This window comes from Pelodiscus sinensis, chromosome 6 (genome assembly GCF_049634645.1).
Source record: "Pelodiscus sinensis isolate JC-2024 chromosome 6, ASM4963464v1, whole genome shotgun sequence".
Classification (NCBI taxonomy): domain Eukaryota; kingdom Metazoa; phylum Chordata; order Testudines; family Trionychidae; genus Pelodiscus; species Pelodiscus sinensis.
Window position 1 is genome coordinate 31,793,512 of NC_134716.1, and position 133,691 is coordinate 31,927,202.

Below are 133,691 nucleotides of genomic sequence, written 5' to 3' on the forward strand. Positions count from 1 at the left end.
GATTCTTTTAAGATAGCATAACATACAAATAAAAAGTAGAAGAACAATACAGATAAAAAACAAAATAACTCCACAAACTACTCAAAGGTAAATCTGGAGGGTATAGTTGTAGGAGGAGTTATCAACTATATAATACTCACATTAAGACAAACAGAAGCATTGTTTAGATTCAGGAGGTATTCTTTTCTTTGTCTCTCCTTTTTTGGATTTTTCGTTGCAATTTACGAACGGTGTTCCCTTTTTGGAGCTTATGTGTGGCAGCGAGATTCAGCGCCGGGGAGGGAGCCCTGGTTGATCAGACGTGGGTGTTGCCAAGACTTGTCTGCTCTTGGTCTGTTTCAGTATTTCGGTATTCCTCCACTCGCCTGACAATTGCTGACGTTAGATTTTTGTTGTCTCATTTTGCCCTTTCAAAACTTTCGTGTGCTCCATTTGGGGTTTATCAGCACTTTGTTACATATTGCAGTCTGTGTTACTTTACTTCCCTAATACCGGGTTACTGTTGGTCATCCAATCAAATTTTTTTTTTAATCTTATGTCTCCTGTATCTCACAATGCTGCCTTTCCTTTACACTTACAATTAAACTGGTGCCCATTTGACATATTCTGGGTAGGCCTCAACACCTTCCCTTCACATCCTCCAGTGTCAAATGAAACACTTTAATTACAATAATTCTATTTCTTGTTGTGTTTGTGCATCTATTTGCTCATTTTCTATTTGTTTTATTTTCATATATTTTACTGTTTGTTTTTGGGAAAAAATTCCACACATATATAATATTCTTATCACAATTATTAACACTATTATTGCACAAACAATCCAAAACCATTTTTCTGATATCAACATGGATAAAAAGTACCAAACACTTGCTCCCCATCCTATTGCACTTTCTATACCCTCATTAATTGTTTCATCCAAATCATTTAATATGTCCACAATTGTTATGGGTGATTTATCCACATTCCTTACAGTTTGATTCTTGATTGCTAGCTCAATACATTTTCCAATTTCATTTCTCCACATCCAGGTTTATAACCTCTATTTTTTTCTCCTTGCTTAGAGGGCTCCCAATTTGGTTGCTCCTTGGGTTTTATATCTGGCCACCGGCTTGTATGTTCATTCACGTTTAATGAAACTGTATCCAATACTAGGTGCCATCCTTGGTTGCCATTTTTAAATGTGGTTTTAAGGTATCAATTTTCTTTTCTACTACTCCACTGGATTGAGGATGGTACGGGAGATTTAAATGCTATGTTATGCCCTTTTCCATGGACCATTGTACTAGTTTTTTACTTCCAAATGGTGGGCCTCCATCTGATTGTATTATTTGTGGGCGTCCCCAAGCTGCCATTATTTTTTCTAAGGCTTTTAGTATGTGTTCTGCTTTTTTTTTTTTTTTTTTTTTTTTTTCCCCACAGGAATTACTGTAGTACTCCAACTCCCCAAATCTACTACAACTACTCCCTTTGGGTATTGTTTAGCACTTGATAATGGTCCTATTAAATCTATTTGGCAATGGTTTCCTGGTTTATAATATTTTGGGATATATGCTCCATAGGCATATTTTAGCAGATTCATGTGTTTAGTATTGTGATAGATTTTACAGGCTTTATGTATTTCTTTATGTTCTTTTACTCCAGTTATTGATTCTCCTCCTGTATATTGTCTAATCCATTCTCCTTCCTTTTGTATCCCAAAGTGGCCTGTGCATTCATGCAACCATTTTATGAATGGATCCACTTCCCCTGTTTCTTTGGTTTTTTTTTTTCTACTAGCACCTCAAATTCTTGCAATTCTTTATCTAGTTGTTTGTGGTCAGGATCATATCCTTCTTTATGGCTAGGGATGTTTAACTGATGTGTCACTTTTGTGATTTCTAATTATGGCCCATGGAAAAGGGCATAATATGGCATTTAAATCTCCTGCACCATCTTCAATCCAGTGGCGTAGTAGAAAAGAAAATTGATAAAATCTAGACCCTTTTCCACTCAACCCTTTATCCCCATCTTTGTTTTGTTGGTATACTGATATTGTACTCAGCTGGGTAAAGTACTAAGCAAAATACTCTGTTAAGTCACTAAAAGCAGCAGCAGAACCATGCATCTGTGAGGCCAGCATGTTATTTGAAGGGCTTGCAGATGTTGTTTTTCCTTGAGTTCAATGAAGCCAAGGTTTCAGCCCTGTCCAATGGGATCTCAAGCTGAGGGCTGTGATCCCCCTCTTTTTTGGCATATGCTAAAGGGGGTCTGAACATTACCGCATGGACTCCCAGTAGGAAAGAGGCTGAGAACCACTGCTTTAATTCATAGGTATCCACTCTCATCCTGGTAGGAACTTGGGGGATGCTCAAAATATTGTTCACTACTTGATTGATATATTCTTGGATGCAAGATTCTACTCTCTGTTACCTCCATATAAAACCTCAGCCATGCACTCAGATCTGCGTTGAGCAAAGGTGGGCAAATATCTTTTGATGAGCAGCCACTCCATGAATTTGGTAAGTGGTCATGGGTTGCACTTTTCTATTAGTGCAAGAGAAGAGGTTGTGAGTTAAGAGCGGTTCAAGGCAGAGGATTGTGGTGCAGAGGAGCTGACCTGGGCGGAGTGGTGTAGGAGGGGGTGCAGGATCTAGGAGGGAGTAGTGACCAGGTGCAGGGTGGGGTGCAGAGGGTTTGGGTTGTGTCTTGGGGCATGGGCTTAGCATCCAGGGGGAGATGGAGTGATTACCAGAATAACTACTGAAGTCATTACAGCTATTACCTTGACATAAAAGAGTGAAATCAGACTCAAACCCTCTGGGTGCGTCTAGACTGGCAAGTTTTTGCGCAAAAGTGGCTGATTTTGCGCAAAAACTTGCCAGCTGTCTACGCTGGCCCTTGAATTTGTGCAAGAGCACTGACTTAGAAATGTACAAAATCAGTGCTTCTTGCACAAATACTTTCACGCTTGGGAAAAAGCCTTTTTTGTGCAAGAATACTTGAGCAAGAAGGCCAGTGTAGACAGGGAAGAACTGTTTTGCTCAAAAAAGCCCCGATGGCTAAAATGGCGATCGAGGCCTTTTTGCGCAAAATCGCATCTAGACTGACCACAGATGCTTTTGCGCAAAAGCACTTTTTGTACAAAAGCATCTGTGCCAATGTAGACGCTCTTTTGCAGAAATACTTTCAATGGAAAAACTTTGCCATTAAAAGTATTTCCGCAAAATCATGCCAGTCTAGACTCAGCCTCTATGTTTACTTCTATGCAAAAAACTGCTGCAGTTTGCAACAAGTTTCAGCCCCCTTCAAAATAACAGTGGATTGGATCGTCTCAGCTCAGTTTCTGGCAGGCTGTCTGATTTATTTATAAGCAGTTACACTTGTTTTTACTCCCTCCCTTCTCCCCCCCCCCCCCTTTCTTATATATAGGCCTTTAGTTCCTTCCAGTCAGGCACTTCCATACAAATGAAAGAGAGAGCAAGACCAACTGCTTCATAAATCCCTGCCTCAACCAGGTGTCATTTTTGGCAGAGCTGTTGAGGTATGAACAAAAGCTAGTTCCTAGGGCCTGTACTTTCAGCCATATGGAAATCAAGTGGTCTTGACTCTGTCACTATAGAGCAGTAAGAAAAGTGTCCCACATAATGCTTTAAAAAAACTCCTATTGTTTCGGCAAAAGAAAACTGTCAGGAAAAAAAATCCCTTGTGGGCCAAAATCTGTTATTTTTAACTCAGGCAAACTGGAGACTTACTAGCTTTTATCATAGACTGGTAGAAGATTAGGGTTGGAAGAGATCTCAGGAGGTCATCTAGTCCAAGCCTCTGCTCAAAGCAGGACCAGCCCCAGGAGTGGCTTGAGGCTGGCTGCAGCAGCTGGTGCCCCAAGCGGAATGCGCAATTGGCGCCCCCGCCTGCACAGCTGTCAATGGCCGTGATGTCATCATCGGACACCCTGTGATGTCATCATTGGGTGCCTTGGGTGCCCCATTGAAGGCAGTGCCCTAGGCAACCACCGAGTCTCCCTATACTCATGGGCTGCCCTTGTGCAGCCCCAATTAAATCACTCCAGCTAGGGCTTTGTCAAGCATGGCCTCTAAGAATGGAGATTCCATCCCCGCCTGATGCGACCCATTCCAGTGCTTCTCTACCCTCCTACTGAAATAATTTTCCTAATATCCAACCCAAACTTTCCCCACTGCAACTTGAGACCATTGCTGCTTGTTCTGTCATCTGCCGCCACTGAGAATAGCCTGGTTCCATCTGTTTTGGAATCCACCTTCAGGTAGTTGAAGACTGCTATTGATCCTGACCATCCATTCTTCTCTTCTGTAGATTAAATAAGACCATTCCCCTCCGCTTCTCCTCATAAGTCATATGTCCCAGCTCCCTAATCATTGTTGTTGCCCTTCACTGGACTCTTTCCAGTTTGTCCACATCCTTTCTGTAGAGGGGCCTGAAAACTGGACACAGTTCTCCAAATGTGGCCTCAGCAGTGCCAAATAGAGGGGGAATAATCCTTTCCTTTGATCTGCTGGCAATGCTCTTACTAATGCAGACCAATATACCATTAAATCCTTGCCTAGATACCTACTTGTACAAATCCAACACAATTTTTGGTCCTTTTATTCTAGCCCAGTGAGCGAGTCATGCTAACTTATTGTATCTTTGAAAAACATCAGTATTTTAATTTTTTTTAAATTAAATCTAAGACCTCTGAAAATAATTTATTCTGCTTTATTACTAAACTTTGTGCAAGACTGACATTTATCTAATTTGAAAGCAGTTTGCACGGGTTTAACCTCCCTGGTCCGGCACCCTCAGGACCTGAGTGGTCTTGAACAAGGGAATTTGCTTGACATGGGGAGGTCAGACATCCAGGCTCTCCTGGGGCTCCCCTCCTGGCTGCTGCCTGAGGACAACATGGAGGCCTGTCCTTCTACGGCCTAGCTGCCTGGCTCTGCTGCTTCCACTTGTGGTGGCTCTGCTCCCCGCCCTCTGCTCCCAGGGCTCTCTATCCCTAGGTCATTGGTCCTCTGGGCTGCTGCCAACAAGACTGGCTCCACTTCCAGCCACTCTACCTCTGCAGCCAGGGATCTCTGGTCTAGCAACATCTGTGGTCCTGCTGGACCACAGACGCAGTGGCGGATATAGGGCAGGGCGAGTGGGGCGGCCGCCCTGGGCCCCGCACTTCAAGAAGCCCGCGCATGTGCCGTGTCAAGGGGGGGCCTGCAAAATTGTGCTGCCCTGGGCCCCGCAAAATCCTCATCTGCACCTGTACGGATGTTGCCAGACCAGACAGTTGAGAGAAGTTCAACCTGTAGAACTCAACAGCTCTAATGTGCATCATAGCAGTGTTACTGACATTAAGACAGAAAAGGACTCTCAAAACACAACAGGTGTGCTCTTTCTCAATGAGAGCTTTTGGTTCTCTTCAATGGAGCAGGATCTGGCCTAACTGGCTATCTACTCCACCTACTGTGTTGGCTTGAGATTTCCTAGCCTGCTTTTGTTTGGTATTCACTTTCCTGACTGAGGTAGAAAACATCACAACAAACCAGCATTTGCTAACCTCCAGTGGTAATATTAATTTGATGATCTTCTCAATGTAATTATTATAAGTAGTGATATAAATGTAGCCATGTTAGTCTGGTGTAGCTGAAACAAAAACAGGACTACGTAGCACTTCAAAGACTAACAAGATGGTTTATTAGGTGATGAGCTTTCGTGGGCCAGACCACTATTTGATCTGAGGAAGTGGGTCTGGCCCACGAAAGCTCATCACCTAATAAACCATCTTGTTAGTCATTAAAGTGCTACATACTCCTGTTTATTATTATAAGTGTTAGTTTTGTCCTGATCTAGCAAAGCATTTAACATGCTTAACTTTAACATTGACACTGACTTCGATGGGCTTTGGATCAGTCCTAAAGTGCTTTGCTGAACTGAGATCTTTATGCAAAGTCTTCATATAAATCAGTGAGGAGCTTTACCTAAAGGAATGGTGCAGTAAGCTGAAAGAGGTTCAATTTTCAATATGTGCACAATGGAACCCTATGACTAATGGCACTCTGTTTCTAAATCACTGCATATTTTATGTGTTAATTATATTCACAACTTTATAGTAATAAGAGGTAGCAACTGTACATAAAACATGATCATTTTGAAGGGAACATTACTTTGATAGTACTAATAAGAATAAAATACATTGCTTGTTTTCTCATAGCAAATATTTTATATATATATATATATATATATATAGTGTGTGTGTGTGTGTATATATATATATATATATATATATGAGTTTTATTAGCTGGCTCCTTTCCATGCTTTAAAAATGAACAATGATGGGGGGAATTCCATTCAGTTTTTTTTAATTTGATGGTTTATGTGATTGTGTTTTACATCAGACACCAACCAGAATATTTTGGCTTCCATCTCTTGGCTGGAGAACTTTACCAAAATCAGTCACTGCAAGGTTTGATGATGCCATCAAACATGACTCAAAAACCAAGCTTCAGTTCTCCCCACCCCTAATCAACAGCAAGAGCATTTGTATAAATAATTTCAGAAAAGCAGAATATTGTGTGTGGGGGTTTTTAATAGACTGGCAGGCATTTTTTTTATACCATGCCATAGTACACATGGTGTTTCACTTCTAGATGTTAAAAAATATGTAGAACCATTAAGCTGTGCCTTACTGCATTAACAATTACAAATATTTCAAAATACACTAGTCCTTCCAGAAGCTTCCCAAGCAATATGCTTGCTAAAAAATCGCTACCATGTCAGATGACATTATGTGGAAATAAAATCTTCATGTAACATTCATATCCAATGTATGCAATACACAAAGAGTCAGATTCTGGGCTGTTGTAAATTAGTATTGCTCTGTGGACATTAATGGAACTGTACTGATTTATATCACCGAGGGAGCTAGTCCACTTTCTTTAATTCATCTGCTTTCGGAAATCTTTACTCTGTGTCGTTAAACTATTTACTCTGCCAAACTATTGAAAATTGTTTGGAGCCATCTGCTATAGTAAAAGGGTTGCAACAATGAAGAAAGAAAATAGCGTGAATTTAATTTTCAGATTAGCAGGTTGCTGCACTCTGTTCCACTCCATGCTGAGCAATGGAAGCTATGGGTCATTTTATTATTAGCTGTATTCTGACAAACACAGCCTCCATTCTTATAAAAGGACAATAAAGGAGGGAAATGTGACTGTGCTACAACGTATTTGTGCTTGGGATATACTGCAGTTATAAAGGGGACACATAGCCTCGAAGAAGGAAACATATTGGTGAGTTTATCCCGTGTCATAACTAGGCTTTTTAGCACCCGGGGCAAGCGTGTGCAAATTACTCCCTCTGCAGCCTATCACTTTTGTTTGTCATTTTGCTGCCTCCATGGCTTTGTGCCCTTGGGTGGCTGCCCTGGTTACAACCCTGAGCTTGGCAGTAGAGGGGAGCCCTTTTTAAAGAGAACAGTCCTTTAAGTCCTGTAAAAGAGAGTGCCAAGATTTCCTATTTTGTAAAAATAAGACTCACACCCTTTTCCTTGTGTAAATGGCTTGTAAACTGATGTAAATAGAGTGCTGTGCTGAGATTAGAAAGGACATGCAGATGGACTGTAGCACCAGGCTGCAGGAAATGCAAAATTCCCACCTACACACTGAATGAATCCCTTTGGAATAGGACTCAGATTTGTCCGCAGATGGTGCTGTGCACAGTGGTGTGTCTGCCCTGGACTGAGAGTGGTTACATTTAGGGGACAGATGATACATTGTACAATATGCCCCAGATGGTAAGGTCTGCTGTGCTTGTGAATAATTTCCATTCTTTCAGAGTATGGCTCTTGTCACACCAAATGCAGCTGCTGCTTCTGCAAGGAGAGGTCCTTGCTTGTGCCTCTCAGCAGTACCCCTAGGAACCCATGCCGACTTTCCATGTAGATTTCACAACCCATCCTCCTTCCAGCTGCTGCAGTGGTGCACAAGGAGAAAGACCAATTGTGGCCAAGCTGTTGCACTGAATATGAATCTTGTAGTTTGTGTTGCAGAGGAGCAGCAACTTTTGTTGCACCATTTGTGCATGACGTTGGGACAACTTATCTGCCTTAAAACCAGTCTCATAGTTCATGTTTCCTGCAGCCATCCACACCTGCCTGCCTATGCAAGGTGGACACAGGTCAGTGTCCACACCTACAACTTTTATGGGATGCTTAAGCAGTCCTTTTCATATTTGTTCATTTTTTTTAATTGTATCCTTTGGTATATATGGTTGTGACTACTTTCTTCCACTATTTGATCTGAGGAAGTGGGTCTGGCCCACGAAAGCTCATCATCTAATAAACCATCTTGTTAGTCTTTAAAGTGCTACATTGTCCTGCATTTTGCTTCAGCTACCCCAGACTAACACGGCTACATTTCTATCACTAAGCAGTCCTATGAGATTGCTCCATATACTCTTCCTCTGCCCCCCCTCCCCCATCCCATGCAGCTCTTACAAAAGCTTTATTCTGGTTCTATGTACCAGAGGTAATTTTCACCCAAGCTATTGTCAATTGCACACCCAAAATAAAGGCACGGGGGAAATGATACCAGAATTAGCATGAGCGGTGTCAATGCTTTCTCACCTCTGCACACCAGAGGGAGCAACATAACAAAGAGACAAATGAAGCCTGTTTTTCACAGGGAGAGAAGGAAGATCAGTGCAGACATTGGCATAGGCTGTGTTAAATATTCTTGCTGCAGGTGGTGCTGTTTGACTACTTTCTACATTGCTTCTACAGTTAATGATTAATGTTTAAAATGATAATATAAGAGTCAGAGGATTACTCGAATCCATTTTGCATTTCTGATGCTATTTGAAACCATTCCTTTTGATTAACAGAATCATAGCCTTCATTTAATATTGCTTTTGTCTAAGGCATAAGCTTTATAAAACCGTTATTGCAATATTTAAATTCCTTCATCTGTGTAATTTAACAATATTCAAACAATAAGAATGAAGCAATAATTGCTTTTAGATAATATTTGTTTCTATTAATAGCCAAAGAAGAAATCAAAGGCATTTAAAATATTAAGACAATTATTAACAGATACAAAGGTTTATTTTGATAAATGGGGTATTGCTGTTAGTGCTTGACTTATAATTGAGCCAGAAAACAAATTTGCTGGCTAAAGAAATAAATTCTTAAATGTGTTAGATATTTTGATTAGTCAATGAAAGATTATTTTTCATCATTGATGCATCAGTGAGAGGGGGAAAACCTACTAAACAAGAAAAATCCCAAATGTTTTGCCTGACAGAATTCCATAAACAAATTAGGGATGTAAGAGAGTAATTGATTATTCGACTACCTGATAAGCTTAGAAGCTGGTTCCCTCCAGCACTGTCTCCTCTCTCCCACTCCGCCTCTATCAGAAGCAGAGGGGAAGATGGGGGGGGGGGGGGGAGACAGGCTGTTCAGACAGCAGCCCCTGGCCACAGGGGGTCCCAGCAGGAAGTTGACACCCCCTCCCCCACGGCCAGGGGCTGCTGCCTGCAAAGCGGCCCCTGTCTACCGCCAGGCACTGCTTTGTGGGCAGCAGCCCCTCACCTGGCAGGGTCCCAATTTCCTGCTGGAACCCCAAGCAGACAGGGGTTGCTACTGGCTAGGCAGACAGCCCCGCTCAGTCCCTGCTCACACAGGGTCGGGGACCAAAGCCCGCTGTGACTCTGCAATTTAAAACACAGCAGGACCTGGGGAGCAGGCTGCCCAGCTCCTACTGCCTTTTAAATTGCAGAGCCACATTGGGGTTTGCTCCCAACGTGAGCCAGGACTGAGCGGGGCTGCTTTCCCCTACTGAGTAATCGAGTAGTCAATAAAAATTTGATTGACTACTTGATTACTAAAAATAACCTCAATTTAACATCCCTAAAACAAGTGCCATAATAAATTACCTTATTGTATACCAAGGACATGCTACTATCATATTTACATTAAATGTTCGTAACCTCTGTTTTTATAGACTCAGTTTGTAAATCCTACCCTAGCATTGCTTGGGGTCCTGAAGTAGTCACTGCTCCCAGAGAGCTGGGGTGTCCATACAGTTCTGAAGTGAACTAGCCATACTGTTTAAGCCAACTAGCCACACTCAACTGGCCAAACAGCCACCAGTGGCTTGTGGCTAGCATGTTGGACACCATGGCTGTAGAGAAAAGAATCAGGAGCTGCCTCGTGCTGTAATGCCAGAGGACTAGCAGAATGGAGAAATGGCCGGATAATTAGCGGCCTCAATAAGGAGAGGGGCGGAAACAGAAGTGAGGACAGGTGAAGAGCTCAAACAATGAGGAATTGGGGCAAGGAGGAAAAAGAGGGGTGGGGGAAGAGAATCACTAAGAACTAAGTTGGAAGGGCAAGGAGAGGTGCAGAGCCAGGAACAGGAAGTTAAAGAGATTGTATGTCTACACAGCGTTATTTCAAAATAACTAACATTATTTCTAAACAACTTGGACGATGTCTACCCAGCAGACAGTTATTTCGAAATAATGTTGAAATACTGTCAAGCTGGAGGACTTCTTACTTCGACTCCTGTAACCCTCTCATAGACTCATAGACTTTAAGGTCAGAAGGGACTATTATGATCATCTAGTCTGACCCCCTGCACAGTGCAGGCCACAGAATCTCACCCACCCCTCCCAGAATAATCCTCTCACCAATATCTCAGATATTGAAGCCTTCAAATAATTTGAAGGCCCCAAGTTGCAGAGAATCCTCCAGCTGTGATCTGTGCCCCATGCTACAGAGGAAGGCGAAAAACCTTCAGGGCCTCTGCCAATCTACCCTGGAGGAAAATTCCTTCCTGACCCCAAATATGGCGATCAGCTAAACCCTGAGCATGTGGGAAAGCCTCACCAGCCAGACACCCAGAAAGTTCTCTATAGTAACTCCTATCATCCCTCCATTGACCTATTTCCCACTGATAATGAACGGTCAATTAGTTACCAAGATCATGTTATCTCATGAAAAACAGAACTGGAAGAGACACCAGAAGGTCATCAAGTCCAGCCCCCTGCTCTAGGCAGGACCAATCCCATCTAAATTAACCCGGCCAGGGCTTTGTCAAGCCGAGACTTAAACACCTCTAGGGATGGAGACTCCACTGCTTCCCTAGGTAACCCATTCCAGTGCTTCACTACCCTCCTAGTGAAATAGTTTTTCCTAATATCCAACCTGGACCTCTCCCACCACAACTTGAGACCATTGCTCCTTGTTTTGCCATCTGTCACTACTGAGAACAGCCTCTCTCCATCCTCTTTGGAACCTCCCTTCAGGAAGTTGAAGGCTGCTATCAAATCCCCCCTCACTCTTCACTTCTGCAGACTAAACAGACCCAAGTCCCTCAGCCTCTCCTCATAAGTCATATGGTCTAGTCCTCTAATCATTTTGGTTGCCCTCCGCTGGACCCTCTCCAATGCGTCCGCATCCTTGTATGAGGAGTACGGGAAGTCAGAGGAAGAGTGCTCTATTTCAAAATAAGTGCTGTGTTGACGCTCCCAATTTCAAAATAAGCTATGCAACTGACAAAGCTCAATTTGCGTAGCTTATTTTGAGTTAAGCCCTGTAGTATAGACACACCCAAACTGTTTTGCCAAGGACAGGCTATACCATTATAATCATTTTTACAGATGGGGAAAAAGAAACACTATTACTGTACTTGCTCAAGGCACAGATTGATGGTAGAGCTGTGGCTAGATCCCAGGCTTCTCAAGATCCACTCTGCTGCCCTACACACAGCACAGTGCTGCTTCCTGTTATGTCCTTGGCTGGAAAAACCTGGAGGTCATTAATCCCAGTGTAAGGAATGGAGAGGTTACAATTGGATGTCTGTGACCTGGACCTTTCCATCCAGGTAAATGGCACGAGGGTTCTAATATGGAAAAAAGTGAGAATCACTATACTAGACAATTAAACATTGATATTTGCCAGATTTTTCGAATGTGTTAATTTCAAGGGGATGGTGTTTTCATTTGCATACTTTAAACTTAATATTCTCTTTAATTTAATCAAATACAGAGCCTACTATAGGACATGCTGTAGTTGTGTACTACAATCTCAGCCTTTGTTTTATGCGATCACCTGTTATGATGTTTAGAAATATAGCCCTCTTTGGTGGCCATAATTAACAAGCGTCCCAGAAGCTGGCAGCTAAAAGAAACAACCAGGACATTTTTAAGGATTAAGTTCCACTACTGTATTACTATTGTACAGTTCTTATATTCAAGCTATCGTTGAGGGGGGTTTTCCAGTTTTATTTGATATGGGATTAAACAAATTAAAATTTGGAAGGATTTAAGCTATGCAGTGAATTGCTAATTTAATGCCAGCTTGGAGGAGTGAAATTTAGACTATGAAATAATATATCTGCCAGGCTTCTAAGGCATACCAGTAGGAGACCATTTGGAGAAGGCCATTCAGTTGGCACCATCCATAAGGCATAGTTTGTCACGGTTATAGAGCATGATATTATCTGAGCATAATAGCCTTGAGGGGCTGATTTTTTTCTAGAGCATGTGCTGCTCTTTCTGACTTGAGCTAGAGCAGTGCTTTCTCTTGCATCGCCTCTCAAAATTAAACCTTTAATTGTGGCTGTTTCCACACAGGATTTAAAAAATATATATACTGTCAGAACTCCGTTCAAATGAATGAAGCTTTCCAGTATTCCTTTAATCCATGAGACAGGATAGCCATAACTGGAAGCATATGACTTGTAGATTATATGGGGAAATCTCTCGCTAAATCTCCATTTGGCAACATGTTGATTCTTGGCAGCTTGAACAGGTTCTCACACAGAATGTGCCTCTGCTGCACAGCAGAGACAGAGGGTGGAGAGTATACATGAGATTTCACACATGATAGCATTTCATGTGTTGTACATCTGTATCAGGAAACTGGGTGTAAATTGCTTGACTTCAATGGGAGATATGGGCGTTCTACCTCACTTAGGATCATGCCCTGTCACACAAGCAGGAAAGTTCCAACAAAAGTACATGCAAGAAGATCTAAGTGCACTCAGACTGTTGTGGTTCACCCATGGAATTTAATTAGTTCATTAGTTTGAACAGATTGTTTAAATATACTTATAATGCACCCTTCTTGCTGGTGAACGATCTGTGTAAGACCCACTTTCAACATCTCTGTTGTATTTTAGCTGTATCTGCACATCATCTGCTCTAAGCCTTAGCCACATGACTCTATTCTAGCACCTTGCCTGTCCACTTTTCCTCACATGGGTATGTCTGCACAGCAGGGCTAAAGTCAAATTAAACTATACAACTCCTATGTCAATAGCATAGCTTAAGTCGAAATAGCTTATCTCAGCTTTAGCCACTGTCTACCCAGCACACTCTTCCTTCGACTTCCCTTACTCCTCATAAAATGAGAGTTGCAGGAATCAGAGTACGAAGTCCTCCAGATCAACATTATTTCACAATAAAGGCTTGTAGTGTAGATGTGCTCTTTGATATTTTGGAATGTCAATTATTCTGAAATAATGCTGTTGTGAAGATGTACCCTTACTTTGTTGCTGTACCAAGTATAATTAATGAGGGGTCTATTTCTCCTCCTGCGCTTTCCAGAAATGGTTGGAATAATTTCTATGCACAGGAGAAATCTTGCACAGAGACGTAAATCCCAACCGGGACACTCTTTGTGGCTGTATCTAGATTGGCAAGTTTTTCTGCAAAATCATCTGCTTTTGCGGAAAAACTTGCCAGCTGTCTACACTGGCCGCTTGAATTTCCGCAAAAGCACTGACGATCTCATGTAAGATTGTCATTGCTTTTGCGGAAATACTATGCTGCTCCCGTTCGGGCAAAAGTTTTTTCCGAAAAGCTTTTGCGCAAAAGGGCCAGTGTAGACAGCAAGAGATTTGGCGAAACATGGCGATGGGGGCTTTTTTGCGGAAAAGCGCGTCTAGATTGGCCACGGACGCTTTTCCGTAAAAAGTGCTTTTGCGGAAAAGCGTCCTGCCAATCTAGATGCGCTTTTCCAAAAATGCTTTTCACGGAAAACTTTTCCGTTAAAAGCATTTCCGGAAAATCATGCCAGTGTAGCTGTAGCCTGTTTGTTTAAATACTGAATACCTGTGGAAGGATTTTTCTAGCAGTGAGGGAGAGCATGCTTCACTTTTATAGCTTTGACACTGGTAGCTTGCAAATGCCTCAGATTTTATATACAGTTTATGGGTTATTTTAACTATTACCTGCCATTTTTATTCCTAACACCTGGTTAAAAAAAAGATAGACCAAACAGCAGAAAGAAAACCTAGATCATATAACAGCTAAAACAATGGAGCCCAAGTAATATTCACTCCACCCCTTATTGCCACAAGGCCAGTGTAGGCAGACTGACAAATCTGCAGCTGTAATATATAAGGGCATAGCCATTACATTATCTGATTTCAGACCTCCCTCAGAAGTCCTTACGGTACTAATCCTTTCTCCTGTCTAAACAGCCATTTTGCAAATCCAGCATGTGGAATAAATGGGTTTGAGCCCTGACACATCTGTTCTGATTCCCAATGTACTTCCTTTTCCTGCTAGGTAAGCAATGAGTAACAGGTGAACCAGATCTAAGAAACCTTGAAACAGATGGAGTAGTCAGTCGTCCATTTAATAGCCTGTTTGCACATGGAAATATTGCAATAATGACTGCTCTTTTCCCAGGAGGGCTTACTGTGGCTATATAAGACTATAGTTTGATTCCTCACCACTGTTGACCTTCATATGAGCAAATTTCAAGCTCCAGTTAAGGAGGCAGGAGAAATGTTGGTCACACTGTTTGGGAAGGTAGTTTAGCCAACATGTGTGTTGCTGAATTGCCACAAGACTTAGTGGGGTCAGAGAGAAATTAGTTGCTTGCGCTCAATTCTGTTACCTCCCTACGCTGGCAGGAGATGTTCAATGATGTTGTTGTTCAGACAGGGCCTGATTCTAGCACCTTTACTCAGACTGGGTAGTCTCTTACTTCATGAGCATTCCTGAGGTTTTCCTATGGAACAATCTAATGTAAATAAGAGTGGCAGAACTACATCCAGGAGTTGTGTCTAGACTGGCAAATTGCTTTTGCGGAAATACTTGCCAGCTGTTTACACTGGCCGCTTGAATTTCTGCAAGAACACTGACTTCCTACTGTCTGAAATCAGTGCTTCTTGTGGAAATACTATGCTGCTCCCGTTCGGGCAAAAGTCCTTTTGCGCAAAGCTTTTGTGCAAAAGGGCCAGTGTAGACAGCTCAGATTTGTTTTGCGCAAAAACGCGTCTAGATTGGCATGGACTTTACTGCAAAAAAATCTAGACGCTCTTTTCCGCAAATGCTTTTAACGGAAAACTTTTCCATTAAAAGCATTTGCAGAAAATCATGCCAGTCTAGACAGCCAGTAAGTATATCCAGAAATGAAAAGTTGCAAATAAAAACTTAATTCTAAGTTGCCCACAGAATACAAGTCTTAATTTGCACCTCATTGCTTTTAGGGGGGTTGAGTTAGACATTTAATCTTAAACTTCCAAAAATGTACAGGATTGTGTGGTTTAATATGAATGTTTAGGGCTGAATATTATTGTCACATGTTTTTCTGATTTGTTTAATACTCAGTGGATTTTTTGTTAGTTTAACATCCAGTGGTAGGCATCAGTATCACCTATTTTAATACTATATAAGATTAACAGTGGCTGCAGCTTTAATAAATCAGTTGTAGATATGACAATTATATTCTTAAAGAATTATTATTGTTCCAATCTGTAGCTTGGCTTTTACAAGCCAATCTGAATTCAGATCTGTGTGAAAGTATTCCTTAATACACTGAAATGGCTGTGTTTCAATAATAGAAACCCACACAGCTGTGTGGAAAATAGCTCTTTTTTGGAAGTATTTGAGAAAACAACTCTTCAGGATTACAATTCTCAGCAGATCATAAATACTTGCTCTTGATAAAGTTTTGTTGCCAAGCCAATGTTCTAAACCTTACTCTCAGACAAAACAATGTTTAGCCTGCTTTTCCTATTCTTTAATAGAGCTGGAGGAAAATGGTTTTCCTGTTACATGAGAATTTTCAAGATTTTAGAAAATTTTTCCATCCTGGAGTGGAAGTTGAACCCTTAAAAACTTTCACAGACTGAGATTATATGGGAGTGGGGGAATCTGATCTGGTGAATCAAGATGTTTTTGTTTCAATTACAAACTATTTCATTTTGATCTTTTATGTTTTTTCAAATGTTTAAAAACATATAAACTAACAAATTTCAAAACAAAAGTAATTTTGACCTGTTTTAAAACATTTGAGAAAAGGATGTTTCAACCATTTTTTTTAAATCAACTTTTAAACAAATCAAGAGATTAGTTAATACCATCCCTTTCCTACAAATAGTTTTGGCTTTGATTAATTGCTAATTTCAGATGAAAAACACTTTGTTAAAAGTTCTTGACCAGCTCTAATCAATAATTCTTTTATCTTATTACTTGTTTCCACCATTGAAGCAATTGGTAACCCCAGTTCCGTGGTGAAGTGAGACTGTGACCACAAAATATGTCACAATAAGAATTAGTTGGCTAGTGTTGTCCATGTTTTCATTGAAAATACACTTTGCACAAAACAATTGTAAAAATCTTTTCCGGTTTCCAATTCACATATCAATCCAAGGCTAATTTATATTCTTTAAACATGCAACTAGTGAAACCCCGTCGGTTCCCCCACAGTGGCCTCGGTTCTGCTGCAGGGGAGAGGGAGTGATATAGGCAGCCTCCAGTGCAAGAGGAGGTCTCAACAGCCAGGAGCAGTAATTACAGAATAAATCCTGCTCAGTCTCTACAGTCCCAGGTTATTGTTTGATCCTTATAGATGGACTCTTTGGATAATTTAATCAGCAAAAATCTCACAAGTGTCTACTGACCATGTGCACACTGAGGTTTTTTAAAGGTTTTTCAAGGGCCTATAACTTGTTTAGCTTTGGTCAGATTTTAATGGGAACCCCAAAAGACACATCCCTGACACCAAGATGACTATTTTACAAACTGCAAGTTCCTGCTCCAAAGTAGAGGGGCTAGAGCTTCCTAACCAAATGTAAGCGTGTTTTAACATAGGGGAAACTGTTGTTTTGCCAATTTCACTCTCAAAAATAGCTGAATCATTTAATCTGAAATTTAAAAATAAGTAAGTAAATATATAATTTTTGCCCAAGCCAAGCAGCTGGCATGGAAGTTTTCAGCACAAATAATTAAAGTTTGCTGGGGTCATAAGCAATTGGAAATGGGTCTCCTTGCCTTAACTTTCATCTATTTTACTGTAGGCTACCAGCGCTGCCTAGCCTGTAATCAATAAGAATAAAAACACTGAAGGCTACATCTAGACTGGCATGATTTTCCGCAAATGCTTTTAACGGAAAAGTTTTCCGTTATAAGCATTTGCAGAAAAGAGCATCTAGATTGGCACGGATGCTTTTCCGCAAAAGCACTTTTTGCAGAAAAGCGTCCGTGCTAATCTAGACGCACTTTTGTGCAAAAAAGCCCCGATCGCCATTTGCGCAAAACAAATCTGAGCTGTCTACACTGGCCCTTTTGCGCAAAAGCTTTTGCACAAAAGGACTTTTGCCTGAACAGGAGCAGCATAGTATTTCCGCAAGAAGCACTGATTTCTTACATGACATCGTCAGTATTCTTGTGGAAATTCAAGCGGACAGTGTAGACAGCTGGCAAGCTGCGGAAAAACTTGCCAGTCTAGACACAGCTTGAAGGGTTTTACACTTACAAGTACCTCTATACCTGTTAATTCTCAATTCACAGAGATGTTGCGAGGACTCAAGTGAGGAAAAGATTTTAATTTTCTAATTGGGAAACCTCAGGCAGGTAGATCAAGGGGTTGTCCCTTGATCTACAGAAGGAGGCAAAGCTTGGAGGGAAACCAAGCGGCTACCACTCCTATGTCCAGACCAGTTGGCATTCAGCTCCTGGCTAGAGCTCTTGTTCAAACTATTCCTGGGCAATGGAATGATTAGAATTGAAATCCATTAACCTGGCCATGAGTTTAATGAGGAATTGCAGTGGGGCAGAGCTCTCTGACATGCTGCCCTTTGAGAACATCTGTGTGCCAGCAGGCTATGTTGGGAAAAGCTAAGGGCAGTGCTTAATTTGTGCCAAGGCTTGCTGTTTCTTTAGGCTGGCAACTCATCGCCCTGGCTCCTTTGCTTGCTGCATCAGCCTCTGGCCTGGATGCATGAGAGAGAGAGGAAAAAATTGCTTGAGCACGAATTAAGCGTGGGGGGGGGGGGGGGAAGCAGGGTTTGATTTCACGTTACTCCTTACCAGCGGTGGAACTAACTTAACAATTTCTTACAGGCTGAGGCACTGGCCTATTGCAACCCGGGTGCTGCCAGCTCTTTCAATAGCCCCCTGCTGGCTTTTGCCGCAGCTCAGCCCGCTCCCGCGTCCTTTCTCCTCTGCGCGTTACATTGTTGAATCTCCCGGGGGTTTCCTTGGGGGGACCCCCCCAGGTTCGCGCTGTGTGAAATGGGGACGCTGCTGCCCTAGCTCAAGGGGAGGGGAGGGGGGGGGATTCCCTCCTGCTTGGGACGCCCGGGGAGCTGGTGCCGCCCAAGCGAAAAGTCTCTGGCGCTGTCCTGCCCTGCCCCAGCCTGACAGCCCGTGATCCCCTGGAACAAATGCGTGACGCTCAGAAACACCCCCCCCCCCAACCCCCCCCCCCCCGCCCCCGTGCCAGCCCGGCCGGGGAAACAATTCGCAGCCGCGCCAGGGCTATTTCGGGCTGGGGCTGCGGCTCGGCGCTGGCACGCGGCGCCCGTGTCCTTGCTCCCGGGAGAGGCGCGAGCGGGCTGCTCCTGCCCCCGGGGCGCTGGGGAGGCGAGCGCCCGGCGGGCTCGGGGCGGGGCGCTGGAGCCGGGCGAGCCCCGCGCGGGAGGCGGGGGCCGGATTAAGCCCCCCCGCCGCGGCCGGCGCGGCTCAGAGGCCGCGGGGAGCGGTGGGGAGCCCAGGTCCCGGCGGCGGCGCCATGGAGGGGAGCCCCATCCCCGTGCTGACCGTGCAGACCGCCCCCTACCCGGACCAGAAGCCGACGGGCGGCGGGGGGCTGCGGCGGCCCACGGGGCTCTTCGAGAGCCAGCGCAACTACCTGCCCAACTTCGTGCAGAGCCTGCTCTCCTCCATCGACCTGCGCGACCGCCAGGGCTGCACCATGGTGGTGGGCAGCGACGGCAGGTACTTCAGCCGGACGGCCACCGAGATCGTCGTGCAGATGGCGGCGGCCAACGGGGTGAGCCCGCCCGCGCCGCAGCACCCCAGCTCGGCTCCCCCCTACCCCCTCCCATTGCCCCTGCCCCCCACCCTTTGCCCCTGGTGCCTCTGACCCACCCGCCCGTGCGCCTCCACCCTCTGGACCCTCTTTGCCTCCCTCCCTGCATCCCCACCCATCACCTCTGCTCTTTGGGCCCCCACCCTCTGCGCCCCCACCCGTTACCCCTCCCAAATGTGCCCCTGGGCCGACTATATCCCCACCCATCACCTCTGGGTCTGCTGCACCCCCTGCCCTTTGCTCCCCTGACACCTCTGTGCCCTCACACATTGCCCCTCTGTGCCTCTTGGGCCCTCTTTGCCCCCACTGATTGCCCCCACCTTCTGGGGTCTCCTGGATCCTCTGCACCTCCACCCATTGTCTCCCCTGCCCTCAGTGCCCCTGAGCCCTCTGCACCCCTACCCATTGCCCTCCTTCTGCACCCCTAGGGCCTCAGCAGCATCCCCACCCATTGCCCCCTCCCTGTATATGATAATCTATTCAAGCTGTCGGTGCAGCAGCACCCCCAGCACCCTTAGTTCCAGCATTTATGGTGGCAGTGTGCTGAACCTTACACACTCTGCATCAAATTATCTAATCCCTCCACTTGCTGCATTCTCATGTTTTTCATGCCTGTCCTCCAGGAGCATTCCTTAACTGTACCCTTTTCGCTATCATCACTATGTCCATCCACATAGTGCATCTCTGTACCTTCTTTTGCTCCTGCACAGGTTACAACTTCTTATTCCCCATCTTCATCCATCAGTTTACTGCAGTTTCTCTTTCCTTCTCCCCTCCCTGTCTGCACTCATCCATGATCTTTCGCTTTTCATCCTCACCTTCCTACTCCAGTCCTTTATTCTTTCTTCCTTTTCCATATGCTGCATCTGTCCATTCCCTCCCTTGTCTGCCTTGGCACTCATGTTCTCCCTGTTCTTAACAAACTCTTTAGCACCCCTTCACCCACTATACTCTTCTTCCAGTTGTTTCACCCATTGCAACAAATTTTGTTTCTTCCACACCATCTTTTGCCCATCTGTGATAATCCTTCTCCCACACTCTTCTACTTATTGCACCCACATATCCCTCCTTGTCATAGATCCAGGCCGTGTTTATCACCCTCCTCTTCCAAGTTTAAATGCCCCCCCCCCCACATTTGCCCATTATTTTCCTTATATTTTTGTCTCAAAATGTAGTGACTTGGTGCTATTTTGACTTGGAGATGGCATTAACTTGTCGTTTACTACTACAGTAACAAAGAAGCAGATGCATGACCAGAATCCCACTTATCAAAGGCAGTAATTTCCTCTTGTTTACCATAGATGGTCTGATGAGCATGTATTGCTTTGTCTGTTTCCAAAATGTTTTGTTTTGTTGAGTATTTTCATATTTTATGTGTTGGCAATGAAGCAGATGGCACTTAAAACTGAGAGGAAAACATATAAGTGGTATTTGGAGTTTCATCACCTCAAAGTCAGGAAAAGTTTGGATTAATTATTGTTTTTATTGTATTGTGGTAGCACTCAGTTGTCCCGCTCAGGAATCAAAGCCCCATTGTGCTAGCTACTTTAATACACCCGATGGAAAAGATGGTTCCTGCCTAAGAGAACTTTTAATCTAATATCACAGGCCAGTAGTAATGAGGGAATAAAGGAGCAGTCAGAAATAGACAAATCATGTAAGAAGGGAAGAAGTGCATTAATATGTGGGTGGTATTGAACAGATATTAACAATGTAAAGGGTTGCTTTTAATCTGACCTTTTAATATGTGTATCTAATGTGTGAGCTGTATGCCTTAATGCTCTCTGATATGCCCTTTAGGATGCATTGCTCGACTTGAGAGGGGGTAGGGATTTTTTGATGTATAACCAGGGTGTTGACTGCTCTGGTCATTTAATGCGCGATGACGCCTTATTTTGGGCTGGGATAAGCAGGGAAGTGAGAAATGCTTTTTGAGAAAATAGCCCTGTGGAATGACTGAAATTTTAGGAGGTGTATGTACTCACAAGGTTTGTATTTACGGCAGAATTAGTATTTTTCAAGACTGCTCAAGTAAAGTTATTTTTCACAGTGAGAGCACTTGCATGGTTTGACCATGTGCTTGTGTATATCGCCATGAAAATAATTCCTTCTCTATTGCTTTTAGTCCTAAATGTACGGGGAAAAGACAAGTGCAGCAAACAAAATTATTTGTATTGACTAGTGCTGTAGTTGTCCGCAATGCGTTCTGTTCTGCTGTCAAATCTCAGAGAAGCATAAAATGATCAATTCTTCAGATTAATTCTTTCAAACATACACATAGGTACATACATTTATTCTGGAGATATTGATAATGTAGCCATAGTTAATGTTGCCTTGAAATTTCCACCTAAAACAAGATTAAAATCTCTGTTTTATATTTTAATGATTGAATTTACTCTCCAAATTTGTCGCAATAATTCTTGAAGAGACAGTCACAATTTAACTGTGTAATCTTTAGTAATTATTTACTAAGTTTTGCAAAGAAAAGTCAGAAAACCTTTAAAAAAACCCTATTTTCAGTCCTTTCCTTGGATTCTTTTAACTTCGAAAGTAAACATTGTGCACATTTCAATTTATACCCAGTAATTCATCTTTACAATATCTCTGCTGTGACATTAACATTTAAAAGTTATTTTGGTGAAAACAGATTTTAAAAATCAGATTCATAATCTCTCATGTCTATCAGCTCATGATTGCTAAACAGACACAAATTATACACATGGAGCTTACTGGAGGAGGGCACAGGGCTTTGGGCAGCAGGGAATTTTGTGCATGGGGTGCAGAATTCAGGGGCATGAACACGAATGCAGTTATGGTGGTGTGTGAGGTGGTGACTTCAGGCTGAATGAGGCTATGGATAGGCATGTAAGGTCTCTGTTGGAGGAAAAGGCAAAAGGGCAGCTCTGTTAGGGCTCACCAAGCATACTGAGCCAGGATCAGTATGCTGCAGTAGGAGCTGTGCTCCTGTGTAACTGAGCTGGCCACTAATACCCTGATCTACATGGAAGTCAATGGATATTAGGAGCCTAAACACCTTTGTGGATCTGAGTCTAGCGCCACAAATACTAATGTGGGTCAGTAAGCATCTTCCATTTGTGGGAACCAGGGACTGCAGAGGAACCATGAGGCCAAAGGGACTGAGCCAGTAGGAGTGTGGGCACTAGGAAACTGAGGAGTTGGAGGATCAGGGACTGATGCGTCAATAATCCAGGTCGCATTAGGGGTATGTTTCCCCGTTGGCCAGATACCTACATCCCTACCATACTACTTTTCCTTCCCCTCAGCCTGGCATTCCTCATTCTTCCCTCCCTTTCCCACCACTCTTTGAGATGCCTGAAAAAGGCCAGTGCAGACTGTTTGACAAACTTTCTGTGATTTATTGGAGCAGTGCTCTCCCTGCTGAATTTTGGGAAGTTTTGTTAAACACAGAGGGAGCTCTGTCGCTCAAAATCATGTTTGCCAGGGAATGGATTGCTCCTCACAATTTCCATGCAAAATCCTGTGATTTTAGATTAGTCTGATACATTCCCTAACCATACAATCATTGCAACTTAAAGTAAATAAACCTACACTGACATTCAAATACCCTACTGCTTCCACACACACAGTGACTCTTCACCTCCACAGTAAACTTACACATCTAACTCTTCCAATATCACAGTAAATTAAAAAATCTCCTATTTCAGATTTTTGAGGTAATACTAATCATATGCTGTACGCTTTTACAGTGAAAATATATCTGCTGGTAAAGTATCTTAACCTTCCTGAGGACATAGCTATTAGGGCTGCAAAAGGGTAATTTGTTAACTGGTTACCTGTAAGCATTGCCTTATGAGGGTAAGTGGTTAACTGGTGCCCACCCAGTCAGAGCAACCTGTGCCATGGTATGGCGGGCCCTGCCTGCCGTGGGTGAGGGGCTGCTTTTGCCTGTCTGGGCTCACTGCATTGTTATGCGGTGGGCTGGTTAAACATAACCGGTTAACATTTAAATGGGATTTTACATCCCTAATAGCTATTTTACTGTCATGTTTGCTCAGATAGATCTCTGTTAAATATGGAAGTAGAGGAGACAAAGAGAGAACACCTGAAGGCAGAAGAGCCCTCTCCTTGTGGGAGAAGGAATTCACTCAAAGGAGAGGCACTGAGTGTAGGGAGAAAAGGGAGCTGTCCCAGGAATACTTAACGGAAACTCGGGGAGCCTGGAAGAAATTGTATTGTATTCAGAGCTTTTAGCTACAGCAGTTTCAGCAGGTTGATGGCAAGATTGTACTGTCAAACTCAGTTTTCATCTTTACCCTGGAGGAGATGCAGCCAGTGCTATGGTAAATCATGATACTTTCTGTTATCCGCTCTAATGTGTTGTCATTCAGTGGGCTTGGGTGCCCACATGTTCTTGTTTTGAGAGTTACATGGTAGTCTGTCTATAGGGTCCCACTACATATAGCAGCCATAATCTGCCCTGACCTACTCAACACTGTAGCCAAGATGTGCACTAGAGTAGGGGAGGGGCTAGCTTCTGATTGTGCTCCTGAGCAGCATGTGGAAGGCCTATTTGGGACCAGCTAGTAATCACATCTGACAAAGATGCCCAGCTGATGGGCTGGACTGGGGGGGAAAGAGACTGAGCAGAGCCAGGATGCTATGATTTGGCCAAAAAAGCAATTGCAGGAATAGAGGGAATCCCATCTTGCTTTCTGCACCTGCCTACTGCTTCAATAGCCATGTGAAAGAAGTAGTCTAGGCAGTACCTTGTGGTAGGAGAAGCACCTTTGGCGTGATCTTACTTTCCAGTTCAGCACTGCAATGATTTTGCACTGGTGTCCTAAAGTCAGAAGGAACCAAGGTGATCGTCCCTCCTCTTCCCCCGCTTATTTTTATTGCAATGTGATGAGATGGTTCCATTTGCTATGGGTGACTAGCCAGCTTATGGTTGGTTGATTCCTGGTTCAGAGTATATGGTAAGATTCAGTTTACTCTTTACAGATGGGGTCCCTAGGTCTCAGTGGGCATATAGGAACCCTGCAGTGAAGTTCTTGATCCCGCACTCCCTATCCCCTTATTGCATAGTAGTGTTCCACAGAGGGACATACTGCCATTGCTCAAGTTCAGCAGTGTAACTTGCTTGCCAGCTGCATTGGGTGTTTTCCAGTTGTCTTTTTTAAATACAATATTGTTTGTATTTTCTGTTATCTTTCGTGTAAACCTAGCACCTTGATGGTCCTGTATAAATAATACTGTCTCTGCCCCTCGTTGCTGCATGCCGCTCAGTCATACCAAAACAGGGGAGGCCAAGGTAAAGGATATGAAAGTAGAGATCCACAGTGTTCAGGACCTAATCTACTTGTTTCATGTGTTTTTAAGTTTAATTGACTGAAGCATGTGAGAGATTACTGGGAGAATAAAAAAAACATTAAGTGACTCCATGTTAATCTGCTGTATCGTCTGAAAATGCACAGCTGCATGTGGCAGCCATGCTTAAAAGTAATCTGGCAAAATATTTGTTAGGGTAGCCATCCTTTTGCCTCAACAGTTTGCTAAAAGTCTGGTCTTTTTCCTGCTGCAGATGCTAAATGCAAAGTGACGGAAATGAATATGGAATACAACTCAGAGTGTAGTATTATAAAGAACATTAAATGATTGTAGTCTTGCAGCAGTTGAAATCTTTGAGTGCCAGAGGTATGTTTTTCATGCCATAGCAGTATCAAGTGAAGTGAGGGATGTATTATCAGTGCTTTAATTAGAAATGGGTAAATGAGCACGAGTTTGACTTTTCCAACCCAGATTGTTGATGTCAGCTCAATAAATCTGAGAGTCCATTATTTAAAGAGAACTAAATGTCAGCTGAATGTTCGCTTCTGACACAAAACATGCAGAATCTGCGACATGATAGAATGTCGGTGTTTGTGCCTAAAATTCCTGAGTGAAGAGGCTCCATAGGGGATGGCTAATAAGTGAAAGAAGCCTTCAGGCCTTTACACAGGGGTACTTCAGAGCTTCACACGAGGATCCAAGAGATGAGTTCTGTGCACTAGTGATCATTTTGATATACAATCAGTGTTCCTTGTAAGTCAAGTGTTAGTGCAGCCATGCAGGAGAGATTCATATGCCTCACAACTGATTAGCAGAGTACCCATAGCTAGGTTTTGTGTTTTTTATATTTGCACCTGCCTTGGTGCAATCACAAAATGTATTCCGCACAATGGATGGAAAAGATTAGCGGGAACATTAATATACAGCACAAATATTTTAGTTATCAAAATTTATATATTGACTCAACTAGGGATGTTAAAATTTATTTAACTGTGTAACTGTTGAAAATGTCATTGGTTACAGGGTTACACATGGGGCAGCAGGTAGCTCCCCCAGAGCCAGTGCACATGGGGAGCTGGCTTTTAAGCTGGCTCCCCATGTGTACCAGGATCCTGTGTGAAACTGTGAAGGTTAACCGATGAGCTAATCGTGTACACAGTTACACTTTCACATCCCTACTCTCAACGTTATTGATGTCGAGAAGAGATCTCTGTATTCAAGGGCGCTGGAACAATTTTTATGTTGGGAGTGTCAAGAGCCAGTGAATCAAACTGTACGCCCTATATATGATGGAAACCACTTCAAGCCAGGGCATTCAGCACACTTTATGCCAGCCCCTATGCATTAATTGCAGTTAAAGCATCCACTTCAATGGGAGTCTAGTATCTTCAGTGTCAACTGAACAGATTATACATATATAACTTCTTGATGACACAGAACAAGACACAGATGTTTATGTAATGTACCCTGATCTGCAATAGATGCACACTCATACTTTAGCACTTCCATAGATTCAGACTTGTTCTCATGCATTTTGTGAAGTATAATTCTGTCAACTCCCTTTGGCTTGTATATATGCAACTCTGTTTAAAAGCTGGCACACATCTCTGACAGCTGTAGTTTGAAGATTGAGTCATTGCCATAGATGGCAGCCTTTCTACATGCTTCATTAGTTTAAAAAAAAAGGGGGGTGGGAGGAGGGAGGGAGTGATGCAAAACAGACATTTTTAATATGTGTTTTCCACATGCCTCTGTGTTCCTTAAAGAAATATTCATGTCTAAAGAGTTGGGTGGGCTAACAGGAACTGTTTTGCAATCTGTCAAGTAATTCTGTATTTTCTCAAATCTCTCAGTGTTATTTGGGGGTTAAGTGACAACACCAATATAAGGATCTTGAGGGAAATGGTATACTTTCTAAAAGCAGCCTAACAGGCAGAAAAGAAGCCATAAAAGGACAGAATCTAATTCAAAACAACTCAGAATATTTTTCTATTTACTTTTATTTGTTGCACAATACTAGGTGGTATAAAGCAGTATGTGGTGTAGCAGTGAAAATGCTGGCCTTTCTTCTTGCAATCTGGATAGCAAATGCTCATTTGGGATTCTGGTGGTTTCCTCTTGTCTCTTGGTGGATGAAATTTTTTAACTTGTCCATTTTCCAGGAAAAAAATTTGTCAGGCCACAATAGGTGGAAGCTATTTTTCAGGGCAAAATGTCTTCCTTGTTTTGTCCCAGAGGAATAGTATTTCAGCAGTTATTCATAGGGAAAGTGATAAATGCTTGTTAAGCAGTTTGAATGAAGGAAATGATAATATAGCATCTTTCACTTGAGATTGTCCAAATGCCTTAAAAGATTTGAAACGCACTATATGTCCATAAAGTACCGTAGATGTTGTCAATTAGCAAAACACCCATTTTGTTTCACATTTTGTGAACTAAAATGTAAACACTCAGTCCAGCCTGGGGGGAGCACTTTTAATACTGCTCCTTGTAGTCTGTAAATCAGCAGTTAAGTGACAACGTTTCAAATGTTGGCACATGGAAGATTTTTTAAGTTCTGGATTCCAGCAGTACTATAGTTAATTCAAAGGCCAAAAGTCCAGAATCACACAAATGGAATCATGCAACTCCATCAAAATGCACAAATGACACACAGTCTGAGTTTTAGGAGTAAATAAAATTGAGTTCTCCTCATGTTTTTTGGCTGATTGCACAAATGACTAGCTTTGTATGTAGTGCTTGCACTGAGTTCCATATTGTGGAGGCTGATTTTATCCTTTTTAGGATAATGTATGGAAGGACTGATCTCATGAGACTGGCACATTGTCCAAAATATCTATTTAGCAGATGCAAAATTCAGTAGAAGATATTTGTATTAAATGCACATATACTGCATCCAGTATGGTTTTGTTAAAAACAGTTTTCTGTGAAAAACTGTTTTTCAACAGAAAATTGGGATTTTAACTAAATGAACATTGTCATGGATAATGTCTGCTTTCCATAGAAACTTTTAACTTTGCTCCCAAAATGTATGTGTTTTTGTTTTGTTGCTTGGTGAAAAAACTTTTGTTTTTTTCATCAATATTTTCTGCAGAATTTTTTTCTCAGTCGGTTCTAGGTAGCAGTAGAATAAAACACTCCTTGAAGACTTTTTATACTTAAAAATCACAGCTTTGAAATCTTTTTTTCTTCCCCTGCTTTCCCCTCCCAATAAAAACATGTGTCGTCTCTCTGAATAGCGTCAGCTTAAAATTGCGAGGTTAATATCCAAATCAAATCTCAAGATAGAAAGATCAGTTAATCAAATGTAATGTTCTGAACAGTTTAAAAGCACAAAGCTGTGATGGATAGTGAAAAAGGAGCTTAAAACCATATGTCTGCACTTTTAAGGATTGGGGAAAAATGTATTTTGTGCTTAGTTTAGTTGTTGAACTTTCCAATTTACATAATCCATACAAGCACAAATTAGGTGAGTGAATTTCGTCCTTATCAAAGTGCAGCTGCACAGATTTTTATAGAGTTGAAAGGTTCCAGCCTGTTGAACTGTGTCCAAAGAGAATGGAGAGTCAGGGTTTTTCCACCTTCTACAAATAACTGACCTAGCATTCAGTAGCAAAAGTTGAATTAGCATCCAATTATCTCTGTCACATTCCACAGAGCATTCAAATACTGCAAGATACAAAATTCCAGAGCGCTTGGCACTGAAAAGCAGGGGAACTTTTTTCCCAATGAGGTTTATAACCAAGGAACTCTGAATTAATTTCAGGCCAGGTCTACACTGGTGGAGAAAGTCAATGCAAAATATGGAACTCCAGCTATGAAAACTGTAGTTGGAGTCCACATACCTTGTACCTATTTTTCTGGGGTGGCCTCACAGTGGGAGGTCAACAGAAGAAACTCTTCCATTGACTTCCCTTAATCCTCACAACTGCAAAGAGTTCTGGGCTCGATGGGGGCACCCTCAGCATTCAATTTAACAGGTGTTTATTAGACCCGCTAAATCAAATGCCAGAAGATCGATCTGGAGCACTGATCTTCCTACAACTGTAGTTGTGGTCTCAGGAAGCAAGGTTCCCTATGGAATGCTGTGTATTCAGTATCTGTAAGAGAAGTGACTTGCCATCCTGCTCACTTTCATGATGTCTGATGCCATGAGTTACAATTCCCTATTGTAGTTCTAACTAATTCTGTTGAAATAGAACAAAGACATGTTAGTGCCCATATCTCTTCTGATTTGAAAAGATGTGACAGCTTCATTTCCCATTTAATCAGGAACTTTCATTTAAGATGCAAGATAGAGAAATTGCTTTGTATCGTTTCTCACAACCTTGTGAGGCTCTTTATTTAAAACCAGGGTTTGTTTGGAAGGAAAAGTTTCACTAGTACTAGTAACCTTTATAGTGCTTTGGGTTATGTCTCTCAAAAGTTCTGGGCTGATATTCTAGCTCCAGGATTTCAACCCTAGTCTTTTGCCCATCTTTTCTGTCTGTCTCTCTTTTCTTCTTTAATTTTTCATCTCTCTGTGTAAATTTTCCACCACTTCCTCCGTCAGAATTTTCTGTGGAAGAGTAGGCTTAGTGCTGCCTTCCCCCCACCCCACTTCTGTGGCTGAGTTTGGTTTAGCAACTCTGTGTTCTCTAGTGCCCCTGCCAACCCTCACGGCAGGCCTTTGGCAGTCTCTCATCTCGTCACTTGGCACTCTGAACCCTCTGAATCTTATTTAAGTCCTCATCTTCCAGGGCAATGGAAAGCAAAACAAACAAAAGTCTGACAAATAATTTCTACACGTTGTGTCCAGTGGCTCTAGATCAATGTTCCCTTTTAGCTGTGTGGCAGCACAGTTTATGACTCAGCCTGCCCAGTCAGTCAGCTCTGTGCATAGCGCTCTGAGCCTCTGACTGGGCGGGCCTGTGCTGCCGTGCAGTTTAGAGGGAACGCTGCTCTGGACCCAGTCATTGTTGCATCCTCCTCTCCGGGTTTGCAAGTGTCCTTATCCCCCAAAGTTAAGTGGCTTCACACCACTTTACCAGTGACTGGAAGTCAAAGCAGCCCACCCCTTACACTTGGTTCTAGTCCAAGGACTCTAGGACAAACAGCCAAGGTCCTAGAACACCTTGCCTCTGGACTTCTTCCTACTATTAATCTTTCTTTAGGGGGAGGGATAGCTCAGTCGTTTGCGCATTGGCCTGCTAAGCCCGGGGTTGTGAATTCAATTCTTGCGGAGGCCATTTAGGGATTTGGGGCAAATATTTGTCAGGGATGGTCCTTGGTCCTGCTGTGAATGCAGGAGACTGGACTCAATGACCAAGGTCCCTTCCAGTTCTAGGAGATAGGCAATCTCCATTAATTTATTTCCTGGTAACAAGCCACACTTCCCAGGGCTTCTCCTCAGAGATCTAGTTCCTACTTGATGTCAGGGTCAACCACAGGAGCTTGCTCCAAACCTGCATCTTTCTCCCATGCCCCAGGCTTCCATCACTTATAGGCCTCCCACAAGTTTCTCCACTTTATATTACCCTGCTGCCCAGTGAGTGACTGCAGAGTTCTTTGTGTCTCGCTGCAGACCCTTAAACTTCCGTCTCAAATAGATCTCCCCTGGCCAGCCCTGCTGCCCCCCCCCCAACCAGCCCTGCTTCCTGCCAGCTGCCCCCCCATTTCCCCTGGCCAACCCCGCTGCCCCTGACGTCTCCCCGCCCCCAGACCAGACCTGCTTCCCGTCCCCCCACCCCCTCCCAGCCAGCCCTGCTCCCCTCCCGGCTGGTTCCTTCCGTCCCCCCCGGTCAGGTATGTCCGGTATTTTTTTTTAAGCTACCTGGTAACACTAGTTGAGTCCCCCCATTTAGCAGACAGTGAGGATGAGGATGGCTTAGCTTTGCTTTCCCCAAGCCAGAGAAGGGGACAGAGAGCTCCTTTGAAGAAACTGTGCTCTCCAATAATACCTTTTCTTTTAAAGAGATGCCCTCTGGCATTTTTAAAATGAGTCAGCTTAAAAAAAATCAAGCCAGAAATGTTTTTTTTAATTTTCTGCATGCAGTGCCTTGTTGTTTGTCTGTGGCATTAACCTCTCCCACTGGTTTTACAAGCTGCCTGTTTCCCATTAGCTAGAACTCTCTTATATTTGCCTATCCATATATTAATGATTGATTCTTGAATTATATTTATATTGAGCTGAAACTAGTGTTTGATTTGGGGACGAGACTAAGGTTTTTGAAATTGTAATCTTGGGATGGATTTGCACTTTATTCTGACTGCGTTGAGGCTGTGTTTAATTGTTGCCCCCTGAAAGGTTGCTCTGTTTTACAAATGGACAGGAACTCCTGTGTTCAAATATAGCTTGGAGGTTCACGCTCTTTTCAGCAGGAGTAGCCAAAGAGTGACCTTGCAGGCCAAATGCAGGTCACAGTGTTCTACAGCTAGGGCACTGGTACCCTTGACTTAGATACAGAGGTATGACTCACCGACTGTAGGCCCTAACATGCATGACCTCAGTGATCCAGCTGAAAGACCACTCTGTGAAAAGCAGTTGCTATCTGTTCTCAGTTTATGCTAACTAAAGCCCCAGCCCTGCTATCGGATCCACACAGTTGATGTTTCCACTTGTGTGAGGTCCCCTTGATTATTTTTCCCCCCTGGGGCTCTGTGTAGGTGCATAGTTCTGCCTATGTGGATCCAATAGCAGGTCTGGGGCCTTAATATTGTTCTTGGCAAATGGCCTGTGTGACCCTCCAAAGTCTGGGTGGTTCTGCTTTACTGTTTACTTGAGACCAAATCCTGCTTCTTCAAAGGAGTTACTCCCGCTTCCCAGTTGTGTAAATGAAAGCAGAATTTGGCCAATAGTGTCTAAAAAGTCTAATTTGCGTATGTTTAGGTATAAGTAGGTATCTTAATTATGGAATAGTTGGTATAAAAATGCTTTACAATTAGTATAAGTTAATTAAATGTTTCAGCAAATTACATAGGTGAAGTTAATGAATTTTTACTGAGGGTTAATTTTTTTTTAAGGTTAAGGCCAAATTGGGTAGTAGTGTGTATTAATTTAAATCACATCATTGTAAGAAATATTTAAGAGGAGTAGTCAGTTTGACCACATATGACTACTTCACACTATAGAATTCAAACCATTGTTTGTCATCAGCGGTGGTCTAACAGATTAACTTCCAGTATTCTTAGTTATGTTGTAATTGTTCCACAGCTAGCTTAAATATTGGCATTATAGGTCTTGGGCTTCCAGCCATGGTGGGAATTGAGCCATATTTTTATATGTTGTACATACAGATAGACATATGTACAATAATTATTTAGCAAGTTGGTATCATTTAGAGATGAAATGCCAGCATCAACCAAATATAATTAGACTTCTTTTTCTGGTTTATTTAGATTGGAAGATTGGTTATTGGCCAAAATGGCATCTTATCCACACCTGCTGTTTCATGTATTATCCGAAAGATCAAAGCAGCTGGTGGAATTATTCTAACAGCTAGTCACAGTCCTGGAGGACCTGGAGGAGAATTTGGAGTCAAGTTTAATGTTTCCAATGGAGGTAGGTGTTTTTATAACACATTACATCATTGTATCTCACTCAGAAAGGTAGAAATAGGTTGATACAGATAGCCAGATGATTATAACTATTTGCTTTCCTGTTATATGGATGCTGTATAGTTTTCAATATTAGAAGAGGTTTTGTTTATATATATATATTTATTTTATATGGAAAAAATATACCCTGAGTCTATATACGTCTTAGTTCAGTTCCCTCTGAATCTCTGAATAGGTGTTTTATGTACAGAAGAGCTGCTGAATATCATCCTGTTTTTTAAATTATATTTAGTCTCTGCTAGTAGATGTGTGACAATGTCCGTTCTGCCTTTGCTGGTGGAGTTGACACCCTGGCACCCCTCCTGCTTAGAAAAGCCAGTCTCAGGTGCCAACAAAACTAAATCCTGAAAGGGCTGGGAGGAGGACACAGCCAATCAGAATCCACCAGGTGAATTAAGAAGGTTTGCCTGCATTGTCAAAGGGGAAGTGCTGGGTAAAGCTGGGGCACGAGAGTAAAAATCTCAGTTTGAACCCAGAGCCCCAGCCCTAGGTCTGGACCAGGGCCTAACTATCAGACTGCATCTTTGCTTAAGTGGTGCAGCAGACTGGGTGATTTGTTTTGAAATATAAAGGGTCAAGTGACCAATTTTTGATTTAACTTTAATTTCTTATTAGAAAGACAAGTGAAAACTTGCAGCCTGGAACGCCTTGCTCCAGGCAAGCTGTCACCCACTTTATGGAACTGAAATGTAATGGAGTCCTGTCCTGCACACATATCCATCATACATATCTTGGCATTTGCTTTAAGGTTGGGAGTTTCAAAAGCACCTAAAGGACCGTGCCCTGGTCTTCCTATATTGGAATAAAGTTATATTGGTATAAGCATATTTAAACCAGTATAACTGCACCCACGGAAGGGGATTGAACTGTTTTAAATACAATGGTACATTTAAAGCGGTATCATGTGTATAGACAAAAGATGAGACTTTAGCTTGTACTGTTAGTCTAGTTCCTCATTTCCTTAAGCATGGAAATTCACCTGTAAAGATGATAATTTTACTTGGTTTTCTGCTTCCATCATACATCATAATCATGATTAATAATACTTGGCACTTTATAGTGCTTTTTCATCTGAAACTCTCAGGTTCTTTACAAAAGTGAGGGTACTTAATAGAAATGGACAACATTTTTCACCTGAAATTTGTTGGCAAAACATTCCAATTTGGTGACACCCTACTGATTAATAAATTTATGTGGGTGTCCAAAAAAAGAGAGAGAAGTTCTGAAAGTAAAAATATTTAGATTCAAAATTTGCAAAGGTTAGCATTTTGACTTTTTCATTTGAGGCAACTTTTTGTTTAGAAATGCCTTTCACTTTTATTATAAAGTCCCGCACAACTTTAAAAAAATTGTTCAAGATCAAAATTAAACATTTAATTTGGCCCAAAACATGTTTTTATTTTATTTTATTCATTTACTTACTAACTAACTAGGGATACGTCTACACTGCATGGCTATTTCGGGTTACGTTCCCTGAAATAGCTACAAGCTGCCCGTTACTTCAAAATATTTTTCGAAATAACAGGTGTGCTATTTTGCCATCCTGGTAAACCTCGTTGCAGAACAGTTATGGATGGCTAGAAATAGAGTGTTATTTTGAAATTTGGCACTGTGTAGATGCACCAAATTTCAAAATAAGCTGTTTCAAAATAAGATACACAATTTGCATAGCACAAATTGCGTATCTTATTTCGAGTTTAGGGTGCTGTGTAGACGCACCCTAATTAATTAACTAGAAGTTTTACCCATAATTGCTCAGGTCCTTAATTCCAGTAATTTTTGCTTTTGGAAAATAAAATGAAAATGTATATACTTCATTTAAATCAGTGCTCTGGGATGGGGATGAGGGGTTCAGTATGTAGGCTGCCCTGCAGAGAAAAGGCTACCTTAGGCTTCTCTCACTGCAGCAGCTGGCGGCCAGATGAGAAGCTCCTGTCCATGGCCACTGCAGTTCCAGTGGGCACAGCACGGGGAGAGGTGCATGTCCCCTGGCTGAGGCAGCTTCAGGTTTGTCTATCCCCTGTGCTCTCCAGCCAGAGTGAGAAATGCAGCAAACTGTGCACTTTCCTCTTGCTCCCTGATGAAGGGAAACAGCCAGCAATGTTCCTGTACGCATCTGGGAGGGCATGAAGCTTCAGCGGCCCCCATGCTCCTTAAATGGCACCTGGGATATGGGAGGCTCAGGGCTCGGGCAGGGAGAGACACCAGCCAACCCCTTTCACCTGCTTAGTAATTCTGTCTCTTTTCTGTATAGTTTTATGAGAAGCAATCCCATCCCATTTTCCTGGCACAACCAAACCCTTACGTTACGTTAAATTATGATAAGAGGAAGCTCTATGCTGAATTTATTGGTTCTAGCTTTTACCATTTAGGAGGAATTCTTGAACAAACAGACAAACTCTCTCAAATATACAGTAGATTTATTTGCTTGGACTGTCAGCAAAGCAAAATATCAGTTATTTACAAGCTCTCTTTATTATCTTCATGATGAAGGTGGGGAAACTTCCGGGTTTGTTGAAGCACAGTAATTGCATCAGTTGCATCACAAGGTGTGATGCTAAATCAGTGCAGCTTTGTGCATAACCAATACCTGAATCCCAGAGAGGTTAAGTGGCTTGCCTAATATCAAACATCAAGTCAGTGGGACAGTTAGGACTAAAGCATAAAAGTCCCATGCCTTAATCACTAGATGCACTGTTGCAGCAAACTTAAATCTTCTCTCCCTAGAATCTGCTTGACAGATGGATAACATTTTGAGTTTCTTTTGCCTATTTTGGCATTTTAAGCAAAATCCATATAACTTATTAAGCTTTAAAAACAAAACTCTCTGCCAAAACAGATGAGACAGACTAATTCTCATTAGTCAACAAGGGCACAATAATAAATAATAGGCTTAAGTTGCTGCTGGGAAAATATAGGTTAAGTATTAAGAAAAACTTGCTAACTATGAGAACAGTTAGGCGGTAGACAAGCTGCCAGGGGAGGCTGTGGCATCACTTTAGCTGGAATATTATCAGTAGACTGGACATCCATCTATCAGTAGTGACTTAGGACTAATGAAATCTGTCCTGACTCAGGAGGGGTTGGAATGAAATGAGCAGAGGTCTCTTCATAGCTAAATGATTGTATTATAATAAGAAGGTAAGCAATCATTGTACTACTGCCACTATCCCTTGTTCGGTATTGTGTATTACATCTAACTTACGTGGCATGAACGGTACCTGAATTTACATGGCAAAGCTGCCCTGAATTCAACAACATTACTGGGAATGGTGTGGAATTAGAACTAAAAGAAGTGTATGAAGGTACCAAAGTAATATCTGTGAGGGAGCAGAATGAGTCTTTTTTTTTTTTTTTTTTTTTTTTTTTTTTTTTTTTTTTTTGAGCAGAACTATGCTGTTAAAATGATAGATTCTTGGATTTTAAGACAATTCTGGACCCAAATTTACTTTTGAATTTTAAACACGTTTTTTGTAGTTTTGGAAAAATAGAGAAGCAGCATGTGAAATACCAGTTTTAATTCAAAACGCACACTCAGATTTACTGAAGAGTACTAATAAGTAGCACATTTCTTTAGCAATACATCCGAATGATGGTGGTTTGCTGATTTATTTGTATGGAGATTTGTATTCATTTTTTAAAAAAAATTTGAAACACACATTTCATTTTCAGTTTTGTATTTCTTACAGCAGGAGTGGGGAACCTTTTTTGGGTCAGGGGCCATTGACCCACAGAAAAATCAGTCGGAGGCCACACGCAAGTGGAAGCAAAAAAACCCAAAACAAACCTCACTGATGTGGTCCCTGACTGAGAAGGAGAAAGACACTCCCCACACTCTTCTCACACAGCAGAGCCTTGTGTGGGGGGCGGGCGCAGGCAGGCTAGTAAATTTTGTGTGCTTCAGCACCATGCGAGGTTGGAGGACCATTGCAAGTGCCCCAGTACTGGAACAGTGAAGTCCTGAGCCTCAGGGGCCAGACCCAGGCAAGCCGGGCCCTATCTTACAGAAACATGTTAAACTCTGTGTGTTTGCTTTAAGTGGGAAAAAAAATCTATGAAAAGAATCTCCAGCCATTTTTTCTGGGCTTGTTTATTTTGAGCACACCAGAGGTGTTTACAGTAAGTTATAATAGAGAAGATTCTTTTTGTTTTTGAAAAGTGAGCCATTGTCAGAAAAAAACTCTCTAATGTTTGTCTTCCAGGACCTGCCCCAGATGCTGTTTCAGACAAAATTTATCAGATCAGCAAAACCCTTGAGGAATATGCCATTTGTCCTGATCTCATAGTTGACTTATCTCGGCTTGGAAGACAAGAATTTGATCTGGAGAACAAATTCAAACCTTTCCGAGGTACCAATCTGTGTTTTTATCTACTTTGTATGTTAAATCCATACATTCTGTTTATAAATAGAGTTGCCACAGAATGAAAATAATATAAGTATTGAAACCGATTATTAGACTATTTTTTTACAATTTCATAAAAGCATTGTTCATCACAACACCCTGCAGACTAGGTAAGTAAACCATCTCTCTCTTTTACAGATGGGGAAACTGAATCCAAGTGTTTGTGTATTAAAGCCCAAGCCCATCAAAACAGGGAGACACATGCTTAAATTCAACTGTGAGCCTTAATTCTGTTAGAGTCAAACACGTGCATAAAGCACTTTGCTAGATAAGCCCCAGTTCAGCAATTTCAAGGTAGGAATGTTAAGAAGCTGGTATTTAACTAATTCAGTAGTTGATAGAATTTTTATCGATTACTTGATTAGTTGATAGGCATCCAGCTCAGTCCCAGCTCACGCCAGGTCTGGGATGAAACCCTGCTGCAGCTCTGCATTTAAAATGTAGTAAGAGGCAGGTGGGCAAGCAGCCCAGCTCAGTCCTAGCTCACACAGACAGGGGCTGCAGACAGCCATTGATTTGTGGCAGCAGCCCCCTCTCTTCCCTGCTGCTGCCTCTGATAGAGGCAGCAGTGAGGAGAGGGGCAGGCGGCACCACAGAGGTGGTGTTGGGGGGAACCGGTTTTTAAGCTGGCTGCCCCCTCCTAGGAATGGCTCCTGCTTTCCTTCCTTGCTGCCTCTGATACAGAGGCAGTGGGGGCCAGGGAGGGGAATGTGAATAGTTGACTCAACTACCTGATAAGCCTAGGCTCTCTTACATCCTTATTCCTAGGTACTGTAGAAATATTCTTATAGCCTCAGCTAGAGGGTTGTTGGACTGCACTTCTCCTCTGAAAAGAAGGAACTGTAAAATGCCCTCCCCTCTCAGATTCCAAGTATGGAGGTGGTTAAGCACCACACTGGATCAGTCTGAATTAATATCTAAGGCATTGATTCAGCACATACTTAACTTTAAGCGTGAGAATAGTCCCAATGGCCAAGTTGGGTAGACTGTCATGTTGTTAAACTGTTCTTTTAAGTTGTGAAGGAATGAGACATTTGGCTTATATATGGGATACCTGTACAGCTCTGCCTGATGTGTTAAATACGTCTCATTCCCTAGGTGGGTCTAGGTGTGTCACATGCAGCAGCATTTCCCAGTGGGTTGTGGGAAAGTTATAGGTGGGCTGCAGGTTTCTGTGTATTATATTTTATTGAAATACATTTACAGTAATACAAACCTCAAATACGCTCTGGTCCTGCAATCCTTAAGCAGCCAAAACTCTATTGATTTACACAGGCCTTGAGGTCTGATCCAAACCCCACTTAAATCAATGGGAGTCTTTGAATTGACTTAAGTGGAATTTGGATCAAGATTCCTAAGTGTTGCATGATCTGATCTTGTTTAGTGTGCAATGGATTGTTTAGGTGTCTTTGGAGAGGTTAGTGATCAATTTGTCCATCTGCCTATGTGGTCAACTTTAGTAACTTCTTTTGTTTTGTTTCCCCCAGTGGAAATAGTGGATTCAGTGGATGTCTACCTCAATCTACTTCGAACTATCTTTGACTTTAACATGATCAGAAGCTTGCTGACTGGACCCAATCAGCTTAAAATAAGAATTGATGCCATGAATGGAGGTAGGACCATGAGTTTCTGTTGTTTTTATTTAAAAAAAAAAAAAAAGAAAAGGTAAAAGATGCCCAAAACAGTCAACTATTTCAGGGTATTTTATTACGAAGTAGTGCTAATATTCACTGACCGTGTATATTCCTATTTGGAATTGCATTGTTGGTTTTGATGGAGATTCCCTGCAAAAGGAATGCAGGGTTTGGCAAACAGCTTGTGGAAGAAAGATATCACAGTACATGTTTAAAAAAGTGAACTTGTTAAAGGGACATGCCATCTCTTGATAGTGACGGTCTGTTATATTTTCTGAACAAATATGTTGCATATAAACTGTAATGTGGATTATAAATCATTGCATATCTCTCTATATAGTAAAAAAACCTTTTCCTGCAGGATGACAGCGTGACACAAATCCTAGTGTTCAATCTGACTCCTTTAATGAGCATTGTGCTTAAGAGATCGTTCTTTTTTTTAAGACGAGAATGGTGAAGAAGAGCAGTTTCATAAGTGACTGTGCATCACAATCACTAGCTAATAAATGCAGTTTGTATTTTTAACAGTGTCATTTTAATTTTAGATTATTTTCTGGGGCTTAATGGTAGGAGATTTGGCATTGATATTCAATGATACTTAAGAAAAATGTTTGAAGAAAAATTCCATGGCTGAGAAATGGAGGATTATGTGACTGTCACTTATGACATATTTACAGTTTTAGTTATTGGTATAGATCAGGGGTCTCCAAACTTTTCTGCCCGAGGGCCGCATTAACTATCAAACAGCAGTTCGGGGGCCGACTACACACTTGAGGTCCAAATAAAAAACAATCAAAACATGGATGTTGTTTTTAATTATTTATTTAATATTATTTTATTCAGTTATTATTAACACATTGATACACTACACATGAACACCTGTATTAGTGTGAATGGTGAAATTGTTTCCTGGATGCCAAAATAGAGCCCAGCCCACTAGTGACCTCATGAGAGAGCTAGCCAATAGGATAAGAACGCACTGGCCAATAGGGAGCAATTGTCCACGCGAAGTCCCAACCCCTCTTGCTGTGAGGGACGCGCAGAGCCCGGGCTCGGCCGTCGGTCCGCAGGGTGTGTGGCCGTCCGTTGGCGGCTCCGATCCCCCGCACCCCCGGCCGGGGAGTCTCGCTGCCCAGGGCAAGGGCTGCGCGGGTCCAGAGTCTCTCCTCCGTCCCGCTGGCTCCTCCGGCTTCCCTCTCCTGGCTGCCTGCCCAAAAGAAAGTGAGTGCCGGCCGCCCCTGTCCTTCCGGCCCCTCCCCCTTTTGAGCCGGCACGCACGGGGCGTGCCGCTCACCCTGGCGTCCCTGCCCCTTCTCCTCCTGGGTCCTGCCGCCTTCCTCGCCTGCCGCGCCTGCGGCTGTGCGCCCTCGCTCCCCTCCCCGTGGGCTTTCCCCTGGGCTCCGCTGCGCTGCGCCGCTCGGCGCTTCTCCGGGGGAGGGGCTGTCAGTGTGGGGAGTTTCTTCCCCACCCCAGCTCCGCGGCGCTGCGCCGCTCGGCGCTTCTCCAGGGGAGGGGCTGTTAGTGCGGGGAGTTTCTTCCCCGTCACAGTCTCCACGGGCCGGATGAGAGGGCCTCGCGGGCCGCATCTGGCCCGCGGGCCGTAGTTTGGAGACCCCTGGTATAGATGGTCAAATTGTACATAAGGAAAGTGAATCCACATTAGGAAGAGATGGCTTTTTTAAAATCAGGTAAGTGACCACATGGTAAAATAGTGTGGACAAGGCGATTGTCATTTTAATACATGTTTGCAGGTCATGGTAAACATTTGTGTCTATTCCCTTAATATTTACCTTGACCTGATAATACATGTTACAATTACAATGGTTCTGTCCAAGATTTTACTATTACTTGGTTACTATGTATTAGCTAACACAATTTTTTCCTAGTGAAGACAAGGCCCAAATATGTATGATGACTGTACATAGTTGACCCATATATGAGATAAGAGCCTGCTCCTATTACCAGCTAGCAGAGTTACTCTTTTAACTCAGATGGTAGACATCCATGCTTTTGCTTCTGAGTTCTCACTGATATCCCTGGTTGGAGGAGGGTGAATTACACAGTGTTCAGTGAAATATTTTTGTTTTTTCTTTCAGTTGGTATGACAAAGATATGCGTGCAATGTGAGTGCACTAGTTAAGTCTTCTAGTAGATTTCCATGCTGTTGTGAACATCAGAATTTGAAGTGTGGGTGCTATTGAAAATGGATGGCAAATTCCTTTTGCAGTTATGGGACCCTATGTGAGGAGAATCCTGTGTGATGAGTTAGGAGCTCCTGCAAATTCCGCAATAAATTGTGTTCCTCTGGAGGATTTTGGTGGGCAGCTTCCTGACCCAAACTTAACATATGCAACTGCCCTGCTGGAGGCTATGAAAGGAGGAGAATATGGATTTGGAGCTGCTTTTGATGCTGATGGAGTAAGTATTTCAGCCAGTCTGGGTTTTGGGTCAAGGGTGTCGTTCTTGCTAGTGCATCTATTAGACTTTGAAGCATAAACGGCCCAATTTTTGAGGATTCAGTTATTTGCAGGCAGAGACGATAGCAACTGTACGCACAAAATAGGTCCAAATGATATTACTTGTGCCCTCAGTTGATTGTGCTTGCAAATTTTGAGGCTAGGTTAAGGACTGTATAAATGTTTGACTGAATTTGTCATAGTGTTAGCATGCCTTCACAGTTATGGGAAAACATGCAGCCAGTGTAAATGAGGGAAATTGGCTTGGTAACCAGCTGAAGTTAATTTTGGCTGAAATTCTAAGATTCCTTTTGTGCCTCAGCTAAGTGATTTTTCTGCACTTAAAACAGGCACTACAGAATCACAGGTTTCGTTTGTTTTAAAATCTTGTGTACTTGCTACCAGCAACATAAACAGCAAAGTATTACAGCAGTGGTCACCAACCAGTAGATCAGGATCACTGGTAGATTTTGGAGCCTTTGACAGGTGATCCTGAGAGGTTTGGCTTGGAGGCTATCAAGCGCCGGCACTTCATCTGCCTCTCTAAGCACTGTTGTGCTGCTCCTGCCCTCTGCCTTGGAGCTGCCCCCCACCCCTGAGAGTCTCCTGCTTGCTGTGCAGGGCATTGGAAGAAGAGGAAGGGAGGTGCTGATGTCACGATGCCCTTCCCTCTCACCCTGTACCCTATCTGCACAGAGCAGAGGGGGGCAAGGATGGAGAGCGTTTGCTGGGTTTTGGGAGTAGTGCAGGGCCAGGGTAGGGGTGAGCCTGCCTTAGCCCCCTGCACCACCACCCAGAAGCCATCTGTGGTAAGTGGTGCCCAGCTGGAGCCTGCATTCCAAATCCCAGGCCCAGTCCTGAACCCCCTCTGCACTCCAAACTCCTGCCCCCAGCCTGATAAAAGTGAGTGAGGATAGGTGAGGGAGGATGGAGTGAGCAGGGTGGGGGCTTGGGGATGGGGCAGGAAGGAGGCGGGGCAAGGGTGTTTGGGTTTGTGGTAGATCCTGGATTGCATTTAAATTCAGAAAGTGATCTCATGTTTAAAAAGGTTGAAGACCACTGTATTACAACAATAACTTTGGTGTCATCTCAAGATGGATGTATGTGATGTGCATGTATGAGAGAGAAGCTATTGAGCTTCTGAAACCATTTACTGTTGTCAATATTCAGTTTACATGTTAACTGTCTGTCTGTGGCTAGTACATGTCATCAGAAAAAAAAAAGATTATCTTATGCTAGGATAGTTTTGCAGCCACAAGCCATCAAAATACCATGCAAGAGCCTGGAATCAGGGAGCATCTTGGGATTTTCATTTATTGGGCTGAAAGGAGACACAGTTTGGTATGGAGATGATAAGCGTGTAGAAATCACAGAGATAAAATTGCTTGACCTGATTATTCTCTGAGACTTTTTTTCTGTTTTATGGGTTTTCAGGACCGCTATATGATCCTAGGTCAAAATGGTTTCTTTGTGAACCCTTCTGATTCACTGGCAATTATTGCTGCCAATCTTTCTTGCATTCCATATTTCCGTCAGATGGGTGTTCGAGGGTTTGGAAGAAGCATGCCTACTAGCACAGCTCTGGACAGGTAAGGAAGCAAACTTTTTATTTTCGTCAAGATGGTTTTGACATTAGTTGTGAATTCTTTGATATTTTTTGCCCCTTTTCAAGACAAACAGCTAGTCAAATTTTGGAGCCCTGGGGTTTGTCTAGTTGGAAGTAAAAATTGATGGAGTCTGGTATTTTCTTTGATGCTGTTTTAAGTTCTGCTTCCCTGGCACATGGGACAAACTAATAACAAAAGAAAAAACAACAACAAATGGTCTGGTAGCACTTTATAGACTAACAAAACATGTAGTTGTTTCCAGACCATTTGTTGTTTTTTTCTTGTAATAGACTAACTCGGCTACCCTCTGAAGTTCCTAATAACAGAAGGAGCAGTATTTTAGTATGTAGCCCCCCCCAGTCTCTTTGGCCAACAAACCTTAGCCAAAAACACTCTCTCTCAGCTTTTCTCAGGCTCACTCTGTGCTCATAGGTTACTGCCTGTCTCTTGTTTTTTAGCTTCTGCCTCTCTACTGTTCTTGTCTGCTCTCAGTTTTTGTGTGTTCTTTCCCCCATCTACCCACATACTGACTCACAATACCAATCGGAACCTCTTGCCCACAAGGTGCTACTTGCTGGGCAAAATATATTAGACTTTAGTATAGGGTGTCTCCTTAACTGTCTCTATAACTATCTTAAATGAAGACCATCAGTTTGAATCAAGATTGAATGCAACCCGTAATAAATTTTATCAAGTTCATAGCAATACAAAACTGTGAAATCTTATGATCAGGGCTTCTGATTTGGATAACTTTTGACTGAAGTTTTTAGGATGAACTTAGTGGTAAACAGTTTCTTAATTGGATAAACCAGTTTTGTGGTCACTTTATTTTGTATTAAGCATGTTCCCTGTGACCAGTGACACTCAGTTCATCCCTGGTTTTGGTCAATATTAGCTAATTGAGGACCTTTAAAAAGTTTTGGTTTGAATAAATAACTAAAAATTCTGATTTGTATCCCATAATTGAATTACACAATTTCTTGCCTCTGCAAGACTGGATTGGGAATTTTTTAATAACAGAGTACTTTCAGATATTCCTCATACCTCCTGCTTCTGGTTGGACTGGAAATATAATACATTTAAAAAACAACAGATAGTCTGGTAGGACTTTAAAGACTAACAAAACATGTAGATGGTATCATGAGCTTTCGTGGGCACATGTTTTGTTGTTTTTTAAATTTATCCTGTACGGACTAACTCGGCTACCCCCTGAAGCTTTTGGAAATACAATGATAACCAGTAACTTTGTGTGGCACTAGAAGATTTACTTGGCATTGCCCAGGTCCTTAACTCAAATAAGCTTTGTTTTTCTTCATTTACATCATTGCTCTGGGATGGGGTGGGGGATGAGGGGTTCAGTATACAGGCTGCCCCGGGAAGAGTGGACAACCGCTGCCCCTTTTCACCATAGCAACTTGGGGCCAGGTGAAAAGCACCTGTCCGTGGCTGCTTCAGCTGCATTGGGCACATCTGGGAGAAGGGTGCATGTTGCCCCGTTGGGGGACAGACACACAAACAAGGCATACAAAGAAACCCTCTGAAATATATAATGGATACCTTTCCCTTTCTCCACTCTCATCCCGTGCATATCCAATGGGGTTATAGCTGTCCCAGTCCTCATTTTTGGACCCTTGCTTCCCCCCTGTAGTCATTCTGCCCTCCTTCCAGACCCCTCCTTTTCCATTTTATGAAAATTAATAGAAGTCAGGCATATCCCATTACGCTAGCACGACCAAACCTTTACATTGCTTTTAGTTATGATAAGAGGAAGTAGCATACCAAATTTGGTAGTTCCAGCTCTTACCATTTAGTAGGAGTTCTTAAACAATTCATTGCCAGATGGACAGACAGCCATACAAATTTCCTAAAATAGACAGTAGAATTTGGTGGTTCCATTTAAAAAAAAAAAAAAAAAACTAAGAAAATCAACAGTATGCAAAAATGAAACTTATTTAAAAAGTTATAAAACCTTTATATATCTCAGAATGTTGCTTTCACTTTCAAGTAGTTTGGATAAAATGAGTCTAGTTTTCCTGTCCTTCATTGGGATGAAAACAGCTCAAAACTTGAGGCACAGCAGACTGGCAGGAAACAGGAAATAACCATTTGACTTCTTTCTGGATCAACAAACATTTACCAGGAATTCCTGACCATAATTACTTTAGTCCATTTTCTAATAAATATTGGTTAAGACTAAAGCTGACATCTCTGCTTATAATACTTATAAAAGTTGGAGAAAGATGAAGGTCTAATGCAGTACTAAGTGAATGTTTTAACAAAATATATAGGGAAGTCCAACCTGGTCCAGCACCCTCGAGACCTGACCAGTGCCAAATGAGGGAATTTGCCAGATCAGGGGAGGTTTCCTGGCCACCGGCCTCCCAGGACTCTGCCCCTCCCTCCTGCTTGCTCCACTCCAGCCCTGCTTCTACAAGGCTTGGAGCTTGGCTCTGGCCGGCTTCTGCCAGCTGGCTGGGGCTCTCCAGGGATGGAGCTGCCCAGCTGCCGTGACCCTGCTTCTAACCCACCTGGCTGGAGCTTCCCAGGGGACGGGGCTCTGTGGCTGCCCCGCTGGGTCAGCGCTCCATGGCTGCCTGGCTGCTACCGCGCCAAGTCGGGGCTTCCCATAGATGGGTCTCTGCGGCTGCGCCAAGTCGAGGTTCTGTGGCTGCCCTACTGTGCCGTGCGCACCTGGGACTCCTCAGAATGGAGCTCACCAGTCCCCATGGTGGGGCTCTCCTGCCGCTGAACACCCAACTGGCTTGCACTCCCGGGCACTGGGGCTTTTTGGTTCAGCAAAATCCATGATTGTGCTGGACCACAGGTGTTGCCAGACCGGAGAATGCTGGATTTAGAATGTTCAACCTGTATATAGTGAGTTGAGAGAGAACATTTATTATTGCTATCAACTGAAATCTGAGCAGGTGGTATCCAAACATATATTACCCTAGGACTGATTAATAAGTTGTTGTCTATGCCAGATGGTGTCCAGTCAAGAAACTGTTGTTTTAAAAATGAAATATTTATAGCATGAAAAACAGCTATCCAAAAGCCACGGATAATAATGCTCAGGGGATTTCTGAAACTGACAAGAGATTTTGAAGTTGACAGTTCACATGCCCTTGATGGTGATGGATTTTTCAGAGATTTCCCTACTGTGTATAAATATTGAGGCTTTAAGGAAATTATGAAGTGTTTTCAAGTGTCCCCCTCTCCAGCTCCATAGCATATACTCCATGTAGGTCCCCGATAATACCCATTGTTAAAATAGAAACTGTCTTTATCATGAGATACTATGGTTTCAATAAAGGAAATAGAGACGAGTCATGTTGGATATACCGTTCAGGACATCTGGCACATTTCAAACATATTTGTTTCCGCCCTTCCTTCCCCCGAGTAGCTAAATGTATTAGTGGTTATGAATGTGATGGGTAGAACCCTCAACAGTTGACAGAGATTCTTGACCAGGGGTGGGCACAATGCAGCCTGCAGACCACATCTGGCCCACCAAACCGTTTGATCCGGCCTGCGGCCACCTGGGCATAGAGAAGCATGGGGGTGAGAGACTTTGCGTGCTCCTCTCGTGCCCTGATTGGCGATGTAGTCTAGGAAGTCCCCTCCTCCACTACCAGTGGCACACGTTGCATAGATGGAACAGCCAGATGTTCAAAACGGCTTTAGGAGTATCATCGTAGCGGGGGGCAGGGAACCATGCAAACTCTCTCACCCCTGCCAGGGGCATGTAGAGTGAGCCCCCTGCTGTTCCCTCTAGGCACCGCATGACCCTGGTGAGGGGCGACAGACTTGACGTGCTCCCCCGCCCCCAGGACCTGATTGGCCTGGGAGAGTAGGGGTATACACAAAGTCTCTTGACGCCCTGGGATTCGCAGCCCTGAGCAACACATGGAGGGACCCCATATGGCTGAGGCCACTCCAGGAGGAAGCCTACCTCAGAGATCCTGTTAGGCTGCTGCCCAGGAGCCACCTACGGTAAGTGACTCCTGGCTAGAACCTGCATCTGACACCCTAGCCCCTGCCTCTGGCACCCCCGCCCCTTCCACTTCCTAATTTCCTGCCCCAGGTCACCACCTCCCTCTGCCCTGGGTCACCACCCAAATCCTTTGTATACCTCTCCGATCACCATTCCCTCCCAGACCCTGCATCCCCTGCTTACACCCCTCTCTCAGGTCAAAATTCACTCCTGCACTCTAATCCCCTGCCCAAGGTCACAAACACCCTACTTCACCTAAACTCCCTTTCTAATCCTACTCTCTCTTCTGCACCCCAATTTCCTACCTTATACACCCAATCTCCATCCCAAGTCCCACACCCTCTCCATAGAGCAGGACAGCCCTTGACCACTTTCCAAAATCTTGGAGTGGCCTCCGAACAAAAATTGTTGCCCACCCCTGTTCTTGACTGTTTACTTAGTTTGCTGGTTTCCAGTCTCAGAGGAGTATCTTTATTGGTCTGTATCTGTGAAAACAACAACGAATCCTGTTTGGTTTTCATATAGTCTCAAGCGAGTTATTGCTTAATTTGTTTAATTGTAACCACTGTTGTTTCTATGGGACTAAGGGTTATTTATAAAATTAACCAGAGTGGTTAATGTTCATGGAAGGTAATTAAGGGTGTATGTGTTTTCCCAGCTATTCCTATAAATGTTTATTAACATTAGGTCTAGTTACTGCATATATACATGGTGCTTTGTGATTTTGTGTGTATGCTTGTTTGCTTTTGCTTTAGAGTTGTTTTTGTTTTCCTTAAAGATTGAAAGATTACAAATGCTAGAAGCTGGAGTGCTCTAGTTTTCCACTTTCCATTGTGATTTAAGACAATCTGAATTGCTTGATTTCTCATATGGACTTACTAGAGCTCTGATGAGATGCAGTGGTTCAATTGCCTTGATACCCAAGTCTTGACTAATATGTGTGATTTTTTTTTTGAAAGGCTACTTTAATGAGCACGTGTGATTAAATCCTTTTCTTTAGGTCTCCAAGCTAGACTTCAGAGTTGAACTGAGGTTTAGTAGTAAATAGTCAGCACTTTATATACTGCAGATCACTTTTTCCAAATGTGAGAACATGCATTAGAACATGGCAAGCAATGTCAAAATGCCTTTTCCAAAGAAGACTTCCCTGAAAGAATAGCCAAGCCATCACTGCTACCAAGTTTTACGGTGAAACTTTGCTTAAGTGACTACCCAAGTTACAGCAGAACTGTGGTTGTGTAGAAGAGGAAATCTTTACAGTGTTTTAGAAAACTTGTATCTGAAATCTTTGTGCAAAGTCTGAAGTGTTTTTTTGTTTTTGTTTTTTAAGAAGGGGGTTGCTTAGGGAAGTGGTTTTTTTAATGTAGATTTCATTGTGGGTCAGATTCTGGTTACAGCCATGGGTGGAAGAAAGTAGATAATCCAGCATTATATGTTTACAGCATTTGTGTTTCCATTGTTGTGGATTAAATGGCAAACTTGAAAGAAAAAAACTATAGAAATTCACTTGTGTGGCCTATGCATGATCATGGAACTGGGAAAGCCGTTGCCTTTTTGAAGGCAAAATATAGTCTCTGTACGGTCACAAGACTCTAACATAAAAATCACAGTTGTGCAATTCGACATGGGAACAGTCAATCAATAGTGTTTAATATTAATCTTTATTGTCTCATAAATATTTATGCTAATAGAGAAGAGATTGCTTTTCTTAAAAAATTAATGTTTTAAAGAGTGTAGTTCTTGTCTGTTGTGGGAGATGCATTATTTTAAGATTGTGCTACTTAGAAATGTCTTGCTGCAAGGTCTTCTTTTTTAAACATATAGGGCCTGTTTTGTGGTGGGAACTGGGTCACCTGTGTATTTGCTGCTGCACATCTTCAGTATAATTATGTCTGTCAGGAAGATCTTAGAATTATGTTCTTTTCCAGGCCTGCCAACAGCAACTCCAGGTGGGGAGCCCATAGTTCCTCTCCAAAATCACAGCTGTCCTTATGGTGCAGCCACACAAAGACCAGTCACAATTTAGCATATATAATTATCCTTGAACTATTCCTTTTGTTTAATAAAGACCCAGCATGATATGCAAAACATTACAAAGGATTTAGAAAGTTAGATGCAGCCATATTAATGTGTTCTGTATGCAGGGCTGTGTTGATTAATAGTTTTTCACTGTGCGTTATTAAACTTAAACAAAAGGATGCAGGAATACAGAGGACTTAATGTTGCTTAGGAATATGGTTCTAACAAATGGAACATTAGATTACAAGAGAATTCAGTTAAGATGTTTAAATAGAGGCCCTTGACATATGTTTGGTTTAAGTGATTGTTTAAATATACTAATATATACTCTGGGGAAAGCGTAGCAGTTGACAGGAAACATCTGCTTTAATGTGATCCAGCATCAACAGGATTGTGGCAGTGTCTGCCTCCTGAGACTCCAAAGACATTGGGCTTCATTTCTCTGGCAGCACTTGTCCTCTTGGTTGGTGTGTGTTGTATATAAAATGAAGGTAGACCCTGCTACCAAACCTTTATCCTAACAAAGTGTACTGTAATATCTAATTTCTCTGACATTGTGCTATTGCTCTCTGAAATGAGTACCTCAGGATAAGTAAAAGTGGTCCCCATATTAAAAGAGAAAGTTGGGTCAATATGAAAGGCAGCATAGTCTAGCAGTTATAGTAGAAGTACAAGAGTCAGGGAATGTTGGTTTATAAGCACTATTGCAGTGCTCTACAGCATAAGTGTTTGCAGTGATTCGCAGGGGTTTACACTAGGGATGCAGAATGGTTAAATAGGAAACTGTGCAATTGCTGAAAATCTCAGTGGTTACCCAGTTACATGCGCTGCCGGCTCTGCTTCTGAGGAGGCAGCTTCGCAGATGCAGCAAAACCGCTTTCCCAGGAGCTGGGCTGGCAAGAAGGATTTGCTGTGGGCTTTACAGCTGACTCTCTAAGGAGCCAGTGTGTTACCTGCAGCAGCGGGGCCAGGCTGGACCTGTCATGGACAAGGGTTGCCCTGTGGTGGGTGGGGAGCTGCTTCAGCCCCTGCAGTTAATCGGAACTGGTAAGCATCACCCATGTAGAATGATGCTTACCTGTTAGCTGGTTAACCCTTTACATTCCTAGTTCACACTACCATTGGGATTGCACTTGCTCTGAGCAAAGGCTAAGCACTGTGTCTGTGCAACTGTTGTAGTGCCTCTGTAGACAGGAAGTGCTGATGTGCCATTGCAATGGTGCAGCTAAACCTCCTAGTATAATCCCATAATGTTCCTACCCACTATTTAGAAATAGCTTGGGCGTGTCAGTGAATTGGCACCGTTACCTGTCAATCCACTCTCCCCCTCGGTACATGCAGCCCCAAGGTTCCTGAGGCGATACTGGCTGCTTTTGATTGTGTGCATTAAGGCTTATGAACAGCAAGAGGTGCAACTTAGCTGGTCTCATCTCTGCCCAGACAGTTCTGCCCCAGAGCAAAAGACAATACAAAAATAGAATGAAAAATGATAATTTATTTAACCTGTTTTGCAGTACTGAGATTCACCTGCAAAGGTAAAAGTTAGAGGTGATTTAGACAGTAGGGCTGGCTAGTGAACAGCACGGAGGCGCATGTTGGTTTTGCTTGGTGGTACTTATCTGCCATTTAATGTTATATAATATGCTGGCAACAGATCCAATTGTTGTTTCATCAGTGATTTTTTTCCTAAATATGCAGGTAGATTGGGAATAATGTATACATTCTAAATGTCTCAAAAGGAGAAAATCCAGCTACTCTTTGTTACCGTAGATGCAGGATTTGATATGACTTGTTGCCATGTGTTACATCTAGTTAGACATTTCCCTTGGTAGGCCTGCTGTATTTTTGGCTGGCTGTCCGCAGCTTCCTTATCCTATCTTGTACTAATGAACACATTTCTTCATGCCATTGTCACGGCAGTGCACATTTCAGATGTTTGTGGGGTTTCCCCCTTTTCTTAAAGATGATTTTCAGGCAAATATATTAATGACCATATCCTTTCAGCCAAGGACACTCCTTAGGTTTCATTTGCAAACTTAATAGTCTGGCAGAACTGAAGAAACATATCTCAATATAAGATTTCACGTGGAAACAGAACTTCCTATCCTGTTTGAAAGAGAGGTGCTTTGATGTCTTTGTAATGTTGGTTTGAATATTAATTCATAGCAGCTGTGATACATCAAGAATTCTCTGGACAACTATTAACAATTTCTTTGCACACTCACATGAGTGTCATAAAAATCCAAGCAGGCAGATAAGTTTGAGTTCTTTTACATTTCATCGTAATTTTTTTCTGTCTCCTGTCACACATTAAAAGAGAATGAAACAGCCTGAAGTCACAATGTCTGTTTTATGGTGATCTTTGGGTTTAATTATTTTCTGACAAAGGAAGAAAGATAGGCTGAGAGCCTATTTTTTCATGCCATTCACTTTTGAGGAATTGGCTAAGTTTCCCCCTTTATATTAGTTACCGTCTAATCATTCAGAATAATGCTCCTAGCACTACTATCCCCAACATCACAGTGGGGTAAGAAGGTGTGTCATTGTGCCTGTGTAGTTTAAGTTGTGCAGAGGATGACGGTTTTTTCATTACATCACCCAGGACAGCTGTAGAAATGCCTGAGAAAGGCAGTATGTTCAAAGACTCTCTATCTGCATGCCTTGGAAATTTCTACAAGGAGTGGATTGTGATCAGCTGTGCATCTTGGGTTCTTCAGTGGCTACACTATGCAGATACAACTCCAAGGGAAAAAGGGGCTGGATCAAAGCGAGTATGCTGCAGGATTGCACATGTTACTAGGGCTCAGTTTTTTCCATTTTATTGCAGAGCAGCGGAATAAGAAGTCCCTCTCATCCCACTAACCTCCCTACTTTGGTCTGAATTTGGTGAAAAAAAGAGACTCCATCAAGCCCAGAGGGCAGGCGATTAGCTCTGACTTACTAGTAAGAGTAGCTGGCTTGGTGTGAGGGGGAAGGAAACTGGGCCTTTCCAGGGACCTCAGTACTTTGCCTCTGCCATCCTGCAAACCAGTAGGAGAACGGAGGAGGAACTTCGGAGGCACTATTCCTTCCTGGGCTGCCACCTGTGTAGTGCAGCCATCCAATGTCCTTTACTCAGAGATGAGCCATAAAGTATCCCAAAATGATGATTACTATGGTTTGGCACACTCAGATTTCAGGACTGACTTCAGACATCTGCTCATGGCTTGTATTAAACAATCTCCTGAGATAAGAGGCAAGGAAAGGGTTGAGACCGGATAAATGAACAAGAAAACTTGGACTTTATCTGCCTCAATGTTAGGTTTTGGATTTTGATAAGGTTTGCTTATATATTTTAAATTGCAATGAGAGTGAATCTATGCCCTCACTAGGATAAGAAATACAAGAAAGCTTCTTTTAAAAGTAATTACGTGCGCTGCATGGTTTTTTCTCTAAATGCATTTTTTCAACCATTAGCATGTTGTACTATTAAATGTGTGTTTATTAAGAAACACTCCTCTTTGACCTTCCTACGCACATTTTTCATTGCCTGTAATGGGCTGCACCTTGCACTTAGTAACTGGGAAAACCAGGCTTTCACCATGTATTGTGATGAGACTGCACGTCAGTGGAGAGATAGGCAGTTAATAGAAGATCTAGAATCTTCCTCATGCTGGACCTGTCTTGTTACCTCTCAATAGATTTGTGCTACCAATGAATGTACTGCAGGTGTTCCTCTGGATCTACTGATTAAAAAGGCCAAAAAAAAAAAAAAGACTTAATTAGGGAATGAAGCAGAAGAGCAAATTGATATTCAAGCTGACCTTGTGTTTATGAATACAATAGAGGTTAAAACAAAAGGCCCTTCTCCTCCAAAGGCTTATTCACGCTTACTATGGATTGCCTCCTCTCACAAGCACTAGGGCTTTTTCCAATGAACAGAACAGATGGCCACCTAGAGAGTCTACCCCTGTGGATACATAATAGCATTTGAAGAGGTTTTGAACATTGTCCATGGGCCGTAAAGCAAAATTTGACCTATTAAACCTGAAGGAAGGCTCTGCTGAAGGTCTGAGGCTCATTCCTTAGGAGCAAGAATGTTGTCTGGCTGAGTCTTTTATGGGCTAAATCTGAGAAGACCCAACAGCCATTCTGGCAGGGCTGGAGTTATAAAAGGAGTCAAGGGAATTTTAGTAGAAGCTTGGTACATAGATGTTGCTGGAGAGAGGCCACTTGTAGTGGAGAATGGGTATTTCTGTTTTTATATGTGGTATGAGCTACCGATTACACTGCTTTTATGCAAGCCTGAAAATATTCTATAGTTTTGATGTCTTCATTTTTAACGAGTTCCAATTAAAATCATCTCTAACTGTAACAAACTATGAATCACTTTCCTCCTTTCCTTTCCAAATTGAGAAGCACTACCACCTGTTTCATTTCTCTTTAAAATCCTCAAGACATTTTCGTAAGGCAGTAAACAGGGACTAGCATGATTTAAAGGCAGATAGTCCAAGTGCAACGTCAAGTAGTATGGCATGGTCTCTCAGACACGCTGATCCTGCCAGTGCTCTTGTTGTTACTGTGATTTATGACAGGCTATTTTATATAAAAAGTACAATGTTGTTTGTTCAAATTGTTTTTTTTTACCTCTTTTCCTCCTCTCATGTATTTGCTTCCAAGTCCGACAGACCTCCCAGGTTTGAGAAGCTGACATGTGTTTGCCTGTTTATTATCTGAGCAGCCCTTGTTCTCTCTGAATAACAGGATGGACAAACAAAGATTCCACGTAATTTCGGAGGGAGTGGGGCAGAGATACTATGGAACCAACCAGCCTTTATGGCTACGTCTAGACTGGCATGATTTTCCGCAAATGCTTTTAAAAGGACTTTTGTCCGAACGGGAGCAGCATAGTATTTCCGCAAGAAGCATTGATTTCTTACATGAGTTCGTTTGTGTTCTTGCGGAAATTCAAGCGGCCAGTGTAGACAGCTGGTAAGTTTTTCCGCAAAAGCAGCTGTTTTTGCGGAAAAACTTGCCAATCTAGACACTGCCCCTGTGCATATCTAAATCTATGGATTTATTTTTTTGCAAAGTATTCTACCCTAAAATATATTTTTATCTTACAGCATTCTTTCTGCAGTGTTCTGGGCCAAATATTACACATTTAGAGGGATGCATGCAGACTTATTCTGCGTCTTTGTCAGGACACACCTGGGCATGTTCCTTTCTGAACTAGATGGTGTCGTCATGGTATGTCTATACTATCTATTAATTGTTGGCCATATATCCATTCCCAGGGTGGGTTTTTTTCCTCGGATAGCTTCCCCTGGCTAAGACATACACATTTTAAATAAAGCACAGTTGAGCTTGTCTGAAAGACTGATCTCCTGGAGTTAAAAGCAGAGGTTAGAGTAAAGGCGGGGGAGGGTAGAAAGGGGGGAATATAACTCTCCCTTCCCTGCTAAAAGGAAGGGGGGGGGACTCTCCCTCTTCTCCATCATTTGGATGACCTCATATTTCCATGTTTTCCTTTGCCAGCACAATGAGAGCTCCCCTCCTGTTTTCAGGCTACTTTAGCCAGATAAGTAAAAGAGTAAAGTGTTGTCAATATAGTAAGAAAATACTTTGTATCTATAGAGCACCAAAGTGTTGAGGATCTGAGAAGTTTACAGCGAGTGACTGTGGCAGTGAATATAATAAGATTTGTCTGTCTGACTTTGAGAGGAAGGAGGATTCTGCGTGCACATACTGTTCCTAGCTGATGTTTTGTTTTTGTTTCTGTACAGTACAGATGCTCAGGTGGCCTTTTGAGACCTTTCATGAAAGCCCAGTATAGACAATAACAAATAGTTAGCAAGGTCTCAGTAGAACAAATACCTTCACTTGAGTTAATGTACTGTTGTTTAGTTTTTTTTTCTTTGGATGGATGGCTCTTGTGTGCTTTCAGAAAGCCTTGAAATAGAAATTAGACACTTGCCAGCTTGCCTTTAACAAAAACATTCTTCTTTGTTGTTCCCTACTTATGTGCACTGGATGCAGGTTGGTAGTTGAGTGGGATGCTATAGATTAGCAATGATAGGCATTTCCTAGATTTATGGAAAAGACCCTGTTTTTGGCCATAGAGCTGAGGCAGAGTCACAGACTGTGCTCAAAGAAAGGGAACAGTCAGGACTATGTACTCTAGCTGGTCACAGTATCTACTAGTAGTATCTACTCTGCTAAAATGAGGGGCCACTTCTCTGTTAGAGCAGGGAGTTGCCTTTGTGCTGCCCAACCTTGGTGGTCTGCAGAGGTTGGAATGGGCCCAGAGTTTTGAAGGGCTTATATATGTTATCATGTGATAATGTGAAATGCATTGCCAGTGATGGAATTGATGGATCACAGCCATCATCTCTTCTTGTAATTCCTTCTATCCCTGTTGTTGGGGAGTTAAAAGACTCTGCAACTGAGGGCAGGAATACTAGTGAATGCTGTTAAAGGTGATTCAAATGAATTGTCTATGAATGCCACAGATTAGCCTTAAGAGTTACTGCTGAACAGCTATTGTCCCCAGTTGCATCCCTGCCAGACTTTCAGATTTTGCTTCATTTGTGTTATGAACTCTGTGCAGTCAGATATCCAAGCCATTGTTGATCTACAGTACATGTGCGTGCAATGTTGGGTAATAGGAACTATGAGTTCTGGTTTTATTGTATGAAAGCCACGCTTCCTATTAGAGGATGTTTCTGCCAGATCACATCTCTCTGTCTTGTAGGGATGTCTACACAATTAATCAATAAGCCTAAGCTTATCACTTAATCTTGTCGACTACTCACATTTCCCTCCCCCCTTGCTGCCTCTGTATCAGAGGCAGCAAGGGGTGGAGCGGGAGCCAGTGCCCGTGAGAAGCGCCAGCTCCCCATGAGCACTGGATAAAGATAAAGCATGGAGTGTATGGGGGGGGGGGGGGGAGAGAGAGGGGACTGGCTGGAGCGGATACACATGGGGAGCCAGCTCCATGGACTCACCTGCCCCATCTTGCTACCTCCTACAGAGGCGGGGAGAGCAGGCAGGAGGCTGTGCTGGGTGAGCCAGTGCAGGTGGCAGGCAGAGTCTCTGTCTATAGGGAGCTCGGACCCCCCCCCCCCCCCATGGACAGATGCTGCTGCCATCCTGCGCTTCTGTCTCTGTATTAGAGGCAGCAGCGCGCGGCGAAAGGCAGCCAGTCTGTGAGGGGAGCTTGTTTTTAAACTGGTTCCCCTCATGGACCAGCTCCCCCTGCCACCGTGTGCTGCTGCATTTGATACAGAGGCAGCAGTGCAAGGAGGAGGGTGCTCCCTGGGAGTTGGGTCGTGAGGGCACTGGCTGCTGGTTCTGCTCTCGGGGACTATCCATTAGTTATGTAACCGCTAAGATTTCATGTGGTTATATGACTATTCAGTTACACAATATCTAACGTCCCTACTATTTTGTCTATTCTTATCAATGTTTGCATTTTCTGTTTTTACCAAATTCACATACACCTTGTCTCCATCTGTGTCCTTTCTTTTGAAACTGCCATGTGCCTATTACCATTTACGTCAGCAGTTGCTTATAGTGATTCTGTAAGAGCTTTTGTGTAGGGAATGATTAGGATTTCACAGGGCAGAGGGGCACAGGATATCTGGCTTAGAGGAAATACTCCCTTGGGGAGTCACATCTAAAAACATTTATGAAAGAAGGCACAAAGTCCATCATGCATTTTGAAATTGAATCCTGAACCGGGGGGTATTGCAACATGAGAACAGTGCTGGGTTTGACACATCCCTATGACTCCCCTGTTGGGATTCATAAAAAAGCAAACATGATTCTGGGATGCATTAACAGGTGTGTTGTGAGGAAGACACGAGAAGTCATTCTTCCACTCTGCTCTGCACTGGTTAGGCCTCAGCTGGAGTATTGTGTCCAGTTCTGGGCACTGCATTTCAAGAAAGATGTGGAGAAATTGGAGAGGGTCCAGAGAAGAGCAACAAGAACGATTAAAAGTCTAGAGAACATGACCTATGAAGGAAGGCTGAAAGAACTGGGTTTGTTTAGTTTGGAAAAGAGAAGATTGAGGGGGGACATGATAGCAGTTTTCAGGTATCTAAAAGAGTGTCATAAAGAGGAGGGAGAAAACTTGTTCATCTTGGCCTCTGGGGATAGAACAAGAAGCAATGGGCGTAAACTGCAGCAAGGGAGGTTTAGGTTAGACGTTAGGAAAAAGTTCCTATGTGTCAGGGTGGTTAAACACTGGATTAAATTGCCCAGGGAGATTGTGGAATCTCCATCTGTGGAGATATTTAAGAGTAGGTTAGATAAATATCTATCCGGGATGGTCCAAACAGTACTTGGTCCTGCCATGAGGGCAGGGGACTGGACTCGATGACCTCTCGAGGTCCCTTCCAGTCCTAGTATTCTATGACTCTACGATTCAGCACACGCAACTAAATAAACTTCTAACCAGAAAAAGCTATATCCTGCACAAGCTGCACCTTGTGCAAAATTTTCCAGTGTGTTCAAAAGCCAGAAAAGCAGACTAAAATGCTGTTAGCTAATGGAATTGTTTTTGTTTTGAGTTTTCCAACTCATTACTGGCTACCCTGAAAATACAGCTTTATAGAGAGCACCTCTCTATGCTATTTTCGTTTATTTGCATATTGTGCCCGAGAGGGGCTTAATTGCAATTAGAGGGGCTGGATCCATTCTTGAGATTTAGCATAGTCGCACACCCTCTTGGCCTGATCAGCCAACTATATTTGTGGCTCTGCCTACTCTCCCCCTCCCCCAATTGCTCCTCAGAAGGGCAGCATCTGGACTGCAGTCCCTGTGCTTCCCTGAATGCTGTGGGCTGCAATTGTGACAAGTCTGCATTACCAGACAGGCGTGCCTTGCTCCTCCCTGCTTCCCTTCACACAGGGCCGGCCCGAGCCCTTTTGGCGCCCCGGGCACGCGGTGACGCTCCCGGGTGCACGGCGCATGCGCAGGTCGGCCCAGCTACTAGCGCACAGCCCGGGGCCCGCCCCTGAGGCATATGGCGCATTCACTGCCCAGCCCAGCCCGGCCACTGCTGCTGGCTCGTGCACCGGGCCGTGCAGGGCCCCGCAGCCATGGGGGGAAGAGTGCTGCTGGCTGGCGCTGTGGGAACCGGGCGCATGGCGCCTGATAGCAGCAGTAAGGGACGTCGCCCCATCAGGTGCCCTCCATAGGTTGGCGCTCTGGGCAGCAGCCCCGATCCCCCATGCCTCCATCCGGTCCTTCCTGTACAGCTGCATAAAGGCTAGTCACATTGTAGCCATCAGCAATTATGCATGGTGATGTTTGTGGAACTAGAACATAGGAATGGCTATACTGGGTCAGACCAAAGATCTTGTCCGCCGATGGTGGCCAATACTAGATGCCCCAGAGGGAGGGAACACAAACAGGGAATCCTCACTTGAGTCTTCTCCTGTCATCCGTTACCAGCCAAAGCTAGTCATTATGTTCCAGTCTCTTGATGTCTTTACAAAATTTCCATTAATGCTAGGGACCTATTTGTGACTCTCCTGGAGAAAATAAGGTTTTCTATGCCCAGCCTTGTAATATGATTATAGAACACATGGGCATAAGTGTCCATATTCAAAACAGAAGGGTTACCAATGTTTGCCCCAGAAAATGCGTTTCAGAGCTTAGGTGGAAATGGGAAAGGAACCAAGAAGCCAAGTAGAAGTGGTCCATTTCCCAGATTCTTAGAATAGCAGGAAAAAAGTGCTCTTTGGAGTTAGACTTCTGTGAGTCTTTTTCCATGTGCATCCCACTAATGGTGTGCATTTGCCTTCTGCATATGGAACTGGAATCTTTTTACCTACAGTGTCCTCTGGGGCTTTTGCCTGTTCCCTGCGCGGTCTTGTGCTTCTTCACCAGCCACCTTTCAGTGCCCTTTTACCTCCTGTGGCAGCAAAACAGAAGTTGGTAGTTCCTCATCTATTGCCACATCATGCCCTTTCATCAAATCGGTTTATAAATATGAGTAATTACTACATTTAGTTTAGTTGAGGAACTTTTTCTGCCCTGGAAATCCTGAGACATAGCAGGAAACAGTCTACAAGATCAAAGTGGAAGAGAGTTTCCATCTGGACTTCACAACAAAAACCTATTGGAAACTTGTCTGTGACCAGGATTCTGACTACATCTTCTAGGTGAAGCGCTCAGTCCTCACCGTACCTTCTTCCAGGGTCCTTTTAATCACCATTTCAGTGTGTCCCCCTTGCATCCAGACTTACGCAGTTTTCTCTCATTCCCCTATTTCCAAATTTCTCTAAAAAGTCTGGTTTAGGCTTAGGCTTAAACTTGGAAATCTCACTGTCCTGGGAACTTATTGTAGTTCTTAGGGGTCTTATAGAACCTCACTGATTCCTTAGCCCAGTGTTTCACAAATGGTGCTCCGCGGAACCCTGGGGTTCTGTGAAGTGGAACTCGGGGTTCCGTGAAAAAATTCTGCTCCCCCGCCCCCTGCAGAACCCGTAGGCAGCTCCCATTGGGGATTTGCTGGCGAGGACGGGCTTCTGGGGGTGCACGGCTTTGGCCGCTCCACTACCCACTGTGGCCCCTCCTCACCATGCAGGACTGCCCTATCTCGGTGCCTTGCAGCCACCTGCTCCTCGTGTGCAGGCAGCAGCTTTAACAGTGGCTGTGTCTGCTGCTGTTGAGAGGAGTGGTGGAGGGGTGGCCAGAGCCGAGGAGCTGCTTTTGGACCTCGGCGTTTTTATACTGCTGCCTGCTTGGAACCGGGCTCTGGTGCCCCCCCCTCAGGATGCACTCGGGCTCTGCTGCCCTCCCATGTGCTGCTGCTCTCTCTCCCCTGGGCCCCTCCCCAGCCTGCTGGGGAAGTGGCAGAGTTTGATCTGACAGGGACGGTCGGGGTTTCTACGCCCTCTACCCTGTCAGCACAAAGCATGACTTGGTGCTGCAGCTGTGTTGGGTTCCCCGCTGCATGGGCAGGGAGGGGAGAGGGACTGAGCTCCTTCCCTCCTCCACCCCCTCCAGGAACAAGAGCATGCTGCCTGGAGGCTTTCCCTGCTGCAGCAAGGTGCCAAGCCTGGTAAGCATCCCCCCTCAAGCCCAGACCCCGGACCCATATCCTGCTCACTCCCCTCCCCCTGCCAAGAACCCACATTCCCAGCTTGCTCTGACACCCTGCCCAAAGTCCCCTCTTGTACCCTCCCTTCTGGCCAGACAACTCTGCCCCAAGCTTTTTCCTGTACTCTTCTTCCTGGCCAGCACATTGCAGATCATCTTTGTGATTTATACATAAACAACATGAAGTATTTTCCAACTATAAATGACAACAATAACTGGATTTGAAATCCATTAAGTATAACAGGAAAGCCAGTCAGTTTTTCTATGCAAGATTATGAAAACCTAATCAAAATCACTTCAGATGGCCTATTAATACAAAAATGTAAAGAAGTTTCTCTGATTACGTTTTGGGGCAGCTTATGTCAAGAATATTCAGCTTTATCAAGACATGTGGTTCATCAGTTAACTTTCACCAGCACATACTTGTGTGAAACTGGGTTCTCGAATTATGCAGCAACAAAATACAGAAATCAACTGAATGCAGCACCAGATATGCAAATCCAACTTTTTAGTATTAAACAAAATATAAAAAGAATTTGCCAAGAAAAGAAGAAAAATCACTCTTCACATTGAAAACTGCCAATAGAATTCATATTGGTGTTTGAGCTTTAATTTTTTTGTACACATTAAATGTGATTTTTGTTTTTAAATATGTGCAATTAAACTAAATGTTAATCTCATGACCTTATGTAGCATTTGTACTTATTTGTGGTCTACTTTTTCAGCTCCATATACCAGACTCTCTTCTGGGCCGTGGGGGTGCTCAGATCGGGCGGCAGATTTTTCTCGACAAATTTTCCCTAGGGGTTCTGCAAAATTCTTCCTAGTTTAAAAGGTTCCATGGCCGAATAAAATTGGAAAACATGTTCTTTGAGAGAGTTTTGAGAGAGTTATGGTACAAACTTCCTTGTAGCCATCAGTTTAGCTCGGAGAGTTAAGATTCATGTCCCCATTATACTGTCTTCCACAGGAGTAAAGTTGTACTGAGACACCACTCTAAGTTCATCACCAAGGATGTGTCCGACATTTGCTTAAATCAAACCAGCAGCCTCCCAGTTTTCTTCCTCAAATTATACTCTCATGTGGGGGGAAAACCAACTTTGGATGTTTCTAGAACCCTTTTTTAGTATTTAGACAGTACAAAGACTTGAAGGAGAGAACAGCTAATTACCTTACAGTAATGGTTCTCCAAGATGCTTTGTCTGTTTGGATCCTCCATCTGCCCTCTATCCCGCTCCATTAAAATCCATATCTGCTCAGCTCTAAGGGCGGTACAGGAACATTCAGGGCACAGACACTACTCTAATGAACACAGTCGGTCAAAAGATTGTGATCTCATGTTCATGAGGTGCATGCGCCTGAGAGTGGAATCCACATGGCCAGACATCTCGAAGAACCACATTTCTTATAACATCAATAACTGTTCTTTTCTGGTTTTGTTCACTGCATCCTGTTTTTCGATATAAACTTGCACATTGTTCAAGTTTTCCCTGTTTCCTTCGAATTCATTTCTACACATAAAAAAATGTTTTCCCTCCCCTCAAAAAAGCAAAGCTTTTCAGCTTATCTTTATTTACACAGATCTGTCTGACTTGGCATCAGTTTTTTTCTCTCTCCCTCAATAAGCAATAGTGTTTGTGTCTATACGACAGATTGGGTGGTGAATTCCTTAGAATTATGTCTTTAACACAACAGAATAATTTTTCTTCTTTTTAAAAAAATGTGTGTTCATTTGGTGTTTTTAAGCAAACGGGTGACTTTTTATTCATTGTGGCCTCAATTCAGCAAGGTGCTAACGTGTATGCCTAACTTCAAGCAGATGAGTGATTCCATTGATTTGAATGTGCTTACATACTTTGTTGAATTGGGCTCTGTCTGCTGCCTTTACCATTGGCCCTATTTTCAGTTAGAAAATTGTAAGATATAGGAAGAAATTAACTTTTTTACAAGTTGTAAATCCATTATAATAGTCCTTCCTTCCTCCCTCCCCCGCATGAGTTTTTTAGGTAGTATCCTCACACACACTCCAGCCCCTATGCCCTACATAAAAAAGCTCTAGTGATTAAAAAGAAGCCCTAAACATTTTTGGGTGGAACCAGGGAGGATTCCCCTTCTCCTGGTACAGGCTCTGCAGAAACCAGTGTAAGGCTACCTCAGGAGAATCCTTTCATAAACCCCAGCATAGGGAATTAGCGGGAATGGCAGAGGTGGGAGGATCATAGGGACAAGAATGCAGTGTGCAGCAGGGATGTGAAAGTGTAACCATGTACGTAGTTAATCGATGAGCCTAGACTCATCAGTTAACATTCACGGGGAGCCGTCCGCTGCCCTGCACTGCTGCCTCTGATACAGCAGCAGCAGTGCAGGGGGCAGGAAAGAGTCAGTATGTGCAGGTATCTGCTTAAAAGCTAGCTTCCCGTGAGTGCCATCTCCCAGGGAGCCAATTGCCACTCCGCATGCAACCATTGAAATTTTCGGCGGATACACGGTTCCTTAATTATACATTTTAACATCCCTAATGTGCAGCACCTGCAGAGATTCCTGGCAATGCTGCAGCTCATAGGGCAGCTCATGGAGGTTGTGGTAACTTAAAGATGTCCCCAGGGATGTCTGAGTTTTATGCTGAGACTCCCCGACCATTTCTATATAGTTTGGAGTGAGAGTACTCTGCTGTGCCTCCAAAAGGTCAGCTTCCTATTTAAAGCAAAGTTTGAGGTACAGCGGGTGTATTCATTTACAAAGGATACACAGTTTTCTTTCCGTGAACAGGGGTGGTTACAACTATCATGGAGACAACTTCATCTTCTTCTAAAGCACCAAGAGGACACGGAGAGTATGGCTACACTTCAGCTAAAAGCCTGCAGCTGCCTGTACTAGCAGTCTCCTGCTCCAAGAGCTGCTAAATTGCATTGTAGACATTCAGGCTTGGACTGCAGTACAAACTTAGGAACCTGCCCATCCCTGAGACCTAAAGCCCAGGCTCCATCTGAACTGAAGGCTTACACTTAGGGTTGCTAGGTGTCTGGTATTTGCAGTCTTTGTCCGGTTAAAACAAAATCTGAGAATACCAGACATGTGCAATGATTCTCTGATTTTTCTGTCTGCGCACCGGATGGAAGCCTGGCGTGGGCGGGGGGAGCAGCTGGAAGGAGGAGCCACAATCAGCGCTAGGAGCGTGTGATTGCGCAGAAGCCTGGCAGGGGTGGGGGGAGTGGCTGGGAATCCCAGCCATTCCCTCCACCCCCGCCAGGCTTCTGCACAATCACAGGCTCCCAGCGCCGGTCGTGGCCCCGTCTCCCAGCCTGGGCGCCCCAGAACGGGGGTGCTTATTATCCCACGTTCCTCTTTCCCCCCCCCCCCCGACCAAAAAATACCGCGTGTGGTATTTTTTGGGAGACCATCTGGCAACCCTACTTACACTGCAGTTAAAAATCCCTTTAACATGAGCTCAAGTCAACTGGTGTGGGCTCAGCTGTCCAGTTGCAATGGAGACATACCCTTGAGGCCTCTGAGGCTGAAGCACTATGGGCTTTTCATCTTCGGATTGTATGCAGAGTGGCTAGTCCCTCTCACACTTGCACCATAGTTTCTAGACTCTGTTTTAGTGGACTAGCTTGATCAGTGATCACATAAGTGTGTCTCTTGGAGGGTTAGGCATACCTAGAGGTTAGAGGCATGCCTCTGTGTGTGTGTAGCCCAGGCTTTGGGTGGAGTGGAATCAAGTCCCTAGCACTCTGACCAGCTCTGTAGTCATGTAGTGTGAACTGAGTTAGGCTTTATGCAGGTGAATTGATTTCTTTTGTGAGGTACTGAGATGGAGGGGTAGCAGGTCTAGGGAATCAGGAAAGAAACTATTTTGCCGTCCCTTTACAAAAGCCACACTACAGGACTAGATCGGTTTTACTTGTGTTGTACCGGGAGATGTTTGTATTATACAGTCTTTGTATGAAAGAAAATTTGGAGGTGGCCACAGCTGGATATAGAGCTATACAGTCACAAAATAAGCTGTAAACAGCAGCAATGGCGATAAGTAACTCCTAGTGCCACATCTGTGTGTTAGAAAGCATTCACAAACGTTTTTAAATGATCATTATGATGGTGAGAAGCTTTTCTTACTTGCCATTGCAGAACACAAGAGAAATTTTTGAGTTTATAAACTCAAAAATAGGATGTGTCAGTGTACGTGGCGTCAGCAGCGTGCGATGGGGAAGGAGCAAGCAGGAGCCGGTAGCTGTGGGGAAGACAGCTTTTAAGGAGGCCTGGGAAGGTGCTTTCCCTCCACCCCAGACTGCTGTTACCCGTTTATAAAATCCCCCCTGGTTTTTAACATTTCTGCTTAAAAGGCCCAAAGTAGGGTTGGGAAAGCTTAACTGGTAAGCGTTCACCCTAAATGGGTAATGGTTACTGGTTCTGGTTAACCAATGGGGGCTACTCTAGCCCCGCAGGGCCAATCACAGGCAGAGACTGCAAACAAAGCAGCCCCTGACCCAGTTCCCCCACACCCGCCACAGGTTACATGCTGGCTCCTGGGGAGGCTGGGCTGGCAGCCTTCTTCCCAGGGTGGCTTTGCTGTGGGCTCTACCATATGAAGCTTATTTAAGCTTTATACTACAGAGGCCACAGTGTGTGACTCTATATTGGCTAAGATTTTATCTTTGTAAATGAATTTTTAAACACATTTTTCACATTCCTAGCCCAAAGGTAAGTTATTTTATTATTTTAGAAATTTAGAGCCCAAGGGCCAAAATGTCATGCAAAAGCGGATGTTTTTGAAGTGTACACAAATGTTGCTTAGTGCTAGTCCCTTTTGGAATGAACGTGCTCCTTATAGCTCTAACACAGCATTTTTTCAAACTTTTTTTTTTCCCCTCATGACCCAGTTGAAGAAAATTGTTGATGCCTGCAACCCCACATAATTGGATTGTGGGCACTGGGGTTGGGACTGAGAATGAGAGCAGGGGGTGCCGGGGGGAGGGGCTTACCTTGCTCAGCAGAGCAATGGGGGTGCTAAGGCAGGCTTCCGGCCTCTCCTGGCAACGCAGTCCACGTTGTACCCCAGAAGCAGCCAGCAGCAGGTTCCCAGCCAGTGGGAGTGTGGAGCTAGTGCTCAGGGCAGGGGCAGTACGTGGAGTGCTCTCTCTCTGGTGCTGCTGCTAGCCACTTCTGGGGTGCAGCACAGTCTGCGGTGCCAGGACAAACAGGTAGCCTGCCTCCAATATTCCCTGCAACAGCCCCTCCCCAGTCCATTGTCTTCTCCCCAGGTAAGAGGGTCGCCTGGGCCCCTCTTCTCCGCCTCCCTCCTCATCCAATGTTCTCCCCTCGCTGGGGTCAGCTGAGCCGGTTGCCGCGGTCCCTCTCTGCAGCCCATTGTCATCTGGCCAGAACCGGCTGTGTCCTCTGAGCAGGGCCAGTGTCCCAGACACCGTGGCTCCAACTCTGGGCTGTTCTCTGAAACAACAAACTCCCCACCTTTTGTCACATTGAACCAGTAACTTCTGGGCACTGAGTGCCCCCCTGTATACAACACCCCCCTTTGATGCCCAAAAACTCCCCACTTCCTCATAGTTGCGACCAATAGTTTGAAAACCACTGCTCTAATAAACATCTTGTGGGGGGGGTTTCTTTGCATTAAAAGGTCATGCATAGTTAGAGACAGATGGGTAATGCTTATATGGCTTTGCTTTTCTCCAAAGATTCACTTTTAGTTTATGCTATTGAGAGCATTTAAATGACATTGAAAAAGCTCAACTTGAAAGTGATAGGCAGGAGAAAATGCTCAAATGATCATTTGGCACAACATTCATTTTCCATGACTTGACAGAGTCCAAGAAAAAAAGAAGGGCCAAGAAAAAATTTAACAGTGACATGATTTATCCCTTTTAAATAGCAATCATAAGAAATTCTAGAAACCTTTAAAAAAAAATCACAACGCTGCTAATTCTCAGGTCACTAACAAATCCTAACATCGTAACTTGTTTCTGTATACTTGTGTTGCTTGGAGGAAACATTTTAGTATTGAAACTTTGAAGAAAAAAGTGCAGACAATGTGCGACAAAATGTTTCTAAACTCTTTGTTACTGAACAGAGGATCTCCTACTATTTTTATTTAAAATATAGTTTTTTGTCATGTGCAACTATTATATTTGTATATGAAATATAGCATGGCAGAAAATAAAAGGAAAGAGAAGTCACTGTCTACCAAATATTTCACTCTGTCCAGTGCTCCTAGATGTCCTTTTGTCAGTGATAGCAGTTTGAATCTTATCGCAATGAAATGTCTTGGTTATCTGTTCTCACTGTTAGGACTCAGCATTCCATCACTTTTTTGCTTAATAAATTAAAGGGAGCAGTGTGTGACTGTAAAACTTGACCATATATGGGGGGAAGACTTTGTTTAGTTCTCCTCCTTTCAGTGTATACACTTGTGGCCTTTTAAGGGAACATACTGCATTTAGAGTGAGACTGTGCAGAAGAACAACATCCATTTCATGTGATTGTTTCTGCTGCTGCTTTGTGACTGCTGTGAATTTCTTACAAACTGTTAGAGTTACATAGTTAAATGAAATTAGAGAGTCAGAGCATAAGACTCTGAAATGAGACCGGAAGGAAGGAAAGAAAGAAAGAAGTAAAGTACAGAGTTCATGGAATATACTTGCTAGAATTTTAAGAGCTTCAAAAGGATCTACTGTCTGCATTTTTATACTTAGTACTATACCCTTCATTGTGGGACTCAATTTTGCAATTCTCATCCTTTCCTCCTAGGGATTCTAAGGTTTGTAAAGCTCTCCTGAAAGAGCGAGAGAGGGTTTGAAGTGGTCATGTTGCCCATAGGTTCAGAAAGCATGTCAAAAAGGGATAGCCTGGTCATGACCAGTGTTCTCCATAAGCTGAGTATTTGGGCAGCCACCCAGGAGAGATTTGAATGCCACCCAGCTTATTGGCAGAGCACCCATAGCATGTGTTTCTACTGGAGGTGCACATCCACAGATATTTCAGTGCACATATCAAAATGTGTTCTGCACATAAAAGGAAAAATTAGAGGGAACGTTGGTCATGATTAGCAATACAGGCAGTCCCCGGGTTACATGGATCCGACTTGCATCGGATCCCTACTTACAAACGGGGTGAGGCAACCCCGCACTAGCTGCTTCCCCCCAGCAGACCAGGGAGACACGAAGCTAGCGCCCCCCCCAGCAGACCAGGGAGACGCAGAGTGGCTTTTCTCAGCAGACACCTCAGCTTGAAAATAAAGGACTGAGGGAAGTGAGGTGTGGGAGAATAAAACTGAGCTCTGGAGAAATGTTTGGCTAGAGTTTCCCCTACAATATGTACCAGTTCCGACTTACATACAAATTCAACTTAAGAACAAGCCTACAGTCCCTATCTTGGTACCTAACCTGGGGACTGCCTGTAGTGGATTGCATTGCCATGTGGGGTCTCCCAGTTGGAATCCAGCCACGGCTGTTAACTTTTTCAGAGGCTTAGAAGGAGGTGAATTGCAACTGTTTTGCTGTCCATGGGTTAGTGCATGTGTGTGAAGTCTGATGTTTGTATCTTTATTTCAAATATTTGTGCTAACATTTTTCTTGGAACGGTGTCAGAATTCTGAGCCGGGAGGTTTTACTCTTTAAAAGTATTGTACAGGGTGCTGTAGATTAGGCACTGTGTGGAGGGGGAACGGGAGGGAAGGGGGGGCAGATGGACAAGATGGCTCCTTGAGGGTTCTGCCCTACCATAAATTTGTATGATTTTATAATTCCACTGCAAATATAGCTATGATATTATTGGATATTTTTCTTCTCCTTCTCATTTTAAATGACTGAATTCTTCAAATAGATGTAATTTTATTTGCTATTGGGATGAATAGATATACATTTAACTCAGTAAACTCGGAATTCTCTGAGCTGAAATTAACATTTTTCTATACCGCATTAAGCACTCGGATAAAGAGGCAAATTTCTCACCCTGCTTTGAACAGTTTGTGCATGTGCACATGGAGGCACACACTGGATATGTTCCAAACTTATCTCTTTCCTGGAATGTTTCTTTTATTGTTAATTTAAATAGAAACTAAATATATGCCTTTGCCACATCTTTGTCCAGAGCTTAGTTGATCCTTGGACATTATTCTGCAGGGATCTTATGTCTGTGTCCTCCATTCCTGCCACATTAAAGAGAGACTAAAAGCTTGTCTACTGGGGGACATTCAGAAAAATTAATCCAAATTAACTAAAAGTGTGAATTAGTCAGATTGGTTAAACCACATTAAACCTCATTCTGCATTAAAGTGTCCTTAATTTGGTTTAGTTTAATTCAATTCAGAAGTGAATTTAGGCAAACTTATTTGAGGCCACTTTAATTCTGAATGAGAGTGTGTACACAGGAGTTTAATGCAAGTCAACTAATCCATTTCATAGTTCCACTTTTTGTTAATTTGGATTAATATTTTGTGTGTGTTTCTCCATGTTTGTGTGTGTTTCTCCATGTAAACCCCCTAGTCTAAACCTTAATAATTGGAAAGGACTTGCCCAACCTGACTGGCAAAAAAAAAACAACCCTTCATCTATCTCTATGCTGGTTTTAAGATCTTGACAGCAGAGTAGGCTGACTCATTAAAGCAGCTCTACAGTCTTATGCAGGGTCCTAGACATTGTCATCCTCATGCAAAGATGCCATCTGACTGGAGCGTAGATTGAAAAATGCCATCTGACTGGAGCATAGATTTTAACATTGGGGGCAAATTGGGGAGGACAGAAAACTAAGAAGTCTAACTTCACACCACCACATTCTTCCTATTTTGGATTTCCATCCAAAAGTTAATTACTCTTTGAAGCAAAGGGCTTTGGGAATAGTTTTGGACATGCTTTAGTCTATCTTGAAGGCTACACATTTAGGATTTGTCTAGAGGAGGAAAAGAGGTAGGGATTAGCCATCACATAAATGATATAGACCCTTTCCCCTAATGAAGTCGTTTTCTAATCTAAAGTGTGTTTTGCACATCTTTAGTTACGAGATAAACTGAAGCAGTTAAAAGAAACACTAATTAATACATTTGTTTCAATCTTTTGTTTATCATAGAGATGGCATTTGTCGTCATAAACCTTTTTTTACTGAATGAGGGTTTCATTAACTAGAGATTAAATTAAAGTTAACGCAGAGGCTGCCCTCTAAAATGCTAAGTACCCTCAGCTACTGTTAACTTCACTGGGAGCTGAGGGCATTGCAACATCATCAGGCCTGAAGCTGTCCACTAGCCATGAAATGAGTCATATTGTATACTCCACCCCATGACTCCCTGGAGTTGAACAGCACCAAAAATGTGTTGATGAGGTGCTTGTGTATATTTGCCAGGAGCATTTTCAGGCCTTCTCTCCCATGTGCTTGTCAGGATATTTTTAATGTGCAGCTGACACCTGCAGGTTGGGAAAGTCAAGAGGGAAAGAGACATGCAGTAAATATTTTTAAAATGTTTTTTATTTTATTTTATTCTGTCTGTCTTTCCCCAAATTAAGTAATTACTTCTGAATGGGATCAAAATTGGGTTTGTTTCACTCATTCATTCACAGATTGTGAGGGGAAAAAAACAACCTTCTGATTTACCAGGTTTAGAGAATTATGTCAAGGAAAGGTTTTCTCAATGCTTTGGCTCTTGTCTTTAAAGTAAACTGATACAGAGACTTTGACAGGGATCCCAGCTTACTGATAAGAACTGACAGTGGTTTATTTTGAGAAGCTGTCAGATTTTAAAGGGGCTCCAAGAACATTAGTTTAGTGCCTGTCATTTGTGATGTGTGAGTTATGTGTGTTCTCTACACTTTTTTTATGGATGTGTAAAGAAAATATTGGACCAGATTCTCCTTGGATGTTCACCCATAAAAATCAAGAGTCATAATGTCACAAACTTCAGTCAGAACAAACCCAATGGCCATGAGAGCCTGCGGAAGCCCAGGGGGCCACAACACGCCACTCCCAGAACGCTTACAGTAGGCCTTCCAGAGCCTTCCCCCGCCTTTCACTCCGGACGCCCATGGACAGGAGGTAGCTGGGTTATAATGGTGGCCAACAGCAGCTTGGAGGAGTTAGGTGCCTTTCTATACTGTGCAAGCAGGAAGGAACAAGCTGCTTCTAGCCACAGGTAGTGGGGTTGGCTGGGTGAGAGGAAGGAGATGACCTCTGGAGAAACATGGGCCAGGTATCCCTACATCCACCTCCAGCCCTGTACCCTCCTCGGTTGGAAACAGTTCCCATCCTTTTCCCTCCTGCACAGACCAAAAGGCTGCTGCTTGCCATATCCTGGTGTGCACCCCAACAGAAATCTGAGGAGGGGGTTTGTGACCCTGCTTGTCTCCCACTGTTGCTTTGAGAAGACATGGTACAGTAAACTTCCGATAATCCGGCACCTTTAGGACCCAGGGGGTGCCGGATTATCAGATATGCTGGACTATCGGGGGGGGCTGGGGAGGTGTCTGGAGTGGGGTGGGAGGGGATGCCACCCTAGACCCCTCATAACCCCCCCTTACAATAGTCCGGCTTTGCCCCAGGCATCCCTGATTCAGCCGCTGCTGGTCAGTTTCAGCAGCAGCTGAATCGGGGATGCCTGCAATAGAGCAGCTGGGGTGCTGCCGGGTTGGTCCCGCAGTGCCGAGGGGCGGCGCTACGAGACCAGCCCAGCAGCACCCCAGCTGCTCTGCTCCCGGCTTCCCCGATTCAGCTGCCTGTCAGTTTCAGCAGCAGCTGAATGGGGGAAGCCTGTCCGGCTGCCCCAGCACTTCCGGGTTCCTGATGGTGCCGAACCATCAGGAGTCCCGGAGCATTGGATGCCGGACTAATGGAGTTTTACTGTACCTACCAGGTACCAAGAGAGGTGGGTCCATCCTGGGGGCCCAGCCGGGCACTGGAGAGTTGGGTTAGGTTGGTCAATCACCCCCATTCCCATGTGAGAGTAGTGTATGGGAGGGAGGGAGAGGGAGAGAAAGAGAAAGTGTGTGACCTTTCCCCATGCAAACTTTAAAGAAAAGAAGGTATCCTTTTTTGAGGAGTAACGTTAGTTTAAACCAAGGGGTTTGGTTTGAGCTAACACGTCCCGGCATGTACTTCCTGGTTCTAATCAGCTGTGATTTGAACTAGCGCGCTGGTAAGATCATGCTAATGAAGCGCAGGATAATTAAATCCCCTCTTCATTAGCAATTTCGAATGCCTGCATTTGCTATTTCGAATGCCTAGTTCGAACTAGGGTGCGAGTGTAGACATACCCTGAGAGTGGGTGCACCCTCCTGGGAAAAGAGCTGTTGTGCACTATAACATACTATGTGTAAGACAGCATCTGGGCATCCATTCACACAATCTCACAATTTGGCAAACTGGACATTCAGGTGGCAATGAAGACTGCCTTTGGTAGGAGGATGCATCACAGTGTGGTGATCCAGCCATAGAAAAGGAATTTTAAAACTCTCTACATAGTTCTGTTTGACTCCCTGAGCCACACTGCTGTATAATATCCATTGGTTAATGAGAAAGTAGGAATGGCTATCTTGAGTTAGTGACCATTTCCATTCTCTTAAGTTGAACGTTCAGGGGTCTGAACCTCTCTTGTTTGGAGTGTTTCTTTGTCCATTAGGATAAAAAGACCTGTTTGGTTCTTCCAAATTGATTCATGAAGTTACGCTCTGCTGCAGGAATTCAGTTTATTGATTTAGTGCTTCTAAGATCAATAGCATGTTACAGTCCATAAGTGATTGTATCCTTTGCTATGGACGCTGTCGTAACTGGCAAGCATTTCAGTATATCAGGTCATGCCCACCCTTGTCAGTGACTGATGGATGTAGTTCTGTCTTTGGAGTTACATGCAGGTTGATTGGTTTGCAGATGTAAATACCTTGTAACTCAGGAAAAAACATTTTTTGGTATGTTGAAATACATTTTCTAATGCTGCCGTGTAGCAGAACCAGCTTGACTTCTTGTCTATTCAGTCCTGTTCAACATATTCATAAATGATCTAGGGTAAACAATGAGGTAGCAAAATAAGGAAAAGTTATTTACTTGCTCCCACAACACAAGCTGGAATAGACAGGAATGTTGTTCCTACCCTCTGTTTGTCAGAAACTGGGAATGGGCAACAGGAAATGGGGCACTGGATGATGACCTGTTAGGTTCATTCCTCTGGGGGCACCCGGCATTGGCCGCTGTCACAAAGCAGGATACTGGGCTAGACAGACCTTTGGTCTGATCCATTAGGGCCATTCTGATGTCTTGATAGTCTTCTCTAAGCGATTAATTTTCAGGAGTGGAAGTAATGGATTTCCCCCCCCCTCTAATTATGTTCTTTGGCTCTGGATGTTCAACAATTTTCCAGATAAAAAATATTTGTTTCCTTCCTCTCTATTTTCTGTTCTGCATTCTTGTTTGCTAAAACTATTGGATGCATAATTCCCCCTTCTATGGGGATGTTGAAGCGCTCTTTATTGCAGTTAAGAGACTTTTGTGAGGCTTCTTCTAGGAACTTAACATATGGCTTTTGGATCAGTTATTTCCATCAGCTGGCTATATGTTGTATAAGGAGATATTTCTAACTTTATGGGGTCTCACTTCACTGCCCTTTAACTCCATGAAGGAACAGTGGAAACAGGAGAGGCTACTCATATTTCACTAATTCTGAACTTCAGTGCAAGGATGTAGAAAATGGGACCATTTTATGGCAGATTTTAAAGCTATTCAGCAGCTTTGAAAATAGATATTGGGTGCTAAAGATGTGCTTGTGCTTCAGAGGTGAACAGTAAAAGATAAAAAATCAACATTGACTAGCTTTGTGCTTTTCTGGAAGAATCTGGTCTCTGCTAAAGTGATATTCAGAAATGTTTTTGAAAGATCTTCAGAATCATCAGAACTTGAATTTTTTTTTAAAGTGCGTTGAGGTCCACTAATGCAAATAAATGACACACGAGTTCCACATTTTCTCAGAGTTGTGCTATCTAAAAGGCATAGTCTCATCTCCGTGAACAGGGATCCCACTGTGGTTAAGCGCTACATGTGTAAATTCCCAACCGTTTGAGACTAAAGTCATGCATTATTAGGAGTGTGTCATGGTTTTTTAAAGCTAATGCAGCCATATTTAACGCTGAAGCTGAGCTCTTTATTCTCCTTTCAGAGCTCTAAGACAAGGGGAGATTTATTTTGAGCGTTATTATTATTTGTATTGTAGTTCCTAGGTGTTCATATGGAATCAAGGCCCTGTTGTGCTAACATAACGAGACCGTCTTTGTTCTGAAGAGTTTAAGGTCTACATAGGCAAGGAGTGGGAAGGAAAACAGAGAGACAGAGGGGTGTAGTGACTTGCCTAAAATCGCACAGAACGGCTCAGGGCTGCTGGCTCCCAGACTATTTTGTTATACAATGGACCGTGTTGCCTCCTTTATCTAACATTGTCTAACTGTCTTCATTCTTTAGCATAGTCAAACAGAAAAAAAAAACTTGAAATATATATATTTTTATTTATATCTCTTTCTCACCTTTCAAGCCGGTCAAAGCCGAGGAGAGGAAAAAAGCTTTAAGAAACACATCTACCATTTTGCACCATAAGTAAACTTAACTGTTTTGTTTGAGAGGCCTGATTTAAAATAAAAGCAATATCAACAGAATCAGCATCTCTATTTGCAATGCTGGCCTGGTGAACAGAAATCTCTGGACTAGCATAACAACCTATGGAAACTTGTGGTGGTGGTTGAGAGGGGTTTGGAAGTTTTTCATCCTTTCTGGAGGACTAACGTGATCATCTCATGAGCAGGGAATTTGGAATAGCATAAGTGAAAGAATTTCCTGTCCCCAAATCACTTGTCAGCTGTGGGGATGCAAGACCTTGGAAACTTTTGCAAGCACAGTACTGCTTTGGGATGATGTTAGGGCAGCCTCAAGAGATTTTTCTGCTCTTAGCAAATAGAGAACATCTGTCCTTCCCAGCCCCTGAAATTGCCCCAGTAAACAGAGGTTAAATATTTTACTTTTCTTAATATTTTTCTGACCTGAGTGGCCACTGGTTCAGCTCTGTATGATATAATCTGCCTCATGTGATGATACATTTTAATGACCATCAATGCGTGTAGTGGTGTATAAACCGTGGAAGACCTAGTTCTGCCCCAAGAAACTCCATTTCTAAATCCTAACACAGTGTAAACAAGTTGAGGCTCCTTCCTCTAGTCAGGGGCAGATGACCGTTTTGCGGGGCCCCGGGCAGCATAATTCCGCGGGGCCCCCCTTTGCCACGGCGCATGCGCAGTGACGCCATGCGCAGCGGCGCCACAGCTCATGCGCGGGGCTTTCTGAAGCATGGGGCCCGAGGCGGCCGCCCCGTTCGCCCTGCCGTATATCCGCCCCTGCCTCTAGTGCTGCCTTTTCCACTCACGTCCCCCAGTCTCTTTGGTGGATAATTCTTACTGATACTTGAACTCTAGTGGGTATTTTTACTTCAGATAAAATGTATTTTCCCAGTGAGATGCAGTAGTTAGTTGCTTGTGTGCCTGAGAAACATCAGAGCATGGCCACTCTTTTGCTTGCTACTTAAAGGTGATGAGGTTTAGTGATTCTTGTCACGCATGTCGGAAATTATGACTAAAAACGATCAGTCCCCAAAAGGCTTGATTTTTGGCTTTCATATCCAGTCTTTGCCTGTGGCACCCTGGACATCTGGTGGTGGCTGCTGGAAGAAATCTGTCAGAAGATCATTGACATTAATCACCTATAATAATCAATTCACCATTAATGGTTTAGGATTGCGGTGATCACCACAATATAAAGCATGCCAAGAGAAGGCTTGTTGATTAGAATGCTTGGTGTATTTGAATGCTGTACAGGCAGTCCCCGGGTTACGTACAAGATAGGGACTGTAGGTTTGTTCTTAAGTTGAATCTGTATGTAAGTCGGAACTGGCAGATTCAGCCGCTGCTGAAACTGATCAGTTTCAACAGCGGCTGAATCTGGACGCCAGTTCTGACTTACATACAGATTCAACTTAAGAACCCCAGGCGTCCCCAAGTCAGCTGCTGCTGAAACTGATCAGCGGCTGATTCCAGGAAGCCCCGGGGCAGGGGCTTCCTGTAGTCAGCCACTGGTCAGTTTCAGCAGCGGCTGACTTGGGGACGCCTGGGGCAGAGCAGCTCGGGTACTGCTGGGTTGGTCCAGTAGCACGGCCGCTCCTCTGCGCTACTGGACCAACCCAGCAGCACCCAAGCTGCTCTGCCCCAGCCGTCCTGATTCAGCCGCTGCTGAAACTGACCAGCAGTGGCTGAATCAGGACGCCTGGGGCAGAGCAGCTGGGGTGCTGCCGGGTTGGTCCAGTAGCGCCCAGAGCGGCGCTATGGGACCAACCGGCAGCGCCCCAGCTGCTGTACCACAGGCGTCCGGAGCAAAGCCGCGGAGCACGGGGGCAGCGGGACAGCCCAGACGCGCCGTGGCTGTCCTGCTGCCCTTGGGCTCCGCGGCTTTGCTCTGCTTTGCTCCCCGTCCCCCTGGTCTGCAGACCAGGGGGACGGGGAGCAAAGCGGCGGAACACGCGGGCAGCGGACAGCCCAGACGCGTCTGGGCTGTCCGCTGCCCGCGTGTTCCGCTGCTTTGCTTCCTCTCCCTGGTCTGCTGGAGACCAGGGAGAGGGCCCCGTTCGTAACTGCGGATCCGACATAAGTCGGATCCGTGTAACTCGGGGACTGCCTGTACTTTGCATCGTTTCTATGTTCTACAATGAAAAGACAAGGTTTTTTTGGGCGTGGCTTTTTTTTGGCTGGGGGGGAGGGAGGAGTAGGAGTTGGGAAGGGATGGCTCTCTTAGTGCATAGTTGCTTCTTGTTTCCTGTTTGGAGGAGCCATGTGCTAGGATGCCTGGGGCAGTTTAGTCCTTGATTCTGCAGATGACTGAAAGTAGGTAGGCCCCAGTGCCTACAGCCCCATGGATATCTGTAGCTGCCCATGTGGAGTCCCTTGCAAGTTCAGAGCTAAAGCTGCTTGCAGTTTTTTCAGATAAAAAAAATTAATAAAAATGCCTTTTTTTAAAAAGTTAAAAAATTAATGAAAAATGTTTTTCAAACTTTTAATTTTTTTCTGACAAAAATGAAAAACATAACCATGCTTTCAGTTTAAGTCTTTAGTTTTCTGCTTCCCTTTCCCCTCACTTCTTTTTCAGTGACAAGTGGAAAAGGGAGGTGGGAAAAAATGGAAAACGGTAAACGGAAGCCAAACTATTTTTTTTAAAAGAAAAATTTTGAAGCAAAAATTTGATTTAAACCTTTTGTGAAAATCTCCTATAAATTAAACTCATTGCATTCTGAAACGGAATGAAAGTGATTTAGACATTTTTATATTATTCACAGTCGGGGCTGGCTTTAGCAAGCGTGGGGCCCGATTCCGGGGGCAGGGCCGAGCATGCGCGGGGCCCCGGGTGGCTCCACACATGCGTCGCACGCCCGGGGCATTGCGTACCTGGGGTGGCACTGCACGTGCGTTGCGCACCCGGGAGCGGGAGCCCCCTTAGGCGCGGGGCCCCATTCCGGAGAATCGGCCTAATCCCTGCCCTGGGATGTCTTTCTACTCTTCCCCCCCCCCCCCATACACACACACGCATCATGCTGTCTGTCTTCAGGGAGCGGGGGATGGCATAGGAGCCATTATGGCCGTTCTGTGCCACCAGGGGCGTTTGTAGTGGGGAAATTCCTCCAATGGCCAGGTAAGCTGACTTTAGGGCAGCTTGGCATTGGTGGACTGGCACACAGGGCAAAGGATTCACCCTGCCTGACTCAAAATGTGCAGTCACTGAGCAGGTATGTTTCCAGTGAGGTCCTGCAGTGGCTGGTTCTTGGACCTACACTATTTAACTCTTTTATCAAGGAGCTAAAATAAAACATAAAATTGTCAGCAACGAAGTTTCTTGATTACACAAAAAATGGGGGGAATGGTAAATAATAAAGAGGACAGGTCACTAATACAGGGCGCTCTATATTTTGCTTGATAAGCTATGTGCAAGCAAGCAATATGCATTTTAATATAACTGAATGTAAAAGTATTCAACTAAGAACTGACATGCTTACAGGATGGAGGGTTCTATCCCAGGAAATAGAGAGAGTTGCAGTAGGACAGCGCCTGTAAGAAATGTAAGTTACTTTCGCCCCTGGGATGCACAAACAGAAGAATTGCAAGTGGAATAAAGAGGTTATATTACTTCTGTATTTGGCACTAGTGGGACTGCTGCTGGACTACTGTGTCCAGTTTTGGTGCCCACAGTTCAAGAAAATGTTGACAAACTGGAGAGGGTTCAGAGAAGAGCCACAAGAATGATTAACAGATTCAAACGTATGCCTTGTAGTGACTGACCTCTTTGAATCTATGTAGCTTAACAAAAAGAAGATTAAGGGGTGACTTGATTGCAGACTGTACATATCTAAATAAAAAACAAAAAATAATATTGGGCTCTTCAGTCTTGCACAGAAAAATACAACACAACTCAATAGTTGGAAGTTGAAACTAGATAAATGTCACACTGGAAATAGGCATACATATTTAACAAAAAATAAATGACCATTGGAACAATTTTCCAAGAGTCATGATGGGCTCTCCATCACTGATCATTTTAAAATCAAGATTGGATTTTTTTCTAAGAGATTGACATAGTAATTACTTTTGGGAACATTCTATGGCTAGTGTTATATAGGACATCAGACGTGATGCTACAAAGACTCTGTCAGGTCTTGATATCCTAATGAATGAATACAACAGGGTCGGATTTTAAATAGTGCCATACTCCTAGGGGAACACAAACTTAAGAAAAGTCAACAGTGTGCCACTGTTGCAAAAATAAGCAAACATTATTTTGGGGTGTATTGGAAAGAGTGTTGTAAGCAGGGTAGTGTCTAGGAGGATGTGGGGCCCAGAACAAATTAGTGTGTATGGGCCCCGAATCAAATTTTTTTTTTACAAGTGAATCCTTGTGTGGAGAGGAGATGTTTGGGGGGTGAGGGATGATGGAGAGTCAAGGGTGGCGTCAGTGCTAAGTTTAAGGAGGCCCTCTTTGCCGGGGGTCCCAGAAAAGGGAGGGGTCCTGGGAGGAAGGGTAGTGGATGGGGACAGTCTGGCGCTAGCAAGTTCCAGCGGCACTAGGGCAATGCTGGGAGCTGGTGGGGCAGAGCAGGGGGCTGCAGTTGCTACAGCTGTTGTCAGTTCTCTCCCATTATACCAACCTGTTCTAATTCAAGACCTCAGAAAGTAGCCCTTCTGTTTTCTTTGTTTGTTGTTTATTATCTTTGGTTTGACTCCTGAAGGAAGAAGAAAAGTAAGGGGTCTTATGTGTTTATCTGATTGAGGAAAAAAAATGCAGATTAGAAACTTTTTTTAATGTTTATGTTGACTTTAAAGGGAGCTTTGTTAGCCCTGTTGTGGCAAATAACAGCAAAAATGAGTATAAATTAGGTGAGAGAAACAAAATACTTTTATTCATTTTGTTTACTTTGTGCTTTTGGCAGCACTATGTGTATATCAAGCTTTGCTGTTTCCTTCGGTATAGTCAGTTCTCCTTGTTTAGTGTGACACTTCTATAATGCAAGGAGGCAGAATATCTTTTTTGAAAGAAAATATTATTTAATCATAAAAGCTGGCAAGCGGTTTAAGGGGAATATGGATAACCAAAACCACTTTAATTTGTGCAGATTTCAAATTGCAAGTGCCCCTTTAATTTTAATGAAGTTTTTTGAGTATTGAAGGATCAAAGAATCTCCTAAGAAAAACACTTTATTTGAGATTTAATTAATAAATACAAAAATGGTGTTCTGAACTGGGAGTTTGGAAAAGTAACTGGATCTCTTTGCTAGGAAACTGGTGACAATTAACAGGTCAGAAATTTTGGGTCAGGTTTTCAAAAGAGCCTAAGTGTCTAAGCCAGTATAAACATACATCAATATAACTCTGCTGCTCAGGGATGTGAAAAATCAACTTCACTAAAGTGCTACTGTACTGCGGCACAGCTGCACTGGTGCAGCTGTTTAAATGTAGACCTGACTGTAAAGGCATCAAAGACTGCTGACCGGGGGGTGGAGGCTGCTTTGGGGCCTGGCGATTAGAGCCCTGCAAATTCGTGGGTATCCGCGTCCGTGAATGCAGATATATGCAACTCATTATTGAGGCTACAGATGTGAATACAAAGTTTGCGTCTAGAACCCTGAAAATCTGTCGATATCCATTTTATATCCGTGGCCATCCAAATCGACATTTTTGCGGATACAGATGCAAATACAAAACTCTCTATCTCCATAGAGCTCTTATGGCAGTTTTGAAAGGGCTCAGGGTTTCTGGCTACCAGAGCACTGGTCCCTTTAAATCACTGAAGGAGCCCCACACGGTGCACTCTGGGCACCCCTGAAGGGCTGACTGGGGGAGGTTATCCCTACCCCTGCCTCTCTTCCTGTGAGGCCCTATCCCTTCCGGCAGCATGGAGCTGAGTCCCATCCCACCTTGCTTAGGAGCCCAGCAAGTCTCTCTGCAGCCCTGAAGACATCAACCTTTCTTACTTTCAATAGGAATTTTATGAGTCATAAGGGATCAGCCGACAAAGGCTTTCTTTGTCGCCCGATCCCCGTCTTGACAGCTGGTTTTTGCAGTAAAACTGCTGACTTGGCAAATCGCGGCGGCCATTTTATTCAAATGAAGTGCGGGAGATTTAAATCCCCACTTCATTTGCAATGTCAGTATGTCTAATTTACATCCCTCTGGCGACAGAGGGATGTAGTCTAGACATACCCTTAGGCACATTTTGAAAATTCTACCTTTTGATGCTTGATTTACAAAAGAAAAGAATCTATTTTATCCCCTTCTGAAAAAGACCATTCCTTAAAATGAATGTATCACTTTGATTCACATCTAAATTGTAAGAATTGGAGTATGACATAACCTGGCTGCTGGTGGATCAGCCCACCCCTCACAGGAACAGAGCTGTGTCAGACATAAAAAGCCTTAGTGGAGAGGCAAGTGTTAATAGACAGAACTCTGCATCAGCCAGGCCTTATTAGCCTCCCAGAAAGGCACCTGGAGCAGTTATAAAGGGCGGGAAGATAGCTGCTACGGATGGATCAAGAATCAGGCTGCTGACCAGAGCTCAGGCCTGGCTGGCTGGTTTATATTCTACTTCACCCTTTGCAACAAGAAGGGAGTTTAAAGACTGCTCTTTGTGCTCTTCTGCTACAAAACAGGAGTTGAAAATTGATTGTATGTCTCTGCTTTTCCCTGGAGCAGGAGGCATCCACAGATTCTGCCAACCCTTCCTTTGGCGTGAGAAGGGGATTTAACGATTATATGTACTTTTCCTGTGTTCAGCCTGTGTAAGGGATCTTTGTCTCTGTTTCTTGGAGAGGATGTAGGACAGTGGTTCTTAACCTCTTTGGCACAGTTACCCTTAAGCTTAACCAATAAACCAGAATTACACCCTCCTCTGTTTTTAAATGGGAATAGACAAAAAGAAAATGACAATTAATCATTTTGAATGTATTTTGTTTTCTCATACATTACGTTGAACAAAGCTGAACACCTATTGTATTTTAAACTTTAGTATCCCCTGAAATGTGTCATATTACCCCTAGAGGGGTAATTACTCCCAGGTTAAGAACCGCTGCTCTAGGAACTCTGCCAGTGGAAAACAAGTTGATCTCCAAGGTCCTTCCTCGGGGATAAGGATTATCTGTTTTGGTGTTTGTACTACATGTATCACAATGGAGTTCCCATCGCAATTGGTACCTGTGGGTGCTATTATACTATACATATTTAATAATAAAGACTGTGCCCTGGAGGACTAAAAAGAGGGATAGGGTTGCCTGAGAGCATGGAAGACCTACCAGACTATAACCTTAGTTTGGGTCTGGATGGGCTGGAGTTCCTTTTCTTTCCTGGCATTTGCAAGAGGCTGACTCCGTGACAGGAACTGGAGAGTATTGATTTGATAGCACAGAATTGGACTTTGATCAGAGAGAGATGCCTTGTGGATTCTTCTTTGGTGTTAGCCCGACAAAAGGATATGTCTAACTTTTTATTAAACTGTTCAGAGAGACTCATCTTTTTGTGCCTGCAGCTAAAGCAAGGTGAAGCAGATCACCAAGGCTTTGACGCATATGATGTTCTTGCATTCATTCCCATTTGTTTATGCCAAAGTCCATTGTGGTAAAGATCCAGAACATCTTTCCCCTTTAGCAGCTGAAATCTCAAATCCACATCTAAATGAATGCACAGTCTTAATCATGGTGGGGTTTCTTTGTTTTTGTGTTTTGTTGTGTTTTTTTTTTTTTAGGGTGGCAAAATCACTGAAAGTTCCTGTGTATGAAACGCCAACAGGCTGGAGGTTTTTCTCAAATCTGATGGATTCTGGACGATGTTCGCTTTGTGGAGAAGAAAGCTTTGGCACTGGTAAGAAATCCAGAGACAACATTTTCCTTTGAGCCTTAACTCTGCATATTCTCTTGTAGGCTAATGGGCACTAATCTCTTCATTAAGAGGTAGGAAGACTTAACAAATTAATTCCATGGCATGACTGGCTAGTGGACTCTCAAAGGTTCATGTTGGGATTGGTAACCTTTAAGCTCTGGGTGCTACATAACGAAATATAAGAGTTTCAGTAGCAAAAACAGTAGGCCAAACTCCTTCCATCCATTCCATCCGAGAACAGTATAGGACCCAGAAAAATTTCTCCTGGTCTTACTGCAAAAACAATTTTCAGTCGCTTGCTAGCAATTTGATGGATTGTGTGCATATGTATATGGTCATTGTGAGGGTCTATATATTAATTATCAGGCTCTGTACATTAAATTGAACCTGTTGCAGGTGTGTCTCTTTGGGATCTAGTCCAGTTTTCCAATAGTTCTGGTGACAGAAAGAACTCTAATAAAACTACCTGAATGTCCTCCAGTCAGTTGCCACGTTTGCCCAAAGATTGAGTAGCCTGCCAGGAACACAGGCTTGCTAGCTCCAGCATATTCTCCAAACATGTGAAGCATCTGTCTATACAGTTTATACATCTTTCATTTAAATGTATTGGAACAGAGGGGAATAAACTCCACTGCGTGTTTATCTTTTTCTTATTCCTAAATGTGTTGAAGAGTGCACCTCACTGCAGTTCTTCTTTAAAAAATATTGGTTTTCTTATAAGGGTTTTAGCATAGAAGTACATCTAAATAGGTACACAGTTCGTCTGTAAATAAATTTTATTTTATAAGAATTCTAGGAAGTTATTTGATGCTTGGAATCGGTGTTTCTCAGTCACTGTATGAGTACCCTTAGGGGTACTTGAGAGAAGTCTGGGGGGGTACATCAGCACAATTGAAATTTGGAGAAAACTGAATTTTTGTTTTAAGTTTCACAGCGCTTTATTATTTTTGTACTTTTTACATCCAAAAATGTCGTTGCCTGCCCAGCTACGATTAAGTTGTTTAAACAAATGTGTTGCAACGGTAGAACAAAATTTTGTGTGTCTGAAAACTGTAGGTATTGGGGGTACTTATAACTTTTTTTAGAAGGGATACTTTATAAAAAAGGATGACACACACTGTTCTAGACTACATTGCCCTTCACCAATTTCTGCTAGCACTGGGAACTTGAGTCTGTGTTAAGAGTTTATCTTTAATGACCTCACTCTAGAGATAGGAAAATTGGCAGTTCTTTAATTTGCAGAATTTTGTACTTACAGGAATCTACCATCCAGTTGGCCAACACAGTGACCTTGCCACTCTGTAAAAGCAAGATGGGTTTTACAGATCCACATCTAAATTATCACATTTATTGAAATACTAACCTAATAGCACTTAAGAGTAAACAGTTCTGTGTCCAGGTAATATAACCTTGCTGTAGTTCCTAAATACTGCAATCCCCTGGTGTTGTAACAAAAAGTAGTTTTGCTGTGGTCAGTAAATAAAAGCACATTTTCTGCTATAAAAGGACAAAAGATTTTGAAAACATCCCATAGGGCCATGTTTCCCTTGTTTTCTGGCAGCTAATCTTGGAGTTGAACCAATGCATGAAAATCTTCTTCCATTTTTGTAGTAGTGAAGGAAGTTTGTCAGATGAGGTTAGTAATTTGCTGGTATTATGAGTAATATCCAAGACGCAGCTTAGAGGAAGGTGGCAGCAGCAGCAGCAATTCTTATCTAAGTTTCATCAGCAATTTATTAACCAGAATTAGGAAATCTGTGTGTATAATTTATCTTGCTTATATCCACCTTGGCAAATGCTGCATCTAATTTTCACTATTTTTCTCTCTCACTCACCCACTCTCACAGATACCTAGACTTTCGTAAAGCATTTGATTCGGTCTCACATGTCCTTCTTATCAATAAACCTAGAGCAAGACATGAAAAGTAATTCTTCTACTCTATTCTTCTGCTCTACTCTGCACTGATTAGGCTTCAGTTCAAGTATTGTGTCCAGTTCTCGGCCCCACGTTTCCAGAAAGATGTGGAGAAATTGGAGAAGGTCCAGAGAAGAGCAGCAAACATGATTAAAAGGTTTAGAAAACATGACCTATTAGGGAAGACTGAAAGAATTGGGCTTGTTTAGTTTACAAAAGAGATGACTAAGAGGGGACATGATAGCAGTTTTGAAGTATCTAAAAGGGTGTTACAAGAAGGAGGGTGAAAAATTGTTCTCCTTGGTCTCTGAGGACAGGACAAGAAGCAATGGGCTTTAACTGCAACAAGGGAGGTTTAGGAAAAACTTCCTAACTGTCAGGGTGGTTAAACACTGGAATAAATTGCCTAGGGTGTTGTGGAATCTCCATCTCTGAAGATATTTAAGAGCAGGTTAGATAGACACCTGTCAGGGATTATCTAAACAGTGCTTGGTCCTGCTGTGAGGGCAGGGGACTGGACTCAATGACCCCGCAAGGTTCCCCTCCAGTTCTAGTATTCTATTCTATTATTCTGTATATCAGCAACACCAGAGACTTTCTGCCACAAACTTAATAGGAAGAAAAGCTAAGAAAGGTGAAGAAGAAGCTCTGTTGCAGGGGTGGGGAACCTTTTTTTGGGTCAGGGGCTGCTGACCCACAGAAAAATCAGTCGGGGGCTGCACACAACTGAGAAGCAAAAAAAAAAAAAAAAGCAAAACAAATTCTCACTGATGTGTCCGCTAACTGAGAATCAGAAAGACACTCCCCACATTCCCCTCACACACCAGAGCCTAGGGGAGCCCAGCCTACTAGATTTTGTGTGCTCCAACTCTCCCCCACTGCTGCTTCCCCACAGGGTAAGTGTGTCTGTGTGGGCTCTCCAGTGCTAGGGTGGGGTCTAAGCCTCAGGGGCTGGGTCCAAGCAAGCCAGGGTTCCCCACCCCTGCTCTATTGCTATAAAGCCTAAAGAGCTGTATGCAGGGGCGACCTGTGACTTGGCCGCCTCCTAGGGTGCCGCCGCCCGGGATGCCCGATGATGATGTCACGGGGGCACCCGCCGATGACGTCAGTCCATTGACGGCCCTGCAGGCCGGGGCACTGATTGTGCGTTCCGCCTGGGGCTCCAGCTGCCGCAGCCGGCCTCAAGCCGCTCCTGGCTGTATGTTACATAACATTAATTAATATATAATACACAGTTAATATGCAATTAATATATCAAGCAGTAAAACAGTGCCTGTGAGTCAGCGTGTTGTGGTCAGGATCCCCGCTGATCCAGTGGCAGAGTGCTCTGCCGCTGTTAAGGCCCTGCTCCGGGACACAGTGGAGTGAGTGGGCCTGCGTGTATGTCCCGTCCTGCCCTCTCCCCCCCGCCACTCCAGTCCATGAGTGGAAGTCTCTACCCTCTCCCGCTTCTCTAGGAAAAACACCTGCACTTGTTGGCTCTCTGCTCTCAACCGTGTATTATATTAAGTAGACCCGACTGATTGCACCACCCTGACCTAGGGCTGTATATTTCAAGGCTCAGCCTGAACCTGGGCCCGACTCCCTGAACTATTGCTGCCTGCCCCGAGTGAGAACCTGGCATTCTGACTGTGTGCTTGGCCTGACCGCAGGCCTGAGCCCCTGAACTGTAGCTGATTCCCTGTGTGCGACTGAGCCAGGTGGGTGTAGTGAGGCGGAGTGACTGCTCACTGACTCAGACAGGGATGGTCCACTCCTTGAGCCCTGGTGAATAGAGTCCTGATGCAGACTGGACTGCAAATTCCATTATCTTAAATCATGTAACAGAGTCATCTTTATTCAACTTGTCCTCATCCATCCCTCCACAAATGCAAGTCAATGCCACACCATTCCATTTTGTTGCAAACATGTCCTTTCCATTTCTTGCCAAAGAGTTTTGTCAAGAGATTGGCCCAGTGCATTTTCAATCTGTCTAGTTGTGGTTCGTGGTCTCTGGGGATCCAGTCACTAATGCGGGCTGCTCAACTATTGTCATGTCTGCAGACTACATGACCCACCCAGTTTTGCTTTTCCTCATACATTCCCTGCACTACATCAGTCACCTCTGTATGCCTTCTGATCTCCTCATTCAGTATGTGATTGTAGAATGATATCTTGCACTTTCATCTTTCCATTGTTCTCTGGGTGACAGCAATTTTTTCTTCATCTGTTTTTTGTCATTGACCAGCTCTCTGCTCTGCCTATCATTGTTGGCAGAACAGCGAGTTAAACAATTCTTTCCTTTTCTTCATGGGCTCTTCTGTCTATTTTATGTTATAAAATGCATATTCAGTTTCTTCCCACATATTGTTGGGAACTTCTTCTATAACCTGCTGCTTCGGTGCTGTATGCTTGACATTTGACATGTGAGAAATAAAGATCATTATAGAATTTTGTACATAAAGATAAGAATGTGGCCCCAAAAATCTTAGTTTCCTTAAAATGTCAGTAAGCTGTGGACCATTGGTAGAGGAAGAATTTAACAAATTTGCAAACAAAATAATTTTCTATTATGGCTAAATATTTTTTCAGTTTGGTTTTGTTTTTAAAAATTGTATTTAGAGAAATGATGTCCCTGATAGAATTGACTATAAAATATTTATTTGATTTCAGATGATGAAGATGATGATTTAATTTATCTATTGAGATAGTACTCTGAGCTCTTACTCAGTATTGGGGCCCTATTGTATTAATGGGTAGCAGGTTTAAAACTAATAAAAGGAAGTTCTTCTTCACACAGCGTGTTGTCAACCTGTGGAACTCCTTGCCAGAGGAGGCTGTGAAGGCTAGGACTATAATAGAGTTTAAAGAGAAGCTGGATAAATTCATGGAGGTTAGGTCCATAAAAGGCTATTAGCCAGGGGATATAATGGTGTCCTTGGCCTCTGTTTGTCAGAGGCTGGAGAGGGATGGCAGGAGACAAATCGCTTGATCATTGTCTTCGGTCCACCCTCTCTGGGGCACCTGGTGCTGGCCACTGTCGGCAGACAGGATACTGGGCTAGATGGACCTTTGGTCTGACCCAGTACGGCCGTTCTTATGTTCTTATGTAGGCAAGGTACAAACACATAATAAGAGACAGTCTCTGCCCCAGACAGCTTACAATACCAAATCCATTAGACTAGGACAATTTTTGTGCCATTTGATGCTCTTTGCAAGCTCATTCTATATATGGGATTACACTTCTGTGTCAAACTGCAAGGTATTTGGACTGTTTAAATTGAGTAGCTGATTGAGAATGAAAATCTGCAATGATCATTTTATTTCAAATAGTTTAATTTGAATCTGTTCATAGTCGTCTTCTGCCTTACCATTCTTGTATCGAGAAATGTATAACATGCTAACAATGAAAACCAAGCAAACCTGCCTTTTATTTAGACAAAAGTCCTAAACAGTTGTTATTACTTGAATTAAGCATGTCAAAAGTTAGTTCAATGTAAGAGGACAGACAGAGACAAATTTGTTATCTCTTCTATTAAGCTCCCCTTCCTGCTTTCCCTGCCAATCTCTTCATTGAAACACAGGCCAGAATTTACTAGTGTTTCAGGGTTTTTCAAAGGAAGAATTAAATCTAGGGTTGTGGTATGTTGACCTCAACAAGATGGAAGCAGCAATACTAGTGTTAAAACCCTTGAAATAGAGGGCATACGTTGTTGTCGTTGTGCATCTTTAATTTGACCAGGTTATAAAAATAGTGCAGATCTTGTATTCCTCCATATCCATCTGCTGATCCCTGGCTACCGGACAAATGATTAGCATGATACGGAATGTATAAACCAAAGTGTAAGTCATGTCTGCTCAGTAAGGCACTCTGTCCCTTCAGTGGTGGGTGGTGGTCAACTCAGAGACAGCGTGCTACAACCTTGGGTAAGCGGGGTTGATCTTTTAGCTCAGGCAGTAGGGGTCTAGAGGTCCCAGCTTTGATCAATGCCGATAGTCTGTCCAGAGACATTGGTGTTACAAAAGTAAATATACCATTAGTTGAACTGAGGTGGGAAAAGGCAACTGGCTTCATCTATAACATAGTATGTTTTCCAATTAGGTCAATTAGGAATAACTAAGAGTTAGAAAGTGAAGAAAACCAGAGGTATAGTAAGCTAAGTACACATTCAGCTAGCAGAAGCAGAAGGAATGTTGTTGTTTTTTTTAAATAAAGGCAATAAATAAAACAAACATGCATGCAAATAGTAAATAAACCTATGGTTGACAGAAATGCTGAGGAAGGGAAATAAGCATTAAGAGATGAGAGAGAATGACCAACAGGTTTTGAGAGATGCCAGTGGTTCAGTAGGGTTCATTTTTATTTAAATGAAAAGGACTCCACCTATACACACACAATTATAGCTGTACCTCGGAACAGGCTGGTATTTTTACTGGTAACCTTTCAACTCTGGAGAATTCTCATTGCTTTCAGTTTTCTGTCCATGCTTTTGCTACCACTTTTCTTTCCTCCTTTTCCTTTTCCCATAGTGACACCAAGTTGTTTGTCCTCTTGAAGGACATGCAAAGGTCACAGCGCATGCCAAAGCTGCTAAGTGGATCAGAAGAATGATACATGTATACACTCATCCCTCTTCATGGAGATTTATGAGCTCAGGCCATGCCAAGATAAAGCTTGGAACATCCCGAGGCTGTTCCAAAAATTCCTGTGCCCATGTTTCACTGGACCATTTTGGTTCAGTAAAATGCACATGAAGTACTTGGTAAATCAAAGTGCAACTCACTTTTAGTATCTAGTTCAGATATCATAGAGATAGGATGTTGTACAGAGCATTTTGCTGAATGACTAATGTACAAATTTTACTGTGTGTCTCTAACAGGTCGTGCTGTGTAGAAGTTTATGTAGCAAAGGAATGTTTGATCTGTCATAGCAGATCAAATCATTGGTGCAGTTAGTTCATCCTGCCTCTGTTGCTAATACTGTAGATATTGGAGGGTCTGTTCACACCCCCACCCTGTAATTGTAATATCTGAAAGCCTAATACTTGATGTTTCAGTGCAAGGGCCCGGCAGTTTTGTCTAGCCCAGGAATGGCCAACCCATTTAACAATGAGAGCCAAAACAGTGGCGGAAAAAATGCAAAGAGCCACACCAGAATTGTCAAGCCAAAAAAAAAAAAAAAAAAAGGCCCCCCAGAACAGAATGGTCAAGCAAAAACAAAAAAATTAAAAACAATTTTTTTTTTAAAAGGAGGCTGCCCCTTTTAAGACAGCTGCCCTCTTGGGTGCCATTTTTTTAAAACCCCGCAGCTCCAACTCGGTAAGCACAGGGGGAGGTGGAGGGGGAGCCGGCAGGGGTCATTTGGGGAGCGTGCAGGAGCGGCTTCACGAGCCGCACTTTTGTGGGGCAAGAGCCGCATGCAGCTCACGAGCCACGAGTTGGCCATGGCTGGTCTAGCCCATACTGTCATAGATGGAGTTATGCTGAGGCTTCTTTCTGATCTTCTGATGAACAGGCTCTCCCAGAGAATGACAGAGTCCTGGGCAACTTTGAGTTTACAGGCCACATATCTAACTTCTCATCCATAGGGTCATACTAAAACCAAAAGAATATATGAAAATGAACACTTGCAACACATTTATTTATTAACAATTAAGTCATTGTACCATTATCATGTATACTAAAAATGTAACTTTTAATTGGGAGTTTCCACTGCAAGCAAAACACTGGAACCAAAGCAAAGCCAATCCCCATTCAGGAAAAAAAAGAATGACATTCAATATGCGCTCCAGGAATACTTTCCAGTTATCAGTTTCTGTGTTTATTTCACTCAGGAGTAAGTTTTCAATTGAACTGTCAGTTAGTGCTGCTCTACTAGCTGATTCACATGTAACACAGTTATCTTTATACGATACTGAAGTTTCATATGCAAGTATTCGGTCTTTCAACTTCCTCCAACCTCTACTGATGCTCCAATCAGCTGGATTTGACGGTACTGATACATTTGAAGTATTACTGCTAAAAATGAAACAGGGTACACAGTAGAGAGCCTGCTTTTCCATGCTCTAGCAGAGCCAGTCTCTTGTGTAGATCTCTCCATTTGGAAGAGTTTTTGTCCATAAACGAGTGGGAAAAACATGATTTTCAGCATCTTTCCGTACGGTATTTGGAATCTGAAAACAACTAACCTTGAGAAATGAGTGCATTTGAGCAACATTGTTCTTATCAAGAAGTCCAATATCAGGTTATGACGCCACTGTTGTTACACTGTGTCCTGTGCTAGTTCGAGTTCTTGCTCTTGTTGCGCAGCATCTCCAATGTTCTCATTTTCTGTCCTCACAGTCTCTAAGTCGAGTGTAGATTCCGCTGTTGGTAATTTCTGTGTCTTTGATTAACGACCTCCTCATTGTGAGGCAGTGACATTGAAATGTCATTTGTGGGTACAAAGTTTTCATCATCAGAACTGGAAGTGTCACTGTCAGCATGGTCACTGTCTAATGGCTGAGGCATCTTTTCTACCAGAAATGATGTTATTGGCTTTAAACTCTTAACTGCTGCTTCACTCTGTTGCTTTTGCTTCCTCTTATTTGCACTACTTTCAAATCTTGGCTTCATTTTTATAAAGGGGTTCTTTTAAAACATGGTAACACACAATAAATGAATTCGCTAAAGGCTATTGGTTATACAAAATTATAAGTGTATGTACTTCGCAATTAATATTATGTAATAATGATTTGGGGGTGTTATTTACTACGTCCCTTATAGCCTTATTTTAAAGTCTTGAAATTTTGTCTGCTAACATGTTCCCATTATTAAATTCTTCTAATAACTGGTGCGTTGTTATAAATATGAACATGGGACGATTGCCGGATTAGATATGCTGTCTATTAAACAACTAGAATTAAAAGTTTATTATCACAAAAAAAGCTTTTAAAGGTGAATCTAAAACACTGGACGAAGAGATACCTTACAACTGAGCTTGATATGGTTATTTTATGCAAAGACACATAAGAAAAAACAGGAATATGAAAATCTCCTATGCAGAGATAAACATCTAATTTCAAGGTTAAACTCCCCCTCAGACCAAGCAAAATCACTTTACAGTAACAGAATTGTGACTTTCAAAACCTCTAAACTATGCAAGACTGTAAAGAGTGTTTCATAATGTAGAATCACTAATCACAGAAGCTACTCCTGTCATGCAGATGAAAACTTGGATGTGACCGAAAATTTGGCGAAGGCCCATGGTCCCACAATGATTTAAATCATTTTTTCCAGGTATATGTAGCTTCTTTCGTTGTCTCTGTTATAACTGAAAGATGTGTAATAAATGGAAATGACTTGGTAGACAAATGTCAAAATTTGAGCCCCTTTTTCTCCTGAGGCCTGGACCAAATGACTCTCTTGGTCCCACCCTTTCATAGGGCCTGCTGATAAATGGAATTATTACCTAGGAAATTAGATTTACTTGACTTTATGATGTGAAATTATGGGGCTACAAGTGGTCATAGACCTATTTATCCAGACCTATTTATTTTTATTATTTAACATTTATATTATAAAATCAGAGAGGTAGGGCTATAAGGGACTTTGAGAAGTCTTCATGTCCAGTTGTCCTGCGCTGAGGCAGAACTAATATCTCTAGACCATATTATGGGAGCACCCAAGGACTCTAACTAAGGGACACCATTGTGTTGTAGTAGCAGCACCTAGATGCCCCAACCAAGATTGGACCTCTGTCGTGTGAAGCCCTATAGTATACAAAGGTGTCCACATTCCTTGCCTGAAGGAGTTTTTAAATTCAGTTGTGCTGTTTGGCTCTCTGGTCTCTTGTGTCAATGACCTTCACATACTATACCATAATCTGCACAAGGCAAGGGTTTTGTTATATCTTCTAGATATAACAAGCAAAATCACTTGTTATATAACATTAACTTTTGCTTTTCTTGACTTTGTTCAAGTTTTAATTTATGCAGCCTTGACATTACGTTAATGTAGGTATCTGTATTTAATACTTCTGTTTCTCTTTAATTGTGTTAGCATTTTAGTGATTACAGTTAGTATCTGAAATTCACACTGCACTGAGTTGAATGGGACAGGAGAGAGAGGGATTGCCACCAATTGTAATTGTTTTTACAGTGACAGTTTTCTGCAAGTCTGCCTTAACTGTGGCAGTGTCCACGCTACAGTCTGTGTTGGCAAAGTGTATTTCACTCTTGGATCTGAATATTCCACCCTAAGTTATACAGGTTGGACCTTCCTGGTCTGGCAATCTCGGGACCTGACCAGTCCCAAATGACAGAATTTGCCGGATCAGGGGAGGTCCCCTTCCACCGGCCTCCCAGGACACTGCCCCTCTCTCCTGCTGACTCCTCTCCTGCTGTTACAGGGCTTGGGGCTTGGCTCTGGCCCGCTCCTGTATCAGAACAGCTGTGCCACTGCAGCGCTGCATGGATAGACGTGGCCTTAGTAGAGCAGCAGCAGTGCATCAGTTTACATTGTGACAGCTGTATATCTTCGTAATGTAGAAAAAGAGAAATCTTATTAAGCGATAGCATGGAATTTACGGACTATTGTAAGAAGCAGTAACATTGCAAACTAATTTTGACATTGCAGGATGTGTGTTCCTTTTCACACGGGCAATGTTCGCTTTTTCTCTGTCTGGCTTTTGGGTTGGAGGATTTTGCTGAATGTGTTTCAGCGACATGGAATTTCCCTCAGGCAAACTGTCCACACAGCCGCCCTCATGGCTGGATAATTAGGGCAAGCAGGTTAGACTATGCAATGATATCCTAAAGGAGGCAGAACTTCATATGTGACTGTTCCTGCTCTGAGCAAACCTCACCTCTGCGCCATTAACAGTCTCAGTGCAGGGTCTGCGTACGCAACGAGTGGTGACATGACATAGCTGCCATTCTGCAGTTAGTCCTAGCACCACCTTCCCCGGGCATTGCTTGGCTTTGTCTTCCTCTTCAAGTCTCTGTAGTATGGCATAAAGTCACATTTTCTGTGTAAAAATAAGCTGCATGCTTCTGAGACTTCATCGCATGCTCATTCTCACCAGTATCTACTCTCCTGCAATTTCTGCATAAACTACCTGCTGTGGGTATGTATTTCAGAAGAAACATGGTGAAAGTTGGCCCAAGGCAGATGTCAGGGCATTTTTTAACATCTGGGGAAGTGAGGAGATGCAGCTGAACTCTGTAATTTGGAATACGCTGCTTAATAACTGGGAGTTGGCACATATCATTCCGCATTTTTTTGAAACAGTCTCAGTTATGTAGGTCACCCTGGACATTGATGAGCAGGAATCACAATGGTTAAGAATGTAATGACATTTATACTCTGTAGCCAAGTAATTTCCCATATTTTGTTGAATTTAGTAATGTAGTTTCTGACGTGTCCGTGTCCGTGTCCTTCCTCCTTACTACCTTTAAAACAATTACTTTGGCTGCCAGGAAAATGTCTGTCTGTTTTGTTGTTTTACTGTATATAAAAAATCCCAAACAGATATGAATTCTGATTCTCTTGTCTGGAACTGTTGTTTGCATCTTCCTTGGTGTATCTGCTAATAAGGGTGCATTACTCATTTCTCTTTAGGGTCTGACCACATCCGAGAGAAGGATGGACTCTGGGCTGTGCTAGTCTGGCTTTCAATCATAGCCGCTCGAAAGCAGAGTGTGGAAGAGATTGTCAGAGATCACTGGACAAAATTTGGCCGTCACTACTATTGCAGGTACGGATCATTATGAAACACAGAATGTCCTTAGCGCAGTTTTGGGGCACATTTGGCTTGTTTAACTTTGTTGCTGTTAGTAGTGAAATGTGTTTTGCAGCACTTCAGGTGTGTGTGTGCACAGAACATAAATCTGCTGTAGACTAAACAGCTAGGGACATTTGCGGTCTAAGTGTCAGCGTTAACTTGAAGCATAAGTTAAAATCCCAGCAAGGTTTACTCAGCTCTTCATTTTCCAGAGATAGATAAATAGAGTGTTGAACACGCTATGGCATGTGGGCCTTTTTGACAGGACCAACATCCTGCCTGCTTTTTATTAGGAGTGAAATCCTTGGTCCTGCTCAAGGTCTATGCACTTCAGACTCCTACTTACATTCTCAAAATAGGGCTTAAGTGGGACTCATGCGATGTATAGGTCTTGTGCTGGCCCTCTGTCCAGGAGGAAATTTACCCTGCAGAGTTTAAGAAACCCATAAAATGTTTTGTTGCTTAGAAAAGTTCCTTTTCTCCCTCTTTGCCTATTGTCCATGCAGTATGCCAATTAGTTGCTGTCCTGCCAGCCCAGAGTTGGCTACATATCAGTGGAGTGGTATTTATATGGCATGTCACTAATTTCTCTGGGTAAACAACGTTGTCTGAAAGCAAATTGTTGGTGTTGCTAAGAACAACTCCAAATGTAGGAGTATATCATATATTTTCTAAGTGGGTTCTGCTTACTCACTGAGGCAGGTGGTTTGCCATCCCAACTGAAAAGAGAGGAGGAGGGAGTGGCATTCTGAAAGGGAAATATTCAGTGTGTGGTTTGAGCAATCCTGAGAGAGAAACACTAAGAGCAGCCAAGAGTGGGCAGAAGGCAAGACCCAATAACTTTGTTCTCTTTTATTGTTAATTTCTTTGCTGCTAATGCCAGGGTCCCAGCAGAACATGATTTTTGACTCTACCCAGTGTACAGACTGTTTTAGTGGCCCAACAAAAGAGCACAGACTTATCAAGGGGGAGAGGGGTTGAGGGTGGACATGTCTTTTAAGCATGTAAGTACATTAATCACTTAGGGTGCACAGTTTTCTTTTAAACTTAATTGACAGATTTGCACATTTCATAGAAAGGAGGATTTAGGAGCATAAAAGTGTGTAAGTAAATGGAAGAATAGTTTTAATTTGTGCTAGGCACTTCAGTTGCATGCCTCGTTTTCCATGTCTGCAATAGATTACTAATTGTGAGCATCTCATACTCTGTGAAAACCAGGTGAAGCTTACATATTTCTTCATATTACTTTTCGTTTATTCCTACATGAAAGATTTGATTATGAAGCCTTGGAACCCAGAACAGCATATTTTGTAATGAGAGATCTGGAGGCTTTGATCATTGATAAATCATTCAGTAATCAGCAGTTTGCTGTTGGGAACAACGTCTACAAAGTGGAAAAAGCAGACAGCTTTGAATATATGGATCCCGTAGATGGCACTGTGACCAAAAGACAGGTATGAAAGTAACAAGAGTAATCTTTTCAAAGATAATGGGGTGGATATGTGGCGGGAGAGAGGAACCATAACGTGTTACAGTGATGCACACTACTTTTATAGGGTTTTTTTCCCTGTCCTTGAGGTAATAATCATTTTTCACTTGTAGAATCATGATTTTCTTTGGTTAGTGGAACATACTTGTTGGCACATAGTACTTTTCCCCCATTTAAGAATATGTGATAGTGGAACAACCAGTTAACTTACATTCAGTGTGCAGCACTGATAGCAGTGAGTCAGTGTGGGATGGCAAGGGAAAATGTTGCGAACATTGTGGAGCTTGGCAAAGTAGGCTGCCAAAGAACAAAGCATGGTGTCAGGAAGAAATGAAAATCCTTCCTTACTCCAATTCAACCTGAAGACATCTGCTGCCTTAAACCAGTGGTGCACAACCTTTTGCCTGGTGCAGCCCCCAGGAAAATTGGTTGTGGGGGGGAAGTGGCCCCTTCTTTAAATGCTGTTCCGCTCGCCTGCCACGCCAGGGAAAAAAAGGCAGCTGGCCCAGTGCTACAACCCTCTCCTTCTCTTCCACCCTCTCCCCCCCAGAAGACAGCCACGACTCCCCATGGGTTGTGCAACAATGCCTTAAACTACAGTCTAGACTAAATGTTTTGCTCTATTAAACTCATGACATAGCCAGTACTGGAAATGTATTTTTTCTTGGTGAAAATTTGTTTAAAGAGTAACTGTGAATACAGACTGTGACTCCTATTTAAATATTTTTTCATGGTTTTCTCTTATCTAGATTAAAAATAATCCATTTTGAGATTAATTTTCAGTAAGCATTCTTATTCTGGGCTTTCCTCTTCATTGCCATTTTCTCTTTGTTCTTCAAATGTTAACCGTTTTCTTATGTCTAAAAATACTATCTCTTAATATATATAATCAGATCATCACACACCACAGCATATATTTGTATATATCCTACAATATGCTCATCATTTTATATTGCATATACCTCCTTCAGCACTTTTTCTTGATTTGACTAGCTTGTGGAACAATCCAGCCATGGATACTGACCTTACAACCAATGTTCTTCCCTGCTGATCAGTTGCTTGGTTCTTGATCTTTCTCACTATCACACGACCTTGACACTTAACTCTTCTTTTACTGCTAGATCTTGCAGAGATTTGTTTTCCCCCAGCTGTTCAGCATTGAGTTAATAGATTTTTATAAAGTAAGATGAAGGAACATCTTCACTGGATCTTATAAAAATACATTAATTTTTATAGCTCATACCAGTCTTGTGCTTTCAGTCTCCTGATACAACACATTAGGAGTTTTATATTTATGGTCACGTTCCATAGACCTTCTGTGGAAATAATTAACCTCTAGGGACTTTGCATAGAATTTTACCAAAAAAATCCTGAAGGGGTATTGCAAATATAGTCCAGCTACATGATCAACCAAAGTATAGATTGTCCTAACATTTGTAGTTTGTGAATCATCAGGATCTGACCAGTTCCTTGCAAATCCTACTTCAGTCTATTGAAACTATTGTCATGCCATTCTGGATAGAAGTAATCCACCTGCTGCTGACCTACTTTTTCTGTGTATTGCTGGCGAAACACGATACATGCCTGTTGTCATATCCAGGCCTACTGGAAAATCACAGGAATGATAAACTTGTCGCCTTTGCCATTTTAAAAAACTGACTTGTGATTTTCAGTGTCCTTTTCCTCCCTTATTTTTTTGTCAAAAAGCTCTGTCCTACAGTTGCAATAAGAATAAATTTTCTAACCAATTTCTTTTAGAAAGGACCTGCTATAAAACAACAAAAGAAACAGTAGTGGTCCAGTTTTTAGATGGCCTCTGAACAGGTTTCCACAAAATTGGCAAGCACATCTTTTCCATTGGCAAACATTTTCTAATTTATTTAGAACGTAAGCTCTTTCAGTTGGGGACTTAGTTTTATTCTCCAGATATAAAAGGAGAGAGATACAGTAGAACCTCACTAATTGATATGGACAACTAGCTAACCATTAGCTGATTGTTCACTAACTAGCTATTTTACAAAACAGAGCAAACACAGGTAAAGCAAGGGCAATGTATTGCAGAATTTAATTTCTTTTTGGAATTGTATCTTATAATATGGCGCAATAATAAACTGATAAATGCACTGTAGTGTGTTTTGTAGAAAAAATTGGTGGTAGTAAACATTTATATTCTGATGGTATCCCGTTCTGCTGGGTGCTGCACGACCTTTCCCTGACAATGAGGTTTTGGCATAAGAACTCAAACCAGTTGTGCTCTGGTGTTAAATCTTTGCTGAGGAAAACAGACACCATTTGACCACACTGATTTGTAAATTATCCACACTGATAAGAGTCTAATCGATTTATTTCGATTAGACTCTTAATCCTTTTTCATTAGAAATCTGTGAACTGATTGTGAATGTTTTCCTACTCCTGTCTTTGTTTCAGAAGTGGAAAAGGTTATCCATGCAGTTTAGGGTGTTTTTTTAGTTTCAAGTTTATACAGTAGTCAGGAAGCAGACATTGGAAAAGTTGGAAAAAGTTTTTCATTCGCATGCCCACATGTAAGCCCAAACTGCTCAGAATGATATTTCAGTGCTGCACCAGAGATAAGGTTTTTTCCTGTCAAAATATTCAGTGCTATCTGCTGTGCGTTTGGAACATTCAAGTGTCAGCTGAGGAGCAAATAAAACCACATTAGTGCATAATACTTGGAAGTAAAACTACAGCCATTTTATGGGGAGAGGGGGAGGTGAGAGAGAGAGAGAGAGCGAGAGAAAGAGAGAGAGACTATACTTGTACTTTATTGGTACCGGGCCATTTGCTTTGCTGACATAGCTACATACAGTAAAACTCCAATTGTACAGCATTCCCGATAGTCCGGTATCAAATGGCAAGAGTGAGTGAATGTCAGCAAAAAACGAGTCACAAGGCAGCAGTTGAACTGAGCGAAAAGGGTAAAAAAGGGTTAAAAAAACAAAAACATTACAGTATACTGTACAGTATGTACAATAAAAAGGGTTAAAAACACTTTATATAAAGTATATACTGTACCTCCTGATAATCCGGCACCACCTAGGTCCGATAATCCGGAACCTTTGGGAAGTCTACTGTACATACTGTACCTCTAAATAGTGCTTCAAAATGTTAAACTGAATCATACTCATAGCTTTGCATGCCTGAATCTTGCTTGTGTTGTCCTTTAACTGCAAGCATGATACGAAATATGGCAAATAATAGTTATCACATAGGTAGCCATTTTAATCTTCAGAGAGCTTTATGAATACTAGAAATTAATGGTTAATGTAACAGGAATGTAATACAAGAATGCTGATCTCTGTGAAGTCTGTTTTAATTCCACTTACGCACCAAGGCTTGCCTCTTGTCACATCTGCTCCAAAACGAGTGGATCAAATTCTCTTCTGGTATATGCATTGCATTGGATGGGATCTTCTTCAAGGAACTCAGAGGCACTACAGGAAGTCATGTTGTTGATTCAGTCGGTTACACTGTATGCCAGGAAACAGTTGGCTCCAGTGGCTTTAGGAGCTGACAGAGGCCAGATTGCTTTCTGATATATATATATATATATTTTAAAGCCAGCTCTTCTAGCACAGCATAGCACAAAGCTGCCCTTGCACCTCCATTACTTCTGTGAACAGTAAAGGGTGATCCTTATTCATGCATGGCTAGAAAGGCAATTGCAGTGCCTTTAAAGATCTCCTCCATTAGGAAATATTCCCATCTGCTAGGTCATTGAAACCAACATGTTATACTATCTACAAAGTTAATTTTTTCATATTTTATTAGCTTTTTAGCCATGAAATTTAGCATTGTGGCACTTTCCATGCAGCTCAGATACATCCATTAGCCTGTTTAGAATGCCTATAATAAATGTCCATAGATATTCAACGTGAAAACTACATTCAGTCTTGTATAGCTCCTTCCTCCTATAAGTGATCAACTCATCTTGTTTCTCACAAGTTTCTCATTGATCACAATAATAAATCGTTCCTTATTATAGCAGAAAAATATTCCATCTTATGAATTTCCCAATTTATCCTCTTTGTCCTTTTTCTCTTTTAGACTGTAAAGACTACATTGTAGAGGAATGTTTCCATTTTGTCTTTTATTCAATTTGGGAAATAATATATAATCAATAATAATAGACAATTGGATTTACAGCAAAATATCAGCCAATTCACCTCATGTTAGGAAGGAAAATAACACAGTACGTACTCTGTACTTTATTTAATCAGTTTATTTCCACCCTATTAATATTTTTTCCTAATTAAAGTTCAGATCTATTAAAAACAAACTCCAGTCCCCTTTAGAATTTTGTCTTATAAGAAGTGGGAAACTCACTGTTCATTTTTACAGAAAGATGTGCTGCAAACTTCAACATTTTCAAGTTCATGTGTTTCACATTTCATTTAGTGACAATGATTTGTTAATAAATATTTCCATTCATGGCATGCCAGATGCAATAGGAGTGAGGTTCTAGAAAATCAAAGGGATGGATCAAAGCTGAACAGCTTCTTTTATTATTTTCTATGAGCTTTCTGAGTGACAGTTTTGTCAGCTCTAGAGCCACCCTGCACAGTTCAGAGACAGGGTTTGGGATCAAGTTTTCACAATAACTAATGAGGCCAAAGGCTAGATCCAAACCACATATACTTCAGAGTTTTTTGGAATCATTCAGTTTGGAGGTCACCTCTAGTTTGATGCTGAAAATCAGTATCTAAGGACTGTTGTTGTTCCTTATTAAATGATTTCTCCCTGGCATATAACCCTGTTGTTTTAAGAAGTAGACCATGGTGTTCCTTTGTACTACCTCTGTCTTGAGTATTCTCAGCTGTGCAGCAGGAATTCTAGTCTTCTAGAGATGTGTCAGCTGTTGTCCTCCTCCTCCATTTGGGAGTGTCTGTGTGGTCAAACATCTATCACCAGGAAATACGAAATGAGGAAGAAAAGAGCTGGGAAATAGCATAGGAAGTAAATACAGGGAGACGTGTATCTGAGAATGAGAAGTACTATGTTATCAGAAGGCTCGGAAGTTGGGGCAGCAGTTTGTATCAGATGCATGTTTAAGTACTTTTTCTTACAAAGACCATGATTTGATGAGTGAATGAGTTTTCAGCGGCTCTTGTGTGAAATGAAACAGTCATTCCTCTAAGATGTTGCTGCCACACAAAGATGCCGTGTGTGCGGATATTATTTGAGCAGACTTACTAGCCTGGTCATGCTGGCTGTTAGTAGAGTTGGTTGAATGCTGCAAAACAATCCTTGTAAACATTTCTTGGAATTAAACCTGTACCTTATCTTGGATGCTGCTCATGGTCCCTTTTTAGTCATTTTCTGAAAATATTTTGGGCACTTTTGGGCTTTTGGATCCTAGAACATTTAAATGACAATAACGTTACCCACCTTGTTCTGTAGCCAACATTCTTCCAAAACACAGGCCCAGTCATGCAAAGATTTCTTTAATCTGTTCTCTTTCTCATGTTAATAGAATTGAAGGCAGCCAAGAAGCATTTAGGTTCCAAAAGAGAAAACAAATGGCTACAGTGCTACACTTCCCTGAAATTCCCATGCTATTGGACTAGCCCACTTTAAACCTTTTTTTCTTAACATTAGCTATTTGTTTTCTCTTCCCATATATTGTATATAATGAGAATACAAGGTGAATAAACATTGCTCTGAAACTTGAAAAATTGGACGTTTGTAGTAGTAGTCAAAATGATTATTAGTAGAATCACACATTAGATATGGAAAATACCTATTAGATCATCTCATCCAACCCTTTACTGAGGTAGGATTTTTTTCCTATTACATATTTTCTAGTGTTAATGGCTAGTGACAACCAAACAATTCTTTATATGGTGCTAGAAATGCTTCAGCACATACCTGAAAAAACAAAAATGTTCCATTCATATTTTATCATGTTGGAGCTCTGTTTTGTTAGTATCTCTGGCTTATAAAGCAAGCTTTAGTTAGTAGAAGAGTCAAATGCCATTTCTCTTCTCTGAATTCTGAATAACCTTACTCCCCTAGGTCAGATGAAACAAGTAGCTTTCCCTGCGCACTTTCCGCTCAGTAAATGGTACTGTTTTCAGGGCCTTTTTGTCCTAAATTTCCGTACAGGATGGAACTCCCAAAACTGGGACTCCCTCATCCGGCGATATGTGTGGTCCGTCAGGTCTACTGGTGTTTCTGGATCAGGGATTCTTGGCTGGGAGCCCCAGTGGCAAGAGGGTTGACAGCTTGGAGCCTGGTGGGGCTGCGGCTGGGACCCACGATGGAGCCCCAGTAATGCAGCTGGGGCAAGGGCAGCCCCAGTAGCAGAGCCAGGGATGCGGCAGCTGTGGCCGCTCTGATAGCGGGGCCAGGAACACGGCAGCTCCGATAGCGGGGTTGTGACCGGGCCGTCCGGCAGTCTGGTGGGGAGGGGGCGTGGCTGGGGCTGGCAGCGGGTGGAAGGGGGAAGGCGGAAGATGGTCTGGGTAACCAGTAGCTAGGAACCTTCTCTGGTCTGGCAAATTCCCTCATTCAGGACCGGTCAGGCCCCAAGGGTGCCAGACCAGAGAGGTCCAGCCTGTATTTTCTTTTTCTTCTGCCTCCTCCCAATGCCTGCTCTGCAAGCTCTGCCTAAGAGAGCCCAGACCGCTTCTACCGTGGATGTATCTACATCTGCATTTTATCTGAACATGTGCAATGAGTAGAAGAAAACTGGGGTGGGGGAAGGATTGGTGGAATCTGAGTTTCTCAACCTGATTTTCATCTTGAGCCCTCATGCTGCTGTAAATCTAGAAAACTGGTGGAATTCCATTGAAGTAAAAATGGTCCTAAAAAGGGAGGGAGGTCTCTGACTGTCTCACTCAAAGAGCAAAGTGGTATGCAATAGGAGCAATAAGAAAGAAACCACTTATTTTCTAGGAAAGGAAAACCATCTTGACTCAGAAATAAAAATCAGCCATCTGTAAGCTTTCTTGCCTACAGTCTGACATCATATGCAAGGTTTATTCCAGTGGAGAACATAATTTAACTAAAAAACTTAATAAAAAACAAGATCATCTGGTAGCACTTTAAAGACTAACAAAACATGTAGATGGTATCATGAGCTTTAATGGGCACAACCTGCTTCCTCAGATGACGGGATTATTAGAAGTCCAGATCCAATCTTGGATGACAGGAAAAGAAGTGGGTTGTGCCCACAAAAGCTCATGATACCATTTACATGTTTTGTTAGTCTTTAAGATGCTACAAGACTATTTGTCATTTTTTAACGTTTTTCTTGTTACAGACTAACTCGGCTACCCCTCTGAAGCTAATGTTACAATATTCAGTTTCATGTGATTTATGATTAAACCCTCAGTGTTTTGTTTGTTAGACTATCTATAGCACCCTAAACTGAATTCCATAAGCAGTTAAATTAAAAATGTGCTTTTAAACACGGCGACTCTAATGCTTAACACCACAAAGTCTTGGCTGGAGCAGCTGAGAGAAGAATCATTCTTAAAACCCGGAGGGGCAGTAGCTGGAAATAATTTAAAAATTGGCTGCCACAGAATTGATAACTGAGAGAGGTATCTTTTGGAGGGATGAGTGCTTGTGAGGAGGGACTTGCACACTTCCTATATTTCCATTTAATGTAGAAACTGTAATTGGCTCAGACTTGATGTACATTAACTTATATAGGTATAACTGCATTGCTCATGCATGTGAAAAATGGCCTGAGTGACAGTGTTATACCAACCTAACACCTAGCGTACATAGTGCGATAACAAGGAGGGCTTCTCCTGTTAACATAGCTACCACCTCTCGGGGAGGTCGAGTAGCTAGCAGGTGCAGCGCTGTACAAGTAGACAAGTTCTCAGTCACTAATTCCTCAGTGTCACTATATCTTATGAGTGGCCAGGTGTGGTTTCTGGCCTTGATCTTTTCACTTTTCATCCTCCGCTTTCTTTTCAACCTCTGATCTGGACAACGAACAAGCATCGTCTCATGGCTTGGGCTGGAGGATTATGACCATGGTCAATAGTATATTTTCTTATAAAAGTTATGGAAAAGCTCCTTTATCACTGTTGGCCGGCATTTCTTATTTACGCTGTTTTGCTCTATCAATTTGCAATGTTCGCCTTGTGTTTTCTTTTTCCCAGTTCTTTGCCCAGATGCAGAAGTACTTGTTTCAAATGTTCCTTGTCTTGGGGTGATCCCTTGTGAATCCTTTTGGATCTTACTCACACACTACTTCATTTCAGTTCTCCTTCTCCACCGCCCTCTTTTGTTTTGTTATTCCTCCCGGATACCCTCTGTAGGACTATTTACATAGTGCCTCCCCAGATAGTATATCCACTTGTTTCTGGGGAAGGGAACAGAACTAGCAGCAGTCAGTCCTTACCTACCTCTGTCTTCAGGCTCTTAGCTCTCTCCTCGGCACTTGCTTCCTCTCAACTTATACGCTCCCAACTGCTGAGATTGCCTCTCCCTCCAATTAGCCCCTCAGCTGTAGCTCTATCTAGTTAATTGATCTTCAAGTTAGGTCCCTATTAACCTACTGGGAAGGCTTTGAGTGACAGAGTGCTGAGTTTGCTCTAATTCAACATTCCTTGTTACATTCATGTAATTTTTGCACAAAGGCTTCAGTTTTTATTTCATCAATATGCATAGTGATAGTTTCCCACAGTAAGAGCTCTGGTGTCTGCATTCCCTTTCCATCTCTACTTCCACAGGGGAGTGATTTGTTGCACAAGGTAGTCACATAAATCTCCGAGAACTAATGGAATGAGGCAATCCCATTCTTTCCCACTTATAGCACAAAACCCAGCTACCAGGATGAAATCAAGAAATATGTTGCCATTTTTAGTGTATATCTAACATGTTGACCTTGCATTTGAGATTCCTGATGAATGCCTGATGATATCCATGTTCTACAAATTAGCAATGGTACGGAGAAAGAGAGAGAGAACATTTGCAGCTAAAGTGAACTAATCTGACTGTGAGCATCCAAACAGAAGTTTGATGAGCTTTAACTAATACACTTTACAGTCACAACTTCAGTTACTGTGGAATCAATGTCCTGAGTGTCTCCTTGTAGACTTGCCCTGGGACACTCATAACCACACCTTCATGCATATTCCTTGAGTGGTATGAAAATATGTTGTTTACTCTGCTGACTGTTTTCCTTTGGTTCCAGGATCCTAGAGCTTTCTCATGCTCACTTTGCTTCTGCCTAATATGTCACCTGAAGATTTGCTATTATACATCATGATGTTCCATTGGATTATCACCGTAATGTTGGCACATAAGAGAGAAACAGCTTCCACAAAGCAGCAGCAGCAGAAAGCCAGCAGTTAAAGTGTATCATTTTATCACTACAGCTGCTGTTGCTGTTCTTACTGTAGCAACTGGATACTTCCGTGCTCAGCATAGTACATTCATTAGTTGAGGGAACCTTTGCCCTGAAGAGTTTACAGTCTAAACAGACAGTATGAAGGGGGGGGGGAGAAAGGCAGTATTATTATCTCCATTTTACAGATGGGGAACTGAGGCTCAGTGTGATTAAGTACATTGCCTGATGTCACACAAGAGAGATCCAAACCAGAACCAAGATAATCCATCTTTTTTTGCTGCCTCTTGATTTGAAAGCAATAGATTATAATTTTGTAAAGTCATTGCTGCCACTTACATATTATTCTTTCTTTTTGCAGGGACTGCGAATTGTTTTTTCAGATGCTTCGAGGCTTGTCTTCAGACTTAGTGCTTCTAGCAGTGTGCGAGCTACCCTCAGGATCTATGCAGAAAGCTATGAAAAGGATCCTAACAAACATGGCAAGGAATCACAGGTAAGTCCGTGAACACCACTTTAAACTTTGGAAAAACCGCAAAGTGTCATTTCTTGATGTGGTAAGGCCATGGTCTAGGCCAATGGCCAGTGCTCTAAAAGGGATCGAATAAATAAAATGTCAGGGTTTTTTTCTTGCTTAAAAGCAAAGCATACCGAATATGGTGTCAGGGCAAATACATTATATTGGTGCTGTGCCATGAAGTGTCAAGGAGGTTGGGTTTGGATTTGGAAAGCTTGTTCCTCAACTTTGAAGAAAACAGCTCTAGAGGCAACAATAGGAGCAGGAGAGTTACAGCAGTAACACTGCTACACAGTGATTATGTAAACTAAGACCATTCAGCAACTTATAGAAGGCAGGTGGATGCCCCCAGATGAGTGCCAGCAAGCCCAGCGGAGAGGGCAAAGGGAAAGGTAGCAGTAATAGTATGATACTTCTGTGAATTATTAAACTCTTAAATTAGTCAACCCATTGAAAATTACACACCAAAATCTACAGTAAGAGAACGTTACGGATGCAGAATCAAGCAGTTGCAGAATCAAGCAGAATCAAGCAGTTAGGAAATGCCAGAATTATGGCTCGTATTTCCTTGTGCATGTACATTGTGATACTTGTCTTTAATATCCCTGTGCCAAAGAAGCCTCTCCTGCTCAAACGTGTCCTCTGTAAACTCCATCCCAATTCATCTGAAGTGGGTCTTTGGCCACGAAAGCTTATGTCCTGATAAATCTGTTAGTCTTTAAGGTGCCCCACACGCCTTGGTTTTTTTTTTTTCAGATGCCGACTAACATGGGATACATTTGAGGCTGGTGGTCTTCTGCCTTTTTTTCCTATCCTTCCCAAAATTAGACACTTGTGATGCTCCTTTAGCTGTGTTTATAAATGAGGCTGCAATTTAGCCTTAGTATTTTTAGTAAAAGTCATGGACAGGTCATAGGCAATAAACAGAAATTCATGGCCCGTGATCTGTCCATGTCTGGCACTATATACCCCTAACTAAATCTTTGCTGGGAGCAAGAGGGGCACTGCTTTGGGGGGCCCTGGAAATGGCTGCTGCTTGGAGGGGACCAGGGATCTCTGCTGCTGGAAGGGGCACCAAGTGATAGGTGCTCCAGCTGCTCACACCACCCCCGGGATTGCTGCTAAGCACGTCCCTGAAGTCAGATGCACTTTTTGCTTCTTGGGCAGTCTTTGGGGCCAGCTTCTCAGGGCTGCCTGAACTGCTCCAGCAGTACTGATGCATCTGGCTGCTTGAGGGGCTGGCAGTGGATCTGCTCTAGCAGCCACTTGAGCAGCTGGCCCCTCTGGGTAGATGTGAGTGACCCACACTGCCCACTGCAGAAGTCACAGAGGTCTTGGAAAGTCATGGAATCCGTGACTTCTGAGACCTTCATGACAGACAGAGCCCTATTGCTAAAGCATTGGAAACTTAAATTTGCATCATTATAAGCTCTTTGAGGCTGTCATTTGCCATATATTTGTGCAGTGTCTAACACAATGAGGCACCAACCTGGCTGAGACTTCTAAGTGCCAATGCAATATGAATATACAGGTTGAAACTCTCTAAACCAGAACTCTGGTCTGGCAACATTTGGGGGCCAGCACAGATGTTGCAGGACCAGAGTGTCCTGGTGGAAGACCAGCACCAGGGAGCCCTGCAGGGCTGGCAGAGCAGCAGGCTGCCCTCAGCGACCTCCCAGCAGAACTGCCCGGCATGTGGCAACAGAGCTGCCCGGGAGGGGCGGGGAGAGGTTGGGAGACCCTGTGCATGGATGCCTGGCAGGGCTGGGAGCCTGAGTAGTAGCAGCAGTGGTCCAGTGAGGCTGGGACCCACAGTACATGGCTGCCCAATGGGGCCCAGAGCCACGGTGCACAGCTTCTCAGTGGTCTAGGAGCTCCAGTGTGCAAGTGCCCAGCAGGGTCGGCAGGGCAGCGGGACTGACTGTAGGTGGGGAGCTGCCGTGGGCTGGGTCAGGGCTGTTGGGGCCGGTGGCAGAGAGGCTAGAAATGACCTCTCCTGGTCTGGCAAAATCTCTCATCCAGGACTGATTGGATCCCGAGGGTGCCGGACCAGGGAGGTTCAACCTGTAGTGTTTTGTTGTTGTAATAATAATTAATTAATTAATTATTGCATTGCAGGGCAAGGTGAGAGAGGCAGGCATGAGCTTTAGTGTTTAAAGACAACTCCAGATATCTTTGAGCTTCTGCTGAATTTTTTTCTAGCAATCAGATTAGAATTATAAATCAACATTTCAAAAAATAATTCCTTGTCAAGAAGATTGACTGGGGATCTCATAGCCTGTGTGTCACAGTGATTCCTCACAATAAAAGTACAGTTGGGAGGCACAGATGCCAGAGTCCAAGCGACTTCAGGATTCCTTATAAGGGAGAAATTTGTAGTAGTCCAAGAGTCATCTCTTAATTATAATCAAAAAAGTTTTCTAAAGAGGAATTTAAGTTGAGAGGGTTTCATTGTAGTCCAGCTGTTTCCAAAAAAGCTCAGTATTATACTTTGTTTACAGTTCTCAAACTTTCCAAGAAGACTCTGCCTTAGGATGAGATACAAGCTTGTGCATTTTGGGACAGATTTTTCATTTTGTTGAATAAAAAGGGGTTGATAACTAGATTTATAATGAGTTGAGTAGCTTTAGTCTTAACTATCGTATGGCTATCATTCCTCTCAATCATTACAGGGAATTCAAAGCACATTATCAAAATTCCCAAGGGAAAAAAACCCACAAGTTCTGTATAATGCAACACATCACTAGAACAGAATCTGATCATGTTTTTAATCTATAAAAGTTTCTAGTTGAGACAATAAAATTAAAGCTTCTTTTAAGGCTGTTTTATTTCTGCAAAACATTCTGTTTTAAAATAATCAACAAAATGGTCTTCTCTCTCCACAGAGGTTTTTGCAAATTTTATTCTGAAAATACATCACTCTGTGCTTGTGTCCAACTCAGGATATGACATGATTTAGCCACCCAGGTATATAGGACTAATACATGTGTTTTAACTGAGGGAAAAACTAAAGATCAAGCACCATTGTGACACCTTCCATGCTGCCCAGCCAAACTTGGTAATAGCACAGATTGGTAACAGTTGTAATTAAACTGTGTACACACATAGGTGTTAAACATGGTTGGTTGCCCTTTGTAGGCAGAGTCTAAATAAAGCGAAAACACGTCAGTGGAGGCGACAGGGCTAACTGTTGGTTTCCACTCCGGACACATCTGAGAGATCTATCATGGACATTTAGTAATTTATGAAATAAACACACGTCTGACCATATTTCCTGTCTTAACGCATCCTGACAAAAAGAGTGCTTACCCACGCACACACGTTAAATGATTTATTCTTTAGTGCTTTGTAAAGGACACTAGGAAACAATAAGGAATGTTCTGCCAGTCTTCCATTCTGAATTAATTAAACTATCTGACCCTCTTCATTACAAAAGGCAAAAGTGCTCCTTATAATGGAATCACTTCTGTAACAATGAATTGTTCAATATTAGCTGTTTTAAGGCAAGTAAGACGAAGGGAGAGAGGGACTGAGCTGGATTTCAGTTTGTGTTCTTTTAAAAAATGTTCTAAAGTGAATGTTTAATGTTTAACACTTAACATTTTTTAATCAATAGAAAGTCTCAAATTTCTAAGTGAAGTTAAGAGTTTGTGAAAATACCAGATTGAGAGAACTGGAGATGAACATCATCATGACAATTCACTGGACCTGTGCCACCATGGGGGAAGGACAGCACAGGCATCTCTTGAAGCCTTGCCAATGTGTGTCATCTCTGTTCTAAAAGCTAACTCTGGAGGTGGGAATAGGTTCATTTCCATGCATAGCCACTTACAGTGATATGGACCACTGGAACTACCAGCTGGCTTTCTACAGCCTATTGAACTTTTTAGACGAAGCAATTTTGTTTCACTATTGATCCAGGTTGAATTTGAACTGTAGAGTTCCAGTCAACCTATGGAACTCCTTGCCAGAGGGTGTTGTGAAGACCAAGACTTGAATTTGGTTAAAAACCTAGATAAATTCATGGAGGATAGGTCCATCAATGGCTATTAGACAGGATGGGTAGAAACGGTGTCCTTCTGTTTGTCAGAAGCTGGGAATGGATGACATGAGAGGGATCACTTGATGATGACCTGTTCTGTTCATCCTCTCTGGGGCATCTGGCATCAGCAGACAGGATACTGGGCTAGGTGGACCTTTGGCCTGACCCAGTATGGCCGTTCTTATAAAAGAAATAGTCATCTTCCTGGTAATCCAACTCCCACAGTACTCATGGATAGTTTTAATGTATGCTGTTTGGTGCTGGGCAGAAAAAGAAAAGCCATCTGTTTTGAAGGAGTTGCATCTCATTTTGCAACAGCTGCAGCAGAATGACCTGTTGTGTACACAGTAGTTTGCTCTTGTCTTCACAAAGCTAGTTCATGTTAATATGGGTGACCGTACATGGGTTAAAGTGCCGTCTACTGGTAGATGTAGGCATTTAATCTAGAGCTTGTTTTCAGATGCATTAGTAGTGTGTGACTGTCCATTTAAAAACAAAAACAGGTATTTTCATAGAATCATAGAATACTAGAACTGGAAGGAACCTCCAGAGATCAAGTACAATCCCCTGAGGGTGTGTCTAGACTACATGCCTCCTTCAACGGAGGCATGTAGATTAGCCAGATCGGAAGAGGGAAATGAAGCCGCGATTAAAATAATCGCGGCTTCATTTAAATTTAAATGGCTGCCCCGATCTGCCGATCAGCTGTTTGTCGGCAGATCGGGGGAGTCTGGACGCGATGCCCCGACAAAGAAGCCTTTCTTCATCGACACAGGTAAGCCTGGTTTCACGAGGCTTACCTGTGTCGATGAAGAAAGGCTTCTTTGTCGGGGCATCGCGTCCAGACTCCCCCGATCTGCCGACAAACAGCTGATCGGCAGATCGGGGCAGCCATTTAAATTTAAATGAAGCCGCGATTATTTTAATCGCGGCTTCATTTCCCTCTTCCGATCTGGCTAATCTACATGCCTCCGTCGAAGGAGGCATGTAGTCTAGACACACCCTGAGGGACCAAGCACAGTCTATGTCATCCGTAATAGATGTCTGTCTAACTTGCTCTTAAATATCTCCGGAGATGGTGATTCCACAACCTCCTAGGCAATTTATTCCAGTGTTTAGCCATCCTGACAGGAATTTTTTCCTAATGTCCAACCTAAATCTCCCTTGCTGCAATTTAAGCCCATTGCTTCTTGTTCTATCATCAGAGGCCAAGTAGAACAATTCCCCACCTCTTCCTTTACACCCTTTTAGATACCTGAAAAACTCTATCACATCCCCTCTGTCATCTTTTCCAAACTGAACAAGCCTAATTCCTTCAGCCTTGCCTAACAGCTCATGTTTTCTAGACCTTTAATCATTTTTGTTGTAAATGCTGTTTAATATTTCCTATCTATTTTCAGTTACTGTGTGGGTGATCAGCAGGGATTTAAAGGGCAAACAAGACCGGAGAATGTTCATTTTTGTTTTAGTGTATTTGCATTTCCTACTTAGCCTGAATTTCATATGCATCTTTGGGGCCAATTCTTCTAGCATTGGCAGCCAATCCTCTCATCAAGCCTTTTGTGCGTTTTGATATTGAAAAATTTATTTTGAAAAAAGTTGAACATTTTCAATGGGACATGTTTCAGCACATACAAATTGCAGCTGAGATCAGAAATAGAACATTCAAAACACCACGAGACAATTTTCGTGTTTTTTACCAGGAGCAAGGAGTATTGTAATCTTGAGACTCTTTTTTTCAGCTGAGCTTTACAGATCCATGATGTTCAGCTAGTTTGAATAAGACTCATAAACATCCAGATGTCTGTGTTCCCACTCAAACCAACCTAACCTTCCAAATGTTCTGAAGTTTCACGTTTTTGCTTCTCTTCTCCTGTTACAGTCTCGTCCCAGACAGTGCACTTTTCTTTTGATAAGCAGCATTCAAACTGAGATGAAAATATTTATTATCAATCCCAGATTCCATTTACATATTTCTATGTACATATTACCAAGATTCACCAAGTCTGTGTGAAGGGTTTCATTTCTATAAAAAAAAATCTTGTTAGAATTCAAGATCATCTGAACATCCAGCAGCACCCCAGCTGCTCTGCCCCAGGCGTCCCCAAGTCAGCCGCTGCTGAAACTGACCAGCGGCTGACTACAGGAAGCCCGAGGCAGAGTTGCTGTGCCCCAGGCTTCCTGGAATCAGCTGCTGATCAGTTTCAGCAGCAGCTGACTTGGGGACGCCTGGGGTTCTTAAGTTGAATCTGTATGTAAGTCAGAACTGGCGTCCAGATTCAGCCGCTGTTGAAACTGATCAGTTTCAGCAGTGGCTGAATCTGGACGCCAGTTCCGACTTACATACAGATTCAGCTTAAGAACAAACCTACAGTCCCTATCTTGTACGTAACCCGGGGACTGCCTGTATATGTTTTCTCGTCCTTGTCTGGTTCTAAGTTCTTTGTTAAATCAATCCTGATTTTTTCCGAATTATGGATAGTAGTATCCTCAGTCAGTAATCTGTCGGTTCTAATGAAACCTTTTTAATTGCTTTCATAAATTGAGTGTATCTTTGTAAATTCCCTTGTTATGCATAAGGGTGTTAAGATTTGATCAAAAACTTCACTGCAAACTTCAGCATCCTCCGAGAGAAAGAGAGAGAGTCATCTGGAGAGTTTTGCACCATATTATTGAGAATTGAGCTCATAACAAATTTTTGAACTTTGAAACTTTTTACTTTTTATGTTGCCTTAGCTCTAGTTGAGATCCTTTTAAAATCCATCAACCAGGAGGAGGCTGATATTTGCAGGATTTTTAAATTTCTGCAGTGTGCTTTAGGGCCATTAGGTGGTGGTGTTGTCTCAACAAGGAACAGAGCAACTCTGTCAGAAATTTAGTTTGCCTGCACCTGACAACTTCTCATATTTTCCATTTCATTTTTGTCATCAGAGCAGATGACAAAGGAGCTTATAACTCTTGTATTTTTTACTTGAATTCTCAGATAGCATTACAGTAACTTGGATACAGTCTGATATTCTGCAGTTTTCTTTCTAGGTATAGCACCAGAAGCAATAAGAAGAAATCCTTTTAGCTGTAATTGAGTCGCTTCTGATGTCTGAACCAACTTGTAGTGTTCTGATTCTTTAGAGTCCGTCCTCTAGTGTTTCTTCTAATTATGTATTAGTAGCATCTGGTAAAAGAACTGTGTGTTTAAATCTGTCTGGAATAATGTATCCATGGTGAAGTGCTTCAGTCATATCTTTAAATTTCTAATTTTGTGCTACATTGAAAACGATGTCAACATAAAAGATGATTGCAACTTTCCTATCAAGTTCCAGTCTTTGCCTTTTAGATGTTTTTGTGACATAATTACCAATTGGTCTTCGCATTCTTTAGAATATTGAAGACAAATAAATACTGCTGATCTTGAAGAGTTCCCAGAAGGTCTGGACTCACGTTATCATCATAGTTATGTTTGACTATGACAATGACATTTGCAATCTCTCACTTTCAAGATCATCAGAAGTCATAAGTGTTCTGCTCTTCCACTGCCAAAGTTTCATGCTATTGAAATGGTACATTTGGAAGAAAATTGCTTAGAATTATATAGGTACAGCTAGCAGGAGTTCACTGTGAACTGGCTCACTGCTTTGATATCTCATTCTACACAAGTTCTTGTTAGTCTTTAAAGTGCTACATTGTCCTGCATTTTGCTTCAGCTACCCCAGACTAACACGGCTACATTTCTATCACTACACAAGTTCTGGCACTCTTTAAATTATCCAAACTGGATGTGATCTCAGGGAGTCATTTCTTCAGCTCAGACTAGCTAGAGCAGAAGAAGGCTCTAGCTATGCCCCTAACATGCTGACTGTTTGCCAGTCAGGATGGTCTGTTGCCTTTCCAGCCTCTTAGCCTTTTACATCTATAGCTTCCTTTTCAAAGGTTATAGCTTCAATGATTGTACCCTTGTAACTAGGCAAAAGAACAGGTAATAAAAGTCTCATTTGCACCAGTTAAAAAAAAAAAAGGTGTGATTGATAAACAGAGCTATCCGTGAACTTGAGTCATTAAAATTTTATTTTAGTACAGCAGGCCCATTCAATCGATTTATACTTTTCACCAAGGTTAAATGTATTTTAACTAAATGTTTACTAAGCAAGAAAAATGAAAGATGCCAATACACAGAAGTCCAAGGGATAAAACAAGAATAATGAAATGTACTGAGACCTAAAATTCCAAGGTTCAAGATAAAAGTGAGCATGCAGTCCCTGTGAAATAAAATGACTGAGATTGCTTCTTGGCTTGCTAATAACCAGGTAGCTCCCTGTTGAATGGGGAGTTAAGTGCCTAAATGCCTTTAAGGATATGGACCCTGAAGACCAATTATTTGGCTTTTGTTAGCCGGTCACGAGGCGGCATCTGCCAGATTATTCTTTATCATTAAATAGCCATTAGCAGTGCATGCTTACTTTTATCTAGAACTTTGGACTTTTATGTATGGCACATTCTTTTCCTTATGTTTACCAAGCAATTGGTTATGCTAAATTTAACTTAAGTGAAAAGGATAACAGATCAATTGAGTGAGTATGTGATATAATTAAAATTAGGTTTTAGTGACTCTTCTGTTCACAAGTAGCTTCAGTTTCTGACTTGCCCCTATTTATTGCCTGTGAAGAAATCATGACAGAAGGCTAATATGTACCTGTCCTTTGCCTAACTTCTTGGGTATGAAAGTTGCATAAGGTTTTAAATCGAAAGGGAAAACATTTTAGTTCATATGCAGAATCTCTCTTATTTGCTGTGATGATTAATAAAATGTTTAAAACATCAGTGTCCAGGTGGTGTAATACAGAGCATGCACACTATACAATGCAGCAAAAACAGTTATCTGCCAGTTTTTATTCACATTTATTATGTGTACTGAATTTGCACCTATGAGCCGCAGTTATGGATCTGGGGTACAGTGTGCCAGATTCTGTACAAATATAGAACAACCGGGACATACATGACCTAAATGCTTTGCTACAGAAAAATCAGACAGCAGCACCCAACCATAGAATTTGTATGTGTTTTGTTTTTCTTGTAAAAGAGAATTCTTTCAAATAAGAAACCTAATGAGAAAAGTTCCATGGAATTTAATAGGGTGAAACAACAGGTTTCTCTAGTCTCCATGTACTAAGTTATAGCAATAATTCTAAGAAATACTAAAATTAAATAATTATGTTCCTTTCTATTGGCGTTTTGAAGCAACATATAAAATAATATAGTAAGGATACGATTAAATATTAAAATGTACGGAATGGTTGAAGTTTTTCACTTACTATTAAATATGTGACTTTTCAAAAGGATCAGTGAGAGGTCGGGCATTTTCAGCTGTCTGGTCATGCTTTTTTGATAATTCAGCATTTTCTGTGTCATTCAAATAATGCAGCTTCTGATGCAGCAATAGATTACCTTGCAGTGTGCCTCAATGAGGATAGTTTAAAACCTAAAAAAAAGCATTTCCAAATTATTTTTTCGCACTCAGATTTTAAAAATACATCTTCTGACAATGATTATAAAAGAGCTCCTGAAATATGGATATGGACTCATTAATCCTAGACCTTAAGTCCTTGTTTGAAAATATGAAAGAAGAGGAATGCTTTGCAAAGTCAGATGGTTCCAAGTCGTACTCAGTTTACATTCTAGCACTGCCCTTCCCACCCTACATGAACATCTTATTTCCAGCTAAGGGAAGAACAGTTGGTCTTCTGACCTTTGAGATCACCATTATTATCACTGTCCTTGCGTCAGCTGAAAGAACATTCAGACAGTAGAGATGTCAACTCCCTGTGCTCAGTCACTGAGTGCATCTGCTTGTTGAAGTCAAGCGCAATGCCTTCAGCGGCCTTGGAGAGCTTGAACTCTTGTAGGTTACGACTCATCAGTGCTGTGGAGTATCCAGGGTCAGCCAGGTTGTTTAGAGCTTCTAGTGCACCATAAATCAAACTGCCAAAAACTTCTTTTTTGGCACCACTTCTCCCAAGCCCTGCAAGGTCAAGTGAGAATCTGTTTGTATAGGTGTGTTTGTGTACAGTTAGCACCATGAGACAAGCACTGCAGGAGACATCCGTATAGCACAAGGCAAGCTGTATAATACAGCTAGTAACGTTAGTATTAGGGTTAGTTTTTATATGTTTGTTTAGTCCATGCCTTAATTCTTCTGTCATTTGAGTAATACATCATATGTATGTTGATTTGGCTTCTAGAGAGGTGTGGGGGGGGGGTGGGGCTTCTAGAGGTGTGTGTGGCTTCTCGAGGGGGGTGTGTGTGTGAGTCACAAGGGGAACTTGCTCCTGCACTAGCGTAGTGCAGTGATTTAGCAGAGAAGAGCTCGTCTAGGAATAGTTTTAAAGTACATGAAGAAGAATGTGATGCTGCTCTATGGCTTGGGCTGCAAGACCAAGTGTAGCATAAGGGTAATACTTAGTTCTTGCAGTTCTTTACACTTTCAAAGCATTAGCCAAACAATAATGAAACTTCACAATGTCTCTGTTCATTAGGGAAGTACTGTACCCCCTCTTCAAAGATAGGAAATCTGGGGTGCAGACAGCTGAGGGGAAAGAGAGTTCAAAGTGGGGAAGAAAGTTCTGGAGGAGTTTCAGAGCTAGGAATGGGAAAAGGCACCTTGTAGATTGGCCATCTTCGTGTAGCTCCATATATCAAACCTCAGTCATCCTATGATTGTCTTTTTATATTTTAACCCTTGCCTATCTCTCCCTAAAAAGAATCAGTAGTTGTTCCGGAACGGTGAGTTCTTCTGGTTCTTGCAGCATGTTGCTCTGGTTAGAAGTCTGCAGCTGCGTTTGTGTAACGGTCTTAACATTATGGAAAACACTAAAAGGTCATTTTGGCCATTAGTAAGTCAAGCCCCTAAATCCTGTACAACAGATACATGGGATATAACTGTTTGATTGACATTGGATCTCTGTCCCACTGTGACTTTCTTTTAATAACTGGCTAGTATGGATGGGGGTGGGGTTTTTGTTATTTTTCTGTGGGTTGACAGGAGATGAAATAAAAGGGCTGGTGCGGATGGCAGTATGAGTAAACAAAACTGGTCCTTTGTCTCGGAGTTTTTCCATTATGTTCACTTGGGTATATTTTAAGATGAGATGACCCTCTAAATAAAAAGTTTTGGCATAGTGTCTTACAGGTCCCCCCTGCTTCCCTCTGCCGCTAAATACATCTTACCATCACCAGGGAAAAAAAGCCTAGCAAATACAAAAGCAGATGTTTGAACTTCTATAAAATAAGTTGTAAACATTATCTGGTGTGAATTAAAATGCTTTTAATCCCAAGATGGAAGCATTCTCTTATAAGAATGGCCACAGTGGGTCTGACCAGTGGTCCATCTAGCCCAGAATCCTGCCTTCCTAAGGTGGCCAGTGTCAGAGGGAGTGAACGGAACAGAGCACTTACTGACTGGTTCATCCTGTATGGGCCAGTCCCAGCACCAGAACTTTAGGGATATCTGGAACATGGTGTTCTGTCCCTAACTACCTTGGATAATGACCACTGATGGACCCATTCCCCATGAACTTGTCTAATACTTTAACTGGGTTCAAGAAAGAATTAGCTGTGGTCAGAGGTCACTGATGTGGAGTCCTGATAAGTATCTTGCTTAGTGAAATGATGATTGCTTGGCTGTGTGCATATGCTCCCTCTGTGCTGCCCTGGCCCAGATAGCCAGCGCAGCAGACTCTGAGAGTGTCCCCAGTGGACCACACAGTCAGTTGAGGTGCAAAGGCGCCAAGCCAGGTTTATTATAAACAAAAGCACAGTTTTAGCACCTGCGAGAATACAGGCAGTCCCCGGGTTACGTACAACATAGGGACTGTAGGTTTGTTCTTAAGTTGAATCTGTATGTAAGTCGGAACTGGCATCCAGATTCAGCCGCTGCTGAAACTGATCAGTTTCAACAGCGGCTGAATCTGGACGCCAGTTCCAACTTACATACAGATTCAATTTAAGAACCCCAGGCGTCCCCAAGTCAGCTGCAGCTGAAACTGATCAGCAGCTGATTCCAGGAAGCCCGGGGCAGAGCAGCTCTGCCTCGGGCTTCCTGTAGTCAGCGCTGGTCAGTTTCAGGAGCGGCTGACTTGGGGACGCCTGGGGCAGAGCAGCTCGGGTGCTGCTGGGTTGGTCCAGTAGCGCGGCCGCTCCTTGGCGCTACTGGACCAACCCAGCAGCACCCCAGCTGCTCTGCCCCAGGCGTCCTGATTCAGCCACTGCTGAAACTGACCAGCAGCAGCTGAATCAGGACTCCTGGGGCAGAGCAGCTGGGGTGCTGCCGGGTTGGTCCAGTAGTGCCAAGGAGCGGTGCTGCAGGACCAACCGGCAGTGCCCCACCTGCTCTACCACAGGCCCCGGGCTTTGCTCCACATCTCCCTGGTCTGCTGGGGGGGGGGGGGCACTAGCTGCGTCCCCCCCCCCCCCAGCAGACCAGGGAGACGCGGAGCAAAGCTGCGGAGGACCCGGGCCGGACCGCAGCACTTCCAGATCAGCGCCGCGGGTCCGGCCCGCGTCCTCCGCCGCTTTGCTCAGCGTCTCCCTGGTCTGCTGGCTCCCCCAGCAGACCAGGGAGACGGGGAGCAGCTTTTCTCGCCCCGGAGGAGGCGGGCAGCGGGACCAGGCGTCCCGCCACTCCAGCCCTCTGGGGCGAGAAAATCCCCATTCGTAACTGCGGATCCGACGTAAGTCGGATCCACGTAACTCGGGGACTGCCTGTACTAAGAATAGGTGCCGGTGACCGGGGGCGGATGAGAGTGCCGCGGGGCCCCGGGCAGCAGAATGTTGTGGGGGCCTCCCCTTTGACACAGCGCATGCGCCATGGTGCCAAGGCGCATGCGCGGGGCCTCGGGAAGCGCGGGGCCCGGGGCAGCCACCCCGCTCTCCCTGCCCTAAATCCGCCGCTGCCGGTGACAATGGACGCAGCTCAGTCAGTGATGGGTCTTTCTACTGCGCCCTAGGCTGGACAAGGACAGCTCCTCTGATACATTTTTATACAGAAATACAAACAAGTTACGCATCACTCATGAGGTACCAGGGTGCCATCTTGTGACAAACCTGGGTGCTGCCTATTACCTTATACATATCGGTTCAATGAAAATATCACTATTCATCTGTATATTCCTGTTTTCTGTGGGGAGCAGGTTAGTACCAAGATATTTCCTAATAAGATGTTCTGGTACTACCCTTCTGGAGTGTGTTCACAACTTGTGCCTAGTATCTCTTAGATTCTGAGAGCAGGGACTGCCTTTTGCTCACGGTTCAACTATATATTGTCAAAGACTTGATTGCTTTTGGCTAGGCCTCAGGCCTACACCAGGCCTGTGATACATGATGGGCTTATGTTTTAGACCCTCTTCTTACTACATTAGCCTTTACAGCATCCCCTGTCAACAAATTCCACTGGTTGACTGTGTTTTGTGTGAAGTAGTACTGTTCTTTCCTTTTGTTTGTTTTAAACCTGCTGACTGGTCATTTCATTTGCTCGCCTCCAATTCTTGTGTTATGCAAAGAAATAACTCGCACTTCCTTATTCACTTTCTCTATGCCAATCATGATTTTATAGACCTCTGTCATATCCCTCTCTACTATCTCTCCTTCAAGATGAATCGTTCCAATCTTTTTAATCACACCTCACATGAGAGCTGTTCCATACCCTTAATCATTTCTGTTGGCCTTCTTGCTACCTCATCCAATTCTAATATATCTTTTTTTGATCTGGGCCAACTCGAACTTCATGGAGTTGTCAAGGTGTGGGTGTACCAGGGATTTATAAAATGGCATTATTATATTTACTGTGTTAACAATCCCTTTCCTCATGGTTCCTAACATTCTCAACAGTTGCTGAATATTTAGCAGATAATTTCAGAGAACCTATCCATAGTGACTCCAAGATATTTCTTGAGTGATAACAGCTAATGTAGACCCTCTAATTTTGCATGTATAGTTAGGATTATGTTTTTCCATGTGCACTATTTTGCACTTATCGGCATTGAATTTTACCTGCCATTTTGTTGCCTACTTATCCAGTGATGTGAGATCATTTTGGCTCATGTGGCTTTACGTTTTTCAGAACTTTTCTGGTGACCTTAATCAAAATATGTGTTTTGTCAAAGATAAAATTACTTTACTAGCTAGTTTGGTTTCCTGATGTTTACAGAGAGAATTTTAGAACTTTGCAAAATGTTTATTGCTAAACCATGCAAAATTCAACTGGATTTGGATTTCCTTACAGACAATGCTCACACAGATTGGTCAAAAAAATTACTAAGATTTGTGCACTTTTCAAGCAAAGCTGGGCTAATTGTGTTTTTTCATCAGAACTGTGCACACATTGTTTTTGAAGGGAAGAGACATTGCCAGTATTTGACATAAACCGAGTGAAACTTGCCACAAAGATTTTTCCCAAAGTTAACATGATATCCATCTGGACTGAGTTCAAACAAAATATTTGCACAGAGCCGAGCCTCTGAATCTGCTGAGCTTTTTAACGACACCTCAGATGCAGTTTAGAATGCTGTGAAGCCCTGATTCATTGCAAATGGATGGTGGTTTGGGGGGGAAAGCAGAACTAAGAATGTGGAGGTGGAGAAAGGCAGTTGGATGGGAGTTCTGCAAGACAGGACCTGTTGGTATGTTTAGTTTGTGGGAGGCATGATTTTTTTCCCCCTAGCAATCAGAGATTTGAGGATATATTCTCCAGGGGTTCTTAACTGAGCCATACTATCACTAAAATTAATGGAATCTTTTGCTCGATTTACAAACTGCACGGCTTTGCTGTTATATCCTGTTTTATGGCTAACAATGCATGTTAACCGATTTTTGATGTATGAATATATTAAGTAGTTTAAATTTGTCGGGTACCCAGGTGCACTTTTAATCTCAGTTTGTGTTCAGCTTCTAATAATAAAACTTTACACTTTTAAAAAGTAGAAATAGAATTTGAAAAACATTTTCAATGTGTTAATCCCAACAACATAGAGCTTTCAGCCAAAGCAGTGAGTGAGTCGTTTTGTTTGTTTGCTTTCTTGTTTGTGTCATTGTATTGCTAATGGAGATGATGGGCTAGTAAAATTGGGTAGGATTGGATGGCCTATTTTTACTTTCCAATCATCTCCAGATGAAAAAAAAATCTTTCACCTGAAAGAGAGAGCCACTTCCAGGGCATGGGTCACAGTCACAGGGAGACCAGAGCCAATAAGAGGACATAAATGCCTGCTGTGCCTCCTGAAGGTCTCCAAGAGCCAGGAAGTCTATGGTTATCTCTGTTTCATCTACGATGGGACAGTGCCCCATAGCACATGTATGTTTGTGGTGATCTGTCTGTAATTGCAGGACTTAGGACCTGTCTCATTTTGGGTTTTTTGTTTGTTTGTTTGTTTGTTTTTTCATTTTGCAGCATTCTCCATCAAATGTTAACATTCATACTCATCATATGAATGTATTATATAAAATGTATGAATTTTTTGCCCTGTGTGATGTAGTGTAATTTTTATGCAATTAGTAGTGGATCCATAGATAAGAAAAGAATGGTAATATCCCACTGGGCACTTGCCAAGTTTCTAAATACATAACCATGGCCATAAACTCTGTTGAAATCAGTAACAACATTTCTGTTTATGAAGTGGATAAGATTGTAAATAGATATCTGTAAATTGAAATTGCATGGGGAATACCTCTTTCACCTCTGTAATACAACTGCAAATGATATTGTATTAGTTATCATATAAATATTTTATGACTCCCACTAAAATACCTGCCTCAGAATCTGTGTCATTGAGTTCATCCTCAGGTTAACAATGTAGTGTGTATGTGTACGTGAGAGAGCGAAAACACCATTTGTTTACAGTTTCAACTCAATTCCGTAAATAATTCCAAGTTTAAGAGCTTCATGTGGTTTTGTATTGCATATTTCACACAGAGCTCTGCATCACTGCTGGTGCACAGTGTGGTTATCAGTACAACATCTAGGGTTTGCTCTTTTTGCCCAGATTAGTTACTACTTAGCCGGGATATCATTTCATATTATTAGTTTTAATATTTGTGTTCAACCAGAGAAAAATCAGTAACAGATTTTAAAAATAACACATTCATTGACTTTTCTTCTTAATGTAGCTCACTATATTCATTTTCTTCCAGGCTGTGCTGAGTCCTCTTATAGCCATTGCATTGAAAATATCTCAGATCCATGAGAAGACAGGGCGGAAGGGACCCACTGTCATCACCTGAATCTACAGAGGATCATTAACCCAGGGCCAAGAGAGAGAGGGCAAGGAAGAGAGATGACCTTGCTGAAACTTGTTAGCTGTTTGTGCCTTTAAAAGATTGTGGGGGTGGGAAGAAAAATTCAGTATAATATTGATCATATTCTGTTGCATTAATTGCCAGAGATAATAGTGTATGGACTTCTGTGTTATAACCACAATATCTTTTTGTTAAAAACAAAACCCAAAGAAAAAGCCCTCAACCTTTGAGTGTTGCAAAATGCCAGTGTGACAGAAAGGCCAACCTTTGTTTGTTTGTTTTTTACCTTTGAAGTGTTAGGACAAAGTAAGAATTTTGAACTTGGGAAGGAGCGGGAAATGGACTACAATGCAACCATGGATTGTGGTGAACACAATTGGTGGTTCTTGTCAGCTTCTTATTTGTTTAGAGAAAAGGCATCTGTATGTCTAGGTTACAGGGGCAGTATATCAGTCTTTGCAAAGTTTGCATTTGCATACTCCATTTGTTCCTTTCCTATCAACAGCCTTGGCTCATTGAGCCCACGGCCACAGAAGAACTGTGCGCACACATACTCACACTGCCAATGAAAGATGCCAGTGCTTGCTTTTTTTTTTTCTTCTTCTTTAAAAATGTAGTGACTCGTGTCTCTCTCTCTCTAGGTTTCAATGAATTTGACCCTTCTTTTTTTAAAGGAGGGTAATTATTTTTATCAGAACCAAAATGTATTTAATTGTCATGGGGGCAACAGTTGCCTTTTGCAATATTCCTCAAGTTCATAAACACGTCCTGCTGGTCCTTTCTGGGCGTGGAGGGTAACTGTTGCAAGTTCAGCATATCTTCCATAAATGCATTACCATGGAAAGATTTTTAAATCTGTCTCTTGGGATACATGCCTATGTTCCCCTTGTCAGGAATGGGTGTAAGAGGGATGAATTAATGAAATACTTGGCTGATGCACTAGGTGGCTCAGACTCTATTAGATTATTTAAAGTAGAGATCATATAAAGGCCCAGAATGTGGAAAGGGAGTAGAAAGAACTTGGCATGAACCAGAGCAGTATATGTACACGTGTGGTTTTTTGCTTGTGAAATGCTACTGCAGCTCTAGCTATGGTTCATTGCTTTGTACTGAACGGGAACACAAACACTTTGTGCATGTGACTTGTTTGAATGTTTTGCTTCCTTGGGAACAGAGTGGGGTCACTTGACATATCATTTGTTGAGTTGGCTTTGTGCAGTTTGACACTTTGCAGTGTGTACGATTCATATTGCAGCCCATCAATGTTTCCATGCAATTTAGCTAATATTGCAGTGAAGGAAATTGCTTTGGTTTCTTTTGACACTTCTGTCAAAAAGTGCTATGACATTTAGTATCTAATAAAGTGGATTGCCACATTTCTGTCTTAATACCTAATTGTTGACAAAACACATTGCGCTTTCATCCATTCTAATAAAATTGCCTTTAGTAGAATTACATTATCTATTTAATTGATTCTAAATAAATATGACACTGATGTTTCCACACAATATTTTACTACAGTATTATTTAGTGTTTGTATCTGTCAAAAGAGATTCCACAGCTTGAATGTATTTTATAAAGGATTGTGGAAAGCATCAGAAGGTCGGTCCCCTGCATCATCATCTCAGTTTGGGTGTCCAAATTTAAATATACTCTTCTTTAAAAAGAGCATGTTTTTCTAGACTTAACCTACAGTACTTCATCTAGGGCAGACTGCTCCACTGTTGTCTTACATTAGGCATGTCAAACTGGCGTTTGGAGGGCCACATGTGGCCCGATCGAAATTTTTTGCGGCCCGCCCGAACATTTTTATAAAAGAATGAAGTGAGGCCCACTGGCCGCTCGGAGCACGTGGCCGAGTGTCTGCTCACGGCTGGACGGGCCACTCTGTGCCTCAGCAACTGCTCACGGCTGGCCAACCTGCTCTGCACACTTGCTCATGGCCGGCTGGGTGCTCCAGCAGGCGCTCCCAGCTGGCCGCTGTGCTCACACTGCCCCAGTGCCTCAGGCAGCAACGTCGACTCCTAGACCCAGGTATTAGGTTGGGGGGGGCTGGGTGAACTTCGCTCTGGGGGAGGGGGAAGGCATTAGGTTGGGAGTGTCTGGCTATAGGGGGAGAAGGAGGCATTAGGTTCGGGGGGGCTGGGAGAGTCTGGCTCTGGGGGAAGGAGGAGGCATTAGGTTGGGGAGGCCTGGCTCTGGGGGAGGAGGGAGGCTTTAGGTTCGGGGAGGCTCTGGGGGAATTGGAGGGGTATTCGATTAGAACGGGGGTATGGGAGTGCCTGGCTCTGGGGGGAGAAAGGGGTTATTTTGTTAATATTTTGTTGTGATTTTTATTTGGAAATAAATAAACAACACGTATATTAATTTTATGTCAATAAATGTCAGTTTTTTGCAATTGCATGAATAATTATATCTTTATGCAAAATCTCAAACTTACAAAGTATCTGAAATTTTCACAGAAGCCTGTTCTACTTGATTAACTATGGTCTATACTTGTTTTATTTCAACAAAACAAGTTATGTATGATATACAAAAATTAAAAGTATCTTAAATTTATATTTAAATTAAACATGATGTAAAATTAATTTAAAAATTATTTAATATGAGCAAATAATTTTACACATCAAATTATTGTAATATTATAAAATATACCTAAAACGATATCATAAATAACTACGACTTTCCGACAAAGTATATTTTCTTTGGTGGCCCTAGGGTTGCCAAGTGTTCAGTATTGGTGCCTTCTGCCTGGCAATGCTTTTTTGGGGAACCCTAGGTGGCCTTGAAAGCTATCCGTTTTCATTTGTGCAGCTCTCAGTAGGCTTTGAGTTTGACATGCCTGTTTTAGATCATCCAAATTTGTGTACCTGTGTGGATTTGGCTTAGACTGCAAGAGAAATATCCCTTCAAAATGCTAAGCCGCTCAGCTGATACGATTTTAGCAAATCCTCCTGAAAATGGACCACCCAAGAATGTGAAAAATTCTCATCACCTGATCACCTGGCAGAGGTGAGTTTGAATACCAGTGTAGGTTTCCCATGCTTTAGCCCCGTGGTCACCAACCAGATGATCGCGATCTACCGGTAGATCTCAGGGGCTCCAAGAGTAGCTCTTGAGCCCTCTCTGAACTGCGCACCTGCACAGTGCATTTACATTAGATTTCCTCATGTAATGTAGACGGGGCTTCAAGGAAGGGGCGGGGCGGTAGATCTTCGCCTGTTCTGAGACTTAAAAACTGATCTTGGGTGTAAAAAGGTTGGAGACCACTGCTTTAACCTCTAGAGACTGGGATTACTGATTGATAATGTACTGTGACACCTGCTTTGAATAAGACAGGGAAAAGACACATACTAAACAGCCACTGATTGTATCCTGAAAATATTCCAGCCAGACTTTTCTGTTTGCAGACAGGTATGACAACATTAGCCACAGTAAATGGCAGTCAGGGTTTAAGAAACATAAAGCAGAATTGGATAGGTCTCCGGAGGTAAGTACTAGGCCTACTGTGCACTGTGTTACACTAGTAATAGAGTTGCACTTGAAAAGAGGATGATCTGTGTGTGATTTTGCAAAACTTGTAAAACTTTTACAAGCAGCTTTTCTGAAAAAACTTGCCAGCTGTCTACACTGGCCACTTGAATTTCCGGAAAAGCACTGACAAGCTCATGTAAAATCATCAGTGCTTTTCCGGAAAAACTATGCTGCTCCTGTTCGGGCAAAAGTCTTTTTCCGAAAGACTTTTGTGCAAAAGGGCCAGTGTAGACAGCATAGTACTGTTTTCCGCAAAAAAGCCCCGATCGTGAAAAAGGCCATCGGGGCTTTTTTGCAGAAAACCACGTCTAGATTGGCCACGGACGCTTTTCCACAAAAAGTGCTTTTGCGGAAAAGCATCCTGCCAATCTAGACACGCTTTTCCGAAAATGCTTTTAACGGAAAACTTTTCAGTTAAAAGCATTTTCGGAAATTCATGGCAATGTAGACGTAGCCTATAGTGTTTTTATCCTGTCATTGTTTTCTTTTGAATTTGTGTATACCCTTACTCTATAGCTTTCCTTCTTTAACTCCACCTCTTTTACTGTCATTGCCTGTGTAATTATTTCCATTTTTAACTTTGTTTTTCTTTTCCCTCTCCCTTCTGTCTGGGCACACCGTCTATCCCTCCCTACTGCTTCTATTCCCCAAGGAAAATATGTCCCATCTCCCATTCACATTCTCTATTATCCTTCTTTTCCCACCAAAGGAAAGAGGTTTCAAGAGGTTATATTCCAAATTGGGATATAATCCTCAAGGAGGAAAAACTGATTTTGCAGTTGATTTTCTCCATGTTTTGGGTTCCTACAGTGATTTGCAGACAGACTGTGCTTGCCGCCTCTGATCTGTGAGTGTAAAGAAAGTTTGATAAAGCATCTCATTCTGCTCATGTTGTCATAAAGCGCAAAACTTCAGTTGAACTTAGGGGTGCAGGCTCAGTCTCAAATAGAGCCCAGCTTCTTTGGCATAGAGTTTGTGAGCAACGCAATGGGAGTGGCTAACCTTATAGCTACGAAGACAATGCCTAGAGGAATGACTTGCAGAAGGCTTCTTTCTGCATTAAAACAATCAGTGTTATTCTTTCAGAAGCTGTGCTTTGAAACTGAGGTCCCCTCATTAGTGTGCAGCAACCAGTAAGCTCAGACAGGGTGTTTGTTGTCTGCCCATCTGAAAGCCTGGAAACCTCATTTCTAGTTCAGACTGTTTGAAAAAATGTATTGACATGAACAGATGGATTTAATGCAATATTAAAATATCAGCTATTAAATACACAAAGTAAAGCAGTTTGCTCCAAACACTCATGGCAGAAAAATTCTCAACTGTTACAAACAACAGCACATAAAACCCCAGCTATTAGCTAATGGAGTAATAGGTCTTCCAGATCAGCAAATATTAATAAAAAAACAGATGGAGACTTGCACCGAAAACAAGATGAGAAAGAGATTTAAATTAATAAATAGAGGCGCATTAAGTAGCAACACTAACATTTTCTTTCCAGTGTAAAAAGTGATCACTTTGTTATAACTGGTAGCCAGCGTATCAAGGTAGAGTACAGTCATTAACATCTCTAGGAAGTTTTTGCTCAAGATCTTGGTGGGCTGATGTGAGCAAATACTATCTATGAAAAGGATATTAACCAGTCTCTCACACACCCAGTCATGTTCTCTATTGTCCTTCTTTTCCCACCAAAAGAGAGATTTCAAGAGGTTATATTCCAAATCAGGAATATATGGAAAAAATCCTTGGTATGGGAAAAATCTTTCATAAACCGATCATCTAGAGATATTGAACAGAGTACAATGAATGACTTTGGTACTGACTTTTCTCCGCGGGAACAATAAAATAGTGAAATATTGAAATGTGAAAACAAGCTCCTCTGATGTTGGCTTGAGCCACCAATTATGGGTCGTACTATCAGTAGCAAACTCTTTAAAGGACAGAGAATGCTGTTCTTGTTTTAAAATACTAAGAACCTCTTCAAATAACCTCTCTAGTGCCACATGAATGCATTGTGGTCAGTAATGTGCCCAGGCAACTGTTGCACTGGTAGTATAATGCAGTGGCATTATATAGCACTGTCCCATGTCTTTTCCAATGCCTCTTCACACGGTCAGTGACTTATCTTCTGACTTTGAAGGAGCAAAGCATGTCAGTCAGTCCGAGACAAAGTCTCTTCACAGTTCATATTATTAGCAGTTGACTCCTGGGACGGGTGCATGCAAGTGTCCGAAACTTCTTTATTTGAATCATGCTCGGCTGTTGGCTGGTGCCGCACAGATGCTTCATATGATGGTGGCTTTTCTTCCTGAAGGCCAGTTTCGTCTATGAATTCCATACAGCTTTCAGTGTACAGAGGTGGAGGGGTGTTATAAATCTCTTCCTCTCTTGCTGAAAGGGAGACTGGTATTGGGAAAGTCTGCTTTCCCCGGTCTGTGCTATCTTCATAGCATGGAGGGTAGAAATCAGGCCTGAAAAATAATCACAAGGAAAAGATTAACTGGTTGGAAGAGACCTATATGGTTAGAGGTGTTTGCTTTTGGCACGTTGTCACAATTTATCAGAGTTTTAAAATACAAACTGCAGTCATGACATTTGACTATGAAGGAACAGATCAGCTGAAAACATATGAAAGGGATTTCCTGATCTAGTATCTTGTGACTTTCCCAAAATTGTGCCATTAAAATAATTTGAAATATCAGCCTCAAAAGTGTATTTAATTGACAAGGTTTCCTGACTATCAATCAAATATCACCCTCTGATTGTCTATAGTACAGCAGTTGCTCTAAAGAGCACTTGGATTTGAGAAGAAAGTATGTTTCCTATCAACCTTGATTACATGGTGTTTATTTTCCACTCTCCACAAATTTTTAAGAGCTATCCCTATTGTCCTGGTCATCTCACCAGGGCTTGCTATGTGATGTATTTATAGAGCTGTTTCAGCACCTATTGTCAGTGTTTATGGTGGTGTTACCACAACAGACTGCAAGAGTCATTTGTATCCAAAGATGCTGTACAAACTTTGCCAGGCCGAGGGCCAACAAAGAAGCTGTCTATTGCAGATCATCAGACTTCACTCCGAAATAGCAGGGATATAGACACAGAAAGCTCCAGCATAGACCATGTGGGAAATAGTGAATCATTCCAACGCTTGGCCTCCCTGAAAAAGATTCTGCCAAGGAACAATACCAAAAAACTGGCACAGCCACTGATGAGTTGTCTATTATGGTGATACAAATGAGACAGCTGTCCTTCTGGAGCAATTCCACTGACGCCAGTGGAGTTGTGCCTTCTTTCCTCAGGAATGTGGCCCAGTATGGGTAACAATTAAGAATAGTTTCTCAGGACTATCCTGTACATTGCTTATATCCCCTAAAATGCTGCTGTTACTGTCCTAACTGCAATCCAGTACTTTTCTGGCTCCTGTTATGTGCCCATACAAATAGAATAAAAAGTCATATACTCACTGCAGGCTATTTTTCTTTGATCTAAGGCTGTGCCATGTATTTCCCTTGAGAATACATTTGCAAAATGCAACACCCAGTTTGCCCACACACATCGCAATACGTACCTGTCTATGGTGTTGATATGTGTTTCTCTAGGGCTAGGATTTCTGTGAAAAATGTAGAACAGGTTCTTGCTTTTGCTGACTTCATGGTACATGTTCCAGAAAATCCCAGTCACAAGGAGTAAGAACCCCAAAGATAGCAGAGAATAAGCAAGGAAGAGATTATTCCCACACTGGCACAAAGAGGAGCCAGTAGAAATGCAAAAGGCTCCCAAGCAAATAATAGAAAAGCCAGTTAAGAGCACAACAATACGAAAAAGAGAGAAAAATGCTTTTGGCATCTTCATGGTTAAGCACAGCATCTAGTTCGTTGTCTCTCACGCTCAAACTTTCTCAGCTGTGCTTCCTGTCTGCATTCGTCAAGGTTTTATGCACTCCAGGATCAGCTGGCCTTTGGACAATTAAGAGAAGCAGGCAGTTATACGATACTCATTAACTCATTGAAGTCACCATAATATCTTTAGGGATTAATTTATAATTATAATAGTACGCAAGGAAAACAAATTCTTCCTGTGTCATTTCTTTGCCAGTATAATCGTTGAAAACCCATTGTTGCGTACTATGCTTCTCAAGGAGTTAAACATTAGGGTTTGGGTTTGAATAGAAACCACCAATCTCACCAGCTTGGGGCAGTGCTTTCCAGCTCTGTAGGCATCTTTTTTTTAAAAAATAACTGTTGTTCCTAATTCTCTGTTAAAAGCTTTAAGAAAAAATGTGCATCTACTGATTATGTACTCTTTCTGTCACTCTTTCCAGCAGTGTCTTAAAGGATCGTGGCATTTCTTACAGCTCATGTTCTAGTTTCTGCACCAGGAACATCAATGATCAATACAAATCACACAAATCCAACAAAACAATCTAATGTGGTGGACGTTTGGTGGTTCTTCCCTTTCACAAATTCAGCTCCATGTTGACTATTTTTTTTTCTTTACTCTGTCATCTTTCTCCCAGCACCAGTTATAGACGTGGGGGCCACTTTGTAAAGGTATTTAGGTGCAGAAAGTTGCAGATAGGCACCTTGTGGGCTTTTCAAAAGCTCCTGGCCCCTAACTCCCATTGAAATCACTCAGGTGCTTAAGAAAATGCCACTGGGCACCTGTCTGCCTATGTAGGCCCCCCAATACTGCTGAAAATGTGGCTCATTGGCCCTGTCCCAAAGAGCCTACCAGCTAGTATTTAACATGGCAAAATAAACTCCATAATCAGAACTCTATTTGCTTAATTATGCCACTTTGTCTTTCAGTGGGGGGATTTAACCATGCAGTACCAAGAGTTATAGTAATCTCTTACCCAGTTGGCATCTTTAATCAAAACGGAATGTCATTCTAAAAGACAGGCTTTCTTTCAGCCACCATTGGTCTCCATGCAGGAATGATTGGGTGAAATACTAGGGCTTGTGTTATGCAGGTGGTCACACTAGATGATCCTATGGATCTCTTCTGGCCTTGAGTCTGAGAGGGATTCATTCTTACACTACAGCCCCTGAGCACCATTGACCCAGTATATAATGGTCATAAAAGCATGTTAGCCAGGCTGGGGAGAACATCCTCTGACCCCACTCACTGGCTACATCTACACTGGCGGCTTCTTGTGCAAGAACAATTGTTCTTGTGCAAAAACTTGCTGGGTGTCTACACTGCACGCACATTCTTGCGCAAGTAAATTTACAGTACAGCGTTGGAAAACAGGGCTTTTTCCGGAAGAGTTATTCGTCTCCCCACAAGGAATAAGCCTTCTTGCGCAAGAGCTCTTGTGCAAGAGGGCAGTGTAGACAGGCAACATGAATTTCTTGCACAAGAAACCTCTATGGCTAAAATGGCCATCAAAGCTTTCTTGCGCAAGAAAGCATCCACACTGCCATAGACGCTCTTGCGCAAAAGCACATGCCAATGTAGACGTGCTCTTGTGGAAGACTTTGGCGCAAGAACTCTTCCACAAAACAGTTCTTACGCAAGAAGCTGCCAGTGTACACGTAGCCTCTGTGTTTTGAGGTTGGTCACCTTTTGGTTTGCACCAAACAGCAAAAAGAGGTGAAAGCCCATCTTAGCAGAGCAAAGCACTCACATAAAGAGCTGTTTGGACCAGTCTTTACTGTAAAGTGAACTCGTGTTATAACGCAAACCTGCCTGCTAACTCAACTCCTATCCGCACACCACAACCCCACACAAGTGCAGTGGCACTATCAAACTTAAGTTGGTTGGCACGACTGGCCTGCTTACATAATCACCCAGGAACATGTATGCAGCCTAGAGCCACTCAAGTGCTGCCAGTCCTCCAATGCCATCCCACAATTCCCCACTGTCATGTTTTTTTGCTCTCCTCTTATTCCTTCCACTGAGACTGGAAGTCACCTTTCTTGCCCATAGATGAAACAGTAACAATTGTATTTCTGGCTCCACTGCTGACCGCCCCAGTTCCACTGCTGTGTGCTTGTGGCCCTGCTCCAGAACTTGTAACAGGAGCTTCATCACCCACAAAAAACTGCATCAGTAATCACCATTCCTCCTGCTGTGCATGCAGCTTCTGTGCTCTTAACAAAGCATGCCACCTCTCTCCCATGATGTTCAGCCACTGCTGAAATGCCTGCTACTGCATCCCCTGCCCCGTATCTGTTTCCTGTTGCCAGAATGAGTTGCAGTGGAACCTGTGTTTGGTGTAGGTTTCTCCTCCTGTTTGGCTCTTCACCCTGCTACCAGTTGGGGAAAATATTGTGAAACTGATGCCAAACCAGAACTGATTTTGTCGAGTTGCCAGGCTAACACCAGTTTTGCCCAGGTGCACAGAAAGGACAGAAAAATGCTCCCATGATACACTGCAAAAGAATTCATAGCATGGCTCAGTTTACTACGCTGCTAAGAATGATGGGATGCATCCACAGCAGACCGCACAAGTTAGTACAATGGCACTGAGGATACAGAGCATAGATGCAAAGAACACCAGAACTGGAAGGGACCTTGAGAGGTCATTGAGTGTAGTCCCCTGCCCTCACGGCAGGACCTGGTACTATCTAGACCAGGGCTACTCAACTTTGGAAGCCGCGGGGGCCACGATGATATTCACAGCACATGCCAAGGGTTGCACCTTAAGTGTGGTTGCATATACATGCAAATATATATGCAAATATATGTAAATAGCTTCTTTCACACTGATGGGCATGAATACAAAGATTAAGGCAAGACTATACAACACACAGGCCCCATTTAAGTCAGTTCTGTTGATATTAATAAAATGTAACATTTACCCAATTTCCACCACATAAGACTGTTAATGAGCAATGACAGTCCTGGAATTTAACTACTAAAACACATATCAACAGAAGACCATTCTATTGACTACTTTTTTGGTTTGGCTCCCACCTGCGGGCCGCATGTTGAGTAGCCCTGATCTAGACCATCCTTGGTAGATGTCTTTCTAACCTGCTCTTAAATATCTCCAGAGATGGAGATTCTACACTAAAACAACTCAAGTATTATTCTGTCATGAGGCTGCTCTTACACAAGGTAGAGAAACACAAGAGAAATAATTCAAGTGTATCACACGTGTTAGCAACATTGACGACACAGAATAAAACAAATACATAAGCAATGCAGCCTATTAAATGAAGCAGGAGGAGAAGTCCCTTTTTCAGTGGGACCTCACCTTCTGTTTATGGCAGGTGGGGCAAAGCTGAGATCACTGATAGAGGTTTTCAGTGTGTATAAGTGGTAATATAAATATCACAAAAATAACATGTCATCTCCTGAATCATTTATCATATGTAGTAACATTGAACTCATTGCTCTGGTTAAGTGTGGTGTTAATCAGTTCTAAAGTTTGTGTCCTGGCATCAGATTTCAATCCGCTCTCCTTCTGTAGTTCCTAGGTATAACAGCCTAGATTTTAAAATTTTCAATTAAAATTTTGCTCCTACGTGCCAAAGCCACTTTGGAAAATGGGTCTTCACTATCTATGTCACATCGGCCTTGAAAGACTGATCCTCAACACCTGACTACATTTCAGAATCTGGGCCTTCGTACCCTAGTGTGAGGCCATGCCTCACCGAAGAGAGGACTGCGGTGAAATGTTCTGCTTTAGGAGCACCAGTTAGTAAGAGGACCCCTTTGTACTTGGCACTGTACAGATACCTAGTAAAAGAATAGTTCCTCCTCCCCCCTCAAGGCTCACAGTCTGAAGACACAAAGCTGTGAAGATGAGGTAATAGTAAAGCCAGCAAGTTCTCAAACAATAAGCAGGAACCCTCAGCTCACTGCCTCATCATTGACGGCTTCCTTGACATCCTGGCGGAGGTGAGTGTTAAGGTGGATATGGTAGTGGCTTTTCTGGAATTTTCAAGGGACATTTGGAAATGTTGTAGAGGCATTTCAGGGAGGTGAGGATTGATGATTGGTAAATGATGCCAACCTCAGAAGAGTGAAAATGAGGATTAGTGTTGCAGAACAGAGCTAAATAGTGTAGGGCCTTGACGGTGTAGAAACCATTTTTCCCCCTCATTTCTGTCTAGACCTATGGCTAGACCTCACTCCAAACACAGCACTGCCCCAAACTGGAAGCCAGGCACCTGAAAATGGGATTCCAAGAAGTTAGCAAAATGAGCCAGTCGGAAATGCTGAGGAGTGGGGTTGAGGCATAAGCTCCTCCCGCTCAGAGTGCAAGCTGCCGAATTCTGGGCTGGAGGGAGACACTACTCTCCACTGAGGAGTCTTCACCAGGAATCCTCTGCTGGATTTAGGTGCTTAATGCAGGTCACTCCTTTCTTGTGAAACACCAAGGAGGTGGTAGTGGTGGGTGCTCCCCTAACAGCTGGACAGCTGCAGCGCTCTGGTGGGAGGCCCATGTTCAAATCCCCACTCTGCCTGCTTCAGAGGGAGGACGGACACTGGGTTTCCTAATGCCTAGGTGAATGCCTTAATGATGGGAGAACTTGGTGTTGCTGTATGTATCTCAACTTCTACTGTGTATTAAGCCACAGAAAGGCAAAACAAGCATGTCCCTATGGCCAAGCACAGTAATTAGTGGCACTCACATGGGAGGTGGGAGACCCTATAACCACGTCCTTTCTGCAGAACAGGGATTTAAACCTGGGTCTCTACATGCTGGGTGGGAGTGCTAAGCACTAGGCATTTGGTAGATGGGGGAGGGGAGTTCTGCTGCCATCTTTGGTTGGTGGTGAGGGGGATAAGTATATTCAGAGCTTCCAGATAAGATGGGCAGAAACACTTTGTTTATGAATCCCACTGGCTCTTAGGTGTGTAACGACATTGAGCAGCTCTGCAGTGTCAGGGCCTAGGAGATTTTTGTGTATGAACACCAACGGAACTGTAGGGTACTTCACCTGTGGAAAGGAAGGTCTCTATAGGGTTAGGTAGCAGCTGACTGATGGTTTTGTGAATGTCGGCAGTGTCTTAATGCGGCACATCTCAGAGCCCCCCTTGTGAATCTAGCCCATAGCTGCATTGGGCATCGCTTGAGCCCCAGAGTCTACTTCTTAATTATCGTGCTCCTCACTCCAACCCCAGCACAGTCAAGAAACAAGTGTTGAGATCCCAATGGCATCATAAAATGTGCCTCCTTCCCTTTCTCTGTAGCTCCTTGATGAGACTCATATTGAAAAACTTCCACCTTTTTATTGCTGGTGAACAAAAGCAACGAGAATTTCCTCGCTGTGGAGCAATTGATTCTTCAAGGAAAATACAAGAAAGAGCAAACGTGAGATTTGCACACATCTCTTTTGTACTTTAAGCTGTATGTAAATGCGTATTTGTTGTGGCTTCTGGGCTGGTTGCTAGGGTGGAGCAAAAGTTGAGCATGCTGAGGCAATGCAGTAAAATAGTTAGAGCAGTTCTGATACAGGACACATGGTGAACTGTGCACCAAGTGGATGCGCTGGCCCATATTATGGCTGCAGATAGTGTCAGCAGGATGGATGGAATACCCTGAGGATGAAAGTGGAGATCAGTGAGGCAATCAGGACCTTTAGAACACCCTGATGAAGCTGTCCTAACCTGAGTGACCACAGGAGACCCTGAACCAGTAAACCATGTGACATTCAGGACTGGAAAATGCTACTATTGCTCTATTAACCTACATTTTTACATAGTCTAAAAATTTATTCCACTGAGTAGTTCAGTTTCATGCTAGTGCAGGATTGTTCTTTTTTGTACCTTTACCAAAAGTTGTGTCCAATTTAAAATATTCCAGTAGTGGTGCTTCCCTAATTCCCTGCTTCCTCACCACACACCCGACAAGCTTTTCCTGATACTCAGCCCAAACGTTTCTGTTTCCAATTTGCACTCCTTTTATTTGTATGCCCTTTTTACTTTGCTAAATAATTCCTGCAGGTTGCTCACAGTGTACTGATCTTTCAGATAATGCACATAAATAAATAGACCTACTGAATAGTCCATGACCTCTA

At 42.7% G+C, this 133,691-nt stretch overlaps 1 protein-coding gene across 1 annotated transcript; it reads left to right on the top strand.

Annotated features, from left to right (window-relative positions):
- Nucleotides 1-18,786: 18,786 nt before the first annotated feature.
- PGM5 (phosphoglucomutase 5) lies at nt 18,787-121,690 on the top strand. The gene is made up of 11 exons (XM_075931677.1): nt 18,787-19,285; nt 32,012-32,174; nt 36,433-36,579; nt 38,121-38,246; nt 40,495-40,685; nt 42,158-42,312; nt 80,735-80,850; nt 92,363-92,498; nt 93,796-93,979; nt 103,704-103,838; nt 120,076-121,690. The coding sequence occupies exons 1-11, from the start codon at nt 19,025-19,027 to the stop codon at nt 120,163-120,165; spliced, it is 1,704 nt and encodes a 567-aa protein (XP_075787792.1). The 5' UTR covers nt 18,787-19,024; the 3' UTR covers nt 120,166-121,690.
- The last annotated feature ends 12,001 nt before the right edge of the window (nt 121,691-133,691 follow it).

What these genes read in the sequence shown, in the direction of transcription:
- PGM5 (XM_075931677.1), top strand. Translation starts at nt 19,025, where the DNA reads ATGGAGGGGAGCCCCATCCCCGTGCTGACCGTGCAGACCGCCCCCTAC. An exon ending in GTTTAATGTTTCCAATGGAG is followed by an intron (nt 32,175 to 36,432) that starts GTAGGTGTTTTT and finishes TTTGTCTTCCAG; the next exon opens with GACCTGCCCCAGATGCTGTT. An exon ending in CTGCTTTTGATGCTGATGGA is followed by an intron (nt 40,686 to 42,157) that starts GTAAGTATTTCA and finishes ATGGGTTTTCAG; the next exon opens with GACCGCTATATGATCCTAGG.